At 42.7% G+C, this 118,190-nt stretch overlaps 5 protein-coding genes across 13 annotated transcripts; 3 read left to right on the forward strand and 2 right to left on the reverse strand.

Annotated features, from left to right (window-relative positions):
• Positions 1–484: 484 nt before the first annotated feature.
• On the reverse strand, positions 485–31,632 carry fbln1 (fibulin 1). Of its 3 annotated transcripts, XM_047596985.1 has the most exons (17): positions 31,381–31,626; positions 27,815–27,923; positions 25,806–25,935; positions 20,930–21,083; positions 20,465–20,527; positions 20,261–20,347; positions 19,916–20,053; positions 19,678–19,815; positions 18,350–18,493; positions 18,130–18,255; positions 17,879–18,004; positions 17,460–17,579; positions 17,217–17,348; positions 16,984–17,107; positions 12,258–12,403; positions 11,242–11,382; positions 485–938 (listed from the first exon to the last, which is right to left on the reverse strand). In XM_047596985.1, exons 1-17 carry the CDS (start codon positions 31,433–31,435, stop codon positions 799–801), a joined length of 2,073 nt encoding a protein of 690 aa, XP_047452941.1. In that variant the 5' UTR covers positions 31,436–31,626; the 3' UTR covers positions 485–798. The 3 variants fall into 3 exon arrangements, with proteins under 3 accessions (XP_047452941.1, XP_047452944.1, XP_047452943.1); XM_047596988.1 differs by lacking the exons at positions 27,815–27,923; positions 31,381–31,626 and adding an exon at positions 26,995–27,146; XM_047596987.1 differs by lacking the exons at positions 485–938; positions 11,242–11,382; positions 12,258–12,403 and adding an exon at positions 15,104–16,433 and having other exon boundaries at positions 31,381–31,632.
• A 3,433-nt stretch (positions 31,633–35,065) lies between these two features.
• Positions 35,066–45,479, reverse strand: LOC125015546 (transcription intermediary factor 1-alpha-like). 3 transcript variants are annotated; one of them, XM_047597531.1, is made up of 18 exons: positions 44,908–45,479; positions 44,620–44,738; positions 43,345–43,492; positions 43,055–43,187; positions 42,538–42,654; positions 42,254–42,368; positions 41,968–42,114; positions 41,663–41,777; positions 40,631–41,007; positions 39,494–39,631; positions 39,302–39,407; positions 39,139–39,196; positions 38,848–38,980; positions 37,453–37,799; positions 37,099–37,228; positions 36,677–36,751; positions 36,160–36,315; positions 35,066–36,061 (listed from the first exon to the last, which is right to left on the reverse strand). In XM_047597531.1, exons 1-18 carry the CDS (start codon positions 45,182–45,184, stop codon positions 35,843–35,845), a joined length of 2,910 nt encoding a protein of 969 aa, XP_047453487.1. In that variant the 5' UTR covers positions 45,185–45,479; the 3' UTR covers positions 35,066–35,842. The 3 variants fall into 3 exon arrangements, with proteins under 3 accessions (XP_047453487.1, XP_047453486.1, XP_047453485.1); XM_047597530.1 differs by having other exon boundaries at positions 37,099–37,225; positions 39,139–39,407; XM_047597529.1 differs by having other exon boundaries at positions 39,139–39,407.
• Positions 45,480–57,026: 11,547 nt separating this feature from the next.
• LOC125015397 (aldo-keto reductase family 1 member D1-like) lies at positions 57,027–61,493 on the forward strand. Its single transcript, XM_047597229.1, has 9 exons — positions 57,027–57,151; positions 58,644–58,811; positions 58,930–59,046; positions 59,424–59,501; positions 59,887–60,009; positions 60,222–60,331; positions 60,555–60,720; positions 60,827–60,909; positions 61,014–61,493. Exons 1-9 carry the CDS (start codon positions 57,059–57,061, stop codon positions 61,054–61,056), a joined length of 981 nt encoding a protein of 326 aa, XP_047453185.1. The 5' UTR covers positions 57,027–57,058; the 3' UTR covers positions 61,057–61,493.
• Positions 61,494–66,369: 4,876 nt separating this feature from the next.
• Positions 66,370–80,242, forward strand: slc6a13 (solute carrier family 6 member 13). 2 transcript variants are annotated; one of them, XM_047597227.1, is made up of 15 exons: positions 66,370–66,533; positions 69,860–70,063; positions 70,555–70,689; positions 72,254–72,394; positions 72,895–72,976; positions 73,259–73,391; positions 74,003–74,137; positions 75,785–75,888; positions 76,061–76,185; positions 76,857–76,969; positions 77,163–77,300; positions 77,742–77,844; positions 78,138–78,238; positions 78,518–78,688; positions 78,956–80,242. In XM_047597227.1, exons 1-15 carry the CDS (start codon positions 66,524–66,526, stop codon positions 79,118–79,120), a joined length of 1,860 nt encoding a protein of 619 aa, XP_047453183.1. In that variant the 5' UTR covers positions 66,370–66,523; the 3' UTR covers positions 79,121–80,242. The 2 variants fall into 2 exon arrangements, with proteins under 2 accessions (XP_047453183.1, XP_047453184.1); XM_047597228.1 differs by lacking the exon at positions 66,370–66,533 and adding an exon at positions 69,185–69,203.
• A 2,742-nt stretch (positions 80,243–82,984) lies between these two features.
• Positions 82,985–115,134, forward strand: mon2 (MON2 homolog, regulator of endosome-to-Golgi trafficking). Of its 4 annotated transcripts, XM_047597222.1 has the most exons (36): positions 82,985–83,501; positions 90,394–90,457; positions 91,800–91,927; positions 94,061–94,192; positions 94,493–94,622; positions 94,775–94,872; positions 95,231–95,356; positions 95,480–95,674; positions 96,084–96,208; positions 96,659–96,798; positions 96,945–97,098; positions 97,474–97,664; positions 97,969–98,050; positions 98,204–98,385; positions 98,987–99,099; positions 99,898–100,002; positions 100,264–100,344; positions 100,453–100,526; positions 100,700–100,790; positions 100,908–101,009; positions 102,181–102,183; positions 103,007–103,117; positions 104,241–104,416; positions 104,610–104,772; positions 105,309–105,602; positions 106,056–106,254; positions 106,758–107,401; positions 107,846–107,989; positions 108,788–108,805; positions 109,302–109,430; positions 111,469–111,659; positions 111,744–111,804; positions 111,886–112,009; positions 112,247–112,454; positions 113,872–113,954; positions 114,412–115,134. In XM_047597222.1, exons 1-36 carry the CDS (start codon positions 83,394–83,396, stop codon positions 114,573–114,575), a joined length of 5,133 nt encoding a protein of 1,710 aa, XP_047453178.1. In that variant the 5' UTR covers positions 82,985–83,393; the 3' UTR covers positions 114,576–115,134. The 4 variants fall into 4 exon arrangements, with proteins under 4 accessions (XP_047453178.1, XP_047453181.1, XP_047453179.1 ...); XM_047597225.1 differs by lacking the exon at positions 108,788–108,805; XM_047597223.1 differs by lacking the exon at positions 102,181–102,183.
• Positions 115,135–118,190: the final 3,056 nt, after the last annotated feature.

The following is a 118,190-nucleotide window of genomic DNA, read 5'->3' on the forward strand; positions in this document are numbered from 1 at the left end:
TAATATTGTGTACTGTATGTCTCCCTTGTGCCTCCAGAACGTTTCTGACTCATAGAGAATGGAGATGGGCCTTCTGAGGGTGTCCTGTGGAGTCTGGCAACAGAATGTTGTTAGTGGGGGTCTTTGGGTCCTATTGGTGGTGGGGAGGGTCATTGCTATGGGGTGGGGGTGTCAGGTCTGGTCTAGGTGGGTGGTACATGTCTAAGTATTATCCACGTGAGTACCAGGTCCAAAAGTTTACCTGCAGAACATTGTATTGTCACAAGCTAGTCAATGTTATGTACTTCTTCTATTCCTATCTCCTGATTGACACATATTGTAGATGCATACAAGGATTTTAAACTACGCATGTATGCATTACAAACTGACGTGCTATCTTGTGTCTTCACCTGCAGAAAACACGTCCAGTCCCATTGGGTAGTGGATGAATTCTAAATACTGATCTTCAAATGTCACTGGATATAAATGCAAACAAACAAAGTACTGTAACTAAAATAGTGTTTATTCCATAGAAAAAATACCTCATCCATTGCACACAGTAAGAAAGGAAAAGTGGTACAAAAGGCATAAATGTCATGAAAGGAATATTGTTGAATGTAACCATCATATCCTTTATCCTGACCTTTCCAAATGCATGCACACAATTTAAACAAAACAATAAAAAAGAAGAGACATTTTTATATTTATTTCTTCCTTATTTCTTCACTATAGGTGGAGCATGTCATAGTGTAGTTCTCTCATCAGAAGCAGCTAGGACCTTCAACACTGATTTGAGCATTTATTTAACAAAACACCTTCTCAGAACCAAAACTCGGACACAAAGACGTGAACGTTGATGATGTTGTGGCCAGCGTCGCCCTGAGTGGACAGGTTGCGCATGGACAGTTTCAATACTGTTGTCACTGGGCCAATCAGAATCTTCACCTGGCGTACAACACCTGAAGAAGAGAGAGATTCATGGGTACACTGGTGGGAATAAGTAGATAGATAAAAATATTCACTGTACATAAGCACTACTGACCCAAATTACTTCCTCTGTTGTGTCATGACATGTTTGGCTGTTATCTTTCAGTAATATAGCTTAAGCAAAAATCTATTTCCAGTGACATTATCTTCAACTTGTCAATTAAAAGTGCTGCAATAACAAAGCATCAGAAAAGGTGATGGAGTTTTTATACCTGTTTTATACATTTATCTACATAATTTGCTCAACAACCTATGCTTTACAATTATAGCTTATATTTATGTTTCACATGTGTTTTCTAATGACAAGATTGACTTGATGCACATTAAAAGCATTGTGGCTAAATGCATCCAGAGTTGAAAATAAAGAGATGACGTGCTGTTGACATAAATGAGTCTTGGGACAATGGTTATTGCAAAGAGCTAATTGCAAGTGCAACCACCAAGGTGCACTACATCAAGTAGAGAAAGATGGCAGAATTGCAAAAATAATGGCTTGGTTGAAACCAAGTGAGCGTCTGCAGCCCAACAGTGGACACTTCTTAGGCCTTTCCAGCCATTCCTTTTTATCCATACCTTCTCAGGTGTGGCTCCTATAGGACAATTAAGGCCATGCGCCACTCAAGAACACATGCACCGTCACAGCAAGGCCTGTGCACATGTGCAGAGGGATCCAACACGCGGGCTAGTAATTAAAAAAGCAGCTTTAGCACCATAAGGTCCCAGGTTTCCAATCCCTTGTCCACGGATAAGTTTCCATGACAAACACCATGGCACCACATACGTGGCAGCTTATTGTACACACTGCTGTGTGAACGAATAGATGGGTTAAATGTAGAGAAAATAAATCCCCATGATGCATCAATAAAAGAAATGAAGTTAAAATTAAACTGTGTATTTTAAGTAGTTTAACAGACGCCTCAGAGAAGACAGGTGAAGTGAGTCGTTGCAGCAAACTAGCAGTAGTTCAAGTGTGTGGAAATACTTCACTAAATATGAAGCCTCTTCAACTGTGAGTATTTGGACCACCCATTAGAAAAAAAAATGAGAGGAGGGAGATTTTTTTTCATCATGCACTTCAAGAAAAAAAGACAAAATACAATGTTGAAGAAAAGTCAACAACCTACGCATGGTTCTTCTCTACAAAATTCCATATAGGTAGTTAGATGAAGTGGTGAAACTATACTTCGGACTATGGAATAATATATAGTATAAGGGCCACCACTATTTATTTATTCACTTATTTATATGTACTGCACGAATGAGGTCACCTCTTCTAAGTTTGTGTCTTTTTTTCTTGAAGTGCATAATGAAAAAAAGTCGACTGCCTCTGTTTTTCTTGTTTTTTTTTTTTCTCTCACGGGTGGCTCTAATATTCTTCTGTAGGAATATTTAAGTAAGTCCAAAATACAAAAAATGTACTACTGCAATGCACACTCAACTGAAAAGGCATCCGCTAACGCTAACAGGAATGGTCCAAAACCTCTCAACAACAGTCAGAGAGAAGGAGGCTGCACATCAACACTATGTTGGTGAATTTCATTGACTAAAGTTATTAGACTTTTAACTGCTATACATGAAGAGACTTCTGAGATATACTGCTTTTATTTTATCCTGCTACATTATATTATGTTACAACACGCTGGAAGTACTATGCTGACTTATATATGCTATACACATCTGCAACACATGGTATTGATAAGCTCATTTGTTTATATTCAGTTCTGTTGTGTTGTATTAGTTGGCATTGTTGCTATGGTTGTAGATTTTTGTTGTTTTTCTGATATTAGAAGTGGCAGACTGACATGTTTACGGTGTTGACGTGAACTATAGCCGACAATAGTTTGTGGTCAAGCTTCAGTTACCTTGCAGGGAAGCCTCCGTAGCTTCATTTGTGTGAAGCGCTACAATATGTATTCAGGTCAAGAACATAGATTTCATTGTTAGAAAGCGATACTTTGTACTGTGGTTTTATACGTGTGACGTCACCGACCAGTTGACGTCAACTTACACCACATATTAGTTGACCTTAAAAAAATCCGAAATCATTCAACTCCTACAGTGTGGTGGCCCCAGCCGTCACCATCTTGGCAGTGTCTGACTCCCCCTCACTCCAATCCATGCCCTTATTTATGCATGAATTTAATCCTGAATATAATTTAAACAGCTTAAACAATAGTCCCCTGTATGGTTGTCATGAGTTTGTCATAAGCCAAAGAGACCAAACCCATTTTTTGTACCAGACTGTAAACATATTTATTTTTGCTGTAATGTTTTGTCTTTAAAATTGGTGGTCTATGGGGATTGACGCGCTTTTGGAGCCAGTCTCGGCTGGCTCTTCAAAGAATTGCCTTTTTGGTTCTTTTTATTTTCTGACTGAACAGAAACAGATATAACGCGCAATATAAGTCTGTGCGGGGCCACTGGATTCACAATTCCACTTGTGTTTTCGGTTTTCACAATGCGACGTCTTTGGTAGAAAAGACTTCTAGTAAATATAGAAAAGAGTTAAACACTAACCACTCTGCTAAGGCTATTATTTAGCTGATTTATGGATGGGACACTGCTGAGCGCTGTTGCCCAATAACAAAAAGGTCAGCCAACTGTGTTGTGTTCGCATGTTCTTCCTGTACCTTTTAGCTTAACAAACTGGCTGTAGGTGTGAACATATAGGTGTCTTTTTCTGGACAACTTGTCCAGGGTGTACCCATCGCATAGTGTTTGCTGCGTAGGCTCCAGCCACTTACACTTCAGCAACCTAGGATGGCATTCCCCAATGGCCGGGCATTCAAAGGATGTAAAAAGCCAGTATATAAGTATCAGTTTTTGACTTAATTTGCCAGTGTTTGTACAGGCTGTCAGAAGACCTTTCTCTGCAAAGGTTTGGTGACATTTCAGCTCTGGCCTGAACAGTTATCGCCTATGAGTGCAGTCATGCAGCACAGTCACTTCACTGTACTCCTATCGCACCTACAACCTCTGTTTCTGGTCCTCTTATTCATGACTGAGTCAGTAAAGTGTTGGAGTTTTTAGCTGGATGACTCAAGAGTTGAACTCAGCGTGGACCAAATAGATGACAGATCTCTGCCTTGTTCCGTCTGAATTATGAGGCTCCTCTCTGCGGTACTTGTAACAAAGCAGTAAAACCCATTTGGTTGTCATTCACTACAGGGCAAGTGATGATCCTTTATGCGCCATCCGCTCAGCCCTTTGGGACACTGGCATTGTATGATAGCAGACACCCACCCACCCAGTCATTCAGCATTTTTTATTCCCTTCCCTCTCCTTCCTTCCTGAGGGGGCCTGGTGTTTGTGCCACCATCACTGTGGTCCACAAGGGTAAATGAGTCCCATGTGTTTGATGGAGGGGAGCAGTTTCAGTCACGCGATACAACCATGGAGGCATTCCTCCAGGAATCCATCTTGGGAGGGGAAACCTATAGGAACTTGAACTGCTGTTTCTCTTTCTCTGGTTCACTTTATTTTGCTCTCTCGTCCTTCTTCGAGTGAGATCCATGGGAACACAAAGATTCCAGAAGATTCAGGCGATAAGCACTCGGAGGAGTGTGGAATGGGGCCCGCTTCCACCAGGGTTGCCCCCTTGTTTTGATGTTTTGGGACTCTGTTGCGTAGTGACACTCGACGGAGGGGCGCGGGTCTGAGATTTTATTGTTTCCAAACCGTCAGCGCCATCAGAAAGAGCTAACCTTTGCTTAAACCTAACAACATCTGCAATATTAAGGAAATAACTGACATGGAAAAAGAGAAAATTATTTTCTGACGCAAGCCAATCGAAATAGCACGCAACTCTGAGATGACCAATGCGAACCCTTAGTAATTTCCAAACATTCATTATTTGTCAGTGTACTTAAATGCAACTGAACCAGTTCAAAAGCTTCCATTCTGGGTTGAGTAAGCACGCAACGGAGATGAGTAAAATATCATCATGGACCACCGCAAAGACAGATGGGCCGACATTAAGGCTTTTATTTAATGGTAGTGCGGTACGTGTATCATCAAAACCTACTAAGGACAAATATTAGAATCTGGGTCAATTGAGGGTAAGTTTGCCTCTGAAAACCCTAAAGACTGTTTCTATTCAAAGAAGCTAAACAATCATAAAATGAAATTTATTAGGGGCATCTAAACAGGGCAAGATGTGGAATGTGTCCGGGGCCCACAAGTGTTTTGTAAATTTGTTTGTGGTCTAATTAGCACATGCACGGGGCACAAAAGTTCGCTTAAGAGCAGAAATTCTATTAAAGTGCCAAATATCCCCTCCAAATCCCCCAATTTCCTCCGAGTTAGCAGTCCATAACTTGACACCTAACACGAAACACAGCTAAGTTCAAGTCATCTCAGATTCTGGAAAGCTGTGGTAACAAACCAATGAGTGTATCTTAACCTGTAAGACGTATCACCGCATAGCAAGAAATCCCTCATTTGTCCAAACAATTTTCATTCAAATTCTAACCTCTGTTTAGTTTGTTTTGCACAGCCTTGAGGACAAGAGGGGTTATTATGTCATTATATTGTGGGCTGCACAAAGGAGCGTGATACTAAAGTCATATTATGTGACCTCTTGGAAGCCTTTGTGAAATCCTAACATGATGACTCTGTGTTTCCGTACGCTCCCCATCAAAAGCGCAGTGGTATCCTCAATGAGGGGAAAGCATCAGCTAACAGCTGGGCCTCAGCGTACTCACAGTGAACCTGGGGTGAAACCGCAACCGCATACTCATCTTTAACATTTCATCCAGGCTATAAGGCAAAAAGCCAACAGCCACATAACAGGTTGACTTTGATTGGCTACCATACCACCTGAGTTTCATATAAATAAACATGGGGAAGTTTTCAAAACCCTGCAGCTGACAATTTGCCCTGTGACTGGGTTGCAAGGTCATGTCATCTGAGGCCTGGCGCACCCGAGCAGGAGTTCCCGTCGTAGCGCTGGAAAGGTTTGTGGTGTCCTTCCAACTGCCGCAGGGTGCAAAGGTGACCCCACTGGCCTAAACGGCCACCATCAAACAGCCAGCTGTACAGTCTGTCCTTTATCCAAAACATTCCGCCACACCATAAAGTAGCCCCTTTACTAGAAGACAGCCTTAAGTAAATCCATGCTAGTAGCAGAGAATCTGCCACAAAACAAAGTGATGCAAATGCCAAATGCCATTTGTCATCCTTCATGGCCACGAGGTCCGCAATATTGAATGGTTACATGTAAACAGTACAATTTCGGGGTTTTCTGGTTTCTACAACTCAGCGAGGAAGTGTATGACAAAATCCAAAATGAACGGGTTTAACACCAAAGACAAATGAAAAGTATGCATTGGCCTTACCACAGTATTGTATAATGACACACTGGTTGTGGCGCTATGCATGCTCACTGCAGTGAAACCATTGGACAGTGGCCAGGTGGTTTACTAAGTTCCAGTATGCAAAGAGGGTACTGGAGGGCATTATACAGCAACATTACAGATATCACTAAGATATGTTTTGAAGGCACATGTACTGACATATACAAGAGCGGGGTGCTGTTGGCATATATTTATATATATGTACAAAGCAATTTATTTACCGCTTAAAATGTTCTCTCAAAAAAGTCCAAAAAAGCCAGAAAGCATGCCAAAGAAATTGCTAACTACCTCCCTTGTTACCCCATTAGTAAAACAACCAATTTCAGTTTTGATAACCCGTCAGCGTGGTTGAAATACAATCCTTTCAAATTGCTTGGCATGAAAACATAACCAACTGCATGTAGGCAGAGTGCACAGCCCTCTCAGGGGCCGCATCTTGTGTTTACAGCCTCGTCACTGGATGGCCGGTCAGGTCAGGCTGTCCAAACACAACTCTGACCACTCCAAAGAGGGGGCGGGGATCCACGCGCACTCCTGCTCTGAAAGGCCAGCACATGCGGCTTGATATTTTAAGGTCAATTAACAGTGATTCATCTTTACTGATCTCTCAAATGGACCATGGGTCATTGTTGGACAGTGTCACTCGCTGGGTAGTGACATCATTAAAAAGTATCCTCAGGGAAGTGGTTGGTTCTTTTCTTGGACTTTCTGTTTTAGCAGTTGTGGGCCAGAGCAGCTGAGATGACATAACATGCACCATTATCTTTACCACAACCTTTACACTGCATTACAAGCGACCTTTCAAAGCTGAGAACCGTAACTAAAAGGCATAAAATAGACTTGAACGTGGACCAAATGGAAGAGGATAGGGGATGAAAAACTGCTTTGTTTGAATCTTAAATCAGGATATTTTATTGTAAATGGAGTGAAGTAACAGTAGGTTAACGAGCTTTTAAGGTACTTTCTATCTGCGGCATGTCATTTCGCGAACGTGGATAAAAACAGCATTAATTTTGTGAATTGAGTGGTTAACTAAACAACACTGGATTTTCTAAAAAAACACAGTGCCTGAAAGCAAAGAGTAATGATGAGTATAAATTAAATAGATCACCGCGCCGAGGGAGATAAGTGCATCACGATGAATTATGAAGACAGTTTTATTGCAAGTGATATGTACTATATGTGTTCACACCAGGGTGTTATTGGCTGGGTATGTGGCATGTCTCTGTGAGCATGACATCTTCACATCGCTATCTCTTCATCAGTACGTTAAGATTGTGGTGGACCACCGGAGGGGAGCGCCGTGTGTTTTACTGTGTGGAGAAGACCCTGTTTTGATTAGACGTACTAATCCTCAGACAAGTATTCCTTATGGGCTTGGCGCACTCTGGTGGGCCCGTCGCTGCCATGTCATGATTCATCTCAATGACAGCCACTCAGACTGGAGGAGCTAGTCATCTGCTTATCTCCACGGCTGTCCTCAACTCCTCACCATAGCGGCCGCAAGTCAGAGCCACAAGCTTCGCTGGCTCAGAAGTAGTCATGTCTCACACATTGGGCTCACATTCCACCAGCCACTGCAGACAGCCATGGCTACCTGCACGGAGGCAAACCGTCCACTTCCTCTTCTTTTATTCATCTAAGCGACTGCCTCGCCGGCTGCCAGTGCTGTGCCACAGGCAATAAAAAAAAAAAAAAGATGTTTATTCCGTGGACAGGATACCGCAAAGACATATTTCCACCTGAAGTTCAAAAACCGTCGGAATTTAGCGGCGGCGTCCAAGATTTACAGTTTCTCCAGAGGCTCAGTTTGATTCATGAAGAGAAGACACAGTGTTATCTGTTGCTGTCCAGAAAGATAAACATAAATACTACATGATAAAAATCAGCTTTTCCTACCAAAACATAGACAGCGGTGATTAATGGGGAGTAAAATCTTTCCATGACGAATCGTTACTCATGAAAAGGAGTGATGTGGACACATCCAAAGGGTGACTAAATGTGTGCCGACCCGTTAAATTCCACAGTTGACTTCTGATTGCATTGTACATTGGATTTACACACGGCGGTACTGGTCAGGATGTTGGCCGAGTCAAATCAAATCTCGCGTAAGCGCGAGAACAGCGTCTAGCCTTTTTTTTACGGGCGGAAAAGATGTGACGTTCAGTATTTTCTGCCCATAAAATTGTCTGTCAACGACTCGTACTGGTCAAAGCGCGTCAAGCTGACCTGGATATGTGAAGATGATGAAGCGAGGCCAGGCTGTGATGTATTTCACCATTATATAAGCAAACACGGTAACCTCGACCATTTTATCACAGCCTCAGCCTAGCAGAGACGACAGGGCCAGTGTTTTCAAAAGGACTCATCCATCCACCTGCTGACTGCCGGAATCAGTCAACCCTATTCAAACAGTCAGACCTGAATCAAAAGTACATGACGGATTTAACACAAATAAAGGATTCAACCGCTGTCTGAATTTCTGTAAAGATGACAGATATAACTAATTACCTGAAGGGAGTCTGAGTGGTCACCTGTGGTCGTCTAGAGAATTTGTAAGTGTGCGGTTGTTTTTAGATCATGTTTTCCAAGTGCCAAGGGAGTGTGTGTGTGTGTGTGTGTGTGTGTGTGTGTGTGTGTGTGTGTTTGCACAGATGCGTAAGGCTGTCAGGGTTGTCGTCCAGATGTGACAGCACTGGTAGAGCCTGTGATGGATGACTGGGAAATAGGAAAGAGTGGTGTGGCTCTTACGCTGTGGTACGCTGTCAGCCAATACTATACGCAAGTGTGTGCGTGCACACACTGCGTGCCTATGCGCACAGCCGACGGCTTTTTGAAACGCAAAATGAGTTAGTGTAACGGAAAAGAGCATCGGCCAGTCAAACTTTTTAGGAATCACTTTTTCACGTTAGCAGCAGATTCTGAGGATGCCTAATTGCCTCTTTTGTCCCATTCAATAACACAAAAGGGGGCCAAAAATAATGGCCCGAGTTAGGTTGAGTTCATACACTTGTTCATTAGTGGAGCCTCGATGTCTGCCACTCTTCACATCCCACCAAGCTGTAATACCACTGCTGGAGACACTGGAGATGCTGGAAACTAAGCTTCCTTAAGTGACACGTCAGCGAGCCTCACACAATGGTTACGCAACAGCAGCATCTGCGGGCCAAAGCACCAGCAGCACAGCCCACTAAGTAAAACCAAGAGGGCCTCCGTCGCAACATGGACGCCACACTCCACGGCGAGCACTCGGTGACCAAAAGGCTCCGGTGCACAGGGCCTCAGTTTGGATATGCGATGGGGGTACTGGTGCTAACATGCAAGAGCTGCATCCAATAAGCATCCAACGGGCTTGGGAGAGAAGTGGCTCTTCACAAACAGGCCTTTCATGTGGTCGTCAGTTTAAGTGCTCTAATGCTCGGCGAGACACTGAGGCCTAGTGTGGGGAAATGGAACAATACATTTAACCACATGAAGCACAGCGCCCAGGATTACTTCTGCACATATTTTCTCTCTCTTTTTCATTGAATTACAGTTGTCTCTCGACAGCTTTGTCTTTCCCCCTCTCCGCAGTCGGATTCTCTTTGCTTCCCCTGCGCACACACACACATAGCCCCTGCAAATGAGCGCTGCTATAAACAGGGAATTTCTCCTAAATCCCCTTTATACACATGTACACAGACACACGCACGCAGTTGAAATGATATATTACAAAATAAGGCTTATCACTCGTGCAGAATTACACCATTGTGCATTCCAACAAAAGCATACCATTATATGCAATATAATTATGACTGCCTTTAATGCAATTCATGTGAATTATTGCCATTTCTTCGTGAATTATTTGGGCGTGTTTGATAAGCACACATCTGTTTCTGCAAGTGTACAAGCGAGGAACGGTTGCGTGCGCCCACAATCCAGCCTTAACCAATGACAGCCACATGCTCCCCGCTCCTCCCTCGCTGCCTTTCATTCTGCGAAGACAGATGTGCATACTGACAGGCCATCGCTTCATCTATCATTAGGAGGAGAAAAAAAAAATGTCCTTGCACTACCACCCTGTCTGCGCTGGGGCACACAACCAAAACAAAAACACCTACACGGGCCCAACAATGTGTCATCCTCGGGCTGAGTTCGCCCTTATCCTCCCCGGGCCAAGGCTCAGCTCAGCTCTCCTGCAGGCATGCAACAGCCTTGGGTCACCACCAGACTGAAGGATGGGAATGGCTCCTACCCAAACATGTGTTGTTGTTACACACCACTGAAGATGGTATCCGCTCCTCCTACTTGAAGAAGTGCAAAGTCGTGCTCGTACGGTGGCAGTCACCTAATGGGTAGTTATGATGAACTGCCTGTTACTGCCTGCAACAATATGCACATGAATACTCACGTGTTGATTCACAAACCTCCGTTTGGGCACATTACCACTTACATACAACTTATTGTGCAACGTAACAAACTTTGGTGTAAGCATAGCCGTGGATAAGTGAATTAAATGGTACTTTGTTCAACCACAAGACCGTGGAGACTGGTGCCAAATATCTGGGGAGGCAAAAACATCTGGGGAGGTATTTGTCTGTCTCACAGAGCTTCTCAGAGGACGGCTCTCCCAAGACACAGACACACAAGAGCCCCAGTGAAGATGTTGACATCTACACGATGCCACCACGCCGAAAAATCCAGAACAGCCCGTGTCAGATGTGCTCATGTAAAACAGTCCAGACGTTCCTCGGGGAATTTTCGCGCACCATTTGGTTTGCACAAATGTGACATTGATTTAAGATAAAATAAAAATATAAATGGAGGTATTTGGTCAGACAAACCGCCTCTGTTGTCAAGAAGAAGACACAGTTTCCAGTTGCAGAGGCATGTTGAATGTTAAAGTTGTCAAACTGCGCCGGCCTTCCCAGCGAGCACTCACCCACATACATTCCGTTCTCCACTCTCTTGATGATGTCAAAGGCGTTCTCCACGTTGCCCTCCAGGATGTCAAACTTGACGTCGTAACTGCCTAAGTGATAGGACCCGTAAGCCGGCACCGTTGTTCTCAGGAAGACAATCTCTGTTGGAAGATAACAATTAGACATAGAAAGCTTTCGCAGCCTAAACCCTCATAATGACAGTAGGATTGCTTTGCCAAGCTCGTGCCAACTCTCGCTCTTTGTCTTTCTTTGTTTCAGAGAAAAAAACAATAAAATTGGAGACGGAAGGGCCTGTGTTTATTGTACACTGAGAGGGTCACAGAGAGGTTGGGGCGTTTCAATGCAGCTAAAGGGCCTCGAGTCCTTTACACCCCGGCTCGGAGCTTATGAGAAATGACAAGATTCTAATTCCCTGTGACGTTGAGCATGAGTGTGCCTGAAGCATGCGCTGCATGCCGGCCAATAGATGCTTGTCAGCTGTCACTGCTTGGGAATGATTACCGCGGTTACTTCTATACAACCAGCATGGCACTTTACTCTCCGGTGAGGGCCAGCCAAGCCCGGACTGCACGGAGACCATCATGGAATAGCTAATTTGGGGGAAGTCCTGTGGATTTTGACAAATGCAGGGAGATGCAGTGTATGGGAGAGTATGGGAGGGAGATTGATGGGGGATAAAGGAGAGTAAAAGAACAGAAAAAGGGTAGGACCACGTCTACAAATTTGATGTTTCCAAAGATTCTGTCTCAAACCAAAGCTTCAAGTCTCTATGGAAAAGTCTAGGTGGGCCCTTCCAAATTTTTTGTTGCATTTAGTCATTTGTTGAAAGCAGTCTTCAGGTCACTTGCTGATAGTTAGATAGGACTAATGGAAGACATGTAGTCCACACAAATGTGTCTTCTCTTCAAACAGGAATGAGCTTCACCCTGTTTTTCCACTAGTGTTGGTTCATCTAGATCACAAAATGTTTCATGTAAGTATTCAAAGAAGAAAAAAAAAATGGACTTGTACCTACCCTCTGGCCTCATTAACTCCCGGAACGTGGGCAAGGAAATGAAGGTGTGGGACACCGAGTGCGTGGGGTCCAGAACACAGGCGATGTCATTGGGCAGACAGGATTTCAGACAGCGAACGATATCAGAGCGCTCAACCCTCGCCACTCTGAAGGGGAGAACAAACACCCACACCCACACACACACACACACATATAAAAAAAAAAAAAAGAGCACAAACACACACATGGCCTCTGACCTTTAGGGACAGTCTATTTAAACTGCCTTTGGTTTCTAAAGCTCACAATAACAGGGCATCTTTGGGTGCAGCCCTCTGTGAGAACTCGGCGGGTCAATTCCAATGGCAGCTACACAAACAATATCTGAACAAGACGGCAGGGGTACTGGATATAGCACTCAACATCAAAAACAATCAAATTCTATGTGGTCTGGAAGAATAATAAACCAACAATAGCTAAAGCTCTTGCCGCAGCCAAGCTTTGGAGCTTGTGGAGACTCGTGCTGCCATTGATGCTTTTCTGATGCACTATTTCAAGCTGTGTGGGAAATGAATTACTACACTCACAGAGAATGATCCACAACCTGCTCAGGAAAATATTTGGATTTGCTGAGCATCCCCGGCTTCACATCAGATAATCTCTTGAGGAGGATTTATGGGGCAAGGGAGTGTTCTAAAAGACTCCTAAATTGTGAGCAACATGACGAGACAACTCCCCTGCCTCTCCCCAGGGCAGCTCTCATCCTATTATTTAGGGCTTTGTTTATTCCACAGACTAATCAGTGACAGGTCGACGGGAACGGAGGGCCTCTGCTGGCTCCCAAAGCTAACGCCACCTGAAGCATCACTATTCACTACCTGTCTGCTACATAAGACTCTGAGAGAGGTTTCTAAGGCATTAACAAGCTCATAAATCAAGAGCCGCTCTTTGAAACAATGAGGAACTTGTGATCACGAGGAAACAAAAAAAAAAAAGGCCATGATTATGACTTGCAAGCTCAGCCTTCACAAAGGAGACATGTCAGTACACGATTATATTTGGTTACGAAAACATCCAAGTTGCCATGTATAAGTCCAGTTAATGTGCATGGCAGCCATATAGCCACATTGTGAGTCATGAGCTGTGGATCTCTGGCACACCTCAGGGGACCTATCTGCTGGAGCTCAAAGCTCGGCCCCCGGTTTGGGTTGCAGGGCTCCTTTCATGGAGAGAGCGAGGAGAGAAGCCCCTGACAAAAAGTCAAGCCGCCGCAGGGTAGGGGCTTGTAATTAGCAATTAGCGGGTGGGTCCAAGTTTTGCTTTGGACCAGGCCAAACCCACAAAATGTTCTCCGAGTTTATAATACCACGGCCTGCGCTGCAGAATAGACCCGCGTGGGGCTCTAGAGGACGAGGTGAAAGCTGGTGGGGTGGAGAGAAAATTTACGAGAAGATAATGACCCAGGGTGAACTGCCCCTTTACACACGCTTCAAAGCTATGACAGGAAATGAAGGTAATTACAGTTTCTGTCTGTGTTAGTGGATCTGCCCTGCACTTTACGTCTGCGTTCATTTGTGGCATTTGTACATGCAAACATGCCCCATGTATATGAGTGTGTGTTCGTCATGCACGCATGCGCGCATGAACATATGCACGTCGTCTTCTTCATCTCCCCATGCCTCACGTGGCCCAGCCCAGGAGAAAAAACCCCAATACTTTCTGACCAGAAAGAAAAACAGGCTTTTTGGATGAAAGTCTTCTGGTCAAGCAGCCTTTTATTTTTTTTGTAATTATTATTTATAGTCGGCACATTGATAACGCCCCAACACAAACACTGCAGGGCATCATTCATTTTGCGCGCGGTGATGTTGCCGTACCACAAATTGTTCAGACCACCGGCCAGAGCCCAGAGCCCCATAACTCAAAGTCAAAGGGGAGGAAAAAACTCCTGCGCGCCACTATGCTCTTATTTTAAGGATATCCCCACTCGGGACCAAGTGCATCCTTACTGGCCTGACAGCTCAGGACAGGAGGAACCTAGGACATCTGAATTTACAGTTATTATAAGCCACAGCCCTCGGGCAGCAGCCTCACAGCATGTCAGACTATTTATACTCTCTCCTGCTGGTGCACATTTCCCTCTCCTTTGCCACTGCATCCCATCGTGTGTCACTTACTCAGCCTTCATTTGGATTATCTGTCTGCTTTGGGGTTTACACCCGCAGTATGCAGTGGAAATCTGTGCATTTCACATTAAGCCCAAAATGTAATGGGAGCTAAAGGGATGTGCATGAAAATAACTGCCGCGAACAGATGTAGCTGCGGTGCATGGTAACTGACATTTGGGAGTAACAATCCACCAGGTCCAATCTGCTTGATGAATGGAATTTAAAGGTATGGAATTACTTAAATGACTCTGGAAATAGTGAAATTTTAAGTATTTTCCTATAGTATCTGTTTTGGTTATCAGGCTTGACTTGGAGTGTATTTAGTGCATCTAATATATTACTTCTAAAATAAATGAAAAACATTAATTACTACAATTATCAAGAGTTTTAATAAATTGTGTTGTTGTACCCCGTGTACATTTTAATGCCTTGCTTACAGACTGCAGCTGTCAAATCACACTTTTTACGCCACTAAATCACTTAGTGGATTCGCGAGTTAAAGTGTTTGATGGAGATTGGTATGCCTCGTTGCATTTCGTCTTCACTCAAGCCATTGGAATAATAGTAATGTGAGACCATGTGAGGGAACTCTTCATGCCTCCATCTGTGATCTGGCCCCACATTCCAACTGCTCCCCTTGCTGCATTCGATTAAAGCCCACAATTCACCATTATCAAAAAAACTGGATTTGACTTGAACATGTGTTATTTCTATTTCACTTTTAATAGAAAACTGTTCATCCAACACATAACCATAAAATACTGCAAAACGTCAGACTTTATCATGCAACCGTCGTCAAATTACACTCGGTCGTGCGCAGGCTTGGGCTGTTACCATTTCATGACTTGCCCTAACCTAGGACGCCATCTACAGTAGCGGCTTTGACAATGCCTTACCTCTGGAAAAAAAAAAAAAGAAAAAGAAATTACATTCAGTTGGACCTAATGCGCGCTGCCGCAATTTAACGACCCTCGAGACTAGAGTTAAAGAAAAGACATTAAGTAAAATGAAACTAAAAAGTGTGCTTATTCTTTCTGATTTTGTGTGTTTAATGTATTTTTTTTGTACATTCTTAAAAAGGCTGTGTCATGTTTCACGTGCGTTCACAGAAGGGCAGACTCAGGTTCGAGTTCGTTAAAACGAAGCAATGTAGCATAGAGTAAAACTGAAAGGGGGCAGCTTTTTGAGAGTTGCCCGAAGAGTCCCAGACTCATGGGATAATCACAAATATCACCTGGATGTACCTACAGTATATATCACACTCACTTGACAAAACATTAGTTGTGCTTTTGATCACAAATGCAGTATAATGCTTATGTAATAGTAAAAGTCTTGCCTGAAATCCCCCTTCGTGACTGTTATAATGTTCATTTCAGAAGACGTATTTTGTGATGCTGTTAAACTGAATTGGATTAAACACTGTTATTGTCTAAATAATATGTCTCAGTAGTCCTACAAACCACAGCTGAACCAAAAGGCCTCTCAGTTATTTTCAGCTAATGACTTTCATGAAGACAACATTTAATCGAAGGTTTACTATCCACATATTGCATGCGCCGTGCAATCTTTTGACTTCTTCTCGAGATTACCCAATTGAGATGACACATCTTTTTTAAGAGCATAGGAACTCGTGTGACGTACGTAGCTCTTTTATTCTAGTAGGGGGTTATAAGGCACTCTGGGTTCATCCTGGGTAACGAACGCCAGCACTTTGGCCAGGTACGTGGTGACTGAGCCGTAGCGACGCAGCTTCAGCTCCACAGACAGCGCAAAGTCCTGCGGCTTGTTGAGCAGCTTCGCCACGGACATCACGCCGCCAGTGGGCATCCGCTCCGCCTTGAAGAAGCCGCCCTCGTTGCCCGCAGTGATAGCGATCTGGATGTCATCGCCGGACACGGTGTGGGAGGGGCCCATGCGGAAGATGTTGGTGAAGACGGGGATGTTGGTGGGGAAGGTGAGGTAGTAGTAGGTTATTCTCACGGGCATGGTCAGGCACTCGACAGACTCATTGCAAAGCAAGCGTTCGCATCGACTGCAAAGAGAGAGGGGTGGGGGGCAGGGCAGGGCAGGACAGGACGAGACAGAACAAAACAGGCAGAGGGAGAAAGAGAAAGAGAGACCAGGTGTAAATTTCATTTGCCGTGCATGGCATGCAGTGAAAGAAACGTCACTTTCAGCAGCCTAACGCCAGTTATGGTGCTCTTCCGTGGGTTCATGCAAGACGCTCTGTCACCACTGCTTCAAAACAAAGGTGGAGATACGCAGTCTCGACTGCATTTGTGCCAAAATAAAAACTGGGAAAAAAAAAAAAAAAATGCATTTTTTTTTAACATGCTACAGCCAAATCTACTCTGAAGTCATTCCAGCATACTGGACATGCAGGGCCTTGATCCATACATGAATATGTAAAAGAGTTCGCCTCATGTGGCTGACTTTGAACCCTGCTTACTGAGTGTTTCTGTTCATGAGGCTTTCTGATGACCTTCTGTTTGTCTATTAATACACAAACCACATGTCCAGTGTTGTGTCTGTCCGTGAACGTGCCCCCCACCCCCCACCCCAGTGACTTCAGTAACACTCACGTCTGTCCGACACGTTTGTAGTTGTTCGGGCAGTCAAAAGACAGGCACCGGAATCCTCCCTGTATGTTGAAGCAGGTCTGATTCTCTGAGCACGTGTGCGTTCCTGTTACACACTCGTCAACATCTGGGACACAGCCAAGTGGAAAAAAGTGTTTTCAGAACATCGACAAACACACGTTTTTACAAATCCGTCTGCGACGTGCACCTCTGACATGACAGCGAGGTCAGCTCACCCTGGCAGCCGCGCCCGTTTATCGCCAAGGTGTAGCCGTTGACGGGGCAGGAGCAGTGGAAGCTCCCGGGGGTGTTGTGACAGCGATAGGAGCAAATATGCCCTCCAGTGGGCAGGGCACACTCGTCTATATCTGGAAACAGACAAGCCAAACCAAAGAGTCAGTGTATGTTATAGATTTTATTTACAACCCAAAGTCAATCATGAATCCCTCCAAGCACCTGTTTAAATGGTTCCAATTTACCTTCACAAGTCATGCCATCTATGTCGCTGAGCTGATATCCACGGCGACAGTAGCACTGGTAGGAGCCATAGACGTTAGCACACTCTTGGCTACATGGGCTGCTATCACACTCATTCACATCTACAGGGAGAGAAGATGATTACAGATCATTATTAACTTCAGCCTTCTAGTTTATGGATATTAACTCATTCCTTATCGTTATCAACAGAAACATTCGCACTCTGCAGGTGTGGAGTTTTTCTTTTTTCCTAAGATAGTCAAACTTAAAGGGCCACAATAGGAAACACAACAGAGCCAAAGATGGATTACAAATCTAGGACTGTATAGTCATATTCCTTAGCTTTAGATGTAAATACCAAGCCAAAGGGTCATCCCATTCAGAAAGAAACGCGGTGTTCAATTCAACATCATTTTCTTACCGTCACAATTCCTGCCATCAAGTGCTAGCATGAAGCCCGTGGTGCAGCTGCACTTGTAGGAACCCAGGCTGTTCTCACACTTGTGAGCACACAGGCGGCCAGGGTAGTGCCTGCATTCATTAACATCTAAAGTCCGCAAAAAAAATTCCACAGTGAGATTCAGAAATTCTGACTCATGACACAGACTCTGAGTGGCACCATGCATTTGGCGCACAAGTGTGCTGACGACCCGAGAGGTGACCGCCGCTTACCTTCACAAACCCGATTGATGCTATTGAAGTTGTAGCCGGATTCACACTCACAGCGGTAGGACCCCAGTATGTTGATGCAGACGTGACCTTCGCAGACTTTTTCGGGGCCTTTACACTCATCGATATCTGTGGAGAGATAAAGAAAGAACTCCGTGCCATCAGTGTCTAGGTGGTGAGTAAGTCGCTTTGTGTGCAGGTGAGATGAGCTTTCCAGGTGTACCAATGCAGCGTGTGCCCTCTTCGTTGAGGTGGTACCCTCGACCACAGTTAACGGAGTTCCTCTGACAGGTGTAGGAGCCGTCTGTGTTGATGCAGGTCTGGCCTCTGCTGCATGGACTTGACCCAGTTACGCATTCGTTGATGTCTGAAAACAAAGACACAGGTGACATTGCGGAATTAATAAAACCATTACGATAATTACGATGAGCTTGATTCCGCATTTAAAATGCTTACTGTTATGCTTTAAATTGTACTGTACCTATCCATCCTGTCCTGATTCTTTCTTTGTCAGTGAATTATAATGATCGAAGACTCATAACGCAGGCAAACAAATAATGAGATTTATTGTCAGACGTCACGCTAGCAGGGCAGTGGTGCTGCACTACACCCTACATCCCACAAAGTGTGGGATTCAAAGAGCAATGTTGCACACGTTGCCTTCAATCCGGTTTGAAAAATGTCCAGCAGGTGGCACTGGCGATCCCATAGCGCCATGACAACCTCAGGAGTTCATCTCCATGTGAACACAAATGTGTTCAAAGTAAATAAATATTACCAAAGATCACTTTTGGACACATGGTGGCGCATGTGTTAATTTCAAAGTAGTAAGGAATCATCATTTTGAGAGGAAATACAACTCAAGAATTCAAGAATGTTTGTGTATTACCATTGTTTTCAGTCTACAAGGTGAGCTGAGAAATCTCGCCATAGCACATTCAGTTGCCATATGACGGTGAGAACTCAGTGAGAATCGCGTTCTTTGATTTCTCGAGCCTTCATTTGTGGGTGAGAAGCTGGGCCCGATGGGTGTCGGCGGGTCCACTGTCTCCTGGATCACTGACTGCCTGACAGACAGGCCACAGTTTGGACAGTTTGTGTCCTGTTTGATGTGGCGGTGCTGAGTTGTGTGGGGGTTTCGCTGTTCTTTCTCATTTCCTGTTCACCTTATACACCACTGACAATCAATATAACTTGGAGTGGTGTCACAGAAGTTTTATGACGACTCTGCAGTTGTGGGGTTTGATAAGCAGTGGAGGAGGAATCTAGCGGACAGATTTGTGGAGTGGGCAGGAAGAAGTTGCCTGCTGCTTAATGTGGACAAAACCGAAGAGATGGCGACTGATGACACTGGACTGATTGTAACTTGCATTTTGCACATGAAAGCTCTTGGTTAGGGCAACTCCATTCATTAATTTCACTGTAATTTCATTTTAAAGACAGACTGCCATCTGTCCAAAAAATAACTAAAATATTTTCCACATGACGCCTTTAAAGAAAACTTCTCAGAGGGCTGTCTGGATTGCTCTACGCAGTAAATCTTTTTCTTACCGATGCAGTTTCCGAGGGCGTCCTGGATATATCCAGCCGCACACTTAACCTTGGGGAGACAGCGGAAGGAGCCCTGGGTGTTTTGGCACTCAAATGCAGGGCCGCAGTTATGGATGCCAGTCTCACACTCGTCAATGTCTGGATGGAGATATCACAGAGCAACTGCCACTGAGCACACAACAGATACACGCGGATCCATGTTCACAATGTCTCACTAAACGACTGCGATGAAACTGACCTTTGCAGTTGTTGCTGTCAGTGAGCTCATAGCCAGTCCCACAGCTGACCTCCCTCTGGCAGCGGAATGAGCCCTCTGTGTTGATGCAACGCTCTCCAGCCCGACAGTTGCTGGCTCCCAACAAACACTCATTGATATCTGAAAGAGAAAAGGAGACAAAACGCGTCAATCCTCTCCACCTATCGAGTTTTTTTTTTTTTTTTTGGAGGTTTCAGGCAAGTTTAAGACTGGATTTTGCAAAGTGTCTTGAGACAATTTGTATTATTTTTGAATCTCAAATCTGTGTGTGAGTCTTGGTACTGTAATATTCTCAGGAGATGAAAAATGTGTGAAAAATTGACTTGCCATCACAGCTCTTTCCATCTGTGTTGAGTTTGTAGCCTTTCAAACACCCGCAAGTGTCACCCCCCACACAGTGATGATCACATTTCCCTGAGGAGGAACACGAAATATTGATAACTGATTAGTTGATTTTTATTTATTTATTTATTTTAAAAAAGAAGCTTTTACCTTTAAAAAAGCATTTGTTTGCTTATTAAACTAATGTACCTTTGCACGAGTCACTTGGCTCTGAAGCGTCTCCATTTTCCTTCGTGTCATCCTGGTTTGGCACTGTGTGAGGGAGGAAAAGAACAGCATGTTTGTTTATGTCTTACCAAATGCTATAGCCTTAAGTTTGAAAAAATAAATAAATAAAAGCAATAAAAACAATAGAGCGGTTTCTCTTCTGTGCTAGAACTTAATAGTCCAAAAGATACTTTTCTTCTTGAACTATATCCACTCTTGATGTCCATTAGCAACAATGACAGCATTAATCCATCAGGGGGCAGTGTGGCTATATTGATGCTAGCACATCTGATTTCTCTAAATTATTGACTTTATTTTATATACCCTTGTGTGGTTTTGCAGCAGTTTGTATCCTACGTCTCCTACCATTATGTCTGAGCTTTGATATAAAGACACATGTGAGCAAAAATGGTAACCTACTGTCTAATTGTATATTCCTCTACTCACATTCTTCTGTCAGTGCTTTCTGGCTGTCTGAGGCCCCATCCATGCAACAGGCACGGGACACTATCCCGCACTGGTGGCCCAGGCTCAGGCTGGAGTCACAGGGTAAGCCCTGCTCTTGGGCTGCCTTCCCCAGAAGGCAACAGTCGCAGCAAATCTACAGAAAACGAGGTGCTACACGTTAGGCGTGTAAGTTGGAGATTTTACAAAGAACAAAGATGAAAACGATGTTGCTATCAGCAGATTAAAAACCAAGAACCAAAAAAGTGTGGGGTGGTATGCTGAATGTTAAAATACGACAGGTAAATGAGACAAATACATGAGACAGCAAACAAAAAGTCCTCAATCAACCCAGCTGGAGACAACAAGATTAAGAGGACACTCCAACCAACTGGCTTCAGACAGACAGGACGGATAGGACTAGAAAGGCAGTAAGTAGGTTAGGAAAAGAGACTGACAGACTATGATGAGAGGACATCAACCCCTCTGGCTGATGTATGATCAATCTATCATCATGACAAGTAATGTCAGCTGAGGAGGGGGCAGGTGGAGAGTGTGGGGGGATGGGGATGTACCTGACAGTGTGCGTAGTGCCTGTGTGCAGTGATGGTAATGACTTCCAGACTGAATACACAGCAAAGATAGCAAATCTAATTGTGCACCAGTAATGGTTAACAGCTATCCTATCAGAGAGTGTGTTTGCTTTCGTAAATGCTTGTGGGGCATTGGCCCTGTCCTAGAAAACTCTGAGGTTTCAGTAAACTTCATGTGCAGTAGAGGCTGGATAATAATACACCGCATAAATCCGCAAAACATGCACCCACAAACACAAAGCTGTCTTATCCTGGACACAGTTTAGAGAAAACAACTGTCACACATACAAAGCTTACCCTGACAAGCTTGATTTTTTTCTCTGCTCTCAGGCTCTCTGAAAATATCTGGGATATGTTTTGTATGTGAACAGCCTGATCAGTCCATACTTACCAAGTCAACATCTGTTTTATCTTAATAAACAATGAACCGTGCAGCTGCCAATAAAAAGTACAATAAAACAAAATGGAACCCATTTTCTGCATCATTCATGGAGCACGTTGAACATCCTTCAAAATTATGTATTTTTATCCTTATGAATGTGCACAGTTTTGGCTCAGTCCATAAATCATCAGCCTGTTGCCCTTTATCCTGAGTAAACATATTATCTGAGTGAACCCAGAGGTACAGAGCACTGTCATTCATCAAAAATGCATTTCTTTGTTCCTCCAAGCTACACATATCTTGCAGTCTCACTAAGATTGCTTCCTGACTATTACCAGCTTTAACACATATTTGTGCACATGTAGAAAACTTTGACAGCCGACTGGCATCCTGCACTACCTGTCTGAGTCTGAAGTTCTGAAGGATACCGGTGCTATGGCAAAAATCCTGCACAGTGACGGTGCTGTAGTAGCCCATCCCATCAGGCCTCAATGACTTCAGACTGGTTGCACTGACATCACACGTCATGAAGGTCCTGGAGAGACCCGTCCTGGCTCAAACCCCTTGTGGCCCCTGTCTTGGACCCTCTTCACTTTGTGTATCAGCCTCATGTTGGTGTGCATGATGCTGTCATCTACCTGCATTTAGCCCTTTCTGATGAGTGAGAAGTTACTCAGGATGGGTGTCAGCTCCTCCACTGTCTCCTGGATTGCTGATTACCTGTCTGACAGGCCCCAGGTAACAGGCTGGGGGGCTCTCAGTCAGATACCGTTGTCAGTAATGTGGGGGCACCACAGGGGACTATCCTATCTCCATTTGTTTTCACTCTTTACACCTCTGATTTACGATACAGCTCTGGGTCCTGCCAGAAGTTCTCTGATGACTCTGCAGTGGTAGGGTGTATCAGTGAAGGACAGGGGGTGGAGTATAGGACATGTGGAGTGGTCCCAGGCAAACACCTATTCTTGAACATGGACAAGACCAAGGAGCTGGTCATTGACTTCAGGAGGAAGAGGACACAAGTGGAGCCCATCACCATTCCAGGGCCTGTAGGTGGAAGTAGTAGACTGCTACAAATACCTGGGAGTCTACATGAACAACAGGCTGGACTGGAGGGAAAACAGTGATGCTGTGTACAAGAAGGACCTTAGTAGACTCTACTTTCTGAGGAAGCTCAGGTCTTTCAATGTGTGCAGTGAGTTACAAGAGTCTTTCCACAAGGTTTAGGAGTGTGTTTCTGTAAATGTCTGACCATTCTTCCAGAGGCACATTTGTGAGGTCAGACACTGATGTTGGATGAGAAGGCCTGAATCACAGTCTTCATCTAATTAATCCCAAAGGAGTTCTATCAGGTTGAGGTCAGGAATCTGTACAGACTAGTCATGTTCTTCCACACCATACTCACTCATCCATGTCTTTACGAACCTTGCTTTGTGCACTGGTGCACAGTTGTGTTGAACAGGAAGGGGTTCATCTCTAAACTGTTCCGACAAATTTGGGAGCATGGAATTGTCCAAAATCTCTTGGTATGCTGAAGCATTCAGTGTTCCTTTCACTGGAACTAAGGGGCCAAGCCCAACCCCAGAAAAATAACCCCACATCATAATCCCCCCTTCACCAAACTTCATACTTGGCACAATGCAGTCAGACAAGTACCGTTCTCCTGGCAACTGCCAAACCTAGATTGGCCCATCAGATTACCAGATGGAGAAGCGTGATTAATCACTCCAGAGAACGTCTCTAGAGAATGTCTCCACTGCACTAGAGTCTGGTGGTGGCGTTCTTTACACCACCATAAAGTTCTCTACACTCTGTCCTCGAGGTTATCTGAAGGCCACATGACGTTTGGAGGTCTGTAGCGATTGACTCTTCAGACAGTTGGTGACCTCTGCTCACTCTGAGCCTTAGCTCTGTCATTTTACATGTCCTGAGTTGCTTTCATTCCTTATTGAGTGATCCATTCTTTCACAAATGTTTGTAGAAGCAGTCTACATGCTTAGGTGCTTAATTTTATATACCTATGGCCATGGAGATGATTGGAAGACCTGAATTCAGTTATTTGGATGGGTGAGCCAATACCTTTGGAATGTAATGTATCTATATCTATGAAACTGGACAACTAAAATGAACCAATATAGGGTAATGATCCTGAAGTTGTCATTGTGTAGCATGTGGATGCAGCAATGGATCAAAATCTGGTTACAAGCAGTCATTTGGAACATTTGTTAAGATGTTAAGAACATTTGACAAAAAAGGACAATTAAAGAAATAAATATTCTGTCAATGTAAGACAAATACTGGGCCCTTAAGTGTCCCTTTCATGTTAGCTGTACTACAAGCTACGAGCAACTACCAACTCATTCAGCACAGCTTTTTAGTCAGATTGACTGGGAGTGGTTTGTGAGTCTGTGGGGGTTAGAGATGCTTGGTGATGTGTTGCATTGTGACCTTGAATACGGTTATTACAGATATTATTAAGATATGAATGTGCTTAAAAGTCAGTGTATAGAACTGATTGGTGTATCTGAAGCACAACAAACAATAATTATATTTGTAATTTGAAATGATGAGGCCATAGAGAATCATGTAGTTCCACTTAGCTCTGCTTGCAAGTTCTTTCCCCCCAAGTCTCTGGTTTTTCACACTGCGGCTTAACTATTTTGGTTCAGTCTCTTGAAAAACAATGTCCACCCACCACTGCACTACTGACTGGCAAAGTTGGTGACAAGCTGCTGAACTTAGCATTTAGCACATTTCTTACAGCAGTTATATTAGGGCTGTTTGTGCTACTGATGTCTGAACTGCCTGTCATATGTCACAAAACTTCAGGAGGTCCCTGTACGACATCAAATAACGACATGTCAGTTGCTGAGGAAAGGCCTCCCTTCAAGTGCCTCCCTTCAAATGTGAACAACTAAACTATTTTAAAGATGTGAGAACCAGGTTCCTTCTGCTTTTGTCTTTGTGCAAAGCAAAGCTAATAAACCCCTGGAACATTCATCCACCTGGAACAGTAGCCACTTGGCTGAGTGTTGCAATGTCTTCAAGATAACTCTTGAGAAGTCCAGTTATTAATAATGTCAATATGTAATGTACATGAATAGTCACACACAAATAGAGAGGTGGACACTATGCAATCTTATTTCATAAAAAGATATGTACTGTATTTAGTAGTTATTTTTGAGCCAAACACCATGTATATGTTAGAATTTACTGAAATAAGGTCCCATGAATTGATTTAATTGTTATGAGTATTCGTTCTCATTTTTGCCTATTTCGATACAGTTGTTTTTGACGGATTTTCTCTCTTTGTGCGTGGGGGTTGATTCTCATCCTTGGGGTACCTTTGATATTGAAAAGTGAAACTGTGCACTGTGTTATCCAGTTAAAATGACAGAAACCATCTCCTCTCCATCCGTACAAAGTAAGTCGCTGGCATTGTTCACCGTATCTGGGCACCACCTGCGTACAGGTGTTCAAGTAAAGACAAGCCACCTCACTGGCAATTAACGCTACCCATCTATTAAACATTTATTTCCACGATGTGTTGATGCGTGGCGTATTGTGGAAAATAAAAGGGGCACGGAGGGTTTGGTTGTGAAAATGTGGAAAGGCTTAAAAGTGCTTGGCTGTGAGCCTGTGGAAGATTTTGAAGTCAGGGCTGAATTTATAAGCTATCTGACAGGAGCAATCTTCATTCCTCCCTGGAGTGGCATGCCGCATCCTGCTCATGGCACACACACAAAAGCCCACAGATATAGACACACAGCATCACTCTCATCAATCATTCACCTCCAAACCGGCTGTCCAGCAGAGTGACGTACAGAGTGGTTCATTCTCAGTCACTCAATAAGGTATTCATGCCCAAACAGAGGTATATGTATGCGCACATGCAGGTACAAACCTTTGCAGTCTTGGTATCGCAGGTGTTGGTGTATAAGGTATCGCAGGCTCCTTGGCCTTTGGCCATGTTGATACCAGAGGTGCACATGTTATCCTCCAGGACTGCTATGCAGCACTGCTCCTGCATTATCCTGTTAGCAAGAAAGAACACAGGTGGTGAATTTATCTTCAGGTCTATCGATAATCTCCTCGCAGCAAAGAAAGTCTGCTTTAAAGTGCAGGCCATTAAAATCAGCCCCGGGCCAGGCTGAGAGGGATCTCATGTCAGACTAAGAAATGTGTGGGTGAACGGGCTGAGTAAGTCCTAAGTGGTTTCAGCAGAGGGCACGGGAGGTTTTTTGTGTTTTCAGATGCTGACGTCCCTGGCCTTAAACTGGGTTGAGCATCGCTCCCTGGGGCCGTGGGTCTGTTGCTTTGGACCCCAGCTACAGCAACAGTTTTGCTCCCAAGGTCAACATTCGTCCACCTCCACATCTCCTCTCCTTATTCACCGTGGGATTGTGGCTTTATGCCGGGATGACTTTTAGAATAATATAATGAAAACAAACCACTCCTTTAGAGAAACACTGCTATATTTTGTGGAGAACACTTGGACCACTATCTGGTGACTAACGGTTGCCAGTACGTGCAGCTTTCTTACAGTCAGTGACATCAGTGGGGTATTTCACATTTCTACAGAAATCAGTGAGGGCATGTAGCAGATGGGGTTTCACACATGGTTTTGATACAGGAAGTACTGCAGGTGACTTTCATCGCTGAGCTCTGGACTATGGTGGCTGCTACGATTCTAAAGCCAGTGTTTATTTTTATCCATTCTGCAGACTACATACCGGCTCCCTATGTAGATGTGAAGGGCTCGTTCTGATGAAAATACTGCCTTTTTTTTCCATGAGATCCTGAAAACATAATCACTTTTTTTGCCAAATGAACACAGCCCTTCATATGAGAGATTTGTCGAAACTTAATGTTTAATTTCAGATCAGACTTCCTTGTACTGTCCAGCACTCACTGTGTAATATTGGAGTCCAATCAGTTAAGTGAGGGTGACTGTTTGTGTCTGGTCTGGATCTCTGTCTCCCTGTAGTTTTACAACACTGAAAGCATTAAAAGCCAACTCCAACCCCCCGTCCCCCCTCCCCACCACCACCTCTCCTCTCTCATTTCCAACAAAACTCTTTATCAACTCTTACCAGAAATCCCTTTCCACGTACACCACTGCAGATCTCGAATTCACGTCAAAGCGCACACCTCCTCTGTAGATCCTTTTAAGGGCACAGACGTCTCGTGCTCCTGTTTTTCTTTTCTCTCCTCTCTCCCCTCTTTTTCTGCTCTGCGATTTTTTTTTTCTTCGGTGTCTGAAGAAATCGTTCAGATTTCCTGTTATTGCCTCGCTCCATCCTCCCTCTATGTCGCATTTCACCTCTGAGGTATTTCCTGGGTTTCGAAACAGCCCCTCTTCTACCCCCCCCACCACTACCACCACCACCACCAGCCTCTCCACTGTTTTCCAACCCCCTCAAATACACCCTGCTCCCCCACAAATCCCTGCCCTTTTCCTCTTTTCCCCCTCACACTATAATTTAGACAAATTTGGGATCACTTAGGGTGGCTATGGCAAATGTGTTTGCCATGAGCGTTCACGGCAGCAGATCTCTTTTGGGCCCCGGACCTGTGGCGGCACACCTTCTAGGGTTACCAGCAGACCTGTTATTATCCCATCACTATTAGTGTTTCCTGCGCTCACGTGAAGTGAATAATGTGTCTAGAGATTTATGTGAGTAAGGTAAAGCAATTTTATATTAAGGGCCTGCAGACTTTTCCCAAACACAGGGTGCGGGCCAAGTCCCTGAGGGGCAATACAGCATGAGCTACTGTGGTGCAGATAGAAAATGTAAGATAGTATGAAGGCGTATTTAACAGCGTGTGAATATGCTTCAGGTGAGCACTTCATCCAGCCCTCTTAAACCGAACAGAATCACTGAGAGCAAAGAAGCGCTCCCACCTGCTTACCTGCATGTGGTTGACCCAGAAATGAGAGGGAGCGACGCGCAGTCTTCGTTATCAGCGGCACGTTTCTGCCCGTCTTTACAGCAATCCCCCATGGAGATCTGCTCTCCGTCTGCGAACACCGAAAACATCACATACGCCTGCATGGGTTTGCTGACACGCCAGTTCTGCCGCTCGTCACATTAAGCGTTATTAGTTTTCTTCTGGCAAAAATGCAACGTGCTGATGGACACACTGTTTTTTCTGCTAAGTAATGAGGATCAGCGTTGTGTATTTATCACAAACAAAGGAGCATCTTGCCATTGTTGTCAAAGGATCAAATAATCTCTAAAAGATGGAAAGATAAAGTTCAGAGCGCTGTCAGATAATTTAAACAGACCTCTGGGATTTTATGTGTTTGCCAAAGACAATGAATGATCTATGTGTTGTTGCAGACACGAGAGGGGCTTTTTGACTGGCGCGCAACCAACTAGTGATCTGGATGTTTGTTCACGAGGACCAGAAAGTGTGGAATGCCTCGACTCTGTAAACAATCAGCCGTCGCAATCACATCAAGTACATTCATTTGCCTGTGGTTTGTGTGATCTGCCAAACGTGAAATAGCTTTGGCAGGACGACTCCTTAGTCTTTTTTTTTTCTTTATTGTTTTTTTGGCAAACTCGGATCGGTGCGCCAAACTGTTATTAAAAAGTCGTCCCCCGAGAGAAAAAAAAAAAAAAAAGGAGAGAAAACAAACTCACCGAGATATAAATTTTGCTGACCCACTGCAGCAGAATGCAAGTTGTTGCCGGTTAAAATGCTTGAATGCAGTGAGTTATAGGGAACAATGATTGTGAAATACACAGAACAAATCTGTCTGTTTGATGCACGGCATCTGCCGTGAGACAACTAGCGGGAGAGAGCATATTCAGAAAATAACTTTAGATTATGCAGGGAGGACAAGTGTCTGGAATAGCAGTCCTCAGTTTCATAGATTTGCTGCTTTCCCCCAGGGGTGCTGCAGGAATTTTATTGCGAGCATTAAATCAAAATGCTCGGGCTGAAGCAAGAGCAGGAATAGTCATTATTATAAGCTGTGTCTGTGTTGATAAGCTTTGTATCAACACAGACCCGGTTCAGACCATGCATTATCAGACATTCATGCGTGGTTTATGCTTCTGCGTCAATTTGACGCGGTCAGCCCAGACCCTAGGCAGACTCTACACAGACCCTACGCAGACCCTACGCAGACCCTACAGAGACCCTACGCAGACCCTACGCAGACTCTACACAGATGACGTAGACCTCCACGAAAATGCCTCGCGGCGTACCGGACCAATCACAACTATTTGCAGCAATCAGCAATCAATTTTCAAACTGATTGTTTTGGATCAATAAGGACGGAACACATCGATGGGAAGTTAACCGAGAACGTTCCAAGACACAAACATTTGTCTCGTCTGTGGCGAAATTTCGGCGAAAGTTTCACCCGCTGTTGTTGAAAGTGAAGCAGGAAGCAGAAGCGAAAATTAACCCGACTGGTAAAACATGGCGGGAACGTTATTGAAATGTTAGTTTGTGCTGTTTGAAGACCAGAGTCGACGTTGCAGAACACCAAAACACTGATCACTGCCACGGTGTGAAGGATGATAAACCTGGCAAATTGGCTTGAATATGGACAGAGGATTTATTAGTAGACAGCCACATTAGCTGACTCACTTCTGGAAGTCTGGCACACCCCAGTGTCTTCTAGCCAATAAAGCTTGTAGCAGCTGGATGAAATGAGATGGCATTTTAAAAGCTCTTCACATGGGCCTACCAAGTAGGCACTCCCAAACTTTCTCGCACTCTCTCTATCCCTCTGCCTTTGAATGTTAGAGTAACGGCACAGTGTTACAATGGAAGAACCACTTTATACGCACACTGCCGACTATCAGTGCATAGATATTAAAGTGTTAATGACCAAAATTCAAATACATTTATAGAGCAATTTGCACAACTCTTTATGTGTTACCCGGGTTTTTAAATGTTTTGAACACTTCCAGTAAATGACATCTTCTTGCCAATTTATACTGAAAGTGGAAAAGGCATATGAGCCATATATTACCTTTCCAGATTCCACAAAATCCTTAATACTTTCTCTCCAGTAGCACAACCAATACATTTCAAATGACAGCATGATCTCTTCTGGAGATTTCTCCCGGCTGCAACTCTCTGCTGATAACTGCCTCAAACCCACCAGGCATCGCAGAGCCATTCCAACGTGGCCACCGTCTGCTGCCTTGCAAACCCTAAATTGAAGGAGCAGAAGTGCCTTAAAACTGTGTGGCTCCTTGTGCTTTATCAAGAGAAGCAAGCCAGGCGTGCTCTGGTTTAGATACAGTCTGCCATGGTTCTCTGTCTCTGTGATGCATTGTCTGTCTGTCTGGAGGTGGCTGATTTCCATTTTGGATGACGTTGCTGGTAGCGAGGTCCGTTCCGTCTTGGCAGAGCAGCGCACGGCTTGCCTGCGTCTAGACGCCTCGTGTAAACAAGGCTTAATGAGCCCGCTGGTGGAGCTCCGCCCAGACAGAGTAGATGGCCTGGGCCAGACATCAACAGAAACAACAGAAGTGAGCATCTATTTCAGAGGCTGCGCTCCAGGATTTTATTTGAAAGTTTCTGTCAGTCTCAATGATATGAAATGGCTGTTACAGAACAGCTACAGGTTATAAACCGATTCTATATTAACTGTTGGTACTGGTTTCTACTTTAATTTTACTGTCAGCCTAACCAGTGACACAACCCCCCGCAACGCAGAAGGCGATTTAGAGAAAAGTTCCCCCGCAGACTGTGAAAATTGGCCCCTGTGTGACCGGCAGCATTTGGACATGGCTCATCCTACACCTCTATGACCCCGCTGTGGGCGTTCAGGTATAAATCACGGCCCGTCTGTCCTGGTGAGACGCGGGTCGTTCTGACACAGCATCACGGCATACCAAGACACTTGGCCTTTGACTCGCGGGGTAGAAAGTACAGAAAGAGCGGGCAGTGAGAACTCCCACTGGACCTCAACTTATGCAGCAGCTGCACCTTAACACACGTTTTTAGATGAAAGTGAATCTAGGAAATGTTCTGGTTGTACCTGAATATGCACTATAAATGACCCTCCACATTACACATTTTATCATTGTACAATGTACAGTATGACACTGTAAGATGAAGACTTACAAAAAAAACTACACATAGATCAAACCACTGTGCCTGTAATGTCATGTTTTTACGTTTCTATGAAGGAATGATGGGATTTTTTTTGGGTGGGGTGATGCTTCTTCATTTGTGAGCAACAACACTTTGAAGCAGCCAGCTTTGTAAACTCAGCTTTTATCACATGCCCCAACTAGTCCTAGTGCATCACTTCCCCTCCACTAACTCCCTGTCTACTATCTGGTTGATTCTTACTGTAAATTCCTGAATAAGTGCATACAATCATCATACATGATACTCAGCCGGGCAATCACATCATAACACATCATATCAGTAAGCATTCTTTGGCTTGGCACGTCTTACTCAGAAATCGATCCACACCTTCTCATACAAAGGTAACTTACCTTGTCCATGGAGAACTCCGAGCAGAGAGCAGAGCAGCACTACAAACAGACCCATTGAATGAGGAGAGGAGAGCAGAGGAGAGGAGAGGCTACAAAACTGGCGAGAAAAAGGGTGTCAGGAGCGAGCTGGATGGTCGTTGCGCAGGACGTGAGGACACACGGCAGCGCTCCTTTAAAAAAGAAAGACTGAGTCCGCGGAAAAGAAGTGGATGTGATGGAGAGTCGCAGTTGCAGCGTGACTGGAGGAATGAGCGTCTAATTATGGCACGGTGAGGGGCGGGCTGGGGCCACAGACACACACACACAGACTTATTGCTAATCAAAAACGCTTCTTTTTTTTTACACCCTTCCTATAAACTACAGATTAAACTGTGAAATAATTGACTAAATGTTTCAATTAAAATACAATTTGCATAACTAATCAATTCGGCGCTCATTAATGAATTAACGGCGCAGATGAATATATTTTAGCAGGAATGTTTATACAAAAGACTTAAATTAGGTCACGTGACTGATGCATTTTTTTGTGTGTTGGAAAGCAGAAGACTCGAAATAGGCTGCTGCTTTCTTGGGAGATGTGGGCTGTCGTATACACTCCATAGCCATGGTCTTTCAGCTGGCAACAAGTTATTTAACCCCAACTGACGCAATGATTAACTTCTCATTTCTTCAACAACCGTGTCTGAAAACACATGCCGTGGTCGAGGTAAAGATGTTGGTCTGTTTGAGAAGGGTCAAACATCTAAGGAGACTGACGCAGAAACTACTAAAATTGGGTTGAGAACTTTTCAACGCATTATTAAAACCTGGAAGGATAGTGGGGATCCACTGTCAGAAAAAAATCCTGATTGATCGTGATCTGCGATCAATTAAACGTTTGGCAAAATCAAATCAAGAAAAACAACAGTAGAGCTCAGGGCTATGTTTCATAGTGAAAGTAAAAGCGTTTCCAGACATAGAATGTGAAAGTAACTCAAGGGATTGGGACTAAACAGCTGTGTAGCCTTAAGAAAACCACTAATCAGTGAGGCTAACCGGGAAAAAGGGCTTAAGTTCGCTAGGGAGCATAAAGATTAAATGTGGTCTGATGAGTCAAGATTTACCCTGTTCCAGAGTGATGGGGCAACAGGGTAAGAAGAGAGGCAGATGAAGTGATGCACCCATCATGCCTAGTATCTACTGTGCACAAGCAGTTGGGGCAGTTCTATGATCTGGGGTTGCTGCAGTTGTTTAGGTCTAGATTCAACAACATTATGCCCAAAGAACGAGGTCAGCTGACTGCCGGAATAAAGTGAATGACCAGATTATTCCATCAATGTTTTTGTTCTTCCCCGATGGCATATTCCAAGATGACAATGTCAACATTCACCAGAGTCATTCATGTTCACACATTTCACCACCACAGACTCCGGACCTTTACCCCACTGAGAATCTTTGGGATGTCCTGGAGAAGGCTTTGTGCAGTGGTCAGACTCATCAATACAAGATCTTGATGAAAATGTAATGCAACAATGGATGGAAATCTATCATGTGACACTGCAGAAGCCTACTGAAAAATGACAGTGAATGCTGCTGTAATCAAAGCTAACCTGACCTTTTTCTTTTTTAGTTGTGGTGACTTGTTTCTGACCAGGCAGTGTATATTTTTGTTGTTGCCTACATTAGAACTTGCAAATGTCTTCAGGCTACTGTCCCGTGAAGTATGCATGCACACATGGAAATTGTCTTCCCATCAGTGTCTTTTTCTGTCGGTGACTAATGATCGTAGCGATTGCTCAACATCTGGAGCTGGTTTGGGGGTATTTTAAAAATGTGTTGTGGCTTTGTCCAGACTGTAAGCCTCGAAACCTTTTGGGTATCTCCAGTCAAAGGAAATAGGAAAAAATCTATATATTTTCACTGCCACTGTCTGCATACTGGAGCAGTTATTCAACGCTACATTTAATTGACATCAGTGCAGGATCTGGCTTCGTGCCGCTTCATCCTCCCCGTATCTGCACAGTGGTATCACAGGTCTCTGTAGGAGTACTACGAAAGCCCTTTTCCTCCTTTAAAGTTGATGAATTTAAGCTTTTGTAACTGTGCCACAGATGTGGGCTCACCGTCAGCCAAAATGATCATGAACTGTGAGAAGGGACTGGGTATAAACAACCCACAGACACACACACACACAGAAGTCTACCAGAGTTGGCAAGATGTGGAGCAATAATTGCTAGACTGCATTATAAACATTTTGTACCAACTAAGGCCCTCTGCAAATTCAATCAGTCTACTGACTCTGGGCATGGTGACAGGGAGAGGTTAAATGATCTCCTAATCAGAGCCATATGTCTGCACCACCGGTCTAGCCAGTCAAGAAACATCACCAAGGACTTGATATTGGGACACCACAGACATACACGAAAGCCCACAAGCATATGACAGTTATAAATGGCTAACTGCACTGTTAAAAACTGTAGTGCGTTTCCAGTTGCGTCTCTTCTATGCGCTTCAGTATGCGTTTTCTGTTGGTAATTGTACTCGAAGACCACATCTTTAATAGGCCACACTAATGTTTTGGATGTTTCGGCCTATTAAAACGCATTATACATACCCGCAAATGTTATTTGTACTTTCCAGACAGTCACTTTTCTCTGTTCATTTCAGTAACGCTTCAGAGCCAGCTCGTGAGGGTGGGGGATTTAAGTTTTAAAGTGTTGTTTTATCTTTCTTATTGAGAAAACACAGCTGCTAATTTCAGTATTTATGCCCAGCATCCAGCTCCCCTAATAAAAAGAGAATCGTAGCCTATGAGCCATTGTTATAAGAATGAGCTTGCAGTGACCTTACTTGATTAGGTAATCCATCACAGTAAACATAATGTCTGCTGTTATTTTTCTCTTCCAGCTGCAAAGCGCAAAAGATTTTTGAATCAATCTGCACTTACCTTGCCGTGCAACAGCACAAAAAAGCAAGGGGGAGGATGTTTGCTGCGATGGATTACCTAACAGGTTTCTGCAAGTTCATGATAATACCTTAGCAAAATAAATAAAACCAGCGCATGAAATTGACACCAGTAGTATTGCATTAGTCAACTATCAGGAAAGGATGTGGCAACCCCCTGTGTTCCAGTTATCACAACAACAAAGAATAACTTTGTACTGCTGGTCTGCCCTTAATCTTATCTCATGCGTACTGTAGAAGAGATAATGCACCATACAAGGAATGAAGTATGTCCAAAGTAGGAGCCAGAGCAGTGCCAGGCTCCAAGCTTGACCGGGTAGAACACAGTGAACATCCAAAGGCAACTTCCCGTGCCTTCCAACAGCCTGCAGCTCTCGCTCCTGCTCTCCACCTCCAATCTGCCATCTGATCATAGGTGGAGGAAATTGGAGTGGCCGAGGTCGCATTCAAACAGTGTTAATCTTGTTGTGGGGAGGGTGGAGCGCAGCTCCTTTGAAGCTCAAACAAAGCACGTCTTGCCACATCTGTGTCAATCAGCAGAGCGCCACTAACAGGGCCGGTCAGCCCGAGGGCTTTCCTGCAGGGATCAGAGGACTCGGTCTCACCGTTTCTCAATGCAGCCGTAGAAGCATGTCGAAGAAGGCAGTGGCTTTGTTTTTAAGTTATAATGAGAGTGCTAACAATTTACTCAATTAACATTCAGCACATGGTGACGGCTATGAATAACAATAATGACACGCAGTCCGTGCTCAGACTCAGATTTATTTCACTGTAGCTGCATGTCGATTTGCATGACAGGCGGTTTACAATGTGTTTATAAAATGTGTTGCTGAATTAAAGTGATCCCGACATCCTGATATCAAGTAATGTAACACATGCACTAATTCTTCACGATGAGGTGAAAAAATAAATATTAAAAATAATGATAGATATATAACTTAAATAACTTCAAAGTAGGCTTAGTTAAATAAACTAAATCTAACAATATCAAACTGTTGTCAACTATTTAGATTTTTTTTTCCTTCTAACTCACAAACATCAATGCCCATGGTTATCATTCTTCATCTGATTACAACTACATTTACACAAACAGGAAAAACACACCAGAACTGACCAGTGACTACACAGCCATTAAGTTTGATAACTACTCTCAACTGAATAGAAGTGTGTGTCTACTGTTAGCAGATTTTCACAATAGATGATAAACTTAATCTTTCCAATATGTTCTGTGTGTACGCGCTGCATGAGTCAATGTTTTAATATTCAGGCTTCAGTCAGAGATGGAAAATTTGCTAAAACCAACAGCTTCTGTGGCGTTTAGTCCAGAAAATAGAAATAACTGTGTCATAGATCTTAGCTTGCAATACAACTTAATCATTTCACATACTGTATAAAGCATTTTGACCTGAAGGTTTGTATTAAAGTGTTAGACACACCACATATTATCTGGTGCTGGCAGTGCTGTAAAATATCTAAACGCTTAGGAAGATTTGTGCTTCCATGCAACGCCCTCCTCTCCTCAGGGACAGCTCGGTGTATCCTGGAAGCCTGAGCATGTGCGCTGGCGCTTTGCAAGCTGGGACGTATTGTCAAGAGATGAGAGATGAGAGTCGGGAGGAGTAGTATTCGTCATCTCCAGTTTGATGTCTGGAAAGGTCTGGTCCTGGTAGATGAGCATCAACTGCTCCTCAAAGAGCTCTTTGAGTTTCCTACATTTCATGACGGTTTCAGTGTCGTCCTGTCACAAAAGGAAAGATCGGAAAAGAGCAAAGTAGTTCATTTACCAAATGTCAAGGATGGGATAATGCTCGAGTTTGACAATTGCGTCTCTGGTACCTCACTGAGGGCTGCAGAGTTTCCAAAGATGAGCCTGATGTCCGACACAAACTCTGCAGAGCTTTGGTAGCACAGACACGGCTTAGCCTCCAGACGCTTTTTCACAGTGGAAAGATTCATTGGTCCCTTTATAGTCAGCCTGTTATTAGCACATACCTACAGTATTTAGAAAGGGAGAGATAATAAGACAATAAAACTTCATGGGCCGATGTTGAAATAAAAAAAAAAAATCTTATTAAGCATCACATGTCAACATTGAGGTTGTGAAGTTTTTCTCTGTGTTGTTACTCTAACCTGTAATTTCAGCCTAATATCAAACACAGCGGTCGCATGCTATGTGTATGTGCTGCATCGAACAGTTTATAGTGTATAATTATCTGCATTTATGATGCTAAAGAATCCTGGGAGCTCTGTGTTGGTGAAGCAGTTCACTTTATATTTAGTTTGCATGAGTAAAACTGCAGTGACTCCATGTGACGCTAATCCTGTGAACTCTTCAGTTGTGTTCAAGACTCACCGAGGGGGGCACATGCTCCTGAAAGTCTGAACTCAGCTCGCTGCAAAACAAGTGCAGCAACAGCCTCTCACACTTCTGCATAGAGGAAAAACACACCTGACTTACTAATAACCAAGAAACCAAACACAGTTACGGCCTATATTATGTAGTCAAGAACTGCATTTTAATAATATTAACAGGTAATCAGGTATTTTAATCTCACTGTATTGGCATTGAAGGCTTCTGTGATGTCTTGTAAAATTGTTGTTCATTGAAAGAATAAAATTACATCTTGCACTCATGGGTGTAGTACACTGAACTCATCTGAAAATGTCCTTTACCAGCAGCACTACCGGCTTCAGTCATATGAGAATAACGGCTGATCAGATGAATGAAGCAGACCAATCAGAGCATTGAGTTCAATAAATTTAAAAGGTACATACTCGTTTGTCCACAGGGGAAAATCCACCTTCAATCTCTGCCTCCTTCTTTATTGTTCTGGCTTCAGGTTGGCAGTCGTACTCCATCTCAGGCACTAAAACGTCACGGCAGAAAGAGCAATACCATTCCCTGCTGAAAAGAGACAACACATATTAACACATGCTGAAGCTCACGCCACCAAAATGTGAAAACAGCTTGTCATGAAAAAAAAGGTTCATTGTTAAGAGCTGGGGGTTGTTGTTTTTTTCATTCCACACGGGACCACATTGATTCTAGTATAAACATGAAAAAGAAACAACATGAGCTCTGGCACTTTCATCTGAGACCAGCAATAAATACATTTTGACAGCTCTTGCCTGGGAGATTTAAGGAGAGCTGGAACATGGCACGTAAGATGAAAAACTTTGGAACACTTATGGCAGCGCAGCAGCTCTCCACCAGTCTGACACACAGCACACAAGTCTTCATTAGAGTCCTCATGCCGAGCTTGATTTCGCTCTACCTGCTGTTCTTCTCCCACGAAACAGATGAGATTTTTAGTCTTACTCCAGTCCCAGGGCCCGCTGGGAGGCTGTGAAGGGCTGTGAGGTTTGTGGTCTGTACTTTCAAGAGGAGTCGGGGCCTTGTTCCCTTCACGTTGGGAGCTTCTCCGGGGTTCGTCATTAGTGCTGTCAGGGAGGCTGGCTCGGAGATAGGCATGTGCCTGAAATTCAAAGCAGAAAGGAGAAAGCTCTGAAAATACTGTATGTAATAACTGAGCCGAAGGTCCGGCTGGTTGATGGATTTGGTCACGTTTGGAGAAATGTCATGTTTCACAAATAATCTACCAATAATTGTTCTACCACTGACACAAAGTTCCGCAGTCATCGTATCTGTGCCACATATATCACCACTAATATTTCCTCTCTGAAACAACGGAGAACTTTTAAACTAACCCATGTGTCAATCTAAACTGTCGACAGATTCAGCAACAGTGTGGCTTATTTTATTTTTTCAGGCTCAGATGACTTCCCGACGAGATGACACGTTGGACCGGCTAGAAATGAAAAAGCCGACAGCGGGCAAAAGTGATCCTCCAGCCAAAAAGAGTTTGCAAGGTTGTTCAAGGGTGTGGCGTGTCTTTTCTTTGTTTGTCAGGTGTGATGCAAGAGGAACTGACAACTGCTCTGTCGATCATCTGCTGTGACAAGTCCTAGTGGCGTCCAGCAAGTGGCCAATGCTGAGAAGTGCCACGACCCCTCGAGTCCCAACGCGGCCCCGTCGACACGCACCATAAGTCCTCGATTACGCTCCCAATCTGATGCACGCACAGACAGATGTGGACGCCGCTGATGTTTAGTTGTTCGGATTATAAAACGTTTTAGTCTGCTTGAGTAAAACACGAACAACTGATGCACAGCAAATTGAGAGTAAACACATGCCTGCACGTCGCCTCCTGTGCACCCGCTAATGAAAATAATGAAATTTCTGTCATGCAAAGCCTGCGTGCTGGAATGCTGCGTACTTGCAAAGTATAACATCCACTTAAGCTGTTGGTGTGTTTACAATGTGTCTGAGTGCTTCTTCTTGCTTCAGCTACCCTCACTGTAACAATAATGTCCGTTTCAGGTCTCACCATTTACTCCAGCCTGTAAACTGTGAAGCCTGCCAAAGCAAAAGGAGTAAGACCCAAGTCGTAAATGACAATCCTCCTCCAGAGTTACAGGCTGTGTATCCAGTGGAATGGATCTAATGATGTATTGTGTCCTTACATAACCACTGTCGTCATCTGGCTCATCTTTGATGACAATGACCGGCCCCGGAGACGACCTTTGTCTCTTCTTGACGGCGGAGACACCTGCGCCACCGACCAGGTGTGTTTCCGATGGTTTCCAAGAAACAGTCCTTGGGAGGCAAACAAGACCCAATTAAAACACGATTCACAATTCATAGCTGTAGGGGCCAGTGCCTCGGTGCATTGCCCCCATGGCCCTAATTAGAGAAAGAGAGGGGCTCTGCGCTTGTGTGTCTGCATACGAGTGTGTGCACAGCTGTCTTCCTACCCTGTTTTTTCCTCCTGGGACACAGCAGCAAACCCTGGAGAATTCTGCTGCCCTTGCACTTGGGAGAAATTAAAATCTGTTGGCGTATTACTTGACAAACACAACTCACATATATTCTGAATGTCACTGCAAAATAGTAAACTGTAACATGGAAGAGACGTACCATTTCTGTTGGGAAACGAAGGCGGCAGGTCCTGAGGATAGACTGGTTTCACCATAAATACTGCAACGGATGAGTCGCTCGTCCTGTTTGCATAAGTAGTATCCATCTAAAAGCATCATCACATGTCACTTACTGATTAACGCTTTCCACTTACAATAGTGTACAGGTACAGTTATAAAGGAAGTCACTGACTGGCTTTTGTGACTTAGGCGAACCGACGCCTCCGTCCATGGGCAGTGGTGTTACAGTGGTGTAGAGAGGGTAAGAGGAGCAAACGTCCACAGGCTTGGTTTGGTAGCCAGAGCTGCATCCCACCGCCCTCAGATGGTGCTACAGTGAAACACGGAGAACAGCCATTTCACCTTCCTGTCACAATCTGTAGGCGCCGTGGTGATGGAGGTGGAGATGAAAAGATTTCATTACCCTGTAGCTAGCTGTGTGGGTTGATGCCCCGTGGCAGCAACCAGAAAAGAGAGAACCGAGTCATAAGGTAACGCGCCCTGATAGTTTTAGCAGATGTAAATGATCCTTCTCTTCCTGCAAAACGTATAATACCATACATTTTTATGAAACACTGGGACGCATGCGACTAATTTAAGGAAGGTTAGATACGTACGCAGAAGCTTAACTACACAAGCGAGTGCCTTTTTCCACTGAATGTACAAGCCCTACAGGCCCTCTTCAGTTTAAGTATATTCCAAAACAGTCAAGTTGCAGATATTTCAATGTCAGCTTTTCTTTTTTTTCCATCGATGTTATGAGGTAATCTTTCAAATTAATCTGCACTAAAAGCTGCTGTGATATAACGACTAAATTGCAGAAATCCATGTTGATTACTGCCCTTAATTCACTTTAAGCTGATTTACTACAGTGCCATATATTACCTACCCAGAAAACAGTCTGAAAGCCCACTCCAGCAGAATTCCTGATGCAGCTATGACAGCTTGCATGGCTCAACTTATGCACACCACCATTGTCCTGCGAATGATCTTATACTTCAGAGCGGAAACCAAAACACCCGTGAACTAGACTAAACAACTTGGATGTACAAGATATTATCGAGCCTTATATAATGGAATTCTGGGGGTCACATGTTGGCTGCTGCTGCTGCGCCGCAGATTTAGCTGATTTACTTTATGATTTTGAGTCATAAGCTCATCCAAGACTGAAATCCATCCTGACAAGAAAAGACATAAATTGCCCAGGATGTGAAGGCTGTCAGCTCTATTTAGGACAATGCCATCTGCTGTCCGTGCTTGTTAAGGGAGCCTGTCAGTCAAACGCACACGAGCGCGCTCGCACACACGCACCACAGACACGCACAGTAACCTGAGGAGAAAATCCGAGGCTCGGTAAGCTGCTGGTTGGGCTGACATGGTTGGGCGGAGGCGCCATGAACCTGCGGCCTGTTTGGGGAGGCATGCTGTTGGAGGGGGAGCCTCCGTGCAGGGACCCCGGGAGCGTTCGCGGCAGCCGGACGCTCTGGTACCACGTCCAGGGTGGAGGGGGCGGCTGCGGCTGCCAGTGGGCCTGCGGGTTCAGCTTGTCCACCTGCATCTGGAGCTGAGCCAGAGTGCTGTGAGGAGCCCCCATGGCAAAGCCGTGGGGGGAGCCCGGGGGGCCTTGCCCAGTGAGAGGGAGCTGATGAGGGATACCCTGAAACCCACCCAGCTGGTGGCCTGGTACACTCTCCACCACTAAAGAGCCTGAGGGGACACAAACACAGAGACACCATGAGCCTAACAAGGAGTGATGAAAAATACAGAAAGTAACGCGGTACGAGGGTGCTGGGGGTAAAAAAACATCCCAAGTGCGGCTACAGTTAGTGACAATTAACAATTAAAATCAATCCGTTCTAGCAAACTGTTCAGTCAATTGAATGTGGCATTAATTTGCTTGTTTTGATATTTTAAAGTAGTGGATATTCATTTGCAATGACGTCAACTGAAAAGAAAATCCCCTCGTCTGGAACCAGACAATGTTTGGAATATTTAAAAAAAAAAAAAATAATAATTCTGCCAAGATTTCTTTAGATTGATCTCATACTTCAGCAAAACTGTCAGACCGAAATGAACTGAAGACGCTGTGAGTGCCAATATTTTAGCCCCTGTTAAGCTCTGGGCCCTCTCAATCCTTCTGAGCTTTCCCGTCCAACTGATTACGTTCCAAATAACTCCTCCTGCTCATCCGACTTCCACTGTGCTTGTTTAAGTCCATCATGAGTCTAAATTGGTGCATATCTGGCCACAAACTCGTGACAAGGAAAAGTACTGTGGATGAGGTTTCAAGGTTTTCTACTAAACAGAATAATGAAGACACCGTTGTCACGGTTCTAGATCAGATGATTTGTTTACGTCTCACCCAGATCAACATTTGAGGCCCAGTAAGACGCTCGACACTGGAAGCGCACAGTGCTCTGTGGTATGAATGAGGCGCTGCATTTCGCCCGCAGGAGGTTCCCAATCTGAAACAGAATCTGCAACAGAAGGAACGTTATTAATAATTTTCAGAGTAGGACACTTGTGTGTTACGAAAGGCATATGTTCCCACTCTGCCGCTCATGTCAAAGCTAGACCGGCTTCCTGACAGGCTTTCAGAGGGAAGCGGAGTTTCAGACTGGGAAAATAAGATCCCACTGAGTGGATAAATGATCAGCTGGGCCTCACCAAACGTTTACAGTACAAGAGGGCTGTGCTCCCATTCCTGGCCGTGGCCCATTTTGTGAAGTTGATGACATGATCCAGGTGTCTCGATAGATAACCGATGTCCTCTTGTTGTTTTCGCAGCACGCTCTCGTGATCCTTTGTTACAGCCTAGAAAACAAGGATAACAGTGCAGTTTAACACAGTCTACTGAGCACGCGAGCGAGTAATACTGTCAAGGATACAACACAATGGGAAGTTACAGGACTGCAGCAGGTGGTAAATCTGACAACTAAATGTTTTATCATACCTCAAGTTGGTTAACTAGCATCTTTCCCTTCTTGTTGATCTCAAGAATTAAACTGCAGATGGATTTCTTTATTTCGTTATGAATAGATGAACGATTCTGGTCAACCAGAAGAAGTCTGCAAAGCATATGCACAATGAACACACACAATCACTTTCAATATGACACAGGAAGGTTCTTCTGTGTGTTCCTTATGGTTTCTAATAGTGGTTCTTATTCATGAGACCATCGTGAGGCTGTATGGTAGATTTAAATTCCCCATACCTGTGGCTAAATGAAATACATACCCACTGTTGATGGAGTTTGACACCTCTTCAATCAGTTTCTTTTTCTCCTGCAGCTGAAGGGTCACACTCTCCATGTGCTGTTTGTGGTTTTTGTAAGCATCTTCAAGGAACTGGTAACTAATTCAAAGACATTACTGGGTTAATACACACGCGGTAAAAAAGAAGAAAAGTCCAAAAAAGAAAAGTAAGAAAAAAGATTTATTAATACTATATTTTTGTACAATTATTCTCTGAATGCACTTTTTGTTCTCATTCCCTCCCTGACTGAATAACTAGCAGTAACAAAAAACAGCAGCTAGCAGGCATGCTGCTCTTTAATCAAACGCACCTCACATTCATTCTGGACCAAATCCTGACAATCAGTATTACTGTTACCATGAGGTCTGCCTCTATTGTTACCACAGTATGTGAATGCCAGCATGGCGTTAATGAATCAAAGTATTTCAAACAGACTGAAGTTCATAGAGAAGGCGTAGGAACCCTTTTTGTCACATTAAGGTATAAAGCCTGACAGTACTTGTGGTCTTTGTGCTTGACAAGCTGGCAGTCGCGACAGGTCAGTAGGTCACAGGTCTCACAGAAGAGTTTCAGTGGCTCTTGTTTGTGGATGTCACAGAACATCGGCCTCTGAGTCGACACGCCGTTTACATCTGGAAGGCAACAAAGAGCTGATTTGGACCTTCATACAGTGGTAGACAAGCGAGAAAATAAGACATACACATTTATTTGTGTGTTTGTGATGCAACAGAACATTATTTTTCAAGTTTTCAAAAAAAAAAAAGTAAGCTAAAACACATGCTAGAATACCTTGGGACACTTCCGTCTTCTGTCTGATGGTGTGGTCTTTGGTGAATTTGACTCTTTGGTGGGCCTCCACACAGGTGGCGCACAGGTACTCAACGCAGTCAACACAAAACCCAGCGGCTTCAGTGTTGTCGTCACAGGTCATACAGAGCTACAGGTGGATGAGACACAAGGTGAAACTACTGAACAGGTGTTTCCTTAGAAATTAACTTCTTGTCACAAAAAACAAAGACTATTTACTGCAATATTCCTCTAATTCCTCACATGGGCATATGGATGTCAGCCCTCCCAAATACAATAAGACCCCAAAAAAGAGTTGCATTCAATAGTTACAGATATCCATTTCTCATACTCCCTCTCCGAGCAGATAGAGGTGGTGTGGGGATGTCGTTCAGCTTTGTCTGCCAATGAAACCAATATTGTTTTGCAAGGCTGCATTTATCCATTTATCTCAGGATGTTTTGCTTCTGCATGTCCAGGTAAAACTGACCTACAACCTGTGTTCTACTGAGGGAGGAAGAGATGCCCTACAAAATAACACGAAAGGGTACAGAATACATACAAATATATTATGGAAGTAAATATGATAAGTATGAAATGAAGGGTAATGATAGAATTTCCACAACATGCCACATCAATGGTAACCTTCGGTTAAGCCCAAGTGTCCTGTTAATGCTCCATAGTGTTACCTCTGTTGAAGCAGACTAAACTACATACAGATAGGGCACAAAATTATGACCCCCTTCCTAATACTGTGTTGGTCTCCCTTGTGCCTCCAGATCAGTTGTAACACATCAGAAAATGAACAGGGGCGTCCTGTGGTGTCTGGCAACAGGATGTTGTTAGTGGGGGCCTTTGGGACCTATTAGGTTGAAGGGAGGGGCCCTTAGTGGATCATCCCACAGTTACTTGATAAGTTTGTTATGTAGTGAATTTAAAGGCCAGGTAAACACCTTGTGCTGTTCTTTGTGTTTTTCATGAGTTGTACCCTGTGTCAGGCTGCATCCTGCTGGGGATGACTGCTGCCTTCAAGGAGGGAGTGTCATTGCTATGGGGTGGGGGTGCCCGCTCTAGTCTAGGTTGGCGGTACAAGTAACATCCGAACAAAAGACAGGTCCAAATGTTTCCCAGCAGAACATCGTATTGCCACAAGATGTTCAACGTTATTTCTCGCTTCTCCAGTCAGTGGTTTTAATGTTGTGGCTGATCGGTGCAGTAGACATTATCCCGAACTAGAAACAAGGCTGCCCCCGTATGGTAACGCAGTTTGTCACAAACCTGTACTGTCCTCTCCACTGTGCTGCTGGGAGCCTCCACTGAGTCTTTCACAAAGACGTTATCCATCACATCCACCTCCATACATTCCTGCCTGCACACGGGACAGCGGATCACGTTCACTGGAATCGAACAGAGACATTTAAGCTATGAACGTAGAGGAATCTCGTGGGGGAAATGACTGACACAGTAGACAACACGGTGTATTGATCCACACACACACACACACGCGGGTCACGTAGCTACCCTTTCATTGATCCTTCGCCACTGTTTGTAAACAAAATGACTCACGTGGTTTGGTCGCGGCGTCTGCCTGGGAGTTCGGGGGATCTGCCATGGCCAAATTCCTCGAGGGCGAAGGCAGACATTTCTTGCAGTAAGAGTGCAGACACGGCAGAAGTTTGGGCTCCCGGCTGTGAAAGTTTAGATGGCAAATGGGGCAGGTGTCCAAGTAATTGGGGTCGGTTGCGCCGGACTTCTCCTCGTGCACCGGCATGCTCTCCGCTTCGTTCTCGACGACGATGACAGCAGCGTCCCCGGACTCTCGTTCTCCTGTGCACGCATCCATTTATCCTTCAAATCCTGAGGTATCCCCACGCATGTAAGCAGACGTCGCTACGAAGTCATTTCCACTGCGCTCCCTGCATCTTCTCACACCTGCCTCGTCTTCTTCCCTGTCAGCCACTCCAGAAACAAAGCGTTGTTCATACCTCAGGCTAAGAATGCTTCGCGGTCGTCTATCTGTACCGAGCCTAACCTAAACCCGTGGCACGTAAGATTAAACACGCGTCCTCCGCGTGAAGGCATCGCACACTCGCGCGCCGCAGATGCTGCTCAAATTTGCTCAAAATTGCACTCACTGCACGCGCTCGTTGCGGCATTCACGAGAGGGGTGGGGTCAAATAGTTGCGCGTTCTGATTGGAGAAGCCATCCACTGGCCAAGAGCTCCAATTTTTGTTGTTGTTGTTTGTTTTCTTTCTTTCTTTCTTTCTTTTTTTTTTTTTTTTGAAATACAGTTACAGCATCATGTACTTCACTCACACCCCTCAACTCCTCATTCACTCACTGACCAAATACTGTTACATCATCACCACTGCAATACAGGACTGTAGTCTACTGCACACGCACGATTTAACCCCTAATTATTTTGTGCATTTTATCTTATTTTTTTTATTAAATCTTTATTTTTTTATCTGTAGTAAATCCTTTGTGTTCTTCCCCTTTTTTTCTTGAATAACCAATGTGTAAAAATAATCACTTTACAACAAATATTTAAAAAATTAGACATTCTTCTTCACGTAGCATTTTAAGTAACGAGTACAATTAGAAACGATACGATATAATAAACCTCCTCCTATGTCCGTTTCTGTAGCTAGTTAGTTGCGTTACCACTGTAACGTACAGTTTTTTTTGTTTTCAACCTGAAAAAATAACAAAACATTGCACCTCGTTGTCTCTCCCAGTCTCCTGCCCTCTCTGTGCTGTGTGTTATCTAGTACAGCGGTTTTCAAGGTGTGAGGCGCGCCTCCCCTGGGGGGCGCCAGAGGACTTTAGGGGAGGCGCGGAGTGAGAAAAATAAACCTGTAAAAAAAGTGTAAACGTCTGGTTAGCTAACTACAGTGCATGCTAGATCCAAGATGGATCGATTTATAGTGGGTACTATACTTGGGGTACCAAGAAAGAGAAAGTGAGGGAGGACACAAAATGTGGGGTGATCAGAAAAGGAAGTTTGACCCTGATTATTTAAAGTTTGGCTTTTCATGTATTGGTCCTGACAATCAGTCAGTGCGTTTGCAGAACTTGCATGCAGAACTTAATCGAGCTATGCTCGAAATTCGACTTTCTGAATACAGTCCTTGTCCCAGTTTGCATGCAGTGAGAAAATCGAATAACTGCGGGTTAATACCACGTTAATACGCCTCCCTTTCCGGTTGACCTATTACGTCATATAATAAACAAGAGTCGTTCCTGCGGACGTTATCGGTTGTTATTGAGGCAGAGCACTATTTGGATACATTAATAAAAGCTGTATTTCTGTATAATCTTTTTTTTTTAAGGATAAAACTTATTAAATACCTTTGCGCCTAATATACAAATAAATGGATTAAACCCGAATTATTTTGACATTTTATTACTTTATTTTTTATGAAAAATGTGCTGTCATTGTATTTTTTGTGTGTTGTGCAAAATTTAAAAATATAAATAAAAACTTTACTATCTCTTCCAAACATATTGTGAAAAATAAATTAAACTCATGTTGTCTAACCACTAACCAATCTCACAGTCCGAACAAACAGGCCCGAGCATATAGTTGACGTCATCTGGAAGCGATGAATATTCGGGGCGAGCAGATCTGGTACCTACGGCATTTCTCCTCTTTTTGTGTGGTCCTCTTCTTCCTAACTTGGAAGGAGCTTCTGTCACGTCTCTGTGTGGAATTGTAGTCTGCCTGTCGTGGAAAAATTCAACAAGTGAGGGTTGTTGAGAAATTAGTAATGATTCGGACTCAGTTATCACTTTCTGTGATCATACACGCAGAGTAAAACCCAGAGAGTATGTCACAACGAATGTGGGGTGACAACAAATTTTAAAAGTCATGAACTTTCAGTGAACTTCTGCTGAACTTATTGACTTGTTATGAACTCATGAGGGCTAAACGGTCTCATAAGCAAATACAGATAGGATATATATATGAAGTAAAAACAAAATGTAATTTTCTATTACATACCATCTTTTTGTTTAGAAGAGGCTTGAAGTGGATCTTCTCAGGTTGATCCTCTTGAAACGATGATGAAGATGTGGAGGACAGCCAGGTTCCTCTGAAGAGTTGGCGGTTGTCAGACATTTTAATATCTGAGAACTTGCAGCTTGTAGCTCCAAACTGAGTTCCAAGATGTTTCTCCAAAGTGTTTTCAAAAAAAGACTGTTGAAGAAAGCTGAAGAATTGTTGAAACGTAACTTGAATTGTGCTCGTACTAACAATGTTTATTAATCGACTGACTTCTGCTATCTGTAGAGTTTGTTGTGTTCCGGTTATGAAGCATATATGTATATACACTAGATGCTGCATTCTGGCTGGTCAGACACGTCAACACGGCCGCCATCTTGGGCAGGGGTTCTTACCAGTGACAGACTTTTGTGTGGTTTACATATGTTCCCATGAAAGAAACACCAAAACCAAGACACACTGAATACCATTTCACAATTGAGAAGATGTATTATATTATTTAACTGTTATGAATGTGTTGAATCTCTAAAGCTAACCTAAATTAAAGTATGTATTTTGTTACTAGCTTGTGTAAGGATAAGAAAACAAAATATGTTGTTAGTAAGACACAGTAATATGATAAAAGTGACATTTAGAAATGTTGTTCCTAAACCATCTGTTAGTTTAATATATAACGTTAATGTTAACTGCTAACGTAAGTTTTGTGTCTGAACTGTAGCTGGGTCAAAGACGAGACATGTTAATTCTGGTGTCCGAGGCATATTTATAATAGTAAAACTAAATAACAAAAATTAAAAAGTACAATTTGTTACTCAATTCTCCCCACTTTACTTGCTCATATGAGTATTTACTGTAAGAAATGAAAATTTAAGGAGCTATTTAGCTCAGAAGTACAAAACTGTCAAAAATCTTAATAAAGGCATTAATGATACACTGGGGCATAATTGTGTTGGTGTTTGTAATGATACCTAAAATATAGTAACAACACTAAGCTCATTTACATTTTCATTCAAGAAATACTTTTGTCCCCATTTTTGGATTCTCAAATGTCCTTCCTGTGTATCACACATAAAGTGGCTATATGACCATATATGGATTTGGACAGCCATGTTACAGGGTGTTGTATCAGACAACAGATTTTGAAGGACCCCCAAAAGAGATAACAATGTCAGTAAATCTCTCTTAAAATGTTGATATTTTGACCTTTTCGCTCAGTGGTACGTGATGTACCACCATGATGTGTCTTTCTGGAAAACGCTAATAACACATTTATTATAATTTTATTATAATTTTTTTACATTTTAAAATTACCTATTTCATGTGAAATATGACATTGATGTGTTGAAGATTAAGCTAACGTTTTACACAGTAGACCCAGTTAGTGCCTGATTATAAAGGAAAAACAGTTGTTTTGTCCTCCCTGGGTAACGATATGTCCTTCCTGGATAACAAAGGTATTCTGTTACCCAGGACATGTCCTCTGTTAGAGAGACTGGACATGTTAATCAATTCAGTAGCTGTAGGTTTTTAGACATTGATTAGATGTTGTACTGTTGTTCTTTTATTATTATTAATAGCAGCTGATTTAGATATTTTTTTTCACTTTTAAAATCCTTATATATATATGTGTGTGTGTGTGTGTGTGTGTGTGTGTGTGTGTGTGTGTGTGTGTGTGTATGTATACATATAGGTGTATATATATATGTATACACACACACACACACACACACACACACACACATATATATATATTCTTATTATTATTATTATTATATATGACATATATCCCTCAGCGGACAAGGAAACACCATGTGATGACATGATCCATGTTATTATATTTGAATTTCTTTTTTTAAGAGTGTTTACTTACTTTTTACTTTTTTGTGCAACAAAGTCACAGTGACAAAGTATTTTCCCTCCTGGATCATTAAAGTCTGTCTAAGTTTAAGTCTAAGTGTTATTTAACACATACGCTTCCTGTAACTGTATCTTAGTTTTTTTTTCTAGATCATATCATAAACTCTATTGTATTATTATTATTAAATTCATCATTATTGTTGTTTTTATTGTTCATATCAATCTGTTTTGACGAATGCCTACAAGCCTTTCAATGGCCTTGCAGGTTATCTGCATTTTTAATTTAACCAATCTATATTGTATTATAACAATGTGTGACATTTATAATAAATCAAACAGATTGAAAAGCGATTGAAAATTCAGTAAGTTATGATTTTAATTGTTGATAGACCTCTGCCTCCGTTCACTAATACATTAAGTAGACATGGCTTCCCCCTGCCCAAGATGACGGCCGCATTGACGCATCGCTCCAATGGACAGAGACGGCGAAGGCGGCATCTAGTGTCTATATCTGCGGTGAGACTTCTGCATTTGCCTTGGAAGATGTTGCCTAGCAACAGGGCAATCTAGGCCCCACCCACAGTGTTTGGCATCTGATTGGTTGGTTTATGGAGGAAATTTTCAAATGAACTTGTACACCACATGGCTGGCATTCAGATTTATAATTTACACGTTTTAGTCATCACAATTTGGCTTCTTAAAGAAGCCCCAGTGGCATAAGGATAAGGCTCTGGCCTCCTAATCCAGGGATTGTGGGTTCAAGTCCCATCTCGGGTAGTACGTAGCAGAGTGGCGCAGCGAAAGCGTGCTGGGCCCATAACCCAGAGATCGATGGATCGAAACCATCCTCTGCTAGGCTTTTAATTCACATCTTAGTCAAAATATGTTGTGTTTTTACATTTATAACAGGGGCTACTTGTGATGTGCTGCCATCTCCCCAGCACATAGATATACACATAGATGCCGCATTCAGGCTTGTCAGATACGTCAACATGGCCGCCATCTTGGGCAGAGGTTTCTGACCATTAGTCAGACCTGGTCAGACCGCTGTCAGTGAATCTGACTGACACTATAATGTCAGACCTTTGTGCCGCTACAGATGTTCCTATGAAAGAAACACTAAAACCAAGCAACAAGGAATACCATTTCACAGGTGAGAAGATGGTTTATATTATTTAACTGTTATGAACATGTTGAATTTGATGTATCTCTAAACTAACTTATTATTAGCTTATGTAAAGATGAGGAAATCGAAGATGTTTTTATTAGTAAGACATCGTACTCTTTAAGAGCAAGTGTGTTTATAACTACGTTTGGATAAAAGGTGTTAACTAAGTGCTGCCAAAAAAAAGTATCATTACATGTTTCACTAAAAAGGTAGAAAATATGTTAATGTGCCCAGCACATTTCTGCTGTGCGGCTCTGCTAGAAAGGACGATAATGGATGTGGCAAAGTCTTACGGCAATTTTACCAGCGTTTTTGGTGTGTTGTAGTGTAAAACGTGCACACTTCTCTTACGCTACACACACACACATGCAGGTAAGAAGGTCAGTGTAATTTGTTTTATTGGATTCCAGAAATAAAGTATAATTAACTTACAATAGGACAACAGGACTGACAACAGGAAAATATAATCAATGCATTCATTTAGTACTTAAATCTGATAATGAACACATTTCTAGACAACAAATGTCTGGGGCCACTGTGTTGCCCATGATGCTCCTGCTTGTCCCTGAAGTTCCCTGGTGGATGAAAATACGACCAACTGGATTGAAGTCATTTTGCTAAGATGCTCTTCTCTGCCATTCAACAAACCATGAGTTGGGAGCTGTGTCTGTGCAGTGTTTGAATGATATTTGCTGCAGAGGCAGATTAATAAACCAGAAATCCACAACAATTTTCCTTCCTCCCCAGCAGACTGCAGTGTAAAACTACACACTTACCACCATATTCTGATAGAACATCTGTAGCATCTTACTACAGTTCTCAAGAGATGTGATCTCCCTTAAGAAAAAGAGGCGTCTCAGGCAGCACAGTTCCCCGACCTGACAAACTGTGACCTTCCTGTCAGGAGATAAAGAAAGGATCAATGCATAATGTCTGGCCGGTACTACCAATGACTTACAGTGGCCTTCTGTGTATACTGTTAACATAAATTAATATTAAAGTGAAGGTAAGTGTGATGTTTGTTGTGACTGGGAGTGCATGTTGCTGCCTACACAACCAGCAATTTGGTTGTGTTTATCCTCGGTTCATTTAATCTGAGGATTCAGTATATTATTATTTGGTCCTATCGTCCTAGTGTGTGTGAGAGTGAAGCCCACTACCACCACCACACAAACATTCAGATTTGAAGTTATTTCATTTATAATAAAGTTAAATTCATAAAATGTTGAAATTATAATTTAGTGTGTGTAGGTGTCTAACTAACTTTTGACTTTTACGGTAGCATATAAGCTTGCGCAGTAAATTAACTGGTCAATTATTCTGATAAGATAAAAATCTAACTTCCAAAAAAATAATAGGGGGGTGCGTGTGTGTGTGTGTTAGAGGAGTTTGTGTTCTTGGTGGTGGTTGTCAATGATGACAGAGGCACCCTAGGCAGAGAAAGACAGAAACGTGGAGAAAAAGGGCAATTTTCTCTCACTGCGCTGATCTCACATTTGGGCTTACTGTGACAAAACGGCAGATCTGCCCTCCTTCCCCATTGGTGTTAATGTCTGAGGTGGTCATAATGATTTGGTGGTCCGTATGATTCAGCAATCTGTCGCCATAGCCACCAGGTACACAATCCCCTCTCCCTCCATATTTAATGCTGCAAATGTCAGATCTGCCCTCCTTCTCCATTGCTGTTAATGTCTAAGGTGTTCATAATGTTTTGGCACACCATGTTAGGCTCCTCTGTGCATGTTGGTTCTGTTGCCATGGCTACAGGGACTAGGTGCTGCTGGTCCCTGTAGCCAGCAGCACCTGGGCAACAACAGGTCGTAAGGGGAAAATGAATGCATTGTGCGCGACAGCCGAGCGCTCTGATTTTTCTCAGAAAACGGCAGCGAATTGTCACATGCACACATATGGGGAAAAGTTCAAAAAGTGCTCGGTGAACTCCTTGCTCAGCAGAGCCTGGAGTCCAAACCATAGGAGCTACAGGAATCAGAGCCACACCATCAAAACCAACAAAAATGCCTATGTTTTTATGTAGTTTTTATATCTTAAAAATATGGCCATCAGACAACTGTGAGCACCTTTTTTTCATTAAAAACAGAAAAAAGCAGAAATAGAGTTAGAGTGAAGCAATACACACCATGTTAAACAAGATTTTTCTGTGTTTTCTCCAAAATTTCACCAAAACGTGAACTGCAACCACGACCAAACTGTAGCAGATATTGAAACAGGGTTTTGTGGAAAGGAAAGCCACAAATGTCGTGCCTCGTATAAACTTTTAATCGTTTTTGTACTCCAAAGCATGGCCGAGTAATCACTCAGCCCGTTCATGGTGAGTAGATGTTCGTGCTTTTTTCGAGCTTCTGCATTCATTTCAATGGGCCAAATCCCTCGCTTTTTTGTCATTTACTCCCACCCCTTTTGATCAGTCGCTTAGAAAAGTCACGGCACACCTGTCCTGCCCCGATCGAGACGCACGTTTTGATATGATATTGTCCAAAGTTAAGTGCGGAAAAATGGCAGAAGAATAATAAATGCCATGGAGAGTAATGTAGGAGCCAACGCATTGCATTGCCTTCCTAGAATAAGAAGAAGAAACCTGTGCCTCGGGGCTTTGAAACCATCCTCTGCTAGGCTTTTAATCAGGGCCTCGACCAGAGCTAATAAGAAAGACATATAATCATATTTCACTCAGCACTGATATTGAGGAGCTGTAATCACACAAGGCACTTGTTTTGTATGTGGTAGAGTAGTGTGTGTTGGTGTGTGTTGTTTTAACATAAATGTATGGGAGACAAGGATCAGCCGTATTAACAGCAGAGATATGAGAGGATTCCCTGATTATTGAATTGGTCTCAGCTGTGGCTCTGGCCTGAGGATGGCTGAGGTTGCTGTGGCAACTGGAGGTGGTTGTCAGTGATGACAGAGGCACCCTAGGCAGAGACAGACAGAAACATGGAGAAAAGGGGCAATTTTCTGCCTCTGTGCTAGTCTCACATTTGAGCTTACTGTGACAAAACAGAAGTTCCTATCAGAAAAAAATATTGTCCATATCGCTTCAAAACTCTGGGATGAGTTGTGCTCAGAAAAACGGCAAAAAAACAATAAACACAGTGAAGAGTAATATAGGAGCCAACGCGTTGCATTGCCTCCTTAGAATAAAAATAAGAAATCTGTGCCTTCGAAACCATCCTCTTATAGGCTTTTAATTAGGGCTTTGCCCCGAGGCACTGGCCCCTGCAGCTATTTCAATAGCCCTGTGGCCCTAATTAAAAGCATCTCAACCATCCTCTGCAAGGGGCCTCGGGACTTTGCCCAAGGATGGTCATGATCTAGCAACCTTTGGATTATGGGCCCAGCAAGTTTCTGCTGCGCCACTCCTCTAGAGATTGCCCAAGATGGGACTCAAACCCACAATCTCTGGCTTGGGAGGCTAGTGCCTTATCCTTCACTTTTCTATGTGTGGACTGCAGACATTCGCTGTCTTTCTTAGACTTCTCACTTAAACTTCCTCCTCACCAACATGAGCATGGTCTATAAAACTTGTTGAACTCTCTGGATTTTACCACCGTGAAATATTGGTAAATAAACAGAAAATGATCACTGAGTCTGAATCATTACTAACTTCTTAACAACCCTCAATTTTTCCACGACAGGCAGACTACAATTCTACACAGAGATGTGACAGAAGCTCCTTCCAAGTTAGGAAGGAGAGGACCACAGAAAAAGAGGGGAAAGACTACACCATGAGTCCAAGCACCTCTAAAGGCATCCCTTCTATCGACATACGGAAAAAAAAAGAATGGAGCACCAGAGAGTAACTAAGATCTGGATCATTGGGTCTAGTTGCATCTAACAAGCAGAGAGGCCAGTGTATCAAATCTTTGGGGAGAACTTAGGACTAAACGCCCAAGTTAAGTGGTTTGGAAAAGGAGGCATGCGATGGGGTGAAGTTCTACCTCGTTTTTATTCTCAACTGTCCACACAGAGTCCCCCTGACATCCTGGTCGTCCATGCCGGAGGCAACGATCTGGGGCTCACGTCTGCCAGAGAACTGGTTTCACGCATGAAAGGAGATTTGATGCAGCTCCATGAGGAGTTCCCCTCAATGAAAATTGTATATTCCAGCATCAATGAATAGCAGTCTTAGAAATATGGATTCCAAAAATGTATTAATAATGTCAGGAAGGACATCAATAGAGTGATGAGAAAGGCTGTCGCCTGCTGTAATGGTGAAGTTATCGAACATCCCCACCTGAGATTCTTCGATGACTCAGTGTTTCTAGCAGACAGAGTACACTTTTCCAGGAAAGGAAATGAGATCTTTCTGACCAGTATACACAACGTCATTAAGAGGATCCTCCAGGGAAGAGAACATGACAGCAGTTCTCCCTTTAATGTAAATATAAAGTAAATATGAACTTAAATATTAGTTGGTAAATTAGCTCTAAAACCCTGTTTCCAAACAAAATGTCATTTTTTGACCATCGTCTGTTTTTAAAATTGTTTATTTAGTAACTGTATTTTGTTCTTTTCAGAAGAAAAGCATTTATGTGATCCTGCCCTTCACTGTGAGACCATCCAAGACAAGTTTGGGACAGATCTTGTCCAAATTAATTCTGACAAATCAATGTGTTGACAGTTGACTGTGTTGAAGTTGTGGCCTGGCTGATTTAAACTTTCATCTCTGGTCCTCAGCAGGTCAGAGAGGAGATGCAGATGTTCCAGGTGTTTGGAGGCCTACCTTCACCTCTGCCCCACGGAGCCTCCTGTTGCTGCAGCCAGGCCCACAGCCACAGTCCACCAGGCAGATCTGCTCCATGATGCCAGACGCCGACTTGGCATCAACCTCGACGAGCTTTTCGGCGTCTTTGGCTCCAACATGTTGGAGCTGCAGCTGCTGCTGCTGCAGATTTTGTCTTCTCTCCTCCGCAGCTCCCAGGGGCTTGTACCAGGAGGTGAGAGTGCAGCTTACTCTGGTGCAGCCTCATTTCCATGCGCTGAGGTGCGGAGCTGGAGACTTCAGCACTGGGAGGCAGAAAGACACCGACACAGTAAATAAAAGAACTCTGTATCTCACCTTTCAGAGAAAAAACGTGTGGTATCTTTACAAAAATATGTTCCATTCAAAGCAAAGCTCAAACGAGTTCAACAGAACTTTGAGAAAAGTATTTTCTCTCCGTTTTTAGGAAACTTATTATTAAACTTATTATGCTACAGTGTGTTAAAGTAGTACAAGTAATAGGGAGGGAATGTGTAGGATGTGAAATGAAAATGTAGAAATAAAAAAGATGTGAAAAAGAAGCACTTGCTTTAATAGACAAGGAGGATGAGAACACAGTAGTAGGAAGACAAAATGTGTCTCCTGTAGTTTTAAAATAAACAGATTATCCAGAATTAACAGGTACAAAATGGGGTTTATGGTCGGTACTTAACCCATTTGCACCAAAATAACTTTTCCATACAGATGAAACCGAAACATTTCCAATGGGCAGCTGTGGCAGAAAAGTGTAAAAGACTTGAATCTCGGAAACCTGTTATCTTATAGACTCCAAAACCTTGTACTAAAAGACAAATGATGTCATTCTTTGGGATGATACATTTCTGCAGAAGCAGGATTTCAAATTAAGCCATTATTACAGCTCCACTGTCTGCCTAACCACACGCGTCCTTGAGCACGTCACTGAACCTCCAGCTGCTCCCAGCGCGTGGCACTGGTGTGTGAATGTGTGTGTGCTTGTGTGAGCGAATGGGTGGACGTGTCTGTGACTGTAAAGTGCTCTGAGTACCAAAAGGCAGAAAGTTGCTGTATACAAATAAAACTATTTACCATTTGGGGTTATCATAAGGTTGGTTAACCCTGTGACATTTTGCTGGGTCATATATGAGACAGCAGTAGCTTTTTGAACCAATCGGAGCTCTGTACATGAGTTGTGTAGTGCGTAAATGCTGCATGCAATATGACATTTTCTTTTGATTGCATTGATAAAAGACAGTTTATTTTTTGCAAAAAGGCTGGAATAACATGAGGTTAATATAAAATTGACAAATTATTCTATCAAACACAGAGAACTCAATACAGTTGAGCAGTTTGTTTTGATGTTTATGAATCATTTAGATACTGTATATGATCAGAGGTACAATATCCATCTGAAATCACCCCTCTGCCATTGGTCAATTTGACTGGTATCTATTTGAAACTATATCTTCCACCAGAGGGCGTCACATGCCCTGGCAACCATATTTTTCCCATTTATTTATTCTGACTAGGTTTGAAAAAAGAAAAATGTTTTTTATCTACATTCTTGACACAAAAACATTCTACACACACAAGGGCATTGGAGGGCATTATGCTTTCATACATTTGGTCTTGCATTATATTAATCAGCTCACTGTCCATGCGCTATTGCAGCTATAGTGCTACATGGAATGCCATAGCTGACAGCAAATAATGATGTCTTACATATATTTTCATAAAAAGGTGAATTATTGTGTTTTCAGATGAAAACAAAGCAATGTGCAACAATGCACAATGTGTCGGGTTACTATCATTGTCAGGTCCAACTGTTTGGTTGGAGGCCACTAAGATAAGTGAGACCATGAGGATAAAGAGTTCAATGTTCAAGGCCATGCTCTGTATAATCTCTGTGATAGGCTAAAGAGCAGTTCAGTCGTCCACATTTGCGCACACATGAATCTGACAGCGGAGAACCACACTATTCCTCTCAGTGATGGTAACCGTATTCCACTGCTGGGGTTGGGCACCTACGGAGACCCACGAACGGTGAGAAAAATGGCTTGTGTTTATTCAGTCAGACGTCAATTTAGTTTGTTAATGCCTGGTTAAACAGGCATTAGCGACTCTGTGTAATGTGGGAGTGTCAGTGTTTATTGGGTGAACATCAAATATAGAACATAAATAAAATGGGAACGAATATCATGCACTCGTAAAATTGCTGCTTTGTTTCTGTAAAAACTTTTCTGGGTTGTTCATGCTGGGTCATATTTCTGAGTTATTTGAGGTACTATATAAACACATCGTCGGGTAAAAAGGGTTGAAAGGGGTTCATATCTGGTTAGGTTCATTTGACCAAACTCCTGGTTCATTCATTTTCCCGCTCAGTTATTGTTGAAATCTGGTTCTGTCCGGGTGATTGGACAGAATGAGAGTGAAACAGACAAGAAATTTCTGGTAGATTAAATTGAATACTTTACTTACATTTTTAATAGTTTCGAACTTAATATAAGTCACAGTCATGGTCCATAAGTGGGTTTAATGTATTTTATTCTTTGACATTTATTAACAAAGTTAAGTTAGCAACTCTTTTACTTGCTAAAGTAAGCTAACGTTCTCTAACTAACTATGACGATAGCTCTTTGAATTTCACAATTTAATGTGAAGTGGTTTATGGTGTAGTCATCATTTTACTTTACTATTCCATTGCACATATTCAGATACTTATCTTTAACATAGCTTTAACAGCAGTGGTAAACTGACATTACAGTTTACGTTAGCTTGCACTAGCTATCACATTACGTTTGTCATCATTTCACTAGAAAAGATGGATGAGAGGAACAAGGAAGAGAAGCTAGAGGAGGCAGAAGTTGGAGGAGGATTTCAAGTCGCTAAATTGCGCAATTGTGTTAATGGTCCAACCCCCTGAGATTGAACTAGGCTGAATGTGGCCCTTTAACTACGTTGAGTTTGACCCCCCTAGTCTAGAGAGTGTTTGAGTTTTGATTTGAAAATGTCGTTTTGATCCGAACTTGAATATATCTGTGTTCTGTTTAATTATATTTATTCAATCATTCTATATTATATTCTTCTTTGGTTTTGAATGTGATTTTACACTGTTTGTTTCCAAATTGTCATTAAGAGTGCCATTAAATGAAAGTTGGCAGTGGCCTTTATTTTAGTTTGATTTTACTAATCAATATCAATAAATTTTATTATTATAACAAGTTATGTAATTTTGATTTTAAATATAAAAGTAGCAATTCAGTGAAATTACCCATGTTTTATGTTTAATCCTTGAATAGGGTTGCTTTTACTCATTGGGTTGGGTCAAATGAGCAGTGAAAGTGAATTAACTGAGCACTTCGGCCAAAACAACTCAGCACATGTTCTGTCCCATCACTGATCAACCCTTGGGTTATTTTTTAACCCAGCACTTTTTAGAGTGTATGAATAGCACTGAATAGTTACTCAAATGGCAGCTGGAACTCAAACAGAGCCAAGTCAAATAATATTGGCATTTTGTGTTGAACTCCAACAGACTCCCAAAGGCAAAGCGCTTGAGTGTGTCAAGCTGGCCATAGATGTGGGTTACAGGCACTTCGATGGCGCGTTGGTATATTTCAATGAGCATGAAGTTGGTCAAGCCATCAGAGACAAGATTGCTGATGGAACAGTTAGACGAGAGGACATCTTTTACTGTGGAAAGGTAAAGCACATACTGTGTGTTCTCTCATATTTCTCAGAATACTTCTAATACTGCTCCTGTTATTCTCAATCTAAGTTAATTTGATATTTGATTGTTTGCTTTGTGTTATTTTTCTCAGCTCTGGAATACCTTCCATCCACCAGAGTTGGTCAGACCGGCCTTGGAGAGGACGCTCAAAGCGTTGAAACTAGGCTATGTGGATCTCTACATTGTTGAGCTTCCTATGGCCTTCAAGGTGTCCCCACAGTAAACACAATTAGCAATTAACTTATCAGAGAGCCATCACATGCAGCACAGTCACAGTGTTTAGTTTAGCTGATATTGTGGTGTTATTTTCACAGCCAGGATTTGAAATAAGAAGCTGATTCCGTGTCCCAAAGTGTAATGAGTGAAAACTTTCTGTAGTCAGGCATTATATGCATTATAATTAATATCTTACATAAATATTTTTAGTAATTAAATACGAATGAGAGAAGATAACTGGAAAACTACATTTTGTCAAGTATTTTTGTCATAGATGTGGATATTTGAGTGACACCCCCTCCCCATTTTGTGCAATGTCAGCACCACAGAAGTGTTAATGGCGAGTATCAAACTGTGCTTACATTTTAGCCTGGAAATGAATTTTATCCAAAAGATCCGAATGGAAAATACATCTACCACCACACAGACCTCTGTGCAACATGGGAGGTGAGATTTGCAGTTTTGCATTACCTGATGTCTTTATAATAATGAAAATGTAGTTCCCTTAATTCTAGAAAAAAAATCATATTTAAAAAAAAACAAAAAACATTAGCTAGGTGAGAATTGGACCAAGCTATAAACCACAGCAGGAGATGATATTTGAATGTTGACACAGTGTGACACCTTCACTGAAGAATCCACCTAATCCCACTGTGTCTAGCCTAGCATATACTGTATACTGTGGTTCATTTATATTCCACTGGATTTATGATAATCTAGCAAATGTTCAGAGAACTTCTGTTTCTTGTCACTGTGCTTTATGTTTGTATACAGGTAATAACTACCAGGCCTTATAAAGATACTGAATGTTTTTTGAATTTTTACTCAAAAGGCTTTGGAGGCCTGCAAAGATGCCGGTCTGGTTAAGTCTCTGGGAGTCTCCAACTTCAACCGCAGACAGCTGGAGCTGCTGCTGAATAAGCCTGGCCTCAAACACAAGCCTGTGTCCAACCAGGTGACCCCAACTTTAAACACCCACTGATAGAGTGTAGCTAGTGTAATACAATATTACCGCGTGCAGCATGTTAATACGAAGCATGGTAAAAGCATTTTCCCAGATTTATCAAAATAATAGTACTTTTTAGATATTTTTCTTCTTTAGAAAAAAGCTCAGTCTGCTGGGCAAATTTCTTTTTAATGGTGCATTTTCTTATTGCTTACTTGAAGGTTGAATGCCATCCATATTTCACGCAACCCAAGCTTCTGGAGTACTGTCGTCAGAACGGCATTGTGATTGTCGGCTACTGCCCAATTGGCTCCTCCAGAGATGCGTCGTGGTATGTAGGCTTTAAGACACTTTTTAAGCTGGTGTGACATATTTCAATAGGAGAAACTTCTGCTTTATTTGATTCTGTTGTTGTACAGAATTAATGGCAGGTTGCAATGAGTCTTCTTAAACAAAATATTAGATCAGAGTAAAAACTCTCTGCGACAAATCTGTAAGAGATAACAAGGTTTTAAGATGATGAGGTCATAATGTGTGACGTGTCCCTGGTTTAGGGTGAATGTGAAATGTCCTCCTCTGCTGGAGGATGAGCTTCTTGTCTCCATTGGGAAGAAGTACAAGAAGAGCAGTGCCCAGGTGGCCCTCCGCTTCAATGTGCAGAGAGGGGTCGTTGTGATTCCAAAGAGCTTCAGCCCCGAGAGGATTAAACATAACTTCCAGGTATTTTAGTCATGTCATTTTTAACAAATACACACTTACAGTAATTAGCTAAAGCCTGAGATCTTTAAGCAACCATTTCAGCAAAACACCTCATAATTCTTCCCAGATATTTGATTTTTCACTCACTGAGGAAGAAATGAAGGCCATCGAAGCCCTGAACAAAAACATTCGCTTCGTGGAGCTGCTGATGTAAGTACGGTTTTTAAAAGTGTCTAACTTGCTGTGAATTCTTTTGTGTGATTTAAAATCCGGGTTATGCAAGAAACATTAACGATTCTTCTATTTTGACACAGGTGGAGTGATCATCCAGAGTACCCCTTTCATGATGAATACTGAGCTTTTTAACATGTAGTGCAAAGCTCATGATTTTCAGTTTTTTTTTTCACTCCAAATACGAAATATATTATAATAGATAAAAAAACAGCAAAGTTGGACTCTTCTTGTCAGTTCATGCCAGTAACAAATAGTTTAAAATGAACTGATGGCTCTGCTGTTATAAAAAGAGTTTCATTTCAGAGTAAGACAACTGAAAAATACATTATAAAGAAAACAACAATGATTACTTCTTGATGTATTTTTTGATCACCAGCAAATAGCCATGAGCTCTTTTAATACATTTTGAAGACTGTTAATTGGATAAGTATCTCATTCCTTGTCAAGTAATGTCGCTTGTCGTGTTAATAGAGGGCTTAAAGGGACATTTGACATTAGTGTGTTTGACAGTCCCAATCTTCAAATAAATAAATAAATAAATAGTTGTACATACATTTTCACACAGTGCTCCATGTGTCTGTTTCACTCAACTGCAAAAACATTTGGTACACTACACTGTAAAACATTGTTTTCAAAACTTAAAGTAACACATGGATTTCTTCTGGGTTTTCGCATCTTTTAATTATAAAGAACTATTATAAAAAATGGCGATACCTTTGAAACTATCTCTACAAAGAGGCCTAAACCATGGCATCGTAACACCAGCAAAAATAGCATTATGGATGGGTGGATTTTACAACCTATTTCTCTACAGGAATGCATTTCAGAGTGGTGTAATATCCTCCTGTCTATAAGGCCTAAATAAAATGAATGTTGAATTTTTAAATTTTTAAAGATGTGTAGTTTACATAAACTTGAACACTTGCTAATAGTAATCAAGATGACAAATCTAAGTAACAAAAGCGTTAAACGGCAACTGATATAGATTTAGTTAAATTGAGCTTAACTTGGAAATGTGAGAAGAAATAATGAGTTGTGAGTTTTCTTTGATAATGATGGATAATGAAACCTAATAAACTCTATTAACTCATTGTATCAAGTTAAAAGAATAAATGATTTTTAATTCTAACTAAAAGTTCTAACTTTAGCTTTTTGAACTGATGCTGAACTTTTCTTTGGGTTGAGTTTACTCACAATTTAAGGCACCAGGTGAAAGATTTACTTTGCGGTGCTGTAAAACTGGATTGAATTAAACATACACTAAAGTGTTTATGCTATTTAGCGTAGCCCACTGACTAAAATGGAAATGTCAAAAAAATAGAAACGTGTCGTTTCAGCTATTTGAAACAACAGCTAAATATCATAAGAGCTAGGATTTAGAACTCTCTGGCGGGTGTATTTCCATCAAATTCAAATGTATTGTATTGTTTCAGTTGTATGGTTTCACTTCTGGGAACTCCAAAGAAAGACAATTGGTTGGTTTAGTAAAGATTAGATAAGATTCAACTTTATTGTCATTACACATGTACACGTAAAGACCAATGAAATGTAGCTTAGCATAAGGAGCTTCCATGCCAGACTCTGACACAGTTGGTTAGGATGCTCTCGATCAGGCAGTGGTAGACATTCACCAGGATGGCTGAAGACAGATGGTTCTTCTTCAGCGTCCTCAGGAAGATCAAGTGCTGTTGAGTCTTCCTTTCCAGACTGGAAGTGTTTGCAATCCAAGACAGGTCCTCCATGATGTGGGTCCCCAGGAACTTGAAGCTGGAGACACGGTCGATGGTCCGCCCGTTGATGTGGACGGGGTCATGCGTGCTTCTCCTCTCCTTCCTGAAGTCCACAATGAGCTCCTTGGTTTTGCTGGTGTAGAGGAGCAGGTTATTTTCCACGCACCATTTGGCCAGGTGCTACATATCTTCCCTGCAGCCTCTCTCATTGTTGTTGCTGATGACATCAATCACTGTGGTGTCATGTGCAAACTTGATAATGGAGTTGGATCCATGCATAGGTCTGCAGCCATAGGTGAATTGATTAGATAAAAGGCCTCAACACACAGCCCTGTGGCAAACCGGTGTTTGAGTGTGACAGCGGTGGAACAAGTGTGCCCTGACCTCACACGTTGTGGTCTGTTGGTCAGAAAGTCCATAATCCAGTTGGTGCATCTTCTACGCTCCTATTGTGGCGGTAGGCAAACTGGTGTGGGTCCTGTGTGGGTGGGAGGGAGTCCCTTAGGTGTGCCAGGACCAGTCGCTCGAAGCACTTCATGATGATAGGTGGGAGTGCTAGTCGTCGAGGCACGTTGCTGTCAAGGTTAGAGCGTTCTGGCACTGACACAATAGAAGTAGCTTTGAAGAACGTTGGCATGGCTGCTTGGGCGAGGGGCAGGTTAAAAATATCTGTGAATATCCCAGTGCTCTGAGCACACATCGGGGGATGCTGTCTGGTCCAGCAGCCTTGTGTGCATTGATCTGGCTCAGTGCTGTGTGGACATCAAGGAGATGACGTGAGATGAGGTGTTATGCAGTAAAATGAACTAAACAACTCACTAGTAAACTTAGTAATTTAAGCCAAGGCAAATGGAGCAATAATATATCTTTCTGCAGTTTCGTTTTTTAACAATATTTCGCAACTCTTAATACAGGTAAATATCGGGCATTGCAGGTATGCACTTGTTGAAAAGTGAAACTTCTTCTAGCCCCCGAGGAATAACACCTTCTTTATCTCATCTTTGTGTAAATGTAAAAGATGGAGGAGCATTTATTTGAGGACGATCCAAGACACGTCCTTATTATATCTCTTTATTTTTAAAACAAATCTGAGTGGTGTATCTTTGCAAGCTGAGAACTGTTTATTAGCGTCTTTTGGACAAGAGCACTAGCATTATACTGGAAAAGGTTCTTGCGTTCGAAGCCTTCGGGACAGTTAAACATTTGGACATTTTATAAATTGTTATAGACATTTATAAAATTGTTATATGGCAGTCACACTTTTGTACAACAAATCAAATAAAAGTAAGGCACACTACAAAGCTGAAACATTAAGTGTAGCATTCATTGCATTATGTTCTGTTCTTTGCAGCTATTGGCCATTGAAATCTTGACAGAGTCGGCCAGACTTTGGTATGAATTGCCCGGTATCTGTATGTCTTGTTCAGTGGGCAAACATGTTTATTCCGTGTGGCATCACAGTGTTGACCCACATACTGTAATCTTGCGCTCTCTACACACCTTTTCCCTACTTTCGACATCGTGACCAGTTTCCCTTACGGCTGGCTGTCAAAGGCAAAAAAAAAAAAGTCTTCGGTGAGTTAATTACATTTTCTCTAAACATATTGTATTTTGTTCTTAGCAGCAGCAGGTCCTAACATGAAGTCTGTGTCTCCAAACATTCTAGTCCTGTTTACTGTACTGATGCAGTTTTTTTCCACTGTCATCAGGTTAGCTTGTCAAACTTTTCCAAACTTTTGTTCAGAGTGGCTGAATATCAATCATTAACCAGGTCTGTGAGGACAATCTCCCTCTATGTATAAATAGCTGTGGTCTAAATTTTAACTTTTCGTGCCTTGAGCCCTGAAGCCAGCTGCTTATGCACATCTAATTTAACCAACGCAATTAAGGTAATCTGAAGAGACGGGGTGGACCCTTTACAGTACACGAGCTTTCAATCTGAGCAGTGACCTGTGCACGTACAGCTGAAGAGAGCAGAGGAACGCTGCGGGAGGAAGGAAGTAATGCAGATCTTAATGAGATCTCCTCTTTTTTTTCTTCTTTTTTTTTTTTTTGTCTTGTTTTGAATCAGACGTTTTTTGCAAATGACAGGAGCAATGAATAGCAACGACTCTTCAGGATGGTTTGTTTGTGTTTTGTACATATTGTATCCCATGCGATTATATTTTTTAATATATTTTTCCAGGCGTTATACTTCACTCGGTTAGTTTGGTAAAGTTTTATCTTTTGCACATTTAATATCCACCCCTTTCTTTTAAAGTGTAGTTGGATAATTTGATATAGAGAGTTGTTTTGTTTCTTATTGTGAGTCAGATGAAACGGTTGAAACCACAACCAGCAAAACCACTAGCTTAGCATAGCCCAGTGACAAAAACCAAACAGAGGGGAAAGCAGGCTCTATCCAGATTGAATATAAATCCACCCACCATACATTATTTTCATAACACACACCACATATACCTCTCTAATTGTGTACACACACCACGTAAGCTCTGGTGCTGTCACTTCAACACATGCCTGCTGATGCACTTTATGCAAATAGTGCTTTCCTTTTACTTCTGGCTAGATATCAACTACGTTTGATCGGCTCCGCCACTGTACTCAGCAGAGTGACAATAAAGTTGAAACTCTCTAATCTAACCAACAAATGATATCGTACCACACTTCATTGTTTTAGTCACCAATGACATGCACTCGTCTTAACTTGTTTTTACATCTTTGTGCAGGTTATGTCACGTAACTCTCAGCAACAAAGCAAATAGGTGCATTGCCCCGAAAGTCAAATTATTCCTTTAAGATGAAGTTGGCAATGATTGCTAAAATTGGATGTATATCCATGTATATATACAAAGTGTTTTATCACTGTATGTATGTTTATTGCTATTAAACTGAATGCATTAAATTGAATGTAACCACAGCATGTACCTACGGTGAAATGAAGGACTGTGACATCAAAAGAAAAATTATTAAACAGGTTTGTGTCAAGTCGAAACTGCCTATGGGAATTAGAAAGCTAACATGTTCGTGTCCTGAATTATAATGCGATCAGATGTGGGGGCGGGGAGTTTGGAAAATACAAAAAAAAAGAAAAAAAAAGACCTCACCGTGAAAGATTTCAGGCAGGAAAAGCAGAAGCACATCACTCCCCCAGTCGCCACCTCCATAAAGACCCTCTGGATTGTGACCTTGTAACAAATGCCTTGAACCAGGCCACTCTGGACCCCTGTGGTGGGAAAATATTCTGAATGGGCTTCTGGGTCTGTGAGGAAGGATTCTGGTTGGGGGAATAAAGACTCTTTTCCGGGGGCTGAATTAAGGGTGTGTTTAGAGCAGGGCCTTCATGGAGCAGGAGTGACATTTTAATTACCATCAGTCAGACAAGGCGCTGAAATATTGGAAGGAATCTCACCAATAAACAAAGAGTTTTTAATGATACACTTTAAGTGAGATTTTGCAACTGCGCAAATGCGTATGTTTGCGTGCGTGTATCTGATACATAACCTAAAGGTTATCCCGAGTCACGCCAAGCCTCTCCCTTACTCTCTGCTCGTGTCTGGGCAAGGCCTGGGAGAAAATGTGAGTCAAAAGGTTACGCAATCAGCCCACCATGCTGAGACAGCACAGACCTCTAGTGTGAGTTTGTGCGTGGGGGTGTCTGAATGGGACTGGATGAAGGGGTGGTGGGGGTGGAGAGACTCCAGAGGGAGGCAAAGCAGAGGGAAAATCTCACTGTAGGCTGCACCAGACTTTTCAGATTGTCAGATCTCCGCCCCTCCATGCATGTTATATAGTGAAACCTGAAACGACTGTGGGCCTGGATTTGATGCCCAGCTCTCTTCTGTAAACTGTCTACACACAACATGATGAAAGGTGAGTGGCTTTGGTTGTTGATTTGTTCATCACGGGTTCCTTCAGTCACAGATGGATAAGAAGTGAACTGAATGGTCATTATGGGGCATGCTGAAAATACTGACACTCATCTTCAGTTTTGATGGATAGTTCATTTAGTGGCAGCAGATGTCAGTGAAAACTGATAGATAATATGATATCTGGCAAGTTTATTTTATAACAGAGAGCTCTACAAAGCTGCAGTGAAGTATTAAGTATTAAGTTCCACAAGTGTAGTCATGAGATGTTGTTTTCAGAAATTTGTCTATGCAACTCAGTTCAATCCGTGGTGATAAACTTTCCAGTCAGAAAGCAGATCAAATGCGACAAAATGTGCGTCAGGTCTAAAAAAAGAGTCCAACATTGTACTTTTCCCTAATCCACAAATAACTGAACAAGCATGTGTATCTTATCTTGCACTCTCTCTTTTTTTTGTTTTTGTCATTTTTTATCAAGTGTGGTTTATCTTTTGCAGATTCACAGGTTTTCCTTCCATCTAACTGTATTCGTTTGTCAGTTATTTAGCATCACACGGTGCAACAGTAAAGTGTAGGTATATGTATATGTACAACATCTGTGCTCCTACATTATTTAACTAATGCAGTTATATATTAGGTTGCCATAGGCTAAGTTCAGTCTTGAACATTGCCTTCATCCCCGTAATGCTACACTCTCACCGGACAAGAAGGTCATTATTTGCTTCCTTCAGGCTTTATAACAGGTTTCAGTGTAATCTTTGATGTGTGTTTCTTTTTCCTCCACTTTCATCCAAGTTTCAAAGTACAGAGTCTTATCTCAGTTTGCGTCAGTCGCACTATTTGATTTGAAGTAACTTAATTTTGAGTTTTCTTTCACTTCTAAATGTACACAGGAGAAGCTCAACACAATCAAAAAAAAAAAAAAAAAAAAAAAAAAAGAATACATGGAAGGGATTACTTTGCAATGCTGACCCCTGAAAGAATTATCAGCCCACAGTTTACCTTCATGTCCGGGCCCAGGACCTTACTGTTCTGGTTTGACATTGTTTTCAGTCACAGCAGCCATTGCGAGAACCAGCCCAGCATCAGCCAGCAGACAGACACATTAAGTTACTAGCTGGTGGACAGAATTGACAAGGAGCAGAGTGAGCAACATTTCTCAATCATGAGTCGATGGAGATCTAAAACAAAGGGTTAAAGCTGAGTGGATTTTAGAATATTTACCAAGTGTTCGCTTACCAAATGATCACAGTGGGAGTTTAACATTGACATTTAAGGAATAGTTCAATATTTTGGGAAATTATTGAGCGTTAGCTTGGAAGAGGCTAAAGTCAGCAGCTTAGTTAGCTTAGCCTAAGTAAGCTTAGCTCAGCACAAAATCTGGAACCAAGTTTCAAGAATCACTTATTTTCATCGTTTGTGTACGTAATGAAACTCTGGCAGTAGCTCCTGGCTAAAATCACACATAGAAAACAGTAGAATGAGCACCTAAAATAAAATAAAATACATAAAAATAGAGCTGTCAGCATCTAATGGTGACTATGCCAGTAACTTATGCACAGTATTCCGCACCTATTTGCTTGATTTGTGCAAAATTGTAACTAAATGTTATAAATGTGTGGGCTTTAGTGTTTCTAGGCTGGTTACAGAAATTTCCACTTGTTGCCACTAAGGCTGCTAGGCAACCAAATGGAGAGTCCAGTCAGGAGAGTTTTGCTAACTGTGGTTTCCATCCTTCATGCAAAGTTCAACAAACTTTGCCCAGCAGTGGCGGTATATTTACATGTGAGTGGTGTTTGTTGTATCATGAAACTGTCCTTATAAGAACCAGTCAGCCAGCCATTCACTAGGTCAGTCTGTCACTCACTCACTCACTCACTCACTCAAAAAGAGCGAACGCTGGTGTTGTCTCCTGGGATAAAGCTCCACTGCTGGCCCAATGGAGTCCCAGTCTTGGCATGTTTTCTCACGTCTTATCGTCTGATGGGTGACAGGTCTGTGAACCTCTTTATTTCAGCCACACTATGTTACTGACGACAACTAGACTGGGTGTCCTTTAAAGTGATAGTACTTGCACCACAGACAAACTGTGAAAAAGTGAGGTAAACTGTCATCTGGCTTTAAGGCCAGAGAGGTTTCTCATTTGACAGAACAATGGAGAGGGGCTACTCTGCTTTTGTGGCAATAAACCTTCGTTCCCACCATGTATCTGCTGAAAAGAAGGAGCTCTATTTTTACCTCGGCCACAATTTGGCCCCAGCGCTTGAGATTTTGCCTCATAAAAGGAGTCCAACCTTCAACCTCATGTACACAGCACCTACAAAGTCACACTTGTTCTCAACCTCTGTCCTTTGCCAGGAGGAGCACATTCCAAAAGGTGGCTCCACACAAGACTTTGGACTCAAAGAGTTTTCCACTCCCCGTGTTGCTTTCAAGAGCAAACTTAGAAAACGCGAGGCAACCTTGGTCCTGTGGAACCAGGTCACTCAGCTCGTGACTTGTTTCAGTTGGTGCAAGAAAACAGAAGGAGGAAAGAAATACTTAATGTATTCTTGAAACTGAATTAGTGTGAGCATGGTTCCTTCGGACTGATCATCAAGTCATTTGAATTTGGACTACAGCAGCGACCACAGTGTGTTCCCGAGAGAGGAAAAAGGGGGTGACAGCAGAGCTGGTGAGAAGTCTGTTAATGCAACCTGACAGCAATGAGCACAGTCAGTGAGCTGCCTGTTTCCTCCACAGAGAGAAATTCTTTCAGGAACATTGGCCCCGAAACAGGGTCTGGCTGAAGGCTTGATCAGCTTCTAATGTGGTCACGTAACCTCAAACCATTACCGACCTCATGCAGCATGGAAAAAGGGGTGACAGTTATTGTAGCTCATTTGAGCACAAAAATACATATTTAGCACATCACATCCACAGTGGGAACTCTCTTTGAGAACTAGCCGAGGTCCTGAAATTGCACTTTATCTACTTATGGTCTTTAGTACATTAACATTTAGACATTACTAATGTACATATTCTCCACCATTGAACAGAAACAGAAGGATATAATTAAAACTATGCAAGAAAACACGACAGCAACAAAAAAGGGCACAAAACAAAACAAAAATTAAAGTTTCCTGCATTTAACCAATACTACATTTTAAATCAAGCTTATGGAGAAACTCTTCCAAAAAGACAGCAAGAAGACAGCAGGACAATAACTTATTTATTACTCTTAGCGGAATTGTGCTATGCTTCCACTGGCTTTACTCGGTGTACAGCCTTTGCCCAATTTCTTCATCATCATTTTTTTTTATATAATACTCTTTCCATTGCAACTCTTAGGGCACACAGGAGATATGGAAAACAAGGTAGAACATTCTAATGGACACAGCAGGCCCCTGGACATCGTGCCCAGCACGGAGGAGAAGATGACGGAGAGGGGTCAGTGGGGCAACAAGCTGGAATTCGTTCTGTCCGTGGCTGGAGAGATAATTGGCCTCGGGAATGTTTGGCGTTTCCCCTACCTTTGTTATAAGAATGGAGGAGGTGAGTTCTGAGAATTACCGTCTCTGGCATGTTATTTTACTGCCTTGTTAAGTATTAACTCAGTCGTGTGTGCAACGTCACGGTCTGATGGCAGGAAATTTACCAGAAACAGACATTCACTTAAAAAAGCTTTAGATATTTGTGGTCAGTTGATTTAGAGTCTCTTTTACAACTTTTCCTTCCCTTTAGAAGTAGGACTGGCTGCACACTTAGACTGCCCCCCCCCCCCCAAACCCCCCCCAAGGCAAGAAGCCTTCTGGAAATTCCACAGATTGCATTTGTCCGTAGAGAAACAGTGCAGCAACAAAATTCAGCATGTGAGAGGGAAAAAAAGACAATAGATTTAAACAGCAAACGTCAAATCCATTGTTTGAATACTGGTAGTTGTTGCTGTCAGAAATAAACTAACTTGTTACTTTAAGAATATGCTACTATCCTTCATTGTTTCTTGAAGGCATCTTTGTGATTTTTTCTATCTGCACTTAACACAGGGGCCTTTTTTATACCATACCTCATCTTCCTGTTTGCTTGTGGGATCCCGGTCTTCTTCCTGGAGACGGCTCTGGGTCAGTACACCACTGAGGGGGGCATCACCTGCTGGAGGAAAATCTGTCCATTGTTTGAAGGCAAGCTAAACATTTTCCAGATAAAAACTGATATTTAATGATGTCAAAACCGTTGATCAGACTAATGACATAATTCCTATGCTTTGTCTGTGAGGGTTATTGTCCATTCTCATTAAGTTTTGAATGTAAAAAAGTTTTAAAACAAAATCACACGCACATGTTTTTAAGAGGAAAAATACTGGTTGTGCATTACATGAAAGCAAGTAGTAGCAAGTAGTAGCAAGTAGTAAAAACTTGTAAACAAGTCCAGAAAACTACATAATCTATTGTTCAGACATGTTATGTCACATTCTGATCTATGGAAATATGTGTGTTACACATTTAATTTTGGGTGTCTTTGTGCGCGGGGGCGTGTCAGTCCAAGGAATGTCAGACAGAAGTGAAAGGCTAACGTAGCGTTTCTCCTATGGCAGCCAGGGGAGGAGCTGAATCACGGTTGCAATCATTTGTCGATAAAAGAGTTTAACCTAAAATCAAAAGCATTTCTTGGAATCATTTCAGCGATAGTACAGTAATTGCTTCCACTGTTTAGACGGTTGTGTTCTCAGGCTTCTGTTGGACTGCAACTAATAAATGAATCAGTGTGACTCATGTACCTGCAAAAACAATTATACAAGCGTAGAAGTGTAATCGTTGGTGGCTAGTTAGTTAACCCTCAGGCGTCAGTTTAATTACTACTCTCTTGAGTCATTTGCTCTGCTTTTTTTTTCTACATAAATCTCTTAATTCACTTCAGCACTTTATAAAACAAATTTTTTTTTTATAAAAAATCTATAATTTTGAGAATTTTTAAATGCCAGTTTGATTACTTAAAGTCACTGTTTTATGTTATTTTTTATTTTACATAAAACTAGTGTTTGGTGGCTGGGGCATTTTTTCAAATCAGTCTTGGGTATGACTAACATTGTCTAAAATACTGATTTGATTGCATTATTAGTTTTTGTGTAACATCAGATTTAAAGTTTACTACCCTCTTGTAACTTTAGTGGTCCCATTGACTTCCATTACAACAACATGTTTTAATCTCTCAGCCATGACACAATACAATTATTCACTCTCCAATATTCAGTCATTTCCCTATTATAGGGCCTATAAAGGGCATGAAATGTTTATTATTTCATTAGCTTTTGTATTAAGCTTAGCAGGCTATTTTAAGGAGGCTTGTGTATATGGGTGTGTCTCTCTGTGTGTATTCACAGTCATATATGGACTCTTTTTCAAGAAAATAAAAACATGGGCCCCCTCTCTTACTGTGGTGAGAAAACACAGCAGTTCTATGAGTCCTGGCACAGACTGTGACCTGGGTGTGTGTAGATTAGCTCACAATTAACTCTTAATTTTCACTGAATTACAAACTTTGTGTGGAGAGTGACTTTGTTACAAAGAAAATCGCCACATGCACTAACGCAGCCAAAATGACAGCCAAGTGAAGAGGAAAAATTTGCCCAAATGGACAAAAATGTCTGTAATGATGCCTGAAACGCACACTGTACCTCTTAGTTTTCACTGGATTATTTGTATATTTATGCTGCTCAGCCCTGTAAACCTGATATTTTCTTTTCAGGAGTGGGTTACGCCACCCAGGTGATCGTTGCTCTGCTGAACATCTACTACATCGTCGTGTTAGCGTGGGCCATCTTCTTTCTGTTCAACTCCTTCACCTGGGATCTGCCCTGGGCGTCCTGCAACAACACTTGGAACACAGGTGGGACGCAAGACATGTCCTCAAAAGCCTTGTTCTTCCACTAGTCAAACACTTCCGAGCAAATCTAAAGGTCCTAAAAGGAAATTGATAAATTCAATTACTTGTGTAGCCAGGTATCACTCTTGAGAGAGTACACTTTTCATTTAGTGACACCATAATCTAACTTTTAGTGAAATCTCTCATCAGTTAGTTGTAATCAACATTGCACCACTAGCATGTAGCCGATGTGCTAACAGTAACAACTGCAGCTTTAAGGCTGTAGACTTCCAGTGCTGTTGATAAATATTATTTAAAAGTTTAAGGTCAGAAACCCGACAGTGTAATGTCTCCCCCTTTCTAGCTGAGTTTTATTTTTAAGGAAGCGAATGTTCCTGCACCACTCCACTCCTCTGCCTCAGCGGTGCCATTGTTTGTCTTTCCTTTGTGTATCTTGGAAACCTCAGAGAAAGCTTGGATTTCTTCACAGGATTGAATGTGCTTTTGTCTATCCTTCATTCAAGATTCCTGCATGGCATTTCAGAGAGGGAATAGCTCCATCAATCACCATGTGAACGCCACATCTCCTGTCATTGAGTTCTGGGAGTAAGTGCCTGTTTGTACGACCATGTCCTCAAACGGCCTCGCATGTCGACAAATTCACACAATATCTTAGCAAGGCATTTCAGTTCTAACTGATGTTTTTTTCTGTTTTAAAAAAATGTTATTGTTGCACTAGAATTTCTGCTACTTGTTTTTTTTTTTTAATTTTACCATGTGGCATGTCAGTTTTTACCCACGGAGAATTTTAGGGGATGGATGTGGCCTATCCCTAAGGACTATAGTTGTTTTTGAGTGGAGATAAAACGTGTCTGATAATTCCCCCAGGCGCAGAGTGCTGAGACTCTCCTCAGGGATCGACCACATTGGCTCACTGAACTGGGATCTAATGATCTGCCTGGCCGTTGCGTGGGTCATCTGCTACTTCTGCATCTGGAAGGGAGTCAAATCCACTGGCAAGGTGAAACTTTCCCTTTAATGACAACAGACTAATATTCACCGTTAGAGCAGGACCTGTATCTGCATTTCATTTGGAGTATTCAGCATTTCAGCAATCTTTTTTATTATTTATTTATTTATTTATTTTAGAAAAAAATAAAAAATTAAATGACATAATTCACATCAGTATCATGTGAATAGAGAGGCAAAGTCCGAGCACTACCATAGGACACAATGGGACCTTACAGTACATCACAAAAGGTCTGTCTATGAACCTGTGTCATAGTCAGTTGTGAGAAAGTTGCAGGGTCAAAAAAAAAAAAAAAAATTGTCTCTCACCACTGACTGCTGACCATTGTTTTAGGGAAAAAAGTGCATTGTGGTCCATCAGAAGCACTGGGACTTCACCCCTCTATGATCAAAAATTGCCAGCTACAGAACCAAAAACCTACTGAATCTACTATAAATCCGTGGTACAAAATACTACCAAAGATACCAAGATTTAACACACTAATAAGGTTGAAGTTTTGGCAAATGTTATTATTGGAGAATAAATCAAATTTCTGAAAGGGAGAAATTGCCCCAAAACATATGCAGCTAAAGACTATGTTTTTGTATTTTTTTTCCTTGCAGGTTGTTTACTTCACAGCCACTTTCCCATATATCATGCTACTGATCCTACTGGTTAGAGGAGTAACCCTGCCGGGAGCCTCTAGAGGAATCCACTTCTACCTTTACCCTGACTTGGATCGACTGTCGGACCCTCAAGTAGGTTAAAAAAAAAAAGGACTTGCTTTCAAATTTACATACTCGGGAGCACAAACTCTCAGACATGCAGGTACAACTTGGAAACACCCTTGGAAAATGTTCTGATGCCTCGATACCAACAAAACGGGTACAATCTGGTATAGCACAGCCTCGGGACAGCTAGTCCTACAGATAAAATACACACTCATAATGATGGGGTCGTACTCACCCACACAGACAAGTATTTTTAAAGGAGCTCTGAAAGTGTCTCATGCCATGTCAAACCAACCTGTTCTTCCTGGCTTCCTATCATTTTTGACATTTGTTGTTTTTAGTTTACAAGGAAATGAATTAAAATCCTCTGCCAGCTCAGCAAAACCTTTACAGGCTGTACGGGACTCGGGCATCTGGGAGCGGTAGGTGTACAAGTTTGTAATTAACCAGGGCATAAGGAGGAAGTAAAGCGGCATGATGTTTGTACTTTGTTTGTACAGAACTCCTTTCACTGACTTGCATTTGATCTACTATGTTTTTCTCACACCGCTCGCTCGTGAAGTAGAGCTACCGGTTTGCGAAAAGGTGTGGTTAAAGTTTCCACGCCTAAGGCCCAAGTGCTCAAATGTGAGCACTCTAGTTTTGGTGGAGCACTAAACATTTGAATAAGTAATTTTCTCGGGATAGAGTAGAAACCAAAAATGGTTCACAACTTCATTATTCTTCCCCAGACCATCAGAAAAACAAAACAAGCAAAGACCCCGTCACATTTTTCCACTTTCCCACTAACAACAACAGGTATAACAAGTGGAAGAGTGCGAATTGGGATTAGTGGATGCAACTTTTACAATGAATACTTCCCCCTCTGCTAGATTGCACCCAGCATGAAAATCCAAAAGAGGCCCCACTTCATTCCCTCTCGGGGGAATGAATACAAGCCCCGTGTGTGCAGGCCAAGTCAAGCTATGCTGGTGGACTTGATGCCTTGGGAATACCTACTTTTGTGTCGTGCTGTGTCCAGAGCTTGTGCTGCTGGCTGAACCCCCAGTCAATAAGATCTCCAGTCTCGGCTGCCAACTATCTGAAACATGCCCCAGTGCTCTCGGAGCACTCCACCAGAATTGCAAGAAGAAAGAGAAACCTAATTTGAATTTTGAAGAGCGACCGAGTGTTCAAAGAGTGCCGCACTTTGCCGCCTTAGAGACGGAGTCGGATAATAGGCTTTTCTGGCCGGGTGGTGTCAGTGCGGTAGGGGTGAGAAGCTGAGTTTTGGGGTAAGGAGTCTTGGGATTTGATTTACTGGAGTTCGCTAGTGTTTTTCACCATGAAGGGCACATGGGAGGCTGTGTGAAAATCAAGCTCACAATGCACATCAGCGGCTTCACAACAAACCTTTCTGTGCTTTGATGAAGAGCTACTCGGTGACATAACCTATAGTCAAGTGATACAACCTGTATTGTTGAGTGGCGATACACACACCGGTAAGATGCCACTTCCTAAGCTCCTATTTCAATAAGAACCCCAGGACACAGTCATATCTTGTATCTTGTGTCTATTTTAACACAACAGAGGGAAATGAATCTTCCAAAACATATTTTCACATCAGTATTAATCAACTGGATTTTGCGGTTGTGCGGTACATTAAAAATACTCTTGTCTCTGGTCCATCCTAAGGTATGGATGGATGCTGGAACTCAGATCTTCTTCTCCTACGCCATCTGTTTGGGCTGCCTCACCGCCCTGGGAAGCTACAACAAATATAACAACAACTGCTACCGGTAATTCAGTTCAGCTCTTCTCTATTCCTGAATGAACAAAAAATATTTATGTTTTTCATTTTTACCCGAAGTGTCTCAAACCAGCATAGTAGCCAGCATGTTGTTACTGTTTGTGGTAAATGCCCAGATAATACTGTGTACTCGTTTCAACTGCCGTGTCTGTTGTTTCCAGGGATTGCCTGTCTCTCTGTTTCCTGAACAGCGGTACCAGTTTTATTGCAGGCTTCGCCATCTTCTCCATCCTGGGCTTCATGTCCTATGAGCAAAATGTGCCCATCTCAGAAGTGGCAGAATCCGGTTTGTATTTTTTCCTCTTCTTTTCACATTCCAGCATTATCTCTGTAAAGAATATACTGTGCACAGGATGTGTCCGTGTCTGCTGCCATATATAAGTTATAGAATTATAATCAGAGGTAAATAAATAGCGCGTGCACCGTCTCTGTTTTATGTGCCAGACCCGGAGAGCACCTTTGCAGTGTTGCTCACCATAGTAATAACAATTTAGCATTGTCTGATGATCTGAGTGGCAATCTGTGAACTCTCAGTGGTAACAACATTTTTTTTTAGGGTGTACAACCACACATTTTTCCCGTGTTTAATATGTAAATTATTCTGCCTCTGTAGTAGTAATCGTAGTTTTAAGGGGAAAAGGGCAGCAAAAGGACTAAATAATAGTTTAATTGATTTAAATGTTTTTCTAAAACCTTCAATTGAAGGTTTTAGAAGGTTTCTCTAAAACCTTCAATTGAAGGTTTTAGAGAAAAAAATGAATTTAAATTCTTATTTTGCCCCAACTCTAATAATAATAATTACTGATTATTATACCATTCAGAGTGAAACCAATTTGCATATTTTTTATTCTTCAATTAGCATGCAACCAAAATGTTGAACTTTCATAGCAGAATGTCAACTTTTATGTCTCATTATGTTATCAAAAATATTTGAAATATTCCAAATCTGTGTGTCAGGTCCTGGTTTGGCTTTCATTGCCTATCCTCGCGCTGTGTCCATGATGCCTTTCTCTCCTCTATGGGCCTGCTGCTTCTTCATCATGATTGTCTTTCTGGGACTGGACAGTCAGGTGACAACCCATCTTTACAACCACTCACATGAGCACGTGGACAAATAGATGATTCCAGTAGCAGTCATTTAGTAGTAATCCCTACTAGCAGCTGTATTACATACACATATATATTATGACTATGAGAGAATGACTTCAAAATGTGCTAATATAAAGACAAATATCTCATATTCATTTTTTTTTTCCTGGTTAGTTCGTGTGTGTGGAGAGCCTGGTGACAGCCATGGTGGACATGTATCCCTCCGTCTTCCGCCGTAAGAACCGCAGGGAGCTTTTCATCCTGGCGGTGGCTGTGGTGTCCTTCCTCATGGGGCTCATCATGCTGACAGAGGTGCTTGCACAGATTTAGCATTGCATCATATTTCCAAACAGCCGTATAAAAAACTCTTTTTCATCATGAAACCAGTTCCTTCCATTAAAGAGAAGAAACCTACTAATACATGTGGTGCTATAGTGGTGGCTTGAGGGCCTTTTGTGCTTCAATTTTAAGCTTTAATCCAGGTTGAAGGGAAGCAGTCTGCTGACATCATCTGATCCCGCGTACTATATCATACTCGTATCCCTCTGTCCACACAAATGGATTTCCTAAACTCGCTTCTTCAACGAATCATATTGACACACACCCAACTGTGGAAAAAAGCTCATCAACGTGTGAGGTGGCCTGAGAACTGCAGAGCTTCTTCGCTTTCCTTGATATGCGACAGACTGCAGGTTCTCTTTGATTTGTTTTCGTTTTACCTGGTTGTGAGCTTACGTCTTTCTGTGCCCACAGGGTGGCATGTACATCTTCCAGCTCTTTGACTACTATGCAGCCAGTGGAATGTGTCTGCTTTTCGTGGCTATATTCGAGACCGTTTGCATCGCTTGGGTTTATGGTGAGTGTGTAACAGGGCTTTAGTCATATGCACATGAAGTCCATAAAAATAAAAGCCACTGATTGGGAGACTGTTTGAGGCTATTTTAGATTGAATGCTATTATTTTTTTTTCTTCTATATTTTAAACCAATTAGCAATATATCAGTTAGTTGAGCAAGATATTGCACTAATCTAATCTAACTGAAGTACCTGGCATAATTAAAAGTGATGTTTTTCTTTCGGTCTCTGCTGAGATGAATGTCAAGTACTGATGTAGGTCTCCATTGTGTTTCCATCATCTCTCCGACCGCAGGTGCTGATCGTTTCTATGACAACATAGAGGATATGATTGGCTATCGCCCCGGCCCTCTCATCAAATACTGCTGGCTTTTCTTCACCCCTGCCACATGCTTTGTGGGGTTTAAGTTCCTCTTCAATATGCATGCTTTTACACGCCTGTCCTGAAAGACGAGCGCCCTCTGCTGGCAAACTATAAAAATACATGTGCACACAGTGACAAATGAAACCTTCCTCGTTTTGATAAATGCAATAGATATTAAGTTTAACTGTATCTCTCAGATATTCAGTTAAAGGATTTGTAATATGTAAAACGTCAGCTAGGGTATGTCACATAATGCAGCATTCATCCACACAGAAACATTAAATGTGCTCTTTGTTCTGTTTGTGTCACAGGCAACATTCGCCTTCTCCTTGATCAAGTACTCGCCTCTGAAGTACAACAATGAATACGTTTACCCATGGTGGGGTCATGGGATTGGTTGGATCCTGGCTCTTTCCTCCATGCTTTGTATTCCCCTCTGGGTGGCAGTTAAACTGTACACCACCCCAGGAACACTGAGAGAAGTAAGTCTTACCTAAAAACCGTCACTGACTATGTCTCTATCAAACAAACCAAGAACAAGACTTGTCTGTCGAATTATTATCCTTGTTTTCTTCATAAAATTTTAATATGTCAGTGTTGTGTGGTAGAAGATATTACACACTTGAATAATCTTAGTCTTAATTGGACAGATTCCAACGTATCTTCCTATATATTATTTCTTTTGTATGACTTTTATATGACTGTCATGACACGTTGTCACACTTTCCTAATGGATCATCCCTTCGCAGCGCCTTGCCTTTTTGACCACTCCCTCCACGGACTTACCGAAGACAAAGCAGGAGCAGGAGAGGCTGATGGCCATCTTTGCAGCCGACGGCGACAGCCTCCGCCAGAAAGCGCCTTCCACCAGGGAAGGCTACTTCCCTGTCGAAGAGAAGGATTCTCATTGCTAGAGCCTTGAGGGTCGGAATCAGAGTCTCGCAGGGGTCAACGGCCGCTCCTCGGTATCGACACTCTGGCTCCATCACAGCTCTCTCTGCAATAATACCTCACCAGGCAAGGGGGGGGTGCAACAGGCACAGATGTGGACTTTAGGATCAGATCACCTGTTAGCCGCCTACTTGCTGCTGGAGCTTTCTCCCTTGAATCGTGCCTTCAGCATACACCACGAGGGCCTTATTTTATGGAGAGTTGGTTAACATCTCATTTTCCGTTGGAAGAGTAGCATTTAAAAAAAAAACAAAAAACAAAAAACAAAAAAAACGTGATTACTGTTGATACACAGTGGCTCAGAATTTACATTTGATCATGTCTGCTTTCTAAGGAAGCATTTTCTTCTGTTATGGACATCTCTAATGTTCAGTTAGTCTGCCATGACATTGTGGTTACGTTTGTTGCAGATGAACCACAGGAGATGTTACAAGGTGCATATATCATGAAAGCTAGCCTAAATAAAATCCATCCAGCGTATAAGTACCACACTGCATTTTTTCCCCATACAGTAGAGAGTTCTCATCTCAGGATGTTTTCCTCTTTTTTTTTTTAATAAAACACATTTCTGAAAAAGTGTACTAATGTTATTGTGGCTGGAAAACGTGTAATTTATATTTAGCTGAAATGATGACAACTGAACTGAATTAAGCTTTGCTGTTTTTATATTCATATTAATGTTACAGTGTTTATGGATTCAGTATTTGTTCTTTCCATCTGTCCTACTGAGCTTTGGAGCCTTGAAGCTCTGGAACACACTTTTTTTTTTATCCTTTGATTATTGACATGATTTTAATTTAGTTGGGTTTGCCTTATCTCTAATGCACTGAATTAGTGTGAAATTAAAAGTGCCTAAAGGAGACGGTTGCCCCTCTCAGATGAAACGAGCAGGGCCTCCCGGTAGAGGGGTTTCATTCCAAAAGGAACATCTTGCTTGTCATCTCCTTTTTCTGCTGCATGATACCGAACTACAGCGTGATGGAGTGAATGTCTGGTCTTTGGTTATTGATAGAGAACACTTTTAGATGTATAACTTTTACAGGCTAAAACCATTTTTATGACTCAATAAAATTACTGTGAATTTACATTTTTAGTAGAACATGTTTTTTTTGTGTGTGTGTGTGTGTGTGTGTGTTTTTTGTGTTAAATATTCTAGATGGAAGCGACACATTCATCCACCCATTATCTAGTACCACTTATCCTTAGAGGGCCGCAGTCTTCGTGTAAACTGTTCAGCGCTGTTACAGTTTTGTTTTACATCAGTTTACATTTTAAACCGCACATGAGAAGATGCAACATTTAAAAGGCAGTCTTTTATATATATGTATATATATATATACATATATATATATATTTTTTTTTTTTTCAACTGGTGAAACGTGATTAATAACTCTAAGTAATCAAGTAATCACGTTGGAGAGTCTGTTCCACATTACCTATAAATAATCTGATAACATTTATTTTTTGATGACCATATTTAATTGGATCTAAAATTGCGACAGTTATGTCAGCCTGTGTTAGCTCGTCTCTGTCTCAGCAGTTAATTCTCATAATGATATTAAACACTTTCAATAGATTTGATTTGGAGTTTATTTGCCCTAAGAAACCAGTCAAAATGCAGTTTACAATAAATATACATCTCATCTTCATAAAGGTGAGGGGATTCAGAATTTGTTAAAAATAACTGAGAGAGCGTTTGATTCGATTAATTTGTATTTTTATGTCGGAGGCTTTGGTTTGTAGTATTTATCTGTCGATTTTTCTATCTATCTATTACGTTATCCTGTCATTTTTCAACGTAACATTTAATCCTAATCAGCCTACTATATGGCTTCTTGGATGAGATTCTTCAACCTTTGACCACCAGATGATAATTATTTCCAGTCAAAGCAAAAATTTGTGTCAAGGTTGAAAAAGAAAAAAAAACCTTCAGGGCCTTCCTGATATGTCACATTCACGAGACTGTGACAGACACAAGGACGACCTTAGAGTCAGTTCCATGATAAAAAAAAAAACAAAAAACATGGAGCCCATTTATTGAAAGCTTTTTAATTTTCATAAAGTGGTCAGTGTGTCTTGGTGTTGTGGCACTTTAATGGTCACAAAGCAACGTCTAAGCTCTCTCTCTCCTTAAGAAGCGTATGTCTCTATTCATTTGGTTTCAGTGTGATTTTTATGTCCTTTGTTTGTTGACTGAATCCTTTCTTGCAGTTCCTTGGTTTATGAATATTCTGCATGAGTCCTCACATCTCAGATCAGCAGGCTATATTTGTTTTATTTTATTTTTTTTGATGTTGTCTCGCGGTAGCATGGCTCTGGTGTAAAATGTGACAGGTGTTTAATGAACACAAAAGGAAAATGTCTATAGTCGGTGACAGTGAAGAGACGATGTGACAAACACAAAGCTCTGTGGTGCCATTTCTCCTCATTTCAAAACACAGAAATTGCACGGAGTATTCCCTGTTCATGTTTTGACAAAATTTAGCACAAGTAAAATGTCATCAGTGAAATGTTATTAGCAGAATAAGAAGCTACTGCTTGGATTGCTGATTGAAACTGTCATCAGAAAGAACTGCTGTTTTCTTATATAAAATTGTAAAGGTGATTTACCTTAAATTATATTTAGATGTTTTATATTTTACATATCTTAATGGTGGAAACAACTCAATACGTGTTAATCAGAAGTTTTTGCTGCATTAGACATGGCTCGTTTTAATTTTTAATCTGAAATAATTCTACATCACCCGTAGGATGTGAGAGTCTCTTGTTGCTACGATCTGTGTTGTTTTTTAGATTTCCCTTTCATCACACTTCAAAAGGATTTAAGGTGTGGAAGTTTGTACTCCAGCTCCCTGAGGGCAGAGCGTCTTTCTTCACCGAGACAGCGCTGAACTCCAGCTGCCTGCAGAACAAAAAGCAACCGATGAAGGGCTCTGTGTGAGATGCAGCATCTACAACTCAAAAGTTCAATACTCTTAAGAAACTGAATGGTTTCTTGTTTCTTTTGCAAAGTTACAAACTGATTTAACATATTTACTTTTGAAAAATATGCAGGGGGCGAAAAAAAAAAAAGATTTCAGTTTGAGCACAAATGCAGAATCAAGAATGTGGTGCACTAAGCGCAAGCGGCTTCATTCTGGTTGTTGCTCTGCAGCCTCAGGGTGCGGGTGTTGTTGGTAACAGTGTCTTCACATATCATTTTTCAGTGTCACCCCGTATAAGCATACTGTAGAATGAGAATGTATCTCATCATTGCGGTTCACCACGCTATTGTATCAAAATATACATAGTATTTAATGTGTTTAATATTTAATAGTGCCAGATTCAAGAATGACAAATTAAATTTGACTTTTTTGTGAAGCATCCTGTATAAATTAAATAAACAAATTATAATTACTTCACTGGAGTAGTAATTATAATTATACAGGCCATTTACCTAACAAGTATCAGTACAAATTACCATACTGGGTAAAGATTTTAAACACTGAAATGTACCTATTATAGTGAAGAATGGTCCCTTTTTTATTATCAGATGCTTGTAAAGGTGCATACTCAGCATTTTGTAGAGTGTGACTTTTAACTAGAATTTTTGCATCATGCAATCTGCAACAAAAAAAGGGGAGAAAACTTGTTTAAGTTGACTTGAAGTTGTATGTCTGATGTGATGATGGAAAAACAGCCTTTTCCCCAAAGAAATGGACTAATATAAAAGGGTAAAACGTATGTGAATGCTGGTTCCTGTGACGCGTAGGCGGCCACGCATGTCGACATGTCGCTGTCCAGCAGGGGTCGCTGCAGTCATTACTCTGGATCACTGTTTACGGAAGTCTGCGTGACGTGTCACTGTCCACCGGAGCATTGTGGGAAAGAAAGTGGAGCTGACACGGCCGCTGATGGCAGACAGCTCAATTTAATGAATACCTTCACCTCGCGATTAGCTTTAAGAAAAACCCACCTAAAGCGTCACGATGCTTCTCCGCGGAGCTGAAGGCAGCGGGCTTTGAAGGGGCCGAGCGTATGCCGGTGTCATCGCCGCTGTCCTGCGCAGAGGCGTCCGAAGCCGAGAAGTGGAATACCGTGTCAATGGACCGCGGCGTTTTTATTTTCTTTTACAAGGGAGGCGAGTGAAGTAGCGACGGATTATATCCCCGCGGTGGATGGGTGGGGGGCGACTGCGCTCCCACGTTCCTTAACCCGTGAAGTTTCTCGAGATTTCTGCCGAAGACGCCGTCAAAGATGTCGACCAGCAGTCCCGAGGCGGTGAAGAAATTGTTGGAGAACATGCAGACGGACCTGCGGTCTCTCTCCATGGAGTGCAAGAAGAAATTCCCCCCAGTCAAAGAGGTTAGCCGGCTAGTTAGCTGCACCGAGCCGTCGCCCTGTCCCGAAGTACCGTCTGATTTGGTGTTTTTTTTAACAGCGTGAATGTGACATAGTTCTCCGAGCCTGCTTCCTCACTGACCACTGGGCCTCTGCACTCATCTCTGTCTGTGTCCTCAGTCCGGACCAGCAGGTGGAAAGTTGTGTCAGCTGTTGGGCCTTTGTGCAGTTTAGAAATAAAGTTAGACATTTTTTTGAATACCTGTTGGTTAATATGGTTAAACTAAAGCGCTCTCGTGTTGGTATTTAAAAAATAAAACAGTGCTAGCGCCGTGTCACTGGTACTATACGCATCTACATGCGTCTGTTTGTTATTTCTGGTTCATATTCATGTGGGTGAACATTGTAAGTGGACGTGGGAGAGATTTGCTTAAAAAGAAAAAAAGCGTTTATTTTCTAATGCGGCTGAACCAGCCTTTTAAGACGTGCCTTCTGATTCATTTGAAATATAAAGGGGTTTGTTTGTACTGTTCAGTGTCCACCTCCAGGGCGACTACAACTGAACTGTACTTTGTCATTATTTATGCACATGTATGTATGTGCCTGCAGAAATAATACTTATCAGTTAAATAATTAAAGCCAGGCATTTTTATTAGCATGGATAGGTGGATGCCATCTGTTGGAAACGTTCATTATTATCCATCAGAATGAGGCCATATACAGTAATTGTTATTATTATTGTTATTATTTTTGAGGAGTTTCGTAGCAGGCATCAGACATCTGATCTCTCTGGGATCTGACGTCGAAAGCTGGTTTCACAACAAGTGTGTCAGTACTGACACAGAGCGACTTCATACCAGCGCTCTGTTTGTCTGTGGGTGTTCTCAGTCATCCAGGTCACGGTATAGTTTCACTGTTTTGTTTCCGTAATTGCTCTTTGTGACTTACAGTGCTGTGAGGCCCCTCTGACTGACTTTGTTGTGAGGCTGTGTTGGTGACACGTCTGGTGACTTCACGTCTTGGTCTGAGCTCAGACTAGTACGAGGAGGTGCGGCGTCGGAGCCTTGCAGTGGTCAGCTTTTCTGGTTCTTCTCTGCCTCAGACACAACCCTCTTCCCCTGGCTGTGCTTTCAAGCAGTCCGCGCGGTTGATTTCTTCTTAAAGCGCAAAGGCTTGATAAAAATGTAATGTGAACACGAGGCTGTAGTTGCATGACATAGGGTAAACACAGCCTCCATTCATTCCCAGTTTGGTTGCGTTTCCTGATTGGATCCTGCTCCTTCATTTTACTTTTACAAGCAGGTTTGCATGCGTCATCTTACTCAACAGTCATCGTCCCCGTCAGAGCCCTTTACATTAATTCGCTCTGTTTTCCATGTGCAGCTAGCTCGCTTGTTTGCTCGAATATGCGGCAGTGGTCACACACACATAACACGCTTTACTGGCTCGGCTAGTTTCACCCTCAGGTCTCACCTCGGATAAAGGCAACATTAAAGTAAAAGCGAGAAACGGCTAAACTGGAGCTCCCAGGTCCTTTGTGCGTCTCCGCCGTCAGATTTCGGTGCCTTTTTTGCGCGACGTTTCAAAACGAATGGCGTGGCAGTCACACGGTCATATAAAAGGCAAACAGCTGATCTCATGTGTTTGGCTGCACGCTGGCTCTGGCCCGGAGGCCGTATGAAGCATCTGCTTCAAATATTGATTCATCATCGCACAGGTTTCCCGGTAGTTAGCAGCATCTCTCCCTCTGGGATCGTAGCAGGACCATCCACTTTGATGTTCCCCACAACCTGAGCGCGCTCACGCTCACGCTCTGCTCGATGGCGTGATGGGAGCAACTTTTTTCTACCATCTGCCCTGGTTATAATTGACGGTGCAACTAAAAGCTCAGCACTAGTGGTCACTGTATGGATTTAAAATGCCAGTCCTTGTTTCATCCATTTCAAATTTACTTGAAAAACTTCTTACTTTTTTATTACACATTGAATAATTATTTGCTTCATCCACATTTTCAGCACTTAGACGTTTTTTTTATTTTTTATCTAACGGTTTCATGTTCGTTATTAAATTATTAAGACTCGGTTATTGTATCCTTGTTGCGGAAGAAGACAGAGAGAGCTGTGTTCTCTTTTCCCAGCAGCCAGTCTTCATTCCAGTTCCTCCCCCATTTCTCAATCCATCTCCCACAGCGACATTGCACCACAGCCAGGGGTTTTTCAGTGTGGTAAAGGGCCAAGAAGAGCGTCGTTTATTTATTTATTTATTTTTCTCTCATGGAATCACGCTCATCTTCCACGAAAACACAAGGGCTCTGCCTTTGCCCATCAGACGTCCGGCCCTGCGCTCTCCTCGTCGATGAGTCAGGTTCTGTCAACCGCACGCGGCTCACAGCCTGAGTCCTGGTCTCGGGAAGACCTGCGGGAAAAAACGAAAGCATTCTGGGCAACCTTTGAATGGATTGCTCATCACAACCCATTTGCTATACGGGTCATGTAGACTGTACAGAGACAAAACGAACAGCAACACGCAGGGATGATTTGGCGAACTGGATCTGACCGACTAAGACCTTTTGCACAATGCGCAAAGTTGGTTCCAGAAAACTGCTGAGTTTAGAGCTTCTCATGACGTGTTTCTAAGGAAGTCTATCTGTGACGAGCTTCAGCAATGGTGCTTTTCATAGACATGAGCTGATTTGCAGACATGGATCAGTTCTGCTTTGAGGATCTTTGCTGCAACAAAGCACTTTAGAAAAACTAAGAGTTGGCTTTTTTTCTTTTCAAGACCCAACATTGACCAACATTGACACTTTCTGTTGCATATTGAGATTTTTTAAACAAGCTTTTTCTATCATGCTTTATGTAGCGCACCCAACTCCCACAGTTATTCCTGCCTCTTTTCAGCCCTTTATACTTAATACTGATTGTCAGACCACCAGTTATAAAAGGGTTTTATGTGTAAGCGGCGCTATGAATCTAAATGAACATTCATTTTCAACACTTTTGTTGCTCAATGTTTACGAGACACCGTGGTCAGTACTGAGAAATAATTGCGGCCATTTCTATAATTATCTCCAAGAGCCTTTCACTATGCATGAGAATTTTATTTTGTAACGGTCGACTACAGCAGCCAGGGAGTCTTGACGTGATTGACACGTATGCGACAGCCGAAAGCTGAAAAAATACCCATCTTTATTAAAAAGGCAAGTTGCTTTTCAGCAGAACAGCGCTCTAGGTAGTCGACTAGACAAAAAGACAGACCAGTGGAAGAAATCCCTCATAAAATGGCCTGGCTCCTGCTGCTTTTTTTCTGTTGAAGTGACATCATGTCAGCGTATTTCACTCTACATATGCTAGTTTCTCCATAATGCGGACAGCCTTCGGAGACAAGTCAGGGCTACACTTAACGGTGGGAAGCTTAAACCGCTCTCTCTACCAGGAAGTACTGTAGATGGAAAAATATGTTCACACTTCTCTCCAGTCAACCTTGGACTCCGACAATCAGTTTCCCAATCTGAAAGATTGTAACGGGTCTGTAGAGGCTGAACAACAGAAACAAGCTGCTCCTAATTAGACCTGTTTTCTGGTTAATTTTGAACGGCTCAGCCGTTCTACAACATTAGGGGAAAAAAATCGCTATTTTCAGGTGTTTGAAGAGGGAGAATTTTTCAAGGAGCTCTTACAAATCATTTGCCTCAACAAATCAGGATCTCGTCCCGTGAGATCACCAACGCGAAAGGCACGATTAACATTCATGAATATACCAGGGGCCTTTTCACACACACGGTACATTGACGGTTTCTTTGGCCCGACCGGGCCTTTTAATAAACACAAAGAAGACTCTTGTCAGTTCCGTTTAAAGGGGGAATCGAGGCATTGTTCATAACTGTGCAGCCGCAGTGAATATACCCATCTTGTTAGCTGAGCTTGTGCCACAGGCTGTAGAATGTCTGCGTGACTCATTAACTACATTCACAGCTGTTGTACATTTCAGATGCTGTATTTTCTGCTGTGCCGTGTACTGTAGGTGTTCGTGGAGCACGGAGATGCTCGAGGATGCTTGCACAACTCCTCATGGGCTGCAGCTATTGTAGCAGAATTTTTTCTGTATTTTCCTCCTCCTCTTAGAAACGCCGCGTCGTGTATTTGACACGCTGGCAAAACGATATCTACGATTTCCTTCGGTTGGTTGATCGTCGTCAAATTTGTCGATCGTTTTTTTCGCCACGCCACAGCTGTACAAGCGTGCATGACTAACGCAAAGCCAGACTTTGCAGTTCTTGCCTCTTCCGTTAGGTACCACAGCTTCACCACATTATTGTCTCTGCCTCTGGGAAAATCAAAAGTAGCAACAAGACGGTTGTAATTATTTGGGACTAAAAAAAGCTCTCTGTGTTCCCTCCGCCGCTCCGTAAAGACCTTTGGCTCTGTTTGCGGAACAAAGGGGAAGAGGGAGACCAGCATTTTTTTAGAGATTAACTTTTTAAGGAGCTGTACGGCAATAGGCCGTTCACAGCTTGCATGAAGAGCTCAACCCACTGACGTGGTTGCTTGGCTACTGACGGGTTTGCCGTGTTGTGAATTGTTGACCTCCACGGCGGCTCGACCTTGTAGCTTTTCAAGTGATATGTCAAATTTTAGCGCCAGTCAGACATGTTGGTCACTATCGTTGGTGTCTAATCCAAAGATAATTACATGGAGCTTGACAGTCGTACAGTTGTGGTTGAGTTTTTTTGTTTTTGTCTTTTTTTACTCATCAAACAAGACATTTTCACTGGACTACAAACGGTTTTTAAGCCCCGTCCAGGCCCTAACGCACTAACATCCGTCCTGCAAGTGATTGGACACCTGGTATTAAAATACGTCTCCATGTGTCCCTAGTCAGCAGTTGAGACTCGACCTCAGTTTTGTGCTCCGTGTGCAAATAAACGCCAACGTAGCCACGAAGAGTCACTCACTGAAAGGACACGCACTCAACGTTCAGTTATTCTTCATCTGTTTATCTCTGTCCAGACGTTAGTTCTTCTGCTACATACACTAAGCTCACATTATAACCGAACCCTGAAAGCTTCCACACACACACACACACACACATTTTGCTGCTGTGCTGTTTTGTAGCAGTGACAGAAAAATCTCAGGCAAAATAAAAGGGTAATTAAATGCGTAACATAACTCCCATGCATCTCCTTATACTTCGACATCAATAATTAACCACATGTGGATGCGTTTATTTGATGACAGAATCACACACGTCGTATTGGTGTTAAATTATTTAATTTGTCGGTTATTGTTTAGATTTATTCATGATTTAGTCGGTGGGGTATGTAAAATCTGTGCAGCCCCTTTCCCTCCTCACCATGGCCCAGTCACAGGTAAACTACTTTACCTTTCCATCGTGAACCAGTTGAATTTATAAACGTTACTTCAGCGTAGAGTGAAGCATACACAGAAATGACTACTAATGGGACATAAACACGTATGACTTATACAGAGTGACCAATAGGAAAACTCAAAACACTACCACTCTGTAAAACGGTCTGTGATCAAGGCATGATTTTTATAGAAGCTTTAAACACAGCCAGGAGGAGGCACCGCAGACAAGTCTTCTCTCGTGACACTCGATTTACAACATACTGACAGGCTATTATTGAATTTGGACGAAATTAGGCCAAAAAAAATTACATCCCCTGCCTGTAACATCTACGAGGGCTGAATATTTTAAAAGGCTGTCATCACTAATGAACAGACATCACTTAGGTTTTTTTTTTTTTTTTTTAATCTTTTCAGGCGATCATTTAAAATGGCTGTTATGTGTGTTTTTCTTTTTTTTTCTGACTGAATGAGTCAAATCTCCGCTCTCCTCGTCGAGCCGGCAGCCGTTGACGTAACACAGGACGCACCGGGAGAAGAATGCGTTTCAGATGCGTCCCAGACCACCTCCTCTAAACACGGTCTGAGATCGAATCAGTCGGATCCATCCCGTTTGCCCTGAATAGATACTAATGCGACATCTGAACAGGGCTTATTTATAAAAGGGCTGGTTTTTGTGTTTTGGTCTCACGCTGCTGCTCGCACATTTCTGTGGCTGCAAACATTGTAAGATGTTGCGTTTTTTTGAGAAGGGAGTTGAGGCTCCAATCACTTGTAACATCTGCATTCTCGGGATGTAGTAAGACCAAGCAGGCACCACATGAAATATGCATCAAGGTAATGGAGGCCCATTGGCTGCTTGCTCCAGTTAAAGATATTGCTGCTGCTGCCAGTGATATTACCAGCAGCTGTGATGTTTAAATGCCACTTTTTTTCTAAGTGCGAATGGCTAAATGACAAATTCTGTCATTCCTGAATTCGTGGGTTCCTTCACCACGTGCTCCTTTTTTATATAAACAGCAGTTAAAGGACGTTTGCTTCCTAATAACAGTGACAAAAATGATGATGGGAAAATTAGAAGAGGTGGAGCGGTGAGTGATGTGAATGAAAGATGAGCGGCTGCAGGGAGCGAGAGAGACAAGATCTTGACAGGCTTGTAGCGGCTTGCAGTTTCGACGGGTAAATCTGTTTCTCGCACACATACAGGACAGTTCAGTCTGGCTCCGCGCCGTTCCACTGTCTCTCTCTCTCTCGACATTCCTCCTTCCCCCTTCCCCATTCCTGAGCATCTCACCCCTGCCAGACGTCTCACTGGGGAAATCACTCTACCGTCACGTCGCTCTCGAGCTGAAGCCCATTCTTAGCACATCCACCGTTCTCTGCAGCCGGCCGTTCCTCCTTCTCCCCCGCGGCCGTTATTATTGCTGCTAGAAGTTGTGTCTGCCACCGGGCGTGAGCCGGTGCTGCCGCATCAGCACCTTTTGACACATACACATTACATGGTATGGGAACCTAAATGTCTGCCTCTCTCTCTGTCTCTTCTCCTCTAGGCCGCAGAGTCAGGCATCGTGAAGATAAAGACGATTGCAGCCAGGAATACAGACATACTTGCAGGTGAGTGTTAAGTGTTGTGTTTAGTTTCATTTTTCAGCTGTTTAAATTTAACCAGGTCTCGTTTGTTACTTTTTTATTAGGTCAGGGGCACGCGTGCCGAATTGCAGCTTTAAACCGTAACACCACCACATCAGCGTTGATGTTTTCCCAAAGTCACTGCTGATTAATGAGCACTGTCATCAAATACACAAATATATACACAAAAGCACAGCATATAAAGCACTATTTATATATTATACGACGTTATATACACTATATCTCCATACTGAACTACCTTAACTCCTGTGTTTTTATGGCTTTTTCTCATTTTACATGTGTTTGGATCTCACAAAACAATGTTTTTTACACGTGGAAAGTAGTTCTGCCTGTTTTTTTCTCAACGTGATCGACAATACTGAATTCAGTCAGCTGATAAAAAGGACGGGGATGAATTCCAACCACTTGTCCCTTTCCTGTCTGCTCTGTTGTCTCAGTAGCTTCTCTGGCTGCTCTCTTCTGATTGATGGATGTTATTCTAATACTTAGTGACTTTTTGGTTTTATTTAACTTAGCATTTGTGTTACAAGACCAATGAGTCCTGCATATAATTGTGCTTTTTATTTGTGCTCACTCCCCAGCAGCATTGTTTGTTTATTTATTCATGTCCTTTTTCTGCTTTCTTTGCTAATAGCTCTGAGCTGCATTTTCACTATAATTTATTTTTATGAAATCCAACTCTCAACATTTCACAAGGAAATTGTTAAAATTGTAGCTTTTTAGTTGACGTTTTCACTGATCTCACTGACGAGTGGATTTGATGGCAGTTATCACAGCAGCTTAATGATGTGTGGTGAAACGTGTTCACTGGAGGACTTAATGATTGGACAAGATGCCACTGAAGATACCTTTACCAAACACAAACTTTATTTTTGCCTTACTTTACTTTCTTCTTTCAGGTTATACCATTTAAAAATACGCCTTAAAACCAGCCCAACTTTATTTTAGTTTCAAAAAGTAAATGAAATTGATTTATGAATAAAAATTCATAATTCAACTTTTGATTAATCTATATTGTTTTTTTCTTTAATGCGATATTTATTCTTTCCATGAGTCACAAGAATTAGATGTTATTGCTTTTAGGAAATTTAAAGGCAAAAACAAACTTTAAAATGTTGGATTTCTTAAAGCCGTGCCATGTTGCACTTTGTTTTTAAAGAATCTTGTTGACGTTTTTGGTGACGTTCGGTAAAATCGCGTTACGGCGCATGACATCACATTCGCTTTGATCCCTAAATTGGATCTGTAGAGATACCTCGGACGTCTGCAGTGGTATTTAGTCGCTGTCCGTGTCATTTCCCTGCAGCTCTGAAGGAGAACAGCTCGGAGGTCGTGCAGCCTTTCCTGATGGGCTGTGGCACCAAAGAGCCGAAGATCACCCAGCTGTGTCTGGCTGCCATCCAGAGGCTCATGTCCCACGAGGTGGTGTCTGAGGTGAGGGCCCTGAGCTAGGCTGGTTTTTGAAATGCTGACGTGGAGTATGGTGGAACACAGAAAAATGAGGCCACGTTAAGTTATATGTTTAAAAAAATTTTTTTTTTTTATATTTTATAAATGTTCCTATTGCGGGTTGTCGCTGCGCTCCGCTCCATGTGTCATTGTACTTGACAGGTGATACAAGGTGACAGTTTCCTCCAAGAGTGACAAGTTAATTCTCCCGTCCTTGTGGAGGATGTTGTCCCCTTGTGGGCGGGAAAGAAAAAAAAAAAAACTTTCTGAAGAACAGATCGGGAAACAAATCTGTTTCAGACTGTGTGTTTGAAGTAATGCAGCAAAAAAAAAAAGCCCTTCAACCTCTTCACTACATCTCCTGAGTTTCTGTATTGAAAGAACCCGCTGACCTAGAAAATATATCACTTGACTGATCTCAGTGGCATTTGAACAGCCCTGAACGGTTTGGAGGAATGAGGCGTCCGTCTCAGGAAACGGGCGACTAATAACTTGTTAAACGAAAATGTCGTCGGGTATGAAGCTTGCGTGATGGGTGAAGAGGTTTGAACGTTTTTAAATAACTCCGCTTGAGTCAGACCTGAGATGAGACTCAGCCGCACAGCTGCCTGGTTAATACACCATAAAAGACTGTTATTAAAAGCTTATTGAGCTACCCCGTGCTTTTTACATTTTGATGTCGGGCATTTATTTAATTAAGCTAAAATAGGTTCCAAAGCTTCTTCATTGGATAAGGGAGACACGGTGCTCTACATGCTCACAACACATTCCCTCTACAGCTTGGTGTAACTCTAATCAGCTGCTGGGTTACTACAAGTCAACATTACAACTACACTTCTGGTTAATACGATAACAATCAGCTGTAAATAATTAGACGTTCATTTCCCAGAACCTAGGAGTTGAAAAAAAACTATTTCAATCATCCAGTATGCAAAAAAAAAAGCAGAAAAGTCTCACATTTAAGGAGATTTCTAAAACCAGCTGTTTAAATTTTCACTTATTTAAATATTCACCATGTTGACTGCTGTTGGCCAATCTGCAAATAAGATACCATTAATGCATTATGCATAATAATTTTATTTTTAATTATTTTTCTCTAATCACTTAACCTACATGTCATTTTTAATATTTTTCACACTAAGTACTAAATAATATTTTTATTTGTTTTTTATTTTCATATTAAATTCTCTATTCAGACGCTCACTTAACATATTCTACAGAACGTATATTATATTATATTTCTGACCCATTTAAGTTGCGTCACTCAAGCTGAGAAACACAAAGACAAACTACCGTCTGCTTCTCAAAGAGCCACCGGAGAGAACTGTGGCAGACACGTGGCCGCGGAGAGAGAAGCCTGTGATAATTAATGGCATTTAGTTTACTTGGTGAGGAAGAGAGAGGACGCTGCGCTGTTCAGGACGGAACAGACGCACAAATTGCGTCTCACTGGTGACACATGTGAAGGCATCTGATGGTGTGGAACAACCCAGAAATAAATCTGTCAACCTTTCTAACACCTCTAACGTACACAGTCTCAGTATCAGGAAACACAGTTGCTGCTGTTGAATGCGTCTGTGACATTCAAGAACAGAAAGTTCCCGAGTGTATCCAAACCCCGGTAGAATTATGCGTCGGCTGCCAAAAGAAAAAGGCTTGGTTAATTAAATCTGCAGCATATTGAAAGTAGCTTTAACTGTAGAGTTGGAAAGAACACTGCTGGTTAGAAAATTAAATTAACATCTTTTTCTTTTAGATTTTACCTTCTGTTTTTGATTTATTTATTTTTATATAAGAGCAGTTCACAGGGTTTGCGGGCGGGGTAGTTTTATATTAGACAACTTGACCCTAGAAAGGACTTTCAGTGTCTGTTACTGTCAGCGTCAACGCAAACTGGCAGATGATGTAGAGGCGCCTCAGGGGGCGGCACCAGCTGCTCCCACAAGGGTACACGTCTGCGTCTCTGAGCTTTAACCGGCATCTTTCTGTTACAGGCCATGCACCGATACTTCCTCTTGTATTCAGCCACAAGTGGACGTTTGTGCACGTTAACACTTTTTTTTATTTTTTTATTTAGCAACAGCGCTCGAGTCTGAAGTGTTTTTGTGTGTGTAACAGGCGGCAGCGGGCAACATCATCAACATGTTGTGGCAGCTGATGGAAAACAGTTTGGAGGAGCTGAAACTGTTACAGACGGTGCTGGTCCTGCTAACCACCAACACAGTGGTACATGATGAAGTACTTTCCAAGGTATATATATATAAATATATATATAATACCCAGCATGTCAAATGTGTGGTATTCTTGCTACTGTAAGTTCAGCATTTAACTCCTGCCACTGTGTATAATATGATCTACTGGGTTCACCCTGTTCATGCTATATTTGCCTTTTTCTAATGAAATGTTACAAGATATTAATAAAAGTAACCTTCTTAAAACATCCATTCACCACCTCAGTCCTCGCAACAACAGTTTAACCGTCATGGAGGTTGGTCTTCATGTGCAGCTGAAACGTACTCAGGTTCTGTTTATCTGTTTATCTCCGTCCAGGCCATTGTTCTGTGTTTCCGTCTCCACTTCACCAAGGACAACATCACCAACAACACAGCGGCCGCCACCGTCAGGCAGGTCGTCACCGTGGTGTTCGAGAGGATGGTGGCCGAGGACGAGCGTTTTAAAGGTTGGAGCACGTGGGGAGTTTGTGTAGTGATACAAGTCCAGAGTGGCAGTATTTTAACAGAGCATAAGCAGAATTCATTCATCAGATGTTTTAGTGTTACGTTGCCACTGAGTTGCTTAATGTCTAAAACATACCCTGTATTTGACCTGAAGGCATTGTGGAGCAGCCTCCTCCTGTCCAGGGAAACACCAACCGGCGCTCTGTCAGTACTCTGAGGCCCAGTGCTAAGGATGCATACATGCTGTTCCAGGTATGGCCACCAGGGGGAAGTAGCCCTCTACACAGTGTTCTGCCCCCCCACCTCCAAATACTTGAATTATTTTCTTTAGAAATCATTGTTCTCGATCTCAGGATTTGTGAATTAGGAACAAGAAATCTAACTTACTGGTAGTACCTGCTGGATCATTTTTAATTTAATTTCTTTGCAGTTTAATTAAATCTGTAAGAAGTGATTGATTCGTTCCCTGTAATTGTTCCCCAACAACACTTTTCGTTTATGTTTATCCTCCCAGCAGAGCTCAGTGAAAGCACTGATTCAGTTGCTGTGTGTGATGTGTGTGGGAGATAACGCTCCATTGTTTTGAAGGCTGTTGTGCACCTTCCTGCAGGACTTGTGTCAGCTGGTGAATGCCGACGCCCCCTATTGGCTGGTCGGGATGACGGAGATGACCCGGACGTTTGGCCTGGAGCTGCTGGAGTCTGTTCTCAATGATTTCCCTGGCGTATTCCTGCAGGTACGCTCATTCTCCTGTTATGGACAGCGTTATGCATCTCAGTGCAATACAACAAGGGGTTTGAACTGCTTTGTACTCTGGCCTTGCTTCATCTCTCCCTCTCGCCCCGTGTTTCCCACCCAGCACCAGGAGTTCAGCTTCCTGCTGAAAGAACGAGTGTGCCCCCTCGTCATCAAGCTCTTCTCCCCCAACATCAAGTTCCGTCAGGGCAGCAGCAGCGCCGCCTCCCCGGCGCCTGTGGAGAAGCCGTACTTTCCTATCTGCATGAGGTTGCTGCGTGTGGTCTCAGTACTCATCAAGCACTTCTACAGCTTATTGGTGAGGGGCCCGTCTACAGTCACGGTGATGGTTGATCGGCCAGAACAGTTGCACGGTGATTTATATCCAAGGGGTTTTCTCAAAGCGCAGAGCCGATCCCCCCCCCCTAATTAAGTATTGGATTAACATGGTAGTAGTGTTGTCTTACTTCTCCAACATGCTGTTTAATGAGCTTAGCTGAGTAATTAAGCAATGCAGCTGTTTTTATTTAGCAGTATTCTGTTAAGTCTTGAGATAGATGAGATTTTTCTCTTCAGCCCGCACCCATTAAGAAGCAGCCACACATTCTGTGAGCAGCAGAATAGTTTTCCCGAAGCCAGAAGCGTTTCCTGGGATTTTGCACGACTGTCTGTCTTAAGCTCACCAAATCTTTTTTCCCCACCCTGAAAGTTGTGTGTTTGTTTTGCAGGTGACTGAGTGTGAGATCTTCCTGTCTCTGCTGGTGAAGTTTCTTGATGGAGAGAAACCGCAGTGGCTGAGAGCAGTGGCCGTGGAATCGGTCCATAGGCTATGTGTACAGCCTCATTTATTACGGTAAAAAGAACAACAACACTCAGGGGACTTTAATGTTGTTTTAGTTAAATGCTATTTAATGTTTTGATGCTACACTGAGTGCAGTGTATCCAGTTGTGATAGCTAAATGTTTTCCTTAATGATTTAAATACTCCAACAAACAAAAAAATGAAAAAAATGTAATACAGTAGCTCACTATCACCAAATAACATAACAACTGATCTTAGTGTCAGTTTACCAGTTTGCAATATTAGTGGCTATTTTTACATGATCAGTATTTGTTGACATAATGCTGATTATAGATTCTGACTAAATGAAATGCACTGAGGCAGACTTCCCGTATCAATTGTGGTTTTGTTCACATTTTTTAACTACATCTACATTAACTTTTTAACTACATCTCATTTTGTTCTTTTCGGTTCCTACTGACAGAACTAATTTTGTTGTGTTTGACCTCTTGTCCTTTTTCAGTTCCTTCTGCCAGTCGTATGACATGAAGCAACACTCCACTAAGGTTTTCAGAGACATCGTCAACGCCCTAGGATCCTTCATCCAGTCCCTCTTCATTGTCCCTAATGTGGGCAACACCGCTGCAGTCAGTTCACCTGCCGGTCAGTGGACGAGGTTTTTACCAGTAATCTGCAACGGTTTAATGTCGCTGGATTTTAAGCCGTGTTGTGCAGATGTCATGCGGATGTGTGTGAATGGTGATGATATACTGTATTTAAAACCAACCTCTTGTGACCTCCTTGTCTAGGTGGTTCAGGATCGGGGGTGCAGGGCGCGGCGCAGGGCGGCCAAGGGGCTGGAGGCGTCAGTGGCACCCTGACCACCCAGGCTGCGTTTGAATACCGCGGCACCTGGATCCCCCTGATGACTGTTAGTGTCCAGGGCAGCGCCAAGGCCACCTAGTAAGAGCTTTTACCACACATACTTCAAAAAGTTTCTGCTCTACTTTTTATCTGTTGCTAATTTTTTACTGATTTATCGACCAACTGCTGTAAAGCGGTTCAAATATACTGGAAGCGTGTTCGCAGAATTAATAATTTTCCAAGATAAAGCGTTTTAGTTCTACAATACAGTGAGTTGCGGGCATTTCTGTAACAAAGTGATGTTGACAATGGTGTGTATTTGCTGTAATAAGGGTTTCTTGCTAGTAATTTTGAAGTATTTTGAGTATTGTGAGTCATATCAGAAAATACGCTGTTTTTGAAAACACTAATAATTGTTGCAGAGGAAGGCAATGTTTAGATGTCAACACTCACTCCATTCTTTTTCTCCCCCAGTTTAGAGATGCTGGACAAGGTTGAGCCCCCGTCCATCCCAGAGGGCTATGCCATGTCGGTGGCCTTCAGCGCCCTGCTCGACCTGGTGAGGGGCATCACCTCAATGATCGAAAGAGAACTGGCCATGGAGGAGGAGGCAGCTGCTGAATTCAGGGAGACTCACCCTGACCAGGAGTGGAAGCCACAACCTGGTGAGATATTACACAGGGAAAATTACCCTCATACATGATATAAATCAGTCAAATTAAATATAGAGAGATAAGCGGAGGTGTAGATTGAGCGGGTGCAGAAAACAAAGCTTTGTTTTTCACTGTGACATCAAACTCATTAGGATTGTGGGTGGCACCACTTCTGTGACCCCTAGTGGACAGGATTATACCTGTACCTTTATGTTTGTATGCACATGAGATCCCAAAAATCAACACCTTCTTTTCCTAAGGGAAGGAGGTGAAATAATCTGAATAAACCCACTAATGGTTTGATTTTCTGTCTCAGGAGCTCATCTGGTGTGGGAGGAGATGGTCAGTGCCTGCTGGTGTGGCCTCCTGGCCGCCCTGTCTCTGCTGCTGGATGCCAGGTTATTATGCTGTCTGACTTAGATTACAGGAGGGGGGTTACGTCAGTCAACTTGGTCTGAAAAACATTGAAGACTCCTGCTGTATAGGGTTGGGCTGACAACAAAACAACCCACTGACTTCCTGATCTTGACTTCTTCTTCCCGCGTGTTCAGCACTGATGAGACGGCCACAGAGAACATCCTGAAAGCAGAGCTGACCATGGCCTCGCTGTGCGGTCGACTAGGCCTGGTGACCCCGCGTGACGCCTTCATCACGGCTATCTGCAAGGCCTCTCTGCCCCCACACTACGCCCTAACCGTTCTGAGCAGCAACGCCGCCAACCTCTCCAGCAAAGGTAAAGCTCTCCAAACGACAGCCGAGAACTCCACTCAAAACGATTAATAAAACACGCTGCAGTTTGAGCTCAGTTGAACCTCGCAAGTGTCTCGACCAAATGCCTAATTGCCTGTACACATGCACAAATATGCAAAATACCTGGATAATACTGCAATCCATTAAAAGCTCCTCCGCCACCCTGAGGAAGACCTCTGGTCATGTGTGTTTATGTGATGTTAATGAGAGCTTCTCCCACACGGTTAAATGTGCTCAACATGTAAACTGTTGGCGCTCTGCCCGTCCCTATTGCCACACTCTTATTGCATTAATTCATAACTTTTCACTGTGGCTTCTAATTAGGGACACCGAGGAGACGGTGTCCGGGGAGCATAGACGTGCACACACAGCTGCTCTCAAACCAACAGCTCAGACGTTCACTATTTGCATATCAAGCTTGTAGAGAAAGCTGGCAAATTAGGTCTCGACTCACGATGGATGTTTGCCTCCGAGTTAATTAAGAAAGCTTTTCTTGCATGTCGTAAGCTTGTTACAAAACCTGTTTGTGTGTATTACTGGGCCCCATTGAAAGCCTTGACTTTTTTGTGCAAATGTGTCCACAGCTTACTCGATCCAGGGCCAAAGTGTGCAGATTATCAGCCCCTCCAGTGAATCTCATCAGCAGGTTGTGGCTGTCGGGCAGCCTCTCACCGCCCAGCCCCAGGGCACAGTGGTGGTAAGGACACATACACAATTTTGAAGAAGCAATGGTTATATGTATGTGAAGAAATTGAGCTTAAACACATTTAATAATCTAGACAAACGGCACTAAAAAAAGATTTTTCAGTGTAGGGAAAATAGCTGCGAAAATAAGTTAAACAAAAAAAACAAAAAAAGTGAAGTGTGGAAAAAGTTAGAATCAAGATTAAGTCTAAAAAAAAAAAAAAGAAAATCAGAGCGACGACCTAAAAATCCAAAGTTGATATACAGTGAATATACAAAGCATTACTTTTAATTCTCTTTAATTACTTATATTATCTCCAGGTTTCAAAATAAAGGTACAGCAAAATGCAAACCATGTTGTTTACCACACTGTAAGTTTTATTATTATGCATAATATGCACGACACCCACTTATAACACCCACACAAAAACAGACACTTCCTTTCTTAAAGCACAGCTCAGGTAAGGGACAGCAGCTATTAGCATATGCAGGTCAGGCGTTCTTGTGCATCGAAAATTTCCCTTAGGAAAATCATATTTTAAAATACATGTGCAATGACCTTCACCCTGACCTGGAATGATCATTTCCTCCATAGTAATGTTTCCATATTTCTGTTTTCCTGCTCTTGACTTTTACTCTGTGTTCATGTATTTTATCGCTACGAATTGTAGCAGACTTCCCACTACTTGACTCGTGGATTTTAATTTTAGTGAAATATTTTTGAGTGTGATTTGCTGCGGATATGTGCATCAGCTAAATTCTTGGTAATATATGCATTAAAATGTAATATTACTCCCTGTCCCTCTGTCAGCTGACCGCCAAGAACATCCAGTGTATGAGAACGCTGTTGAACCTGGCCCACTGCCACGGGGCCGTGTTGGGCACCTCATGGCAGCTGGTGCTGGCTACGCTCCAGGTACTACAACCACGCAGCAACACAGGTTCACCTGTAGCCGCGCACAACGCTGCACGCACCCGCATCTAATTAGAGCAAGGCTTTCCTTACATGTACAAGCGCATACTTGCATTGTCCTTCAGGAAAGAAAGGTCTTTTTCAAACAGAACCGTAAAGTTGTATTACTTTGCTTTACTTTCACAAATAGTACCAGTGTAGAGTTTTACTCTAATTACTCTTGACACTTTTACATATTCTCTCATTCTCACTCTTCTCTCCCAGCACCTAGTGTGGATTCTGGGCCTTAAACCAGCAGTGGGTGGCGCTCTGAAGCCTGGTCGAGCGGTGGAGGGACCCAGTACAGTAAGTTTTCTTTTCTCTGTTAGTTTGTTTAGCGTGCAGCGCGCTATGTGATTCACACCTCAGCGTTAAAGACAGTGAGCTAACTACCAGGGTCTCGAACCTAAACAGGTGCTGACTACGGCGGTGATGACTGATCTGCCCGTCATCTCCAACATCCTGTCCAGACTGTTTGAGAGCTCTCAGTAAGATCAATCTTTCATCCGTTATGCAGAAAACCTAAATAGATCTTCATAAATATTCATTTTGTGGATTTGCTACAAGTGTGTTCTTGAACATTTCCTGCTTCGAATGATAAATAATGCAACGTGAAATCTACACGAATAATCTACGGTATCTATTTTTCTGTGTGATCCAGGTACCTGGACGATGTGTCCCTGCATCACCTGATCAATGCTCTCTGCTCACTCTCCCTGGAAGCAATGGAAATGGCTTATGGAAACAACAAGGTAAGGAGATTTCCTTTCAATTTGGTTAAAATGTCAATAAATTTGTTAGGAATTTACATTTGTGTACAATCTGCCCTAGCATGTAGCTACACTGTCTGTTTTCTGGTCGTGGTGTAGGAACCGTCTCTGTTCGCGGTGGCGAAGCTGCTGGAAACTGGCCTAGTCAACATGGATCGTATAGAGATCCTGTGGAGACCCCTGACAGGCCACTTATTGGAGGTAACTATGACAGAAATGTTCTTAAACGTTGTCATTTGGGCTGCGTGTCATTCAGATGCACTGATTTGTTGAGTTTCATTAGAGACCCAAAATAAAATTTGTAACAAATCTCTGCAAATAATTCAAGCCTTAGATAAAGGAAGGAACTTTTGTCTCCCCCGACTGGCAGTGAAAGTAATTACACTAACACTGTCTATACATCTGATCTGTCCCTACAGTCCACAGTTCCTTGTCCTCTTTCAGCACTCTTTAACACAGTGAAGCCACACTGTCTATTATATATGTCTCTGGTCTTAATACCTGTCACGTTGTGTTTTAGACTAGAAAGCAGTGTGTTTGTTTTTTATCTGAAACAGACACTTTTTATCTGACTCCCAGAGATGGTGAAATATATAACCATAAAATCCAAGTTACATTTGTAACTTTTCTTTCTCTGCCTTTTGACCTAGACAAGTCCTTCAGCAACCATTGCTGGTTGATGCAACCGCCTCTGGAGCACTTGTCCAAAGTGATGCATGCAGATATTTGGCCTTGCTACATATATAAAACTCTGGCATAAGATACAGAGTTGGTCAGCTTATGCAGCTTTGTGAGAACTCGTTTGCCAAGGGCTTATATGTAACGTACGTTCTGCACAAAATTCTGCACTTTAGTTTCTAAAAATGGAAAAGGTTCTATACAACCAAACCAAGTGGATGTTCTTGCAAAATAATTTTAAAAAAGTAAAATAAAAAAAAAACTGTTTCAAGTTCTATTCACTCCGAAGGAGACCTGGTTTTGCAACCTTGCAACCCCCACTTAACTCTAAAATACTCACTTGATTACAGAAGAAGAGAACGTTGAGAAAAAAAAAATCTACTTATGCGGTACTCTCGACATCTAGGCAAGAGCTATTCACAAGCAGGGGCGCCAGCGTCAGAATCTTCCCATACAGACAGTACAGAGTGATGAAAAGCCAGGCTAGCTTTAGAGCTTGAGCGTGCAGTCAGAAAAAAGACCAGATATCGCAAGTCTTTGTATGTGGCACATGCTGCGCTGTAGACATTTGCACTCACGTCGTCATATGCTTATAATGAATGTGTTTTTAATGTGTAAAGGAGTGTTTGGAGGTTTTTCTTCACATTTTCTTTATCTATCTCCCTTCTCTTCTGCACTCCTGTTTGTTTTACAGAAGGTAAGCTCAGATTCTCTTCCCCATTAACTTTGGCTTCGTCCCCGTTCTCTCTCTCTCTCTCTCTCTCTCTCTCTGCATTCCAGTCTTTTCCCCCCCTCCCGCCTCCCAGCCCGACATTGTGTATGGGCTGAGAGGTCGTCTGTGTCAGATTGTGTCAACAGTGCGTTTGCTCCGCTGTCAGTGTTTGATCTTACATTATGGTGCGCAGTTTTTCACAGCGAAGCCCTCGATTGTCACAGATTCAAACAGCACCTGTGATTGGATTAAATGCTGAATATCTTTCTTTGTGGGCTCGTTCAAATTTAGTGCTTTCTTATTTTTTACGACAATGTGACGTCACCTGTTACTGTGTTTGATACGCAGGTATAGATTGCAGTTATGATCACGATGAAAATGTAAAGCTTTAAGTGGTGTCAAAGGATACACATGGACCATCTGGGTTATGAAGCAGCACAGTTGCTGAATCTACCTTAAAGTCCGTCTTTTTGCCTGTGCAAAAAGTTTTTAAAATTAAAATTCTAACTTTGTTTCCATAAAAGTAACCAAAAATGATTAGCGTCGCTCTCTCTGGCCGGCCTAGACTCTCCATGTGTATCTGCACTTCCATGATTGCACTGTCTGTCACAGCATAATCTGTTGTCACAGGGGATCCCTGTCTCTATACAATCTGCACCCAATCTGTGGTTTATTTCCCCCCACTTGTTTCATACCCACCCACTGTGACCACTGCTGGGGAAAACTGTTCTCAACAGCCTCTGCTTCAGATCTGCCATCGCACGCATGTTTCTGCCATTTGTGCGCATATGTATCGTGTGTCCTGCAGGTCTGCCAGCACCCGAACGCCAGGATGAGAGAGTGGGGAGCCGAAGCGCTGACGGCGCTCATCAAGGCCGGGCTCGCCTACAAACACGACCCTCCACTGGCTCAAAATCAGGTAGATAACACCATGAGGGGAATATGATTAAAAAAACAAAAATAAGAACACTAAAAACATGTGAGGTGCAAAAAAAAAAAGACTCCTGTATTTTTAGTAAGTTTGTAGAGCCGCTGGAGACATCTTTTAGATCGATATCCGTTTTTTTATTTTCTGGGTGTTACTCCTTAAAGTCGGTCGTATGTAATGCTGACATTTGAGAAATCTCTTCCACCGGCGCACCGCGAGGCGTGACAGAGATAGGTGTCGGCCAAATGCTCCGAACGTGAAAAGCAGAAATGTCACAGTCAGTTTCTCGTGTCACTCATAAACACACAGCCTGTGACCTTCACCTTGGAGAGAGCGATAAAGGGAATTGCGCGGAGCTTATCTAAAAGAGGGCAGAGGAGCTGTGTTAATACAACGGCGCAGAGCCATGAAAACGATAGCTGTCCCGCACAAACGCGCGATATTTCTTTGAGGTCTTCCCTGAAGCTTTCACCGCCGCGTGTTAGCTGCGTTCAAATACTTTCATTAAAACGAATCACCAAACACCTAAAACATACTCTAAGAGTTGTATAACATTTTAGGTATGCTAAGCTGTTAATCTTCTACCGTGAGCCTAAATTAATTTGGCGAGCTTTTTTACAACTCTTTCATCAGGTATGTTAATTCATGCGTAGATTAGTCATTCTGGCTGCATCTACTATATTTTATGAGATATTTAGTCTAATTAACTAATTTAAACAGGCGCAACACAACTTTTTTGGGTAACCTCCGGTTCGCTTGTGTCAGAGAAAGCTGATGAGGAATTTGAAGCAGAAATATGCACATATCTGACAGGTTTGAAGAGGTCTTGGTGAATTATCTGGAGTTTTATCGACTGTCCAGTTTAAGGTCGGCGTATTGATGACAACGCTCGATGTATGAAGTTCGACTCATTTGGAAAAATCTCTAAAGACATATCTCTTTAGATGTTTTTTAAAGACCTTCGCTTGTAGTTGCGTTCTCCACATTCAATACTCCTGTAATAACTATTTTGATTGTATTAATTGTGCGGAGTGCAAATCAAGAATCAAATCTTCTCAGCTTGTCGTCCGCGAACAAATCATTCACCAGCTCCGCTTTCTTTTGAATCCCCAAGCGGCTGCAGCTTTTGTTGCTGAACCCCCTGAAGGAGTTGTCCAACGTGCTGCATGCAGACATTCGGCAGAAACAGCTGGAGTGTGTCCTGCAAATCCTACAGAGCCAGGGAGACAGCCTGGGGCCTGGCTGGCCCCTCGTTTTGGGTGTTATTGGAGCCATCCGCAACGATCAAGGGTAAGAGCTTTTTTTTTTTGTTTTGTTTTTTTTTTCTTTGCTTATTTTGTTATTGACTAATTAATGTGTGTTTTGAGCTGAATGCAAATATTTTATTCACGAGAGCCAAGTGAAAGTTCCTCTCCATCCAGAGTTCAAGTGCAAATAATTGAAGAAGCTCAACCCGTGTGCCATGTGTCCTGTTCCCCTCCAGTGAGTCATTGATCCGAACAGCCTTCCAGTGCCTGCAGTTGGTGGTGACGGACTTCCTACCCACCATGCCTTGCACGTGCCTCCAGATCGTCGTGGATGTAGCCGGCAGCTTTGGCCTGCAGAACCAGGAGCTCAACATCAGCCTCACGTCCATCGGCTTACTGGTGGGATCACACGCGTCTCTTAGTTTCAATACTTATCTTACGCTTACACTGTGAAGATGCTGAGGATTCGCTCTACTAAGATTTGAGAGATTAGTAGAATAATATGAGTGATAACTGGTAAATTAGCGGGTGTGAATGGATGTAATTATTAAGGATAAACACTGCTAGGCTAAAAGACACTAACTTGTCTGTGAGGGAGTGACAAGTCACCCACTTTCCTTTTTTAAAACGGTAGTTTAATCCAAACACATGTCATTTGTTGTGACTAAACAATTAAATAAACTACACTATTCCTTTTTGTATAATTGCATCTGATTTGTCAGCTCTCAACTGCTCCGCTGATATTTCAAAGGCGCTTTGTAGATTATCGAGGACATGCAAAACCTGATATTGATTTGTGGCTTTCTGGACCATTTCCCGTGCAGTGTGGTGCTTCCCATGAGATTACTTTATAGTAATAGATCGCAAAACCACCAGAAGCATTTTTACCAAATTTCCTCTCCGGTTCATGGCCCTGTTTCTGTCTTCACCCACAGTGGAACATTTCAGACTACTTCTTCCAAAGGGGCGAAGCCATCATCCAGGAGCTGGAGAGGGAGGAGGAAGCTCTGCAGAAGCAGGCCAAAGAAAAAGGAGAGACTCTTAACAGGCCGTTCCACCCCGCCCCTCCCTTCGACTGCCTATGGCTGTGCTTGTACGCCAAGCTGGGCGAGCTGTGTGTCGACCCACGGCCTGCTGTGAGGAAAAGCGCAGGGCAGACATTGTTTTCCACCATCGCTGCCCACGGGACCCTGCTGCAGCAGCCAACATGGCATATTGTAGTCTGGAAGGTACCGTGCTAGAATTCGTCCTTAATGTTTGATGGAGTTACACTAGCTGTCACTCATGTCATTTGTACATAAAGCGCTGCTAATATAACTTCATAAAACTCTTATTCAGTCCAAGATCTATATTTTTTTTATCATACTTTTAAATCTTATCAAATCAGCTCTGCAGTGTTCGCTGCATTTAACCGAACCAGTTCGGTTCCAGTTAACGGTGGGTAGCCATGAAGTGCACCCAGGGAGCAGCTTTGGGAGGTTTTAGGTGTTTGCTCAAGGCACTTCAGTCATGAACATGGTGGAGATCGAACCAGTAATCTAAACCGGTTCCTTAACCGCTAAGCCACCGCTCCCTGTGGACCTGTAATACACCACCAGATAAAATTCTCATGTGAAATTAAAAGATAAACCGTCGATACATGTGCTTTCTTGAGACTAAACTATTCTCGGTGTCACCTCTAGGTGCTGTTCCAGCTGCTGGGCAGCGTGAGGACGTCGTCCACCGCGGCGGACAAGGAGAAGATAGAATCGGGTGGCGGGAACATCCTCATCCACCACTCACGCGACACGGCTGAGAAACAGTGGGCGGAGACGTGGGTGCTGACGCTCGCCGGGGTGGCACGCATTTTCAACACGAGGCGGTACCTCCTCCAGCAGTTAGGTGAGCCCGCCTCATAACCTTCACTCAGTGTAATCCAGAGGCAAACACGCTGTTTTGTCCGGTTTTAGTTTTTTTAACGCCTCACGCCGACAGGATTAATAATAAATAAAAGAATGTGAGCGCCTCATTAGCTGCATTCAGTTCACTCATTGCAAGAGGTGATTCAAAACAGAACGTACCTTCACAGCTTCCTACACATTAATTCACTTAGAGGAACGCTGTCCTTCCTACATACATCTAGATGAAGCCAATAAATAATACAGACCTCTATAAAAATAAATGGGCTTCCTAGGAGGATTTTATATCATTGAAATCTTGTCCTATTCGTATTGACAGCATTTAATAGTAAATAGTGCGATTAGACCAAGGCGCTTTGAGAACACCCTCTTTTTTTGCCTCATGCTGAAATGAAACCTCTCATATCAAAGCGGTAACGAGGTGTCACTTATTTCCAGTTTCTTCTAATTGTCGGCAGCACACGTCATGTTTTTTCTCGTCTGCAGGTGATTTCTTCGAGGCCTGGGAGGTGCTCCTGAACCACATTCAGTCGGCTGCTCTCAGCAAAAACAACGAGGTCTCCCTGGCTGCCCTGAAGAGCTTTCAAGAAATCTTGCAGATCGTTACTCCGGTCAAAGACTCCGACAAAGCAGGTGACGCGCTCGCCGCCATGGGCGTCCCCCCGGTGCTCATCGACCCCCTCTCAGCGTCCGGCCCCGGCAGACCCCTGGTGCGCTCGGATTCTCTCGTGGAGCGGCTGACGCGGTACAACGGCGCCGAGCTGCAGGCGCCGCCGCCGGGGGAGGAGTCGGCCCTGGAGGACTCGGCGCTCTGGTGGTCCGCGTGGAACACGTGGTATCGAACGGGGACGGAAAGCACGAGGCCGCCCAGCGGCCCGACGGAGAAGTTCTCCTTCATCCCCAGTCAGCCTTTCCTCACGGCTCTGATCCAGATTTTTCCAGCACTCTACCAGCACATCAAGGCCAACTTTAGCATGGAGGATCTGAAGAAGCTGGGGGTCATCCTCCACGGGGCCGTGTCTGTGCCTATCAGCAGCGATGCCTCGCCCTTTATCCTGCCGTCCTACACTGAGGCGGTACTCACCAGCTTACAGGAAGCTGTTCTCACTGCCCTGGATGTTTTGCAGAAGGTGAGAGAAATGGAAAAAAAACATAAAAATGTCGCCTAAGAAGGTTTAATACAACGTACAAAATAACATCAAACGCTTTATTTTGTACCATGTAACCATCCCCAGTTCAGATCCATGAGTAGGATTGACAGTGTCTTCGATGTCACGCCTTTTCTTTTTTTGTCGTCAGTTATTCTGACAATCCTAAACATTTAGCCTCAAACGTCAGAAAATGACAGCGTCTCAGAGTAACCGCTCGTTCGACCAAACCATCCAAAATTGGTCAAATTATACTGGAAATTCACTGTCTCTGTGAAAAACGTTAAGTTAAAAGTTATTTGTCCATTTTGTGCCAACTCAGCCTGGAAAAAAAAAAAAAAATGTGTCGGTCTGTTAAATTATGCAATACGCAGTCCTGTGGTGGAAGTCAGCAGTGTTTGTTCTTGCCTTTCCTCCCTGCTGCAGGCCATCTGTGTGGGCCCGGAGAACCTGCAGGTCATGTACCCAGCCATCTTTGAACAGCTGCTACTTTTCGTGGAGTTCTCCTGCAAGCCTCCTCAGTACGGCAGGATGGAAACCAAACATGTGGCCAATGCCAAATACAACCAGGTAGGAAATGAAACTGTTTAACCGCTCTGCCTTTTATTTATGCCTTTATAAAGTTTGTTTCATAGGAATGTCGGATGACGCGCGGCCGCCGTTCGTCGTGGCGCTTTCAGCTGTTCTCTACAAAGTCATACCTCTGATTTGAGGTTCTCGAAAACCACCTCCTCTCCCTTTTTGTCTCGGTCCGGTCTTGAGGAGCCCCCGTTGTGATGAATTCCCTGCGTCATGATTCATCTTCCTGGCAGCGCGCCAGAGAAATGTCGCCGTTTTTCAGTTCCAGCACAGATCATGTTCATCAAAGGAAACCATTGTTTCCAAGGTGCCCAATAACCTCGGGCGAGATTACCTTTAGTTTTGTTCAGATACCCGTGTCTCAATTCTCGCTGTACTGAAAAACCTACAAGTAGCTCCTCAAGCTAAACTAAGAAATGTTGGCTACGTACTTCCTGTCTTAAATCTCGACTGTTTGTTAGTCCTGCATGCTGGGTACAGCCTTATACTGACCATTTTTGTTGATCTGTATCTGTTTAAATTGTCTAAGTGAAATGGTCAAACAAAATTTCCGCCCGGCCAAACAGATGTTATGGGTGGTCTTTATCGTGTTTTTGGCTTTTATACACTGGTGTCACTTTGCCTAAAAATGTCCGTGGTGGTAGGAGTGAGTGTTTTTCCCCTTAAATCCGTCATGATCGTTGAGTCTCAACAAACCACTGCAAATTCAGTACAACCCTAAAACAACAGTTTAATTGCAATCTTCTCTCATTCTGTTTCTTGGAACTACTCGCTGGATAACCATTTTAGATCCAGCTGTTTGCACCGGTGAGTTTCCTCATCTCTTTCAGCAACCTCTATAGTTGTACTAAGCTGTGCTGGCTGGTGTTGACCTACCCTCTGCGGTAGGTGGGATATCACCACGCATGGTAGGCTCTGGCGTCTCATCTGCGTCTCCCACTCACTCCATGCTCCCACCCCCTCTGCCTGCCACTAACTGGTGGTTCTGCCTCTGTGTGCACAGTCCCCGTGGAGTCCATTAATTTCAGTTGATTTTGTGACGTTCATATGCGCACTTGTGGTTCTGTTTATACTTCTTAAAGGCACACTTTGTAGAATCAAGTCATTTCCTCGGCCATACATTTAAGATGGGTGTTTCTAATTACTCTAACAAAGCTTAAAAATCTCTAAACAGATCTGTATGGTGCTGGTACACTTGTGCAAATTGTGCCTTCAAAACCTGCTTTCAATGTGTATCTGCGAAAAGGTGGGGGATCCAGTTTTCGCTTCGACTGACGCCGTTTCCATCTTCTTGCCCCCGCAGGCGGAATGGGTTGCCTTAAATTATGTGCCCTTTGCCGAGCGCTCCTTGGAGGTGGTGGTGGACCTGTACCACAAAACAGCGTGCCACAAAGCTGTCATCAACGAGAAAGTTCTGCAGAACATCATCAAGGTATTTTCACCAACGGGGGCGGGGATTCGTGGTTTCGCACAAATGTTTAGCGCGTTGAGTCGACGGCATCGAAATTTGGAATTTCCCCTCCGCACCTCCGTGCCAAGGAGCTGACGCTTTCTGGTCGCCCCCCCCCCTTCCCGTTCTCGTGATGGCGATAGCTCAGGAGCAGCTTGAGGGAATTGCTTCAGATTTGGCTCCAGTTTTTTCTTGGACTCAAGGATGACCTGATTAAAACTTTGTGGTCTGAGGTTAAAAATGTCCTGGCTATAACTCAAGAATTTATTTCCTAATTATGTCAAACATTTCACACAGATGTCCAGTTTCCGAAAGCTCAGCTGTTTTTTTTTTTGTTTTTTTTTTTATACAAACACACTTTTCAGATTCGATACGTGTCATGATTCGTAGCTTGACTGGTTGTTGTAGACAAACAGCCGCGGTGGTTTTAGTTCACCGAAATTGTTCAAATAAATCGAAACCTATAAAAATGGAAGTAACAAAAGAATTGTAAAACACACTGTTGATGATTGTAATCTGCGTCGTCTCCAGTGGCAGCGCTGAGGCCGAAATTGGCCGCTTCTTTTTTAACCCGGGCCAAATAAAGAATAAATCTTCATTTTAATTTTAAAGGGGACTTTTTACTGGCTACCCTTCAAAATCCTGAGTATTGAATTATTGAACCCCGTGCGCACGTAAAATGTGGTAAGAGCTTATGAAGACGATTTTGTCATTTACAAGGTAATTTTAAACCACATTACACTGAGTAAAAAGTCGCTGCAGCATTTCTGTCCTTGGTATCAAACCTCAACTTAATCTTCTGTCATACCTTATCATTTTTTTTCTTCTATTAGCTGACTAAGGCAAAGCCCAGACTTTGGCATTGCAGTGTGGATTTTTTTTTTCTTAAAGCAGCTGTAATCAATATTTTTGTATTAATAATGGATGGAATGGCTGCATTTATCTGGAAGGGCTTGCTCGTAGTGACAAACCCACAGAGAACGATCGCCCAACTCTGCAGTTCTACTCAGCTCTTGGTTTTCTGGCCAGCAGCTCTGCTCGATAGTCTCGGGCCGCATCAGACAGCTGTTTTCATTTACCAGGTGGACGTAAATGAAGGCTAATTCCTCTGTGTGTCTGCGGTATCTATGAATTAAGCCAGCATTCGCAGACATGTTTTGCTTATCATTTTTATAAGGATACATCAGTGTTTACAGTTTAATCTGCTGCTTGAAGCTCGCCAAATATAACAGTTATCTAATAAACTGGCACAGATATAAGGTAGCCTACGTCATTCAGCAGCGTTTTTAGAAATGAGGCGAGTGAATGGTCCTTCTCGGGTTTGTTGTTTACAGTCATGCGGCGACTTCTCACTGATACGTTGGTGAGAAATCCAGTCAATACATTGTTGTGATTCTGCGAGTCCGTCCGTGTCCACCAGCCTCGGGGCAGATTTCACTCGACTTCTCTCGGACCTGACGGTATTGATCTGAAGATTTGCATGCAGCGAATGCAAAGTGCACTCGGTGCCCAGTACTTACCAGACATTTTTCCAAATGCCGTCGGTCAGAAACTCTAACATTCTGTCGGTGTAATCCATCGTTGAGGCTTGGCGTCTTAAAGCTGACAGTCCTTCGCCTTTTTTTCCAGTTTTGACACCTGCGTTTAACTGCTCTTTTCCCATAGCATGTTTATAGGAAACCCCCCAACTGCAGGGAGTTCATTTGCCAAGGAACTATTAAGAGGGTTTCTTATGGACAGGTCCAAATGTCACCCCCCACCCTTGTTTTGGCTCATAAGCGGTACTTGTAAAATCTCAACCTTGGGGAGCCCAGCTGTTCTCTGAATGGGGGACTTATGTTTGGGGGGTTTCCTTGAAGAAATGAAGTGAATAGTACCATTGCTTTGATTTTAATTCTGCGAGTTCAAGTCTCTCCACCACAGGGCACTCCTGTCAGTTTGAAATGTTTGCTTAAAGCCTTTCTCTGCGTTTCACCGTCTATTGCAATTGCGGTCCCTTTCCTTTCCTTTCGCCCTCCAGACTTTGAGAATGCCCTTGGGTTTGAAGTATGCCTGTCCGTCAGAGAGCACCTGGAAGCTCGCCGTTTCCTCGCTGCTCAAGGTGCTTTCTATTGGACTCCCCGTGGCACGCCAGCATGCCTCATCCGGGAAGTTTGACACTATGTGGCCAGAGTTGGCCAACGCCTTTGAAGACTTTCTTTTTACCAAAAGGTACATTTCATTTAAAGCCCTAACGTCGATTCTGTTCAAGCTTTCCATGGTACCGGCGTCAAGCTAATGGTTTTCCTCTTACAGCACTCCTCCAGATAACTTGTCTATCCAGGAGTTTCAGAAGAATGAAGCCATTGATGTAGAGGTAAATGTTTTAGCAATAAGTAGCTCATGCCAGAATGATTCTGTGACGTCTCCTGTGACCGTGTTGTGTCCTTCGTTTTAGGTGGTCCAGTTGATCAGCACCGAGATTTTACCGTTTGCCAATTTCATTCCCAAAGACTTTGTTGGCCAGATCATGACTATGCTCAATAAAGGTTCCATTCACTCACAGTCTCCCTCATTCACAGGTAATATGTGACTCTTACTGCCAGAATCATTTTACTCTAGCGCTGTTGTTTACTTCCACTACTGGAGCGGCAGGGCGGCCAAGTACTGGAATCATATTGTAGCCATTAAATCTTTGGTTTGTTGCAAAAGCCTTGTCTGTGGCCTATGTGACAGTCTACATGTGTTGAGCAATCACTCTGTGAGCCGTCCTGGAGTGCGGCTAGAATCTAATATGTGAATGTTGTTTATCTGAACAGAGGCAGAGATTGATGTGCGGATGAGAGAGGAATTTTCTAAGGTGTGTTTTGAGACGTTGCTGCAGTTTTCCTTCAGCAACAAGGTCTCCACCCCTCAGGAGGGCTACATCTCTCGCATGGCGCTCTCTGTCCTCCTCAAGAGGTCCCAGGACGTCCTGCGACGCTACGTAGAGGATGAGCGGTTGAGCGGACGCTGCCCTTTGCCGAGGTACAACCCACCGCACCTGCTCTGGCCGAGAGCACATGTTTCTCTTTTAGTGTTTGAACAGATTTTTTTTTTCATCCGCAATCCAGCTCATGGAGTGTGAAGATGTCAACGCTACGCTTTAACCACCAGAAATTTAGAAATGCTAAGCCAAGACCTCCCAAGACCTCCCCAGCTACATTTAGATCACTGGGCTGTTATTCTTTTGTTAACGACACAATACCATCACGCATCTCCATGTTTTACGCACCACAGTTTCACATCGGGCGGGACATTATATTCTGCTGCGTGCGTGTGTGTGTTTTTTTTTTTTTTTTCTTCAAGGACTCTATGAAAGTTAAACAATGCTCAGGGGGAGGTTGCACCACTGTTACAGACAGTTGCAAAGGGACGTGGTGGGAGTTCAGAAAAATAGGATAATTAGAAAATGCATGTAGGTACATATGCAGGGGTCATGAAGTACAGACTAGCACCATGTGTAACACTAGAATCTATTAGATGTTGGCGGCAACAAAGGATTATTATATCAAGCTATGAATCATTTGATAATTTCTTGGATGGATGTTTTGATCGATATCAGGGCAGTTGATTAATCCTTTGGTTAACTCGCCACTAAATAATGAACCAAAATCATTAAACGTTTTTTTTCCATGCATTTCTCATAACAACATACTTTGCCATGAAATATATCATTGATGCAACATTATAAACTTTAATTTTACTGTACATGATTGTCAGACCTGATTAGGAAACAGCTTTAATTCGTTCTGCTGCTGATTATAATACTGTATATATTTTTGAGTATCATTTAACTTAATTCTCTTGTGTAGATTGTGTTTGGAAATGCACACGTTGAACGTCTGAACTGCACATGTTGTTTTGAGATAAAATTCATAGAATTCTGCATTGTTTAGTTTTAAATGTCATCATAAATAAACGGCTTACCACTTGTAAATGCTAAATCTAAAACACAACAGCTAAGGACTTAGCACTGACACAGCCCCAGACGCTGTAATAGTCCAAGTACCGACCCTGCTGAAGTCAGAAAGCAGCCATATTTCCTCTTTTGAGATGCTCGTGCACAGCGAATGTGTTTCATTCTTACAAACTGCCCATTTTAATCTCCACACCGCTGAGAATTAGGTTTTTGGGTTTTGAACTCATCTGACAGCAAGAGCTGCCAAAATCTGGACTGAACATAAACACATGCAACACAATTCCATGTAAACTGATGTTTACATAATCAGCGGCATAGATGCTTCGCTTCAGTCCTAATAAATTCACTTTCTTTCTACAGAGAACATCTGAGATCTGAGATCTGAATGAATTGCTGACTCTCCATCTCCGCTTGTCTTTTTCACTCGTTCCCTAGTTCATTGTCTTTTTAGCTAACGAAGGCCTTTGTTCTTTTCCATTTCAGGCAACAAGTGACAGAGATTATCTTTGTCTTGAAAGCTATCAGCACTTTGATGGACTCACTTAAAAAGACGCAGCCGGAAAATGGTGAGTATTACGCTGTGTCAAAAGACAGACAAAGGGACATAATAAAAAACACAATAATGGCACCACCGCCATACATCATCTATTTATTTCAGATAAATGTGTCAGAGTACAGTTGGGACCGTTTTTTCAGATGAGTTTTTATCTCCAATCTGGGTAGAGCTGTTTACGTTTCCAGCAAGGTCAATTATGAGAATTGATGTATTTTTTGTTACTGCAATAGATTGGAGTGTGAAATTACATTTTTGAAGTGCCCTTCAACATGTTTGCATTACATCGCCCTTTATTCAGAGCAAAACTCATTTCCATGTGCCTGTGGGAATTCTATCAAGCAAATTATTTCCCTGATTGCCTTATATCACAAATCATACTCTCTTCCTTCCTCTCCCTCCCACCCCTGCTTCTCCTTTTTATTTCTCCCTGTTTTCCTTTTGTTTTTTTTTCCCCCCTCCGTCTGCAGTGGATGGCAACACATGGGCTCAGGTGATTGCCCTGTACCCAACACTGGTAGAGTGCATTACGTGCTCCTCGTCTGAGGTGAGCTCAGCTCTGAAGGAGGCGTTGGGGCCCTTTAAAGACTTTATGCAGCCACCAGTCTCCAAAGTCCAGAATGGAGAGTCCTGACCAAGCTCACTCTCCGCTCCCCGTTTTTATAATGAAGAAATCTTGAATGTGTCTTCTCACCCCGTGTGCTTCACGAGCGCACGGACGCGAATGCTACGTGAGCCACATCTACGGTGACGTGAAGACTCGAGGCCGCCTAGACCACAGTGATGACCCTGACCTTCATACGCACCATTGTATGCTTCTCATGTGAGCTAATAACGCATTAGCCACCTCCATTCTCATACAGACTGGCTGCATTCATCTGTTAACTACAGACATTTAAAAAGAAATTGCAGTGTTGCCTCTGGGTTTGGTTTGTTTTATCCCTATCCTGAAGAGGCTGCGTTGATGTACAGTGTGTGGTGATAGTGTTGATGATGTAATTAAGAAACTAAATGCAAAAACTGGGGCTGTGTTGGTCTTAAAAATGAACACTTAGGATTTTGCAACATTTTCAACAGTGAGGATTTTATGCAAGAAAACGGATCTTACTGTAACATTCCATGTCATCTTTAGCCAGCCATCTGAGAAGGGATGTATGTGTCTGTATAAAATAAATGGGACAGTTCTACAATCAGCTCTCTGCTGTAAGTGTGCTCCGTTACAGTGAATGTTAGCAGGTTAGATGCATTATCCTGCAAGTTTATGTTGATTCTTTTTGTCTGTCCAGATTTCTCCCTTATGCACACATTATACTTCTAGTGACCTTTTTGAAAAAGCATTATCGGGTATTAGGGATATTTCAATGTCATTAAAATGCCATAAACGCCATATGCACAAAAAATCATTTGAAAGCACAATTTTACTTTGTGTCCCTTTCAACTTAAAATTAAGACTGCACAAATAATTGAAATTGCAATTTAAAATAATTAAAAAAAACTGCTGGACTATGCATTATGCAGCATATCAGACCTAGGGTGTATTTAATTTGAATCGTCAAACTGACAACAAAGAACTACCAGCAGCCAAGACCAAAAACTGCACTTGAACACACTGCTCAAACTGCAGCCAATGACCAGCTGCCTAGTACGTTCTGCGTCTGCGTGAAAAGGAATAACTCTTCATACCAGCAGGTGGCAGCGGTCTGCATTTGTCAGTCAAAATGGAAAACCTGATCAGTTGCCACCTACTTATAGATGAGAAGTCAGGGAGCTAAGAAACATCGTACAGGGCTGGCCTCTGCTGAATAATGCTGATCATTTGTTGACACTTTATTCGTTCTAGACGATCACGTTGTGGAAAATATGTATGTATTTGAAGAGCATCCTGTGTGCCTTTTGAATTTTGTTGTTTTCTTTTGACAGCCTGAATTAGCTGTTCAATCAGCAGCAGCAGTACAATAGACATTATAAAATTGAGAGCTCCACAAAAGTGAAGCTAAAGCAAGTAGGACTCCCCCTGGTGACTGACTGCAGTATTGGTCACAAGCTCCACCTCATCCATGTCAGTCGGTGGGACTTGGGCCAAACACTAATACTAACAAACACACTAAAGTATGTCAAATTTGTCAAGGATGGTTTCAGTCATTTTAGCTTATAATATAATACAAATCCATACTCAAGAGTCAATTTTTCTGATAAGTTTCATTTTAGTTAGTTATTTGATGTTATAGAAACAGGATGTGACATCACAATGATTAACAGTTGCCTTGACAACCACTCTGTAAAGCAGTCCATAGGGCCGTGAGAGTAGGAAAAAATAAGTACAGTTAATAATCCAACTTAATAACTGGCATGGGTTGAGTAGAGCACATGTTGATCAAATGAAAACGGAAGTCATAACGAGTAGGCTAACGATAGCGCAGGTCTGTGTGGCTCTAATGTGGGACTGTACTGTGCAGACTCAAACTTGCACTTGAACTTGCGCCCATATCTCTGGAATTCCTGCATGGCCAATGGAAGGAAGTGGGCACGCGTAGTCCACTTTTCATACAGTCTATGAGCAGGAAACACACAAATCTAGGACTATAAATATTCGCTAATGGTGCGGACACTAGCATCAGTCACCTTAATGTGTCACAGCCCTTAAAAGCTGTTCAAGTTCTCATCCTCATGGTGAAATATGGAGCAGAACTGAACTGACACTCATAATCAGGGATTTAATACCGAGCTGTCACATACCTGTGTGTGTATAGCATATATCCGTACACACAAGCTACATTGCATATAACCTCCTGTTTTGTAGTACTGTAATTTTTTGGAAGCATTAGTTTTCTCTCATGTTCCTAACGTGTGTGCAACACCGTATAGTTGCAACAGGAGAGCCTCAGAAATAGAAAACACCTCTTTACGCTATAAAAGCATGCTCAGTTTGCCATGTATTTTCACAAGAAGCCACCCTTTGCTTTCTGCCTGGACCCCTCTGCTCTCTCTCTAGTGCTCCTGGAGGTCCCCGGGCCTTAGATTGGAATTATCCAGCAGGTCATATGAGGGGAAAGGGACCGCTTTGTGGTTTGCGCTGTAGACGGGGGAAGGAGAAAGAGGAGGAGGGACAAGAAGAGGAGGAGGAAGAAGGAGGAGGATGAGGAGGAGGAGAGCAGGGGGGAGTTGGTCTGCTTGGGCGGGGTTTCCCTCTTATTTCAAGTCTGCACAGAAGAGGAGCGGAGCGGGAGAGGACGGACCATCTACTATCAGCTGCAAGGGAATGTCGCCGTAGTCGCTTCATTTCTTCACTCGCTCTTCATTTTGAAATATTGTTTTGTTTTTTTTTGTTTTTTTCCTCACAGTGCTCTCTTTCTTGTGCTCGTCTCTGAACCACGTACTAGCTGAGGTAGTAGTTTGTGCTGTTGGTTGGGTTGTGACACTGCCCGCTATGGAGATGACTGCGCAAGCTACTGCCTTGCTAGTGCTGGTGCCTCCACTTCAGCCGAAGGAAAAAGCGCTGCTGCCGACGCCGTTAAACGGTTTTTCCCCAGGTAATTCACCCCGTCTAGTAGCACATATAGCCACCGTGTTACGCTCGAGGCTACGTTTTTACCGTCCTGCTGCTGCATTTTGAGCCTGAAGCCGTTTGAGAACTGTATCATGTTTCAACTAATAAAATAGTCAATGACTGTGTGGGGAAAAAAAAAGGACTTTGTCGTATGTAGTTTTATTTATTTATTTATTTATTTGCATTTTAACTTAATGATGGGCGAGAGAGCTTGTATGTATAAAATTAATAATTTATATATATATATTTTTAACGTAATTTGCTATGCGCATGTTAAAACGCGCAGGGAGTCGGTATGGTATGGATTTGGCTAGTGCTCCAGCACCCCAGGCGGAGCGGGGCTTTGTAGGAAGCATGTAGGTCAACAGTGCTGTTGCTATGAGGAGAGCAGTGACGTGGCTGCTGCTGCTGCCCACAGAGGTGTCCTACAATACATCTGCTCTGATACGCGCAAGCTGGCTTTATGGCTCTCCGCGGCGCCCTTTGTTAATAACGCTGCATACCATCAGACGCTCCGCGGCGCGTTCTCCCGCTGCACCTGAACGCCTCTCCTTCCATCGGCGCGAGGAGCCTGCGCTGCGTTCACCGGCGGCGCCTAATAATCTGCTAAATCTGGATGCTGGGGGCTTGCTCTTTGCCGTCCGCGCGAACATACACGCGGAGGCAGGGACGGATGCAGACACTCCGCGTGACCCGAGCCCC

This window comes from Mugil cephalus, chromosome 10, assembly GCF_022458985.1.
Source record: "Mugil cephalus isolate CIBA_MC_2020 chromosome 10, CIBA_Mcephalus_1.1, whole genome shotgun sequence".
Taxonomy (NCBI): Eukaryota; Metazoa; Chordata; class Actinopteri; order Mugiliformes; family Mugilidae; genus Mugil; species Mugil cephalus.

Bases quoted from the DNA above. Each gene is read 5' to 3' on its own strand.
- fbln1 (XM_047596985.1), bottom strand. From the start codon at position 31,435: ATGGGTCTGTTTGTAGTGCTGCTCTGCTCTCTGCTCGGAGTTCTCCAT. The intron at 19,816-19,915 runs GTCAGTTTCATC...ATCTCCATCCAG, and splicing joins TGACAGCAACAACTGCAAAG to ACATTGACGAGTGTGAGACT. The intron at 17,108-17,216 runs GTGAGCTGACCT...GCTGTGTCCCAG, and splicing joins AAACGGGCGCGGCTGCCAGG to ATGTTGACGAGTGTGTAACA.
- LOC125015546 (XM_047597529.1), bottom strand. From the start codon at position 45,184: ATGGATGCGTGCACAGGAGAACGAGAGTCCGGGGACGCTGCTGTCATC. The intron at 42,369-42,537 runs GTATGTATTTCA...TATGCTTTGCAG, and splicing joins TCAAACTCCATCAACAGTGG to ACTTCTTCTGGTTGACCAGA. The intron at 39,632-40,630 runs GTTACTGTGCGT...GTTTCACTGTAG, and splicing joins GCCTCGGATTTTCTCCTCAG to CACCATCTGAGGGCGGTGGG.
- slc6a13 (XM_047597227.1), top strand. The intron at 70,064-70,554 runs GTGAGTTCTGAG...CACTTAACACAG, and splicing joins TTGTTATAAGAATGGAGGAG to GGGCCTTTTTTATACCATAC. The intron at 77,301-77,741 runs GTGCTTGCACAG...CTGTGCCCACAG, and splicing joins GGCTCATCATGCTGACAGAG to GGTGGCATGTACATCTTCCA.
- LOC125015397 (XM_047597229.1), top strand. From the start codon at position 57,059: ATGAATCTGACAGCGGAGAACCACACTATTCCTCTCAGTGATGGTAAC. The intron at 59,047-59,423 runs GTGTCCCCACAG...CTTACATTTTAG, and splicing joins AGCTTCCTATGGCCTTCAAG to CCTGGAAATGAATTTTATCC. The intron at 60,910-61,013 runs GTAAGTACGGTT...ATTTTGACACAG, and splicing joins CGCTTCGTGGAGCTGCTGAT to GTGGAGTGATCATCCAGAGT.
- mon2 (XM_047597222.1), top strand. From the start codon at position 83,394: ATGTCGACCAGCAGTCCCGAGGCGGTGAAGAAATTGTTGGAGAACATG. The intron at 95,357-95,479 runs GTACGCTCATTC...TTTCCCACCCAG, and splicing joins TCCCTGGCGTATTCCTGCAG to CACCAGGAGTTCAGCTTCCT. The intron at 104,773-105,308 runs GTGGGATCACAC...CTTCACCCACAG, and splicing joins TCACGTCCATCGGCTTACTG to TGGAACATTTCAGACTACTT.